General features: G+C 34.3%; 1 protein-coding gene and 1 long non-coding RNA gene across 2 annotated transcripts; one reads left to right on the forward strand and one right to left on the reverse strand.

Moving 5' to 3' along the window:
- Nucleotides 1-12480: 12480 nt before the first annotated feature.
- LOC148644478 (uncharacterized) lies at nt 12481-16569 on the reverse strand. Its single transcript, XR_015928635.1, has 3 exons — nt 16520-16569; nt 15284-15480; nt 12481-14290 (listed from the first exon to the last, which is right to left on the reverse strand). It is a non-coding gene; the product is annotated as an uncharacterized LOC148644478 (long non-coding RNA).
- Nucleotides 15475-78767, forward strand: cdh11 (cadherin 11, type 2, OB-cadherin (osteoblast)). Its single transcript, XM_088613615.1, has 12 exons — nt 15475-15874; nt 60096-60522; nt 61946-62240; nt 63697-63816; nt 64421-64588; nt 66401-66588; nt 70249-70502; nt 70756-70892; nt 72735-72862; nt 73361-73478; nt 75464-75715; nt 76956-78767. Exons 2-12 carry the CDS (start codon nt 60292-60294, stop codon nt 77453-77455), a joined length of 2391 nt encoding a protein of 796 aa, XP_088469741.1. The 5' UTR covers nt 15475-15874; nt 60096-60291; the 3' UTR covers nt 77456-78767.
- The last annotated feature ends 65412 nt before the right edge of the window (nt 78768-144179 follow it).

The raw sequence follows: 144179 nt of genomic DNA on the forward strand, positions 1-144179 counted from the left end.
GAGATCTTGGGTTCCGGAGAAGGATATTTTGGACCCTATACTAATCAGTGACTTTCACAGGGACTATTCAGATCGGCCGTCTCGGATTGCTATTTGCCATGACTCCCACCTACTCCTGCGTCTGCATAGCATCCCTATCTCCTCTCCAGAGTAGCGTTACAGGTGGAGCAAGAAGAACAGTTTTTTTGGGCGGAGCAGTGGCTCTGTGGCTAAGGAACTGCACCTGTGGCTGGAAGGTTGCTGGTTCAAATCCTGCAGCCGACAGAGGAATCCTACTCTGTTGGGCCCCTGAGCAAGCCCTTAACCCCAACTGCTCCAGGAGTGCTGTACAATGGCTGACCCTTAGCCTCTCTCTCCCTGTCTGTGTGTCTGTGTCTCATGGAGAGCAAGCTGGGTTATGCGAAAAGATGAATTCCTAATACAAGAAATTGTATAGGGCTAATAAAGTGATGTTATGTTATGTTTTCTCATGTTCTAATCATTTGTTAAACTAAAATTATAATTTTACAAGATCTCCAAGTCCTTCCAAAGTGCTGTGAATCTCAACATTTGCTTAACTGCTACAAGAGGGACAATATTCTTCACCTTTACTGCACCTTCTTCTACTGAGCGCAAGGGAAGACACCATACAACTCTCAGAGCATAACAAATGTCCATTGCCAATGCAGCATTTCAGCTCTCTTCCTGATACCTATACATTCAACAAGAACGGTTAGTTGTTAGTTAATCTAAATCTAGCGAATGAAATGATTATGAATTTTTACTGCAATTGTATTATTTAGCAACTTTTAATAATGATGAATAATTCTGTGTTATGTGTAAAGTCCAAATAAAATTTGTTTTATTTGGTTGTTTTCTTTTGTTGATAAGATTTTATGTCATAAGTAGAGTGTATTTATATAGGCCTTACTGCTTAAAATACTTTATCCTTTAAATCTGTTCCACTTTAAATCATTTGTACCAAAATTGCAAAGTTGCAATTGCAAAAATTTACTGTGGCAGCAGTACAAAAATGTTTCCTCCCTAGTGCAATAGCAAAGCACTCAAAACTTCACAGTCAGTTGTTTTACAATGATGCCACATCCAGCCCTAAATTTTTTTGCAGCATTGTGCTATCTGTGCATGCTGCATATTAACTAAGTAGAGTACATGTGGCTTTATTAACTTGAGGGCATTTGCAAACAAATAAGGACAGTAGAAGACTCACATCAAGAGAAATATGGCTTCTATTCAGCACAGCATAGTGAAAAAAAATCAGTTGGTATTGATTATCCACAGGAAAAGAGATTCAGAAAGACTTACTAAAGTTAGTACCATTACTGAACGCTCACTGAAGTTGTGCCAAGAATATAGTCACTGCCTAAATCACTGATATGTTCCTGAGACATAGCCTTTGGCAAATCAAAACCTCCGATCTAGCAAAGTCAAGTAATGTCAACAAATCTGTTTGCCTCTCTCAGATGTTTCAAATCATCATCACTGTAATGTGTACCAATGCTGTCTTGAGCCTTTTATTTGATGAGATACAAGTGTGATTCATTTGTTTCTGCTTGAGATCTAAATCACCTCTGATTCAAACTGTAAACAGCATCAGTCTAGAGTTTACTCAAAGTGAACACCATAAGGAAAGTACACAAATGTACTTGTGTCAACAGGTTTGAACCAGAATATCTGTGAAACAGTAGTTTTACTACTAACAGTAGAAATCTATTTTTTTTCTTTGTTGTAGCATAGATGTCCAGTTTTACACTTGGGGTCAGTTTAAGGTTGCAGGCATTCATATAAAGGAAAACAAAGCTTTCAAAGCTGGCCAGTTATCAAACTTATTGGTGAGTTATTGGAGACAAAATAAAGAAAAACAAGAAAAATAATGGACACACTGCATAGGCGTATCTCTTGTCTCCTGTGTTTACCCCCACACTTCCCCTTGGGTCAGAGGTCAACTTAAACTTCTCTCACACTAAACAAATTACTACAGTGAAAATAACCTGCATAAGAACATAAAATACAAAATGTTGCTTATTGAAATAGGTCATTAAACTCAAATTTAATGTCTTAAATTAAATGTCAATTGAATAGGATTTTGTAGATCATAAAGCAATAAGCTATTGTCAAAGAAGATACATGTATACACTTTTAGTTCGTAATGTAGTCTTCATTAGTTTACTTTAAATTAGGACATAATGTTTCTAAAACATTCATTAAATTTAGTATTAAATATATACAGTCATAAGTAAGTTCTATTTGTTGGCAAAACTGTCTTGACATCAAAAGCAATATTTCTATTGGATTAAAATAAATGTATTCCCAAACCTGTTTGTTTACAATATCATAGAGCCACACACTTAACTGGAGGTTTTGTTAAATCACAGAACATGGTGCTGTACCTACCAGGAAATGTAATCTATTTTGTGATGCAAATTGGAGGTTTTACAAGTTATTGTGTACATTTTACTGTTAATGAGGTTTGAAATGCACTTATCACTGTTGTTTCTTTCTAGCCCGGAAATATGAAGATAGCATTGCAGTTCACCTTTAAGATGCACAAGACATGCTATACACCTGGAACATAAGCCTCTCAGCTGGGAGAGTGTCTTTTTTTCAGGTTACAAAGGGATGATTAATTGTTAATTTAACCTGGCCATGTGCATTTAAGGTCAGCTAGCTGTCTCAATTTTTTTTGTTTCCATTTGGCCAATAAAAACGGGCCTCACTTTATGAGCTTATATTTTTAAGAGCATTTTTTAGAAAGAATTTTTAAAATGTTGGATTGTATACTGTGCTTCATAAAATTTATTTTAATGGACAAAGTAAGTAACTGGTTGCTAAAAGCTTCATATTCTCTGGTTCCAAAGAATGGAATGTGTGTGTTATAGACTATATTGAATGCCGTGGTACATTTTTTAAACATTGTCTTCTCCTCTGCAGCAAAAATGCACCTGGAATTATAATTCCATTATAAGAAATAGCTTCCCAAGTGCCACCAAGCATCAAAGGTCTTGTACTTGGCTGTATAATGATAGCAATTTTTCTTAAACTTGTCTTCTACTATGTCAGACTCTTTTAACCTAAAAAATATCTATTGTAATTATTACAAAAGGAGTTGTCTTACAGTATTGTAGAGTTATAAAAGTTGCATTGGCAATATCTAATGTTCACTAGATGATCAACTTGACCCTCCTGGTTAATGGCTTTACAAGCGGCTGGAGTCTTCCCAAGACAGAGAGATGCCAAAATGCATATTACATTCTTTTAGGACAATAGAACTAAAAAGGGCATATTTACAGAATTAACCTGAGAACAGATTCATCTCTCCAAGACCCTTCTTCAGGACAAACAGCCAAACCCCTCTAGATAGCCAAATGATAGGCAAATGCTACTTTGCATTCTAATATTTCTCAAACATCATAGTTCATAGCAGTCTAAAATAATTCTAAAATAATGCCTACTTATGGCGATGCTCTTCAAATTATTGTTCCCAAAAGATGCTGTGCAAACCACTAGGCCTGTTGAGGCTGATGTTACTGTTCCACCAGTCATTTCTGCATCTGTTTCATCTCTATCATCTGTAAATTCAATCAGTTTCCACCTGCCAGAAAATAGAATCCCCCACCTAACACCATATGTGGTAGAGTAGATGGGACAGTGTGTTAAATATTGCTTTCAGACACAGAAAAAAATATATATTGTCAGCCAGTTCAGACATCATAGCAGTCTTGCCTGGACCACTTTTCCAGAAACCTCAGGGGGAATTAGCTACTGCTCCCAGTCATCTGACCGGGAAGTTGCTGGAAGACAATTGGTTGTATCTGGACCGGCTGTGCTCTTACAATATAAGTCACTAGGCCTCCCTGTACAAAATAAATTCAGACTTGATAACCACAAACAAATCTAATCAAATTCCCTATATTAAAGCTATTTGTACACAGTGACTAAGAGTCCAATCTGCCACTAAATGCTGAGTCAAAAGATTCCACATAACCCAAGCCGTTGACACATGACTGGGTAAAATTTGAAATTAATTATCCTTTTTAAACCGTCTTCTCACCTGGTTGAAGCACGTCTTCTGCCACACATATCTAGTAAGTCCTTATCTGGGACATGGAGAAGTACAGAATTATGCAAATTAAGATTTCACTCTGTATTCTATTAGAAAGAGGTGTTTTTATTAAAAGAGCACATTTTATGTATAAGGATATTATCATATGTATTTATAACCTGCTTATCCAAAGTGCCATCATTTTGAGGTGCTTAGTCGTACCCTTCTGAAATTCAATTTAGTTGACAAACATAGGTAAAGTAAGTGCTGAGCTGAGAAATAAAGATCAAGATGCAACATCACAAACCATAGAGGAAGCACTGCTGAAAAGTTATTTTTATTGTCATGCTTTCTCCTTGTTAAGCTACACAACATGTTGGTTTTAACAAATATTTTTTTTCTAATATGGAGTGGAGCATATGCTCTTCCATCCTTGTAATTTTTAAACAAAAATATAAAAATGTCAAAATTCAGATCTGAAGTAACCCTGCTTCTGTAGCATAAAACTTGTGTTGAAGAGATGCCTGTAGCTTTTTTTGCTATTTTATCCCTAGGGAACTATATTAAACGTGACAATTATGCTAAATTCAATCCTAAATGCAGGCAGGAAAGCTACCTTGCATTCTAATATCTGCAGTACAATACATACAAAATCAGAAATCAGTTACAAAAATATTTGATATTTTTGCATGTTGGAGGGTAGACTGGTTATTCCAACAGGAACTGTGAAATAGCCATTTCTCATTCAGCACCATTAACCAGAGAAACAAAGAAAAACTGAAAAACAATGGAGGGGCACAAACAGATTGGTGGCTCTGCTACTTTTTTTTCCGGTGAACTTTGCAAAAGCAGAGTCCCAGGTTAAGTTGAGGTGTGGTTCGGAGTATCTTCTTCAACTATACCCCAATAGGAGGTCTGTCAAAATGGCCTAATAGGTGATTGGCTAAAACAGGTAGACTAGTGTAGTCTGCACTACATGTAGTATAGTGTAGTATTGTTCTCACTCTTTGTCTTGCTACAGTATGTCATTATCTGGAGAAAGAAACAGCTGAACCCTGTGAGTAGGTTCTACCTGTGTACAGATTCAAAGCACCAAAATGTCAACCTAGTGCTGATGGATATGATATTAATCTGAACTTGCTACAAGTAGTCAGGCAAGTAAACAATTAAAATACTACAGATCTGAACTACAGTACTTTTATGACAGAGGAAAGTTGAAACATCAGCGCAATATTTGTTGTTTTACTGGTTATGCATTTTAAGAGATTTTGTAGATTATTATGGTTTTTACTTACACAAGTGCTAATGCTTCACTTAAGAGGATACTTGTTTTTAGCATATGTTGGTTTATCACAAATGTAAACAGCCTTCAGGCGACTGAAAACTCAATCCATTATCCCACATCTATATTACATTGCACTACCATGCAATGAGGATGCTTGCATTTTTAACAGGCTCCTAAACAATGAGTGGAATATATATACATTATTAAATAATTGTCTTGATTCTGTGCTTTGGGATCCAGTAACACTTTGTCAACTGTCAGCATTCCGGAACTGATCTTCAACTTAACATAATTCCCTCTCTGTGACCGGCAGTTTATTCTCTATATATTATTTAAGTTTGGATTTTGTTTTCCTCCCTTAAAGCATACTTAATGTATGAGTTGGAGTACGAAATCATAAAGACACTGTGCTTTATTCATATTTCATTCCTAAGACAATATTTACTGGAAGACCCAAATCTTCCTATTTTATTTTTTTAGTACACATTTTTTTCTTTGTAATAACCCAGCTGTTTAGAGGTGAGCTGCATACATTAGTAGACTCCATTATTGTTTTCTCCTAGTCTTTCCATTACTCTTACTTGTGGATTTTAACATATGTGTACAGTGTACAGACTGTTTATATTGTGAGTTGCTAGTAATGGGGGTTTGATGCCAAACAAATCAGTCCACAGAAGGCCAATGAAAGAAATGAAAGTTTTGTCTTTAAGAGAGAAATGTCTTTATTAAGTTGATTGATCTGCTTTGTACCTCAACTCTACAGACCACTGGACTCTTTCCTTTCCTGTAATGACCAATACTGCTAATATTTCTTTGAGTTTCATAATGTAGTGCTTCAGTAGCAAACAAAACCCCAAAGCACCTTTTTTACTTTCTCCTGTTACAAAAGGAGCAATAATGGAACCCCTGCTGTCCTGAGGCAAGACTTCCTGTGCAGCATCTGTTTCAAACACCAACCGAATGCAGTCTGGCTTGTCAGCATCTGTCATTTTCTGTAGTGCATGACTTGGGGTTCTCCCGAAATCCAAGACCTTGCTGTTCTTACGGTGCTTGTGCTGTTTGGGTGACCTGCTGCAGATTAGGAGTTATCAGTCCCATCTGTTGTTGCTGTTTCACCAAGACCACCACCATTATGGGCAGCAGATCTAAAGACATTGGTTTCTCCATTGCTGTTTGCTGCTCTGCGTGGAACCTTTCCATTTTGGTGGCACCAAGACCACACTTCTGGTAGAAAATGTTAGCAACATCACTCATATTTGTGGTTTAACAGCAAAAAAGGCCTTTTGCAATTTCATACATCAAACAAAAGTGTCTTTATTTAATGGAACTTGTCCAGTTTTTCAAAATTTAAGTGTACATACAATCCAAGAAAATGTCTCACATCTTGTTAGTTTGTTAAACAAACCCTTAGTTGGAAGTACTCTTCATCTCAAATGAAACGCTCTGTCTCTGTTCCAAGGGTCAAGAATGTGGTCTCTCACTCTCCACTCTTAGTACTCCTAAAAAAACTCCTTTGTTCTCGCTGCTCAAAACACAAGTAGCAAAAACTACTATATCATATTGCTAATGTACCATACTGTTAATGGAGACCTAGTTGTCCAGCACTTTCTAGCCTATGCAAACCTGAAATCAATATCTTAATCTTATTGTATTGTTCAATTAAAGGGTTTGTATATAAAAGCACAGAAAGATAGTACAACACAGGATTTCTTCATTGAGATTTTATTAAAGAAGATATCTAAAAAATAATATGCTTCTCATTTAGTTAAAATATGAGGAAATCATATTCCCACCTGTCTAAGCTAATGCCTTATGGTATTATAAAGTATGAAGCTTAAATAGTTTATTTTCATTAACTTAAAATAAAGTATGAAGTATAAAGTACACTGTATTTACTGTAAGTCACAGAAAAAGTGTCTCTTTTTTCTGGGTGCACAATATCTCAGCTTTTTAATAAAAACATCATTTATTTTGAAGGCTGAAATAGCTTATATTTTTTGAGAGGTTTAAGGTTCACTCTGTCTGATGTAAGTCCCTTTATCCAATCTTAGTCATCCTACAGGGGGATGCAGTGGCTGTGCCATGTCATGAGAGGGTTTCTGGTGTTCCTTGACAGTAAGGATTTATTTTTTCAAGTCATCTGGCTGCTTGCTCCCATCAGGGTGGTTTCTGGGACTCTTGCATATGTAAGTAGCAGCCTCTGGCATCATTTTTGTTGTTAACTGATGTGCAAAATAAAATAAAACAAAAATAACCAAGCTTCATTGTAAATTAATAACAGTTCATCGGACATATGACTAATATTTCTTCCTGTAGTGTCATTTAAGACAAATTATAAACAATTCCGTCAGATAAATATTTTTAAAAGAGAAGTTAATGCACCTAAAATACATATCATATACATTATTTCAAAATGTTTCTATTTTTTTTTTCAAAATGACAAGACAAATAATCCCTTTCAATCTGTGCATCCTTCATTTAGGAAGAAACATGCATATAGAAGACCAGGGTTTAAAAGTGTAAGTGCACTTAATAAAGTGCTATTGACAGGCTAGAGTGGGTTAGCATTTTCCCTGGTTAGTTCAAATATAAACCATTGTGTTGCTGTAGTGGGTTGAGAAACACCTACAGTATAGCACAGTACTGTCCTGTACACTATAAACCTGTCAAGAAAACTTGTACAGATGAATGCAGTCATGTCAAGTTCTGGGGTGAGGTGTTCAGTAATAGGTCCTATAACAAGAAAAGTGCTCACATTGTATTTATCATTGTTTATTCTTTTCCTCTGTGGTTGTAATGACAAAAAAAGTGATTTTTGTCTCTGAGATAAAGACATTTGTATTGTGTGTCTGTAGACCACTAAGGTTCTATTAACAAAAGGATGTTTGGATTATTATTGCACAGGAACATTTTGTAAATGGGACTCTAAATGTAATAAGGACTTTTTAAAATCTGTATTTATCTACTTTGGAGTTCATAGTTTTTAGTTTATGCATTTTAATAATCCTTTTCTTCATATTATACAATTTTGCCAGTTGTTTTCTACTATTTCCCTTGTAAGGGTGTACATTTCTGTATAAAGAATAAAACTTTGCTGATTCAGGGGATGCTATGAACATGTCTTCAAAGCCCCCGATTTTTTTGTAATAAAATTCTTAAAACAGGGATGTAATAGGAGCATTGATTGACTTGCAGAATGTGGTAACCTAGGCAACCTCATACGAAAGACATGAAGAACAGGGCAGTGTGGAGGTAATTGAGACTACAGCATTATCATGCACTACCTTTAAACTGACAAATGGCATTGCACCATTCTGAAGAAAATAACATGTCAGTAGCTTATTGCGTACATACCCAAAAAAATGAACCACATTTTAAAGGAGAGCAAAAATACACTAATATTTTATACAGTTTTTCATTTTGTTTTCCTGTCTGAGAGCTTATTAACTGAAGTTAAGTAAGTTTTAAAACTAACGTATTTTGTTACGCACATTGGCAGCTTTTGTATACCTTTCAGAGAAGGTTGAGTGGATTTATTTGCTTGCTTAATTACATACTGGATTGATTTTGTTTTGTTTCATCCTCACCACATATACAACACAAACTGAAACAGAAGATGCCACTGCATATCATTCTGCTTTGAAGTAGAAAGCAGCAAAAGCAAAATGATTGCTTTCTTTCACCTCCATGCAAATGTATTGATCTGGCCTTTGATTGCTGGGAGCTTGAGTTAAGGATAAACTTCATTTATTTCCAGTTTTAAATGGGTATTTCTTATAATTTGTAATTACAAAAAGCAAGCACATAAATCCACTCAACCTTCTCTGAAAGGTACATAATAAGTGACAATGTGCTTAACAAAATACATTAGATAACAAAGTAATGGGTAACTTCAATTATTAAGCTCTCTGACAAGAAGGCAAAAAGAAAAACTTAGGATATATTTTATGTTTCATCCATAGGGAGAGCTGGCATAGGGGGTGAGTACTAAATTAGTTTATGTACAATATGTCATTTTATTTCATACATTAATTTGTGGAACAAGTTTAGTGCCCTTTTGTGCATACATTTATATATATGAGAACAAGATTGTTAAGCTAATCGAGGGATAAGGTGTGCACTTCATTGCATAAGAACATGTAGTGAAAGAAGGCCTAAATGTATCCTCAAGTATTATATATATTTAGTGTGGAGTTTACAGTTATTGGTTTATAGATTTGAATGCCAATAATTTTTGCTGTATTTTATTCATATTATACAATTTTGCCTGTTGTCTTCTCTGTTTCCTTTGTGACGGTATAATATCTGTACAAAAAAAGAAAGCTATATTTAGGTAAGGTTATACTTATGACTTCAGAACCTCTAAATTTGTTGTTAAAAAATTCTTAAAACAGGGATGTAATAGGAGCATTGATTGACTTGCAGAATGTGGTAACCTAGGCAACCTTAGATGAAAGACATGAAGAACAGGGCAGTGTGGAGGTAATTGAGACTACAGCATTATCATGTACTACCTTTAAACTGACAAATGGCATTGCACCATTCTGAAGAAATAACATGCCAGTAGCGTATTACATACAGTACATAGAAAAAAAATAGCAAGTTTAAAAAGGAGGAAAAGAACATTTTGCCCCAAATGTCTCATTTTGTTACCTGAGAGTTTAAGAAGTGAAGTTACTTTTTTAAATCAATGCATTCTGTTAAGCACATTGTCAGTTATTGTATACCTTTCAGAGAAGGTTGATTGGATTTATTTTCTTGCTCAATTACATATTTGATTGATTTTGCTTTGTTTTGTCCTCACCACATACACAACACAAACTGAAACAGAGGATTCCACAGTTCAAATGCATATCATTCTGTTTTGAAGTAGTAAGTAAGCAAAAACAAAATTATTGCTTACTTTCAGTTCCATGCAAACGCGTGTATTGATTTAGCCTTTGATTACTGGGAGCTTGAGCTAAGGATAAATGTTATATATTTACAGTTTTAAATGGGTAATTCTTATGCATTGATTTTTAACATGTACCTGTAGGGAGAGAGCAGCCATCATGGGTGAGTACTAAATTAGTTTATGTCCGATATGTCCTTTGAATTCATTAATCAATTTAATGAATAACTAAGACATTTTAATGCCTATGCCATATTTACTGTGTATATTATTATAGATCACAAAAATGTTCCTTTATATCAATAAATGAGGCACAGTTAGACAATGTCTCTCATACTATCAGTTTGGTCATCTTAAAACAACCATTTTCAGATTCATTCTTGACCAGTCCTTCATTAAATACATCCCTTCAGGAGAGAATCCTATTTACTTGATAACACTGGAGCAGCAGGCTCTTCCATATGGGATCTGAGTTTCAGATTTTAGGCCAGCGGGCTCTTTCATTTCAATTAATGGGAGCAGTATATCTCAACTAGTATTTGATTATATCACCTACCAGCCAATGGGTCCATTTGTCCCCTGCTTTTGGAAAGAGTTGCCTTGTATTCAGTTCAATGATTTATCAAGGCTTGCATTAACAGTCAACTACACCTCTAATATAATAGTATGATTCTGGAAAATACAGTAAAATGTCAATTGTTTTCCCACAATTACAGTATATAACATGAATAAACTATTTCTTCTTACAGTAGATCTTGTTTACAGTTATTTTCATAATCATAATCCTAGATAATCTTAATTTGAGCCCAGTCATACTGTATATTTATAGTTCAGGTGGGTAGCTGCGTCACCATGAGTAGGTTGCAAAGGAACAAGTAATAGGTTTATTCCATGCTGAAAAAAAGAAGAAAGAGAACACAACGTTTCGGCTGTGGAGCCTTCTTCTCCACACCTGAAGAAGGCTCCACAGCCGAAACGTTGTGTTCTCTTTCTTCTTTTTTTCAGCATGGAATAAACCTATTACTTGTTCCTGTATATTTATAGTCATCCTTCTTCTTTTAATTGTTGTCTCACGAATCAAAAAAAAATGTGGCATTTAAAGTGTAAACCAGGAATTGTCATATTAACATTTTTTTTGTTTCTTGTGTTTCCTCATCTCTTTGCCTTCCATTTTCTTATCTTATTGTTTCAATCCTAACTTAACACAACTTTGTCAAAAGAGCTTTCTAAAACAGGTGATAAACATATATATTGTCTATATATAAACCAACTTGCTTTAGTTGAATTAAAAGATGCCTTATTTTGCATACAAAAACTCATTGTGTAAATGTCTTGCACTTTCAGTGTATGCTATCATAGTAATTTATTATAACTACTGAATTTTTTAATATTAAATTATTTCCATCACTATAAATGTGGGAAGTCCCTAATCAAATGTCTGAACTGTCTGTTCAACAGAGATGTGTTAAAACATAGATATAACAAATCATTAGTAATCAATGTATGCACATTGAATACCTGATTTTTTTACTATCTAGTGATTAAATATAACTCTTCAATGTATGTGAAACACAATACATATTTTTCCTTGCTAATTACAATCATTGTTAGTTTCAGTGTTTCTTTGGTGGTGTGGCACTATATACCATTATACTTTATTACACAGTATTATATATTAAAATGATTAATTATATAAAAGATATTTAATTTAATAAGCATTTATTGGAGGCAATATTTACTTTTTGTTACTTTATTACAGGTGAAAATGATACATTTAAAGGCACTTACATGTGAGTACATTTCCATCAGCAAGGTGAAAGTAATTAACTGATTTTTTTCAAAAGAGCTGGAAATAGAGTATCAAAAATACTGCTCAGATTTTCTTAAAAACACATTTTATATTGAATTATTCATCAGTTTTCTTTAGAATATATGTTTTTTTTTCATTGTAATTGGATAATGATGATTTTAAAGCTGACAGAATGCCTTGGGAGTGAGTCACCAAGTGATTTCATCTAAAGAGGCAATGTTGAAATATACAGGTTAATTTAAACAGTATGCAAATTGTGCTAAGGAATTAAAATGTTCAGTGCTCTTTTTGTCATTGCTACTATTGTTTTTTTTTTTTTTTTCCCTGGTGCTTTCCAAAGACTCCAGTGAAGGTAGTTCAAAGATAAAAAAAAATTGAGTTAATTTATTTTGTTTTTGATAAGCGATCTGAATAAGTGATTCAGCTCAGTTTTACAAAATTCAATAAAAAAGGGATTTTCTTATTCAGGTATCTGCTTGACTGATCAATGGGATAAGAGTTAAGAAAGTGTCTCTTAGACAGTAAGCTGTCTTTCTTCCATTCCAGTTTTGAAGATTTTCTTTACAAACTCAGAAATAAACAATATCTAGATTATTTCTATCAGACTCCACTTTCTTTGATCCTTTAGTCAAATAAAGCAATCTCAAACTTTGAATTCTCAGCCTGCAATTTGCAGTTTCTTTTTAATGTGTCTTTGGACACCAAAGGTTTGGCAAACATTTTTAATGAAATACTGACATGTTACAAGGGTCATGTAATGCTCTTTAACACTCAGATGCTTGATCTCTTCTTCATAAGAAACAGGCTGATGCTGAGTTACATTTGGAAATTATAATTACACTTTTCCATTAAATAATTGTGGTTCAATCCATTTAAATGACAGATGGATAGATAAATTGCATCCAAATTATTTCAGAAACATTAAATCTGTTTTAAAATCTAAAATACATTATCGTACTATGAAAAATAGCTTCCATATCAGTATGTCTATGTAAAGGTGTTAGAAAGATTACTTACATAAAATGGGACATTAATTTGACAAGTCCTGGTTTACGGTTTAAAATGCCACATCTTTTCTGATTCATAAGACAAAACAAAAGCTGAAAAAAAATTTAAAGAGCACTGACATTTACACCTACGCTAAAGACCTCAGAAACCATTTTTCAAGTTTGAGTTCTGTAATATAATCTTTGTATTCTAAATCTTTTGTTTTTAGAAAAATGCACATCATTTTTACCTTTACTAAACTGTCACTGTCAGTGTTATTTATGACAACAGTGGTAGTGTTTGATGTTTGCCTGTACTTCCAGCCAAAGCAAAATATATAATACATAGCTCATACATGTAGAACTCCAGCAGAATGGAAGTGGCTTTAAAACAAGACATTGCCTATACCTCTTGTCTAATTTGTGCCTATAGGAATCTGATTAAAATCTGAAGAACTATTGATTGCAGACACATCTTGCAGTGTCTTTTATAGAAAGACAGAACACTGCTTTGTGCAGCCCTGTGATCAGTGAATCCATTATTCCACTGACAGCTTGATTCAATTATTAGACAGGCTAATAATCTGACGTAATTGATTGTTCACTATATCCTCTGCCAAATGGCTAATGAGAGAAGGATCATGTGTGAGATTCCCTGGCTTTATGACAGGAATAGCAGTTCACAGCTGAATATGAGGTTTCACCAACCAGGAGCAAAATAAAAAAGGATCAAACTCCTTTTGTCCTAAATCTAACAGATTGGCTGTAGAAACACCTATTTAGAAACTTATATTAGAATGGCCATATCCATGAAGAACACTTCCTGTTTTATTCAATCCCCCTCTAATGGTAAACTCAGCAAACTCCTGCAATGCAAAATGTTGCAATCAAATTGAAGTGTTCTGTTTTTTAATTACTTTATTTTGTTGTAATTTGCTAGCACCAGCTAGGAAACAGATTTATAATTATGGTATTTGAATTTGTGTTTTGTATTTCTCTTTAAGCATGTTAAAATAAGGAAACACTCAATTCATGAAGATTTAAACATGACATGCTACTAAAGGGCATTCCCATTCATCTGCTAAATATAGCAACATTTACATCACAGTTTATTATGATTCCTTTTCTGTGTTGTAGATGGGTGTTTTATCTGGAAATTTATACAAGAGCTGTTTACAGAAGTCTTTGGAAGAAAACAACAATCCCATAGTCCAGATAATAAGCTGAGCTGAAAAAGTCCCAAATCCTTTGTTTTCATCCCCAGTGATTTTTGATCCACCTGTCGTGACAGCGAAGAAAAATGCGTTATATCACTTCAACTAAGCGCACCCAGTAACAATTGGGCACAACAGCCACTGAGCAGCAGTCGCTATGAACCTGTGTGCAACAGAGCCGTAGGACACAAACCATGAAGCTTTATACTACCTATTCAAAGCTGGTCATGTTTTAATTTCGCTATAACCTTATTACATACATTTTTTCTATTTGTCGGTTTTTGTTTCTAAAATTAAAAGGGTCTTTCACTTAAGACGCAAAACCCAATTATACGATCAATTTTCGTCTTTTTCGCCTTGTCTCCTGTATAATTATTGGCAATTGTAACCGCATTTGTTAATAACAGACACCCCGTACTGACGGGTCAAACCGGTCACTGACTGGAGACCCCGAGCACACTTTTTTCAAGCTGCACTTCCATTTTGCCCTTGGAAATTAAAGGCTTGACTTTAAAGTAGATGCGCGCACGAAATCTGATGGAAAGTCAATGGGGCTTTGTGCGTGCGGCAGCTCTTTAACATTCAAGCCTTGAGCCCCTTCATGACAGGTATTCATCATACTGGATGTAAGCCAATAGATGTGTCTGTGGGTCATACAAAGAAATATATTTCCATTTGTAAGGTCCTATGTAATAACAGACATATATATATATATTGGCTACAGCCCAATGATTAGAATCTCGTTACGAATGTATAACGGACGGCTAGTAACTGATATTGTGTAAGAAGCCTTAATACGCCAACATTTGATCCCCCAGTAAGACTAAATCTAACCTCATCATACAGAAACTTCACTTTTTTAGAGCTATACTATATACATCTTACTAGTTGATCTTGATTCCTATTGTTTCATCAACATTTGTTTCACAGAATGCGTCAAAATGAACATAAAAAATAGACATGATGCTGACCAGAACTTAAACTGACTTACGCCCATGATCTACTGTGGAAGACTTTATTTATGTATTCCAGAACGGATTACTATAACAAACACGCACCCATCTCCAACGTATGTTTTGAGTAGATGTAGATTTTGTCACGGGTTTCTCCGCTGAAGAGTGCAGGGTCGCCGGGGAGGTTCCTGGTTCCATCTTCATACTCTGATTGGTCGAAGCCTCCTGAACCCAGTTTAACCATTCAAGCTATTATTTCTGTGCTGGCTTGGTTCTTGTGACAGATGAGAAACGGCTTCCATCTGGAAACGTAAAAAAAAGGGGGCAGACTCTACTTAGTCACCAACGCCAGAGCACAACTGCTTGCATTACATTGCAATGAGCTTCCTTTCGTTTTGCAGAAGAGGAAAAGAAGACGCGTACTAGGGAAGGCTGCACAGGATTGATCGGGGATGCTACAATTCTGTTCCTCTGCCCTATCTCGCCTTTAGCGCCTTCTCGCCCGTTTTGTTTTAGCTAGATCTGTCTGTACATCTCTCGCACAGAAGACAAGCCCGTTAACTGGAGTGTTAATACAGACTGATGGTGTAGGATTTTTCTTACCGTGTCATAGAGAGGTAGTCACAGCTGTAGTTGCTAATGGGACTGCTTGTTTTAACACAGAGGTGACAGAACGCAATCTGGCAGTTTATAAAGGTAAGTACTTTGCATTTTAACCACTTTATATAGAGCTTATATTTGTATTTGTTTGAATAAAGTGTTCTTGTTAACCCTTTTTATTTCTTATTCCTTTCAACATTTATAGATGTATAGTTATTAATTCATTTGACCAGTAGATGTGGGCTAAAACTGGTACTCGCAGCAAAAGATGGTTTACTCAAAAAATGGTCTAGTTTTTGTAAACCAGAAGCTCTAGCGAGCGATGGGAACTCCTAAGAAAACTTTTCTGAAAAGAAACAACGGCAAACACAGATACTGAAAAGGGGCAATTTGCAGATGTCTTCATTTAACAAGACTGCAATAAATATGAAGTAGCCCCAAGGCAACATAATTGGCGTGAAGTGCGGACGCATCAGTGCCGCAACTTCGCAATCTTTTGTGTTTTTTTTGAAACCGTGAAATAGATTTAACAATAATGTTTAAACACTAGGTCCAATATACATTAGCATACTCTGTTCCAGTCATTTTGATTAATTCGATTCTCTATTGCCCAACATTTTAGAATAATAAACCAGATTTCCCCCCTTAGAAGTGGAAGCCATTCAAGACTTAACAATAACATCAGAATTGAAAGATTCCGGGTTGTAAAGAAACTTTACAATCTTTAAAAAGCGCACTTACAGAATCCGAAAACACCCAGATTGTAGGAATGCCTCCGTCTTGTTTGGCCAGATAAAAAGGGGGCGAACCATTGCAGCTAAATTGCTGAACACGCATAGTCTTTTTTTTATTGAAAAAAAAATAAATCTGACAATTTCAGAAACGTTGATGTGGTATTGGTCATTTTTTATATTTTAGAGATTATGTCGTGTACGGCTACTTTGAACTGGTGGTGAATTTTCTATATATTGTATTGTATGGATGCACTCCACAATATACTGTGGTACTCCCCGGTTTCTTCTATCAGTAGTGTAACTCTGCCATACATTGTAACTTCGCAAGTCTTCGACGCACAAGTCCAAAGTTATACTGGAAGATATCTTCCTAACGGAGATTAAAGTAAGGAAATGCTAATATGATATATACAAGTTAAAATTGTAATATGCGCAACACCAGTATCACCTTGAGATGTTTCGCACATACGCTGCCGCACTCCAAATGAGATGTACAGTAGATACACACTGTGGCACACCTTGTAGGTTTATTTAATCGAACGGCAAAGTGTGTTTGCGTTTAAAAACATTGAAGCGAAGGGTTGCATTAAACTCTTTTCTCATTTTCACTGGTCAAGGTTGCACGTTAGAAGATCTAACTTTCAAATGGCAGCTAGATTGCAAATGCAAGACCATTGATTAATTAAGTCATGCGGCTCTCTCCTGTCGGGCTATATATGTTAAGAATAATACAGGGTAAAAAAAACATTTCAGTAAAATCTAAGAGAATCACATTTTCGAATCGACATTGAAAACTGAAAATCATATTAATAAATTAACTTTTTGTCTTTAGGAATATAGCATCAAAATCATATGCTGCATATATAAACAAGTGCATTTTTCTAGGTAAGAGAATGTTGAAAAGTACAGGTGTTTAAGAAAAGCTGATACATTTCTCTTTAAATATACCTTCAGTTTGACAGTTTTTTGGATATCTTTAGCTCTGGTTTTCCCTTGTCTGATTTCTAGTTTTTGATGAAAGATACTTAAGAGACCATGGTTTTAGCTATGGGAAATGACTCACTTGAAAGGCTGATTTCTCTCAAGTCATTACCTCGGTCCGATGGGCCTTTGTGTGACTTGACTGCATAAAAAACAGACAAGAAAAGGAGGATTCAAATTTTAAAGACACCCCTGGCTTTTAAAGACTGTATTCAAGTATGTGGCACCATAGGCTAATGATAAAATAGCAATGTGCAATGTTGTTGTCTTCATGTAATTTTCGTTTTGTGATGTTTTCTGATGCAGTTTTTCATGCACAGGGCACAGGTTGTACAGTATAACAGTATAACCGATCACCCGTGAAGAATGAAGTTATGTATAAAAAGTATACATATAATATCTATCACCCAAATTAAAGTATAAAGTCTTACAAGTGTAAAAAAAGTAACTGAGGAATAAAAGAGGTTCTATATTTTGTAATGTGTGTGAATGAATTAAAATAGGTGTAGGCCATTTGACTATACACACAACTTTGTAATGCTTGCCTCACTTTAGGCATTAAGACTAGTCCTTAAAATGTCTTTGAATGTGACAAAATAAATGTTAAACCATATACACATTTAGAATAGACGGGAGTAGTTTTTAACTGAGACCATTTTAAACACACATATACAAATTCACAGGCTGGTGTGTTTGTCAGAGTTTTCCCGTTCTCTAAACAAACTTTTATTTTGTTATTACTTTTCTAAACCTCAAAATTCACGACCTACAGTACATCAAAAGTCCAGGACCTGATGACATGCCCCCACTCAGAATGTAATTTTGTTGGGCTGCGATAGAGGGTGCTCTTGTTCTTCACTGAGAGGTTCAATTTTCAGCGAAGGCAGCTGTCTCTAAGGGGCACTCAAAAAGATGGAGCACTACCACCAGTGTTGCCCATTGTCCCCTGGGATGCAGAATTCAATCTAGCTGCGGCTCAGGCTAATGCTCTGGCAGTTTGTCAGGATTAACATCTTTCTAGTCAGTGGCTTCTGTTACCTTCAGTGTCACATTACCACCTTGGAGAACTCGAGAAAAAAAGTTAAAAATGAAGCTCCTGTTTCCTCTTGTGCTATTTTCCAATCTGAATTTCTGAATCACCTGGGTTGATAAAGGGGAAAACTCCATCAGTAAGAACAAATGACAGTGTTTTTGCTTCACTGTTTTTTGTTTTCGGTGAAGATCTTTTGAGAAGGTGAATAACAAAAGGTGAAGAAAAGAGTAGGAAGCTTACTTTATAATTCCGTTTCCTTTCCCCTTACTTTTCTTGGCTAGCATTAAGAAAGGAGGGGAGAAAGGAGAAAAATACCCTTTTTCTTTACTTTTTTATACATACAGTTTCTACAAAATAGTTTATTGTATGTCTTAATTCTTTCATTGAATTCTCAGTTTTGTCCCAGGGTGGAAAAACCTTGCTAATCCATTTCTCACCATCACATACAGTATAGTGCTCCTAGAACAGCATGTTCCTGCTATTTGCGTGCTAGTTGTGCTCTCATTTCTCCGTTCTCCTCTCAAGCTCATCGCATATCTTTATGGGCTATGTAGGAGTTCCTAAATTTATTGTTCTTCCCTAGTAATTTATATGTAGTCTGGCCCTGTCATTAACATATTGGGAAAAATGTCACCTGTAAGTCCCTTTACTGAAAACTTTGTTATTAGTATTGACTTGCTTAGAAGATCCCCTTATCTAGGGTGATGTACAAAATGCACAAAAATTGCACAGAATACAAAATATTAGGCATGTATTAAGTTTAAATACAATAAGTATGTTAACACATAGCTGCAATAGACTAAAATAAATAAAATGGCAATAAGACAAGCACAGTATAGCTTGCAGTGCAATGTAAGTGTGTTACAAAATTAAAACAACAACATAAAAAGTAACCACTAAGAAATATCGAGCATGTAAAGACAGTGGAAGCAAAAAGCATGGTATGTCTTTCATGTTTACTGCAAATACAATACACAGATTGCTGTAACAGTTAATTGATAATTGGAAACAATAGTGCTATACAATGCCAAAGGTACAGAAAAATGTAGCTATGAGCCGAGAGATCCCAGGTGTTGTTTAAACATGAGTTATTGATTTTGTGCTTATACTATACCTGAGCAGAACAGTGAACAAGCAAACAAGCCCGTATATCCACTGTAGGTAGTAAATGAAATTAAAACAGTCTCTGGTATTCTTTTTTCACATTTTATTTCTGTTTTTTTAATTATTTGCAGGAGTGGAAGGAGTGGTGATAGCTGGCTACAGACACTACACAGACTGTAGTTTCAGTTAGTTTTGGTAATTGGGATTAAACTTGCAATCTGTTTAATTAGTTTCCATATGTATGATTCTAAAAAGACTTTCTGTGCTCACCCTGTTTTCATTTACGTGATGTGACTGCTATAGTTTGAGAAGTTCTTTTTTAATTAGTGCTGTCTATAAAGTGTGCTTGTCAGTCATTATTTTGTATGCTCCACTTTCAGCAATCTTACATGGTTTTCTTTGTCTAGCCAGTTCAATACAACACATCACATCATGGGAGATTCTTCAGATGAATAACTTTTGCTTTCATCTAGCCATTTTGTGAATCACATCATGCAACATATCAATTGAAAGGCCCTTCATGTGACTCTGATTTACCTATTTTTGGAATAGCTGCAAGTGTAATCTCATAAGAGGTTGCACTTGTATGAGCTCTATATTCAAGAGACTTAAGCACTTAAATTCTCTTTGCTTCCTATGGGGATTTAAGTGGCTAAGTGATTTGAATATAGAGCCCTATGTCACTAGACCTTGTAGTACCTGGAGAATAAACTGTATTCCGTTCAGTCTCATGTGAAAATTATATTTTGTATGTAACCAATATATTGCAATTACATTGGATACACTAAAACTAACTACATATTTAATGTGCTATATTGAGAAAAGGACATTCAGAAAGACAATATCATGAATATTGAGCAGCTTGTGATTTTATATGCATGTGTTTGATAGCATGATTTGTTCATAATTCTTTTTAGATCAATAATGGAGCCATTAAACGTTAATTCCACACTGAAAAGTAGAAAGAATAAATGCAACGTTTCAGATGTTGTGCCTTCTTCAGGTGTCACCTCATCGAAACATTGTGTTTCTTTTTTCTACTTTCAAGTGTGGAATTAACCTTTACTTGTTCCTTTGCAGCTAACACACACTGATGCAGCTTCCCACTCGAACATTTTATTTTAGAGGCCGCAGATTTTAAATGTACTCATTCATTCAGTTTAGTGTATTCAAATGTTCAATTTGTATTTTGTGATGGTGTAGCATATTTATTTCTAGTATGTATAGAGCAAATGTAGTGACGTGAATAGTGTTACCAATTATAAATATTCATTTGTACAAATCATGCCCCTGAAACTAGGTTATATTTTATGTTTGCACTATCATACTTAAGAATAAAAATATCTACAAATGTATTTAAAAAAACTTGAAAAAATATTTGATATTATGATAAAATACCTACATAGCATCTGTTTTTTTTTTATCTAGGATCCATTTATTTCTAAAAAGTATTAATGCATTTTGACAAAAGCATGAAAAACTTTTTTATTGTAGAAATGCTTACAGAAATCTATTAATGTGAACTATTTTATTTATTGCTATCCTTAGAATGTATTTTACTGTTATACATGTATTTAAAAACATTTTTTTTTTTACTTTTAACATGCATGTATTCCTACAGTAACTAACATTTTAGAGAAAAAAACTATATATATAAATCATATGAATATGTAATATCATTACTTCAGGGCAATATTGTATGCTTCACAGTTAAAGATGATCCCTTTTAGGAAGACTAATTTAACTTATTATTTGTTCCCAGAAGGATTATTAATAGTTTGCCTGAGTCTGAAATAAGAAAAAAATGATTCTTTTTTTATTCAATAGAGCCTTGTGGTAACCAAATGGCCATGCAGTATTAATCATGGTGTGGGCGTAAAAAATAAATTCAGTCACACCAAGAAGTGACAATTTATGAAACATTTACATATTGTCTATTTACTTATTTATTTTTCTAAACACAGAAAAGAAAATAATACTTTGATCATCAACATGTTTATCGTCAGCTGTTCTTTTTAGTAGTCTTTACAAGGCATCTCTTCAAATTATCATGAAACACAAAGGACTTATCTCTTCTGAAGCATTGCATGAATCAGTGCTAGTTCAAAAGAATAATAATAACTTAAAACACTATTCTTAGGTCATCAGTTAGATTTCTGAACCCAAAAAACCTAAACTCAATTCTGGCAAAGGAACTAATCCTGTTTATATGTTTTTAAGTTTTATAAACTGGATCACTCCTTGAGATTTCCCACACTTCTGACATTTTAAAGCTGTCAAGGTAGCTCTGATTAAAAAAATGCTAAATGATTGGAGTGTATTAACTTTTAGATAATGTCAAGGACAGTAAACGTGTGCAGATTGGCAATGACTTCATTTTGTAAGGCACTTGAACTTCAACATGAGCTGTTTGCTAGTAAATCAAAATGTAGCTCAATTCTAATCCCTTAACCTTCGATTCAGAGATGAAAGGGATGGAGTTTCTTTTCAAGTTCCAGAGAATGATGAGAAAATATTGTGATGTGGCTATCTGTAGCTTATATACTGTATATGCAGCCTAGAGCTTTAGTGATTCTCTTTAAATGTAAAAATTGATATTTTTAAAACTTTATGACATATATGAATATATTCAAACTGGAGGCCTAGCATTCAGGCTTATAAGTAAACAGGACAAAAAGCCTTACTGGTGTTAAGAAAATAATTATAGGTGAACATGAAGGTGAAAGTTAAGTTTCATTAAGATCTTCAGCAAGTTTCTGAAGCTTTTTCCCTTTACTTAGAAATAAATATTCAGAGTGGTATGTATTTAGTGGAGGCGGCCATGTGCATGTATTCTTTGTCTAAAGGGATGTCACATTTACACTTTGATCAAACTATGCATGAACATTTGTCATGAAATGCATTTCTTCAAGCTGTGCATGTAGGTCATGGTGATTTACTTTTTCACAATACTGGCATCTGTAATGTATTATATATGATCTTTGCAATGAATATATGTGTGCTGTCATTTCTTTTCTATTCCACTGGAGTATAAACATACTTTGTAAGAGGGAGGAAAGCTATTGAAAAGACATAGGTTTGCTAAGATTTTAGAATTGTTTTATTCTGCTTGTTTGTTGGATTTGCTGTAGTCAAAATTATAGGTTTAGATACATTCTGTTGGCTTTTGCTGTCTAGATTCATACAACATATAATACTGTGGCATTTTAGAAAAGCAAACAGCTTGAAAAAAACAGTATAACGTTTCCCTTGCTTGATTTATAATAGGTGCTGTACAAGCCTTATGAAATATAATTTCAAGGGGCATACAAATCTACTTTGTCAGTCAAAAATAAAAGTATAAACAGCTGTTTTCCAAAGACTGTAAAAAAGTCATATTTTTACCACAATTCAAATGTATTCAAAATTATTTAGTACATGGAAGTATAGTCTCTGATAACAGATTGAGCTGTGGATCTTAAGGGTGAATTGGAAAGAACCTTTTTGGTCAGTATTTTCAGATAAACCATGTAAATACTCTTTTAATTCAGAAAGCATTAAACAACAATAGTGAAATTTTAGGCTTGACTAAGAGACAGACATAGGAATTGATGATTTGTACCTAGTCAAACCTTTTATAGCCAAGTCAGCATCCTTCTCCAGGGGAGATTTTGCAACATCAGTGCTGATTTATAACCGCCATCATGCAGCTCATCCTAAATATGAAGTACTATAGCAAACTTCAGTTACACTGTACTCTACAACATATATATTCTAAACTATACTTTGAATATAAGAACTAATACTTTTTACTTTGGGCACCATATACAGTGTAGTATTACCCCATTATAACACGGAAGCTGGGAGCCAGAAGTCTGAGACTGAATTATATGTTTTTTATGGCACTTTGTCAGTAATTATATTTTTGTTCCTAAAATAATGTACATTGTCCACAATGAATAGCCTTTTCAAAATAGAAACCTATAGAAGATGATGTCACTATTTAAAAAAAACATGTATGTTTGAATGATAAGCTTTAAATAAGTAACAATCCAAGTTATTTACAATTGAAATGTGCCATACTTATTTTTACTACAAAAAATAACAGCAGATATAAAAGTTCTTTATGTTGTAGTCTAGTGTTAAATGTATTTAAATAAAGTAAACATTAAAGCTTGGTTTTGTTTAAGCCACCACTAACATGCCTATTGATTTCCACCTGGAGGTTAAGGAGCCAGTTAAGATGTTAACTGATGATAATTTATATATTTTAATTCCATTAATCCTAAAATCCTTACAACTACCTTAAGTCCATCTCTTTCTTTAAAATCAAGTTGAGCGCTGAAACACCTTTTTAAGTTTTCTGCTTGCTCACAATATTGTACTAGAGTGGAATTCACTGATGAAACTTCACTTTGGAGTCAGTCTTACCATGAAAATGTCTGTGTGTCTTTTAGGTACTGTATGTATATATACAATTTAGATTCTGTGACATAAGAAAATATCTCTTGTGTTTCAAGTTTCAGTTTTCTAATTTTGTCCACTACATCTAGCTTCCTGTTAACATGCTATCTGCCTTTCTTCATGCTGTTTATCAGCAAAAGGCACGTGAAACTGCATTATAATAAAATTTGAATCATGTGGTCATTAAATGGTAAATACTGTATAACAAAAATCACAAATTGATCACACCATTTTTCTCATCGATGTGAACTCCCTGTGTTTGATTAAATATTGAAGTACAGAATTCTGGTCAAAGTTTTGGCATTACTGTACTGTGATCTGCTGTGTGAGTGCAAATGAGTTTTTATACAAAAACAAACCCATGCATCAAGAGCTACAGAATAATCAACATCTCAGCATACAAATGCTTCTTTCTTTGGTTCCTGGAACCATGGCAAGTTAAAAGATGGCAGCAAAGTCATCTGTAAGAATCATTTAAATCAGTCTTTGCTATACTGTCATGAAATATTTGCAGTATGGACTGATTTACAGAAATAAATAAATACAATTTCAAATTAATGTGAATTTTACTGTGAATACTATTTTCTTTTTCATGGGTATTTAGTATTTTATTCATTAAAATCATTCAGTATTTTTTAAATACAACCATTATCTTCACTTAAGATTCATAGCAATGAGTTCTTCAGATCTATAACTCTCTTTTCTTTTTATACTTGATAGTCCTTTGAGCTCATCATCAATAGCAGTTCAACTTAACGAATTTGACTTCACCTAAAAATGAATGTGCTTGAAAATGTCAGGTGTTTCAAAATGTAAGTTGTAACTTGTGCTGTACAAAATCAATATTACTGATTGTGATTTGTGACTGTAAGTTACTTAAACTAAATTAAACAAAACGTTTTTCTATATTCTTTATTATTATATAGCATATATTTTACAAGTAGAAACTAATTTTTTTGTGGTTCAATATTTAAGGCAATATTTAAATTTAATATTTAAGGCAAGCACAGAGCTGTCAAAAAAATCAACTGTGACATGCACATGAAACTCATTACTATAATTAGAAATGAAATCTGTTTTACAACTGAGACCTACTTGGTTTTTTATCACCTACCAGGTTTTAGAATTTTTTTCAGCAAGTTCCATACTTCTAACAGTAACAAAAGAATAACATATTTTTTAATATATATATTTGCATTGTATTTTATATTATATATAATATATATAATACTATATTAATAGTAAAGATTAGCCAAGAAATATTATAAAAATAAAATGAATGCGTAGAACTGTTTAAAAAATACTTTTGTTAGGCCAGATAAAATGTTTGTTTGATTCTTGCCTTGTAAGATGTACTTGGACATGCTGTCAGTTGCTATCAGATTTCTGAATAAAACTCCAAATTAAAAGTGACTTTCATTGTGCCATGTTTAGAAGTCTAAAGTTTATAACCTTTTACATGTTATCGGGGCAATGTCAGAATCTGTGCAAATTGAACTGTATTTGCAAGACTTCCACATTGTGGTGAAAAGGTAATATAATGGGCATAAATGGGAACCTTCACTGTTGGAATAATACGTGTATGTCAAGAATGGTTTTATAATAAGAAGAAATATTTTATCTTGCATTTATATAGCAGTTTTTATCACAAAAGATCCCTGAGTGCATTATGTTTAGGGAGATCTGCTTCATCCACTCCTGAAGAGCAGCAAATATCTGGGAGACACACGAGTACTGTTATGCACCAGAACCCCACAACACAGCAGATCAGAAGGACAAGATAGAAATTCCTTCACCAGTCAAATGAATGGGGAACTTTAGAGATTCAGAGTAGGATTTGGCCAGGACACTATGCTTATCACCCTTACCCTTTTGAAAAAAGAGAAGGGAGCCATGGGATCTTTAATGACCAAGTAGTCAGAACATCAATTTCATCTGAAGTTCAGCACCTCCTAGATTTCAGTGTTCCCGGTCACCTGCTTCTCCACCACCACCAGTTAAAGCAGCATACAGTATGGCCTGGCCCATCCTTGCTTAACTTGTAAGATCCGACAAGATCTGTTCAAGATCTATGCCCAAGCATTATATGTTGTTGTTTTATTATTTTATTATGATGAGCACTGACTACATTTGAATTAGAATTTATTGCCTTGCCACAAGATATAAACATACTATTCAAAGAGGCAACTGAGATGGTTGCCTCGGTTACTTTTCTTCTCGGAACTGTATGACATTATTTCCATATCATATATTACCAGTGTGTTTGATCACATGAAAATTCTATGCTATATTATTAACTAGTGACAAGGACATTGCATTTTTTTCCCATTCTTACTCTTCAAGTATGTAGGCGACAACCAACGGTGCGTACATTGGTAATAATTACACCTGAAAGGAAAACGTACTAAAAAATCTACACATTCTGATTAATGTAGGACTGTTTGTCATCAGTATGTCTAGCTTGGGAAAAACACATTGTGTGAGAATATAATTTATACGACTGGTTAACACAATGATTCTACAATGTGTATCACACAAGCCATTTGTGTTTGGCATTTTCGTTATGGAGGTGGGAATAGAGGTGCCTCCTGAGAAACTCAAAGCTTGGCCTTTTGGATTTTTCTGAATTTTATATGACAATATAATGAAACAGCAGAGTTGCCTCGGTAGGTGTTAGAAGACAACCTGGCCCACTTGTCAACAGTTGTAGATGGATTGTACTCTCCACTTGCATCCACAGCGGAGTCAGCTATGATGTTAATCATGCCTCAAACCCCATTCCCATTTTGCACTGGTTCACTACTGAAGGTCATCCCATCTTTTCAGTATCCTGGTTATCATCCTCCTTGTAACACTACCAGCATTGACCCTCTACACTACATGAAACAGGTTATTCGGTTACTAAGCTTATAATGGCAGTCACAGCTCAAAACATCTCTCTTTCATCCTAAGTTTCCTCTGCACATGATTTTTTTTGTTTTCTTATGCATTAATGAACTTGGCCCATCCAATGGCATTTTGTTCAAATGCATTCACATGTATTAATCGTTTAATTGTTTTGAATGATATATTGTAGTGGGGAGCTGCAGTATGCAAAGTAACAAGTACAGGATAGGTCCAGCTGAAAAGAAAAAAACAACAATGTTCTGTCTGTGGAGCCTTTTTCAGGTGTGTGGTATTACTTACAGTACATGTTACTGATCTGATCTGGAGCCAGTATTACACTGGCCCTTTACCTTGAATAGTAAAGGAGGGAGGATGAATTGATTAGCAATAACATGCTCCATTACCTCTGTACTTCCGCAATCACAGTAATTGCAGTTCTTCCCCCCAAAACCTCAAGTAGAACAGCATTCATTTTAGTGGAATCAATCAAATTGGGCTTCCATTTACATAATTCTCCCCTCCTCACCTTTATTCTGCACCAGCATTTTTTTAAAATCTACAATTGCCTATAGACTGCAATCATAGTGTTAAGTGCACAAGGTTTATTCATTATCTGGTGGCATATGGTGATACATTTGCATAATCAGCTAAGGCTTACTTCCATTCTCCCTTTTATCCTTCAATGTGCTATTGGCAGTTTTAGATTCAGTGCAATTAAACTTTTGAGAGAGATGTGTATTCATCTTTCTGTGGCCTAATTAAGTCTTGGAGGATAATGAAAGAAACTGTACTTGGAGCCTCTTACAGTGTTCTTGTAATTTTTAGATACATTTTCGAAGTTATCCTAAATGTTAAAAAGCCCATCATGATTATTAGGTCATTGTTCAAACTCTGTATATTCATCACTTCACTGGTTAAGAAAACATGGAATGCTAAAAGTATTTTATAGACATTTTGATGAAACAGAATGTTTGTTTACTAAATATGATTTTCTCTTTGAAAAAGTGTGTTGACGTAAAAAAGCCTTTACACGATGTGTGGTTTCTTCACTTAAATCACGTATATTTTCAACATATAACATGCACTTAAAATAATTTGAGGTTAGGTTTTCAGGTGGGTATGTACGGATAAGGCTTTGAATTTTGAGGAGAATGTTAATGTAATGGTTTACAAACACTAAACATAGAGTGGTTACTGCAAACCAAAAAATAAATTGCTTATTCTTCATTACCAAGTGTTATACATTATTGGCACTATACAAAATCACAGGTATATGTATACTATTTAACTTTTAGGTGTAACTACAATTGTTATATCTAGGAAATATGAAAAAGTTTTATCATTCTTTAGTCTTAAAGAATGTGATTCTGCTCATTTAAGAATCTCTATAGGCTGCATATACATAGCTTTTGATTTTGTAACATTTTAATTTAACTTTTTAAAATATATGTGTATACTTAAATGTGGCATTACCTGAGTCATTGATGGGGAAAGTCAGTATGAAAAAGATAGTGAAAACAAATAATTAAAAGGGCTTGTATGAAAGGAGTTAACATGCATTTTGGTTATTAAATTGGCAGACGTCTGAGTGATTGATACTGAGAGAAAAGAGCAATGAAACCCTCTTAGGTCAACAGATCTTTCATTTTGTCTGTCTTATTCACAGCTTCTTCATAAAGCTTGAAATTCATTCCTTTCAATATTTAATGTTGTGGAGGGGTCTGTGGGCTTGTAATGAAGAAGAGGTCAGGAGCACCGGCTGACTAACCCTCTTCAGAGGTAGAATCTAAATGTCAGTGAGCTATAATGAATGATTCTGAACTTTCCCATCAATTTCTACCTGGCTGGTCCCCCTGAATTTGAATCAGAATTTATATCCTGCTTCAGTCTGAAATGTCCACTCTGCCTGAGTAAATTCTAGGCACTACATTTCTCCAACTTCAGCTTTCTGTTCAACTTGCAATTGACTGGTCTTGAATCATTAGAAGTTCATTTTCTGTTAATAATAGTGAAGGCAGATTGAGTTTGTTGATATGATTATCTAAGCAGGCACACAGGAAAGGTTTCACACATGCTAGGGGCTTGCATGTAAACCGTAGATGACAAATAGTGACAGGCAATCTGGTCTTTCTGCATTTGTAATATGATTAGAAATAATATGATTTTCATATGATTTATTAATGTATACTAATGTATTTATCCCCTAATACTAATGCTTTTAAGTTTGAACACTCACCCATATTCATTTTCCATAATGCCTGCTGGGCATTTTTGTTCTACAAGAGGAACTGAAGGTCATGTATAAATCACTGAAAGTTATAATCTGTACAATGGGGATGTATTGAGATTCAAAAACAAATCCAGACTTGTGATTTAAAGGTCTGATGTTCTTTATGTATAATATATGATTATCTATATATACAGTATATATGATATATAATTTGTCATGTGCTTTATAATGTTTAATAGGTAGTAGTGGGGAAAACATTTTTTAACAAAAAATATATAATTTTAGGCTGCTGTTTTGAAAGTTAAGGTATTCTGCAATCCTGTATAGTGAATGATATTTAGGGGTTTTGATCCATCTGAGTGTAATTGTTTAATTAAACTATTTAATTTACAAAGATAAAACATTTTTCAACTTTTTTTTTCAAATGATTATTTAAATTCACCTAGAAATACAGTTTGTCATCAACACTTTACACATAAGCTTAATTATTAAAGAAATGTAATGAATGCTGAGCTATTTTTTAATATGAATGAAACAGTTGGGTTAAACAAAACCTGTCTTTAAATAGTATACATAGTATACATTTTTGTTCATCACAAGTATGTCAGAAAGTGACTAAGCTATGGATTTAAGTGTGTTATTTTAAAGTTCTCGACTTTAATTTAAATAGAAAATTAATGAGGGGAATAGATGATTACCGTTATCAGTATTATTTACAAAGAACTTTCAAGGGAGGCTTTTCATCCAGAGGAAATTGCAACCAAGCCATTAAGCTGTAAAAAAGCCAGCAAACACAGACTTAATAAATATGAAAGACATTGCACTGAAACATCTGGTAGCCTACTCATTTCCTTCCTTTTATATGTTTTTGATTCCATTCACACTACAAGCTCTGCAAGAAAAAAAGTACAGGAAAGAAAACATAAAGACGTTAATGCTATGGATTGTGTTTTCAACACATCAAACTAAAAATTCATGTCATATTGCTATTTTTATTTAATTGATCTTCTTTTTTGTTTTTTGTTTTTAAGTAGAGGCTTTCAATCCTGTGACTAAGAGTGAGGTTTTACTATAACACTGTCAAATATGCCAGGAAATCTGTGAATTATTTATTTAGTTCTGCTTCTAATAGTTTTGCTAATAGGGAATTATTTGGGTACAAAGGCATACATTTGTAAATGAGGCAGATAAACCTTTGCGCAGACAAGGAGAGTTTTGTTTGACACAAGAATTCTATTGTCCTCTGTTTTGGTTGTCAAGTGCTTAGGGAAGGCAGGATGTGTACTAAAGCTACAATGGGCCATTCAGCCTAGAATCTTAGATACTGTGAGATTCTGTCCCCCCTCTTTTCAGAGATCCTAATCTCTTTATCAGACAGCAACAATGGAGGATTCAACCCCACTCTGCATCCCCAGGGCTGACTATTTAATGCACAATATTGTAGGAGAAATTGTCTGCAGTGACCATAGGCTACCCCCGTACAACATGCAAGACTTTAAAAAAATTTTCAGGTTGTCAGTTCCTTTTTCAATGCAGCTGAAAGACAGCATGCAAGTAAAACAAGTAGAAAGAAAGAAAAAATAAACTTCTTTAGAGTTTACCCTGCATCTATTGTTGCCCGATATTTTTGGAGTAGACTGTCAGAGTAACTTTGCATCAGTAAATCCATTCAAATTGCAAGAAAAGCTGTCTAATAGAAGCTTCTTGCAATATGCCACAGTGATTGTTGAGAGCCATTTTGATTTGTTACCAGAGCAGTATACCGTATTGTGAAAGGGGAGAATTTCCATTGCTTTTGGCATGAAATGAAAGAAAGAGAACATAAGAAAGACAGGCTAGAATTAATAATACATTATTACTTCAGCATAACCCATGGCACACAGAATGTATGCCAGGATTATAGAGTAAAATAAAAATTAAAGATAAACTGAAGTGCCCAATATTTTATTAATGTGGTGTTAATGAAAGAATATCTGCCATCATTATATGCATTTCCATCTTTTTAAATATTCCTTTTTGTTGTAACAGCTGTAGCTTCCACGTTTTAATCTGATTTGAATTCAGTAATACATATTATGGATTATATACAGTATATATACAAAAAACACTTTCACCTGTGCCTGGGTATGACAGAACTAAAGCCAACTTTTCAAAATAAAATCCTCCTTGAATGTTTCTTGACAGGAGGTAAAACACTTCCTGAAATAGTGGGCAGATGATCTGGGGTTTGAACCACACATGATATCTTTTATCTACGAATCTGGGTGGCCTGTGTGCTGTTTCTCGTTAAAGAAACCAATCACTTTCCCTTTTTATTGAGCTGTTCAGTGTTAGCAATTCAATTGATCTAAGGCATGGAAAATAATGAAAGTGCAATAGTGTTGCAAAGCTGAAAGATGCATGCATTTCCACAAGGACACTGCATCCTTAGAGACCTGGGGCACATTCATTAGCATGACAGTTAAGAGGGTGTCATAAACCTGGGACTAAACATTGCAGGCAAGCACCTTCCCTGCTGGGCAACTTTCAACTATCCACTCTGTCAGGCCTTTTTAAAGACCCCCAGAGGACAAACATGCTAGGCTTTTGTTGACTGTCATGTAAAAACTAGTGTATTTCCATATGGCCCTTAAATGGCCCCTCACCATTTAAACAAATCTCTTTCCTCTCAGTCTTTTTTTCTCCTTTCCGCTTATTACATTGAAAACAAATTCCCTCTTAACTTTGCTGCTTAAATGCATCAATGCAAACCTGACAGCTGCTCCCATTTATACTATTTCTATCTGGATACATCCGATCTTCTCTGCAGTGCAGAGTGGCAGTTAAGATGATAAGTGTGTAATGTACAGAGCACACTAGGATGCTCTATACAGTAGTGGGAGTGTAATGCTTTCATAATTGCTTTGTCCATACCAAAAAAAAGAGAAAACATCCTTCAGTTGTCAGTCATAAACTGTTCTTTTCCAGTAAACATTTACTGCACATTGAAAATTCAATTTTAATGTATTCCTTGAAGTATTCTATTGGTTTATATTTAATAGAATGTTGTGCATTGACTATAAATGGTTTGGGAGGGACCTTACAAAAGGCTTCTTGTCTTGCAGGAAAATGGGATTGTAATTTTAAAATCACTTACATTTTCATATCTGGAGCTCATGTTTATTTAAATTAGTGCTTTAAATACATAGGAAAGCTTGCAAACACGATCAAATGACAGTCCCATTCAGCCTCTTCTTGAAAGAAGGCAGGATATAAGCTTCACCAATATGGCTGGGTAGCTTTTTCCAGACACCTTAAACCCTTCGTGTAAAGAAGTGCATTCTATTCTGTAGTTTTCCCTTGTGTCCTCTGGTTTAAGTTTCACTGTGCTTTTTTCTTGTAAATTTTCGTTTCAGTCAGGTGATTTTTATTGCAGATATTATATCAAATATGTTGTAAAAGCTACTTGTAAAAATGACCGAGAAAAATTGGATAGCAAGAATAGTAATTGGGCATCATAATGGCTCAGTGGTTTGCAGTGCTGCCTTGTAGCACTGGGGCCCTGGGTTCAATTCCAGACCTTAGGTGCTGTCTGTATGGAGTTTGTCTGTCTTCCCCATCTTTGTATGTGTTTCCTCCAGGTGTTCCTGTTTCCTCCCACAGTCTACAGACATACTGGTGCTTTAATTGGCTTCTAAGAAAATTGGCCCTGGCATGAATCTATAAATGTCAGTGTCTGCATGTGTCCTGTGATCCCATCCAGGGTGTATCCTGATTTGCTCCTCTTCCTTGCTTGTATTAGCCTGAGCTCCCCATGATCCTGTATTGGATAAAATGGATTGATGGAGAATAGTAATTAAAGTGATTCTGGAAAGTATGTAAAAAAATTATACTGCAGTTAGAGTTTTGTAATGCAGAATCACTGGGATATTATTTGGTAAAATTAAGCCACTGTATTGATATTAGAGTTATATTTGTCTATATCATAAACAGTATAAATAGTTATAAATAATACATTATATCATCTGAGATTTTACTGTGTCTGTCCCCAGTGGGGAAAGGACAGACTCTTCATTCAGAATTGACACCTGGGCATTGTCTCAGGTTTAATGGAGAAAAGAGGAATCTATAATTTCTCTCTCTCTCATTTCCTAAATGGTTTCAAAGTTATTTGGAAACAAAAGTAAAGAAGAGAAATTGATCCTCAAAATAAAATATAAGCCGGTTCTGCATTATGTACTATTGGCACATAATGTCTGCTGTGCATCTCCCAGATGGATGCTACATTTCTGTGGTGGATAAAGTGGATCCCCACCTACAAGTGAAGTACTTTGGGATCCTCTGGGATGAAAAGCAGTGTAAAACAGTAAGTGGTTGATTAGCAATTATGTGCATTATGTACTTAGTAGTGAATGGGAAATTCAGTGAGAAATAAAAGATCATATTTATATTCCAGGAGTGAAAGAAACATAAGATTATCATGATGTTGTTGGACATAATTCCAGCAAGACTGTTTTCTATGTTTTCATCTGCACTAAATTGCATTCATCTTAGGATTATGTCTGCAAACAAATGACCAAACTTATTAAACATTTGGAATGTAGTGCTTTTTGTGTTGTTAGATTTGTGTTTGGAGGAAGTGCTAACATGTACAGTCGTCCTTGGAGAGCCTTATCTGCTCCATCTCTTGTTGGGTCTAGTCAGGTTGCCATGGAAACTGCAGACAAGTTAAGGGATAAATAAATCTTAAGAGTTCTTAAACAGCTATAACATATCAGACTCTTACTCTAGTGAATTCATAAACTTCGAAATCCTCCATGAAATCTACCCTCAGGTAAATGTGGTATAAGAAGTAAACTCTTAAGAAGAGTAGTGCAGGAACTAAATTGAAGTATGTGTTTTTTTTATTGATATGCTTCTAAACATCTATGCTCAGAATACAATGTTTCATGGAAATGGCAGACCTTTTATTCACATTGGAAAATCACTCTAAAATAAAGGCATGCTTGAGTGCTGAAATATGAACTTTAAGTTGGACATAGCTGTGTTTTGCTAAAGTTTTCCTTGGCATCATATTGTATATGTCAGCAGACAAATCAGCTGCATATGTTAAGGGGCTAATTTACTTTTTAGGGCCTCAGCTGCAGTATTCATCATTACAGTAAGAATTTCTATAGCACGTGGCAATAATGGCAGGGCAGATGTAGTCATAAATCATAGCCTTCTGTCTTGAAAGCAAATCAGCAGTTCAGGGGCCGAGTGGAGAAAGAAAGAGTGAAAGAGGGAGAAAAAGGAAGGAGTCTGAATGGTTGTGATAGCATTTAGAATTGAAATTGTGTGGTTTTACCACAGATCGTGAATTAGATTTGCAGTGACACTTCCTATGTCCCTGACCTGACCTTTTTTATACTAGCGAGCCTGTCTTGCACCCTGCTTTAGACACATTTTACATTCTAGCAATAAACTTCCTTTTTCATTTAACAGGGATGTTGCATTGGGGGTCTCGCAGCAAAATTAAACTAACAGCTTTTTGCACATTGTCCCTTCCCTCTAACCTATACACAAATATAGAAGCGTACCATATGCAAAAGGAAGGATTTTGAAATGGAGAAGATCACAAGTAAACAACGCAGGACTTGTTAATAAGTTAAATCTAGTTGGCTGGCACAATCCAATGGCTGTTTTCCTCACTCAGCTGTTGACATGCAGCAAACACAGCCAGTCACCTTATTTTATTCTGAAATGGCTTTTCAATTATATAGTGGGGCTGCAGGGGAAAAGGCGCTTGACAAAAGCTATGACATAAACCATTTATACTGCAGCTCCATCATGACTCCCATAGCTAAAACAGCCTGGACAGTTCATTTAAAAGAGAAATTAATAGCACATGGTTTCAGGAAAACAATAACAGATTATGGATGGCCTGTGGCAGCTACCTAAATCCGTGTATTGAAACAACAACAACAACAACAACAACAACAACAACAACAACAAAAAAAGGGTTTTCTCTTCACTACATGGCTGTTGGGTACCTGAAACTTTAAACTTAAAAGCCCAAATTAACCTACATCTGAGAATATTCTGTAAGATCAGTAACTGTAAACATTTAGACAAAATTAAAAAATTAAATATGCATTGGATTCATTCATTCAAATTTCATTACAGATGTATGTTCTTGAAGACTTGAATAATTTTTATCCACATTCAAACATAATTTTTCACTTAATAATTTATCATTTTTGATCACCTATCATTGACAGATTGCAGTAGGCCCTGTCAGGAAATCTATCAAAAGAAAGCAAAGAAATGGCATGTCTATGAAATGTTTGAGCATACTTCTATCTTGTGTCTATAATTTCAATAAAAGGCATGGTGAATGTGTTCACCTGAGCATACAACATTTTGGTGTGTTAGCTCTAAAAATAGATTATTTTCATAATATACAATCTATTAGAGTTAAATTGTTATAAATTATCCAAGTAATTTAATGTGAGATAATATAAAGTATAAAGCAACATTTTGATTTGTCAGAAATCAAGATTCTGAGTGTCTATGTATAGCAATGATAAAATAATAACCTCAGAATTGTTCTTTAAAAGAAGAAGAGTCTTTACAGACCATTTCTTTATATTACGAATTATTAGCCCACTTCCACATTGGAGTCTCTGAGCCAAGAATAAGAGGGATTAAAATCAAGTGAGAGAGAGAACAGGTCAAGTTTTGAAGTGAGAATCTCATTTCACAGTGGATCTAGTACAGTGGAACTAATCATCATGGATGGAGTTGTAGGCAAAAATGAGCAGAAATAATGGTGACAATTACAGGTATAGTCATTACTAGTAGTACAGATCCATGCACTGAGAAAGTTGTGTCCCTTTTCTCCCCGCAGTAGTGAAACTGACAGAGGTTAGAGGTGCTTACATTGATGAATTGCTCTCAACAGCATCTGATTAGTAAGCACTCTGTCCATTACAACTCAGCACAGTTCAGTGGCCAGACATAAGCTGATTATCAGCTACATGGCTGTCTGCACCATTGGCTTTTAATATCTGTAAAAAATAGTGTCAAATTCTTTTTACTTTTGATTTGCACTTATTGATACTATATCTACCAATGCACCAATATTAGTATAACATATTATTTCATATTCAAATAAAAATATTTTCATTTTTTAAATCAGTGATTGGGTACAATTGCACTATTAGTCATCAGTGTATCACATAATGCAGATATGTACTGTTTTTAAAGTTAATAAATTAGACAGACATTTATTCTAATTACACAGATGATGGCAAGTAAGTAATCTTCCACCCACCTGCCAAACATGCTCTAAAAATACTTTTGCAAGTTAGAAGGCAATCCTAATTTACTGACAAGCAAAAGAATCTGATCAAGATCAAAATTCAGAACATTTTTTATAACTGCATAAATTGGCAACTAAAGTTTGGTTCACAGCTGATCAGGTCCAAAACCACAAAATAATGACTTCTCCATCTAGTGATCTAGTCAAACCGAGATTTCTTATCTTTTATTAATAATTCTTTATGCTTCAGATTTTTCTAAGGCTTAATGCTTTGAATGGACATTGCAAATACATTAATGCTAATTAAGTCCCAGCTTTATATTGACTTTGGAAATCAAATACTGCTAAGTTCAAGAAGTTAAACTACAGCAGATTAAGCTGGAATTTAGCTCATTAAAGTTAGATATCTTTGCCTAAGGAGAGCAGAGATTTTATTTGAATGCAATGTTTATCTGCCTGTCTATCTCACTGCTCTGCATTATATGATTATACTGTATTTATTAATCTTTTTTCATTAAATGATTTTTAAAGAAAATTGTACAAATTAAGATCCGAGCAGTATTCTAAGAATGTTAGATTGTGTTTCTTAATTGGACCTGTAAAATGTTGATTTAGTAAAGTGTACGTAGAAAATTAAAAAAGGTTTAAAGGGTAAAAAGGGCTATTTGATATTCCTGTTTAAATGTAAACATAATTAGATGTGCATAGCAAAGAAAATAATACTATTTTTTGCAAAACAATTACAGTCGACTTGAACTATGCCTTTTTCAATAACATAAATAACTTTTTTTCATTTGAGTGCTTATATTTTAATTGTATAAAACATAGTAAATGTGACACCCACATACATACAGTATAGAACGTGTTTTGTACATGTATTTCTCTCAACAGCGTATTTTCATGCAGGTTATGTGGTGTATTTATGGCTTCTTCAGACTAAATCTCAGTCAAGAACCAGAAGTGGGCTGATTTAATTTTGAAGTGAGTTCTATGAATCACCCAACTCAGAGGTCTGTGACCTCTTTCTGGAGAAATAAAGGATGGCTATTCAGTGATAAAACTCATAATCTACCAAATAAATATTCAAGAGCTTATCCATAAACATCACCCATGGGAAGAAGTGCCTAGCATATCAATACAGTAGAAAAAAGAGAGATTGAGGAGATGGGATGCTTCTCACACACATATACTCACAAATTTATTTCCTGTGCAATCACACTTTCTTGCTCTCACCATCGCCAACAATCCACTCTCATTCTCACTCACCTTGGTTTGGTAATCTCTTATTTGACTGAGAGAAAAACGCTGAATATCTTGGATAAGGAGAATAAAAAAACTCATTACTGGGTATGTGCATCTTCTTCTAAGATTCATCTCAAAAAGGTGCTTAGGTTTTGAAAAAAATCATTTTGCCTCAGCCCTCTGAAATGTTAAACGTTCTTTAGGTAGAAATAAAAATAGCAAAAAAAGATGGACTGAGAAGACTTGAATAATCTAATTTCTTCTTATCAACAACTCAATGAATCTATTAAATAAAGAGCACAGAAAGGGTAGTCCTATATCAAAGCCTGCAGCTTTTGAAGGAAGAAGGTGAATGATGTTTGTCAAAGCTGGCATGCAGATAGGTTTTCTTAAATTACCTTTTTTTCCTGTTACTAAGTTTTAAGAGTGTTTAGATTTATGGTGGAATCTAAAGCTGAAGACTAGCTCTTAAATTATGGATCAGGCACCTATGGAGTGGCATTTAAAAAAATAAATTTTACATACAGTTCATGGCACTGATCACAATATTTCATGAGATGTGCATTGACCTTTCACATTGTTATCTTTGTATGGAAATTGTCACCTTGATTTTTAAGACTGTTCTGCAGTTATTTTGTTGAGGGTGATATTGATGTTTTGTTCGGCTTTTGAAATTTACACATACTATACTATACATAATGTGAATTTTAACACATTATTTGTTTTATTTACACTTGAAAATCAACCTGTGACAGAGAGCACTGAGTTGCTATACTAAAAGTATCTTACCAAGGAGTTCAACGTTTTACCATGAATTATAAAACACAAATTATTATATTACTTAGATCACATATTAAAACATTCATTCTCTTATTACTTGTCCAGTTTCTATTCAAACCTCTGTCGAGATTTTGCTTTCCTAAAATATAAAACAAGTAATTTTATCAGTTATAATTTTGTTGTTTTTAGGCCTCAACAATGCTGTGATTAGACGCCTTTTAACCATACAGTTGTCTGTTTGATATTAAGATAAGGATGGTTCAGATTCTCTTCACTTAGTGGTGATCCTGATTGGTTTCCAACAATAGCTACACAAAGCTGGTGATTTCCATTTCATTATTGACCTTGCTGAAATTACACCCGTGACTGAAGTTAGAAACGTTAGTGTTATTTTAGATCTTGTGGTGTCAGTCAAAGCTCATGTTAAAAATATCAGTAGGGTATTATGTTTCCTTCTGGGCAACATTGCTTTTCTTTCTAAATTGATACATGCCTTTATTTAATCCAGATTAGACTGCTGTCATATTTTACTTACTGGGGTATCTACCAAGGTACTAAATAGGCTTTACTGTGTCCAGGATCCTGTGGCTGATGTAATAACTCAAACTGCTCTGCCTCAGCATGTAATTTCTGTGCTGTGTAAATTGAATTGTCATCTTTAGTATTTAGTATAGTTTTCAGAGTAGGGTTTTAAAGTCCTCCTGCTTACAAATAAGACACAGAATATGTTAAGGACTGTATAGTACAGTCAAAACTTAATTTGAGATGTGATTTATTACCTAAGGTTCAATAGAGTATTCTCCATCAGTGTCAAATAACAGTGGACATTTTTAAAACGTAATGTTTGCACTATGGCTTTTATTGTTTAATTGTGTTTTACTCACTTTACTTCATTTCGGTCATTTTAGTCACCGTTTGATGTTTTTTGCTTGGTATATTTTATGTCTATACTATTGCACAGAGCTTTTTTTCTGTTAACACTATTCTTAGAAAGCTTTTCATGGCATATAGGATATCTGCATCTTATTTTGAACTAAATGACACTGGCAAAAACTGAAAAACATTATGTTTCCATACTTAACAATAGAAGAGTGGTTACAAGTGGGCCCATGCAAAACCGCAGTATGCTGGTATTCATATTCGACTTTCTATATCATTCATGATCAGTAAATTGAGGTACTGCAATTATAGTTATGTAACATAGAGATGGGGTTCAATGCCAGATAAGACTGGCATGTGGTTAGAGCAGGACGTTTAAGTGGTATACCAGTTGGAAGGTATGATTGAGTTGAAGTGCAGATGAACAAGTATACAGCAAGACTGCCACTGCTGGCATAATTTAATTAGGCCTCTTGCTGTGTCTGCAATATAAAAAAAAGCTGGCTAGAACCCTATCAGAATGTGCAGTTTGTACGACACATCTGTGGCCTATATACTGTATATACACGAGCTTCTGTCATTGGGGCCTTCAGCTGATTCTGTATAAGACATCAGTAATATCCACCAAAAGCAAGACAAATTCATTATTATTTTTTCCTTTAACACGTTAGTATTAAATATCAGGTGATATGTCTCATATTGCCAAATATTGTTGTGACCAGGCTATATTACCCATTAAAACTGAATTTGTGTAGCACAGAGTTGTTTGTAAAGCACTCTTCAGTGGGAAAAAAAAAAAAAGAAATACATTTCCCTGTTACCATTACTTCTACATCGATCATTATGTTTAGAATTACTTCTGTTCAATCATTTTCTCTGCAGTTATTATCCGAGTTTATAATGCATTTGCAGCAAGTTTATCTCACACACACATGCTTCAAAAGAAGAAGTAGAGTTTAATTCCATACTTAAAAGAAGAAAAAAACACCTGAAGAAGGATACACAGCTGAAATGCTTTTTCCCCTTTTTCTTTACTATTATTATTGCTACTGCAAAAATATATATTTTTTAATTAACAAATTTAAAATTGGAATGGGCAAAGTTTTTGGACTATCTGGAGTATTTGAATCTTATGATTTAATTTTTTTTGTATTTTTCTCTTTACTATAGTTAATTGTTCACAAACCACTCACAGCGGTTCTTTTGTACTGATCTTGGTGGACAGGAGACAGCACAACTTTCAATTTTCCTTTGCAGCATTTTTCTGTCTCTTGACCTAGAACTACCCTGTTAGTTCAGTGTTTGTTATTTGGTGCTTCAGCCAGGCTGATAAACAACTTTACCTCATGCAGCTTTTATTGATAGAACTTCAAACTTGTCTCCTAGCCATACAGAGGGAGTTTTTGGTTGAGTCTAAGAAAGCCTGATGGACTTTAGACACGGTCATCCCAAGTGTATTTCAGTTACTTTTGTGCTATCCTAGGGATGTTTTCTGGAATTCTAGCCCAAACTTGTACCATGAGCAGTGGCTTTGGAAGCTGAGCATCTTGATAGCCATCTATCCATCTATTATCAGAAAGTCACTTATTCCTGTACAGGTCACAACAACCTGGGGACGATACATAAAACACAGGGCATAAGGTGGAACACTACCCTGGAGAGATATGGAGAGAAAATGAAGCCTCTACATAGAAGCCACCCCATCCTAAAAAAAATGGGACCTAAGAGCTCTACATGCTTGTAAATGAGTGACCCATTTTTCATTACTCTAACAACTCTTGTTGCCAGAGCAGTACTGTTGAGGGTGAGAAAAAAACACTATTCTGAAATTGTTCGTAGATTTAACTGATATCTTATTGATATTTAAGTCCAACATTTATACTGTGGTTGAAAAGTGCTCCATGCATTCAGATAGGCAATAATTCTATGATGTTTCTGTTGGAAGTAATCCTGGAACTCATACGTAAGATCCTGAAACAATCCATAAAATTCAAGAAGAGCAATAAAATGAAAAATCTAGTGAGTGAACTCAAGTTCACTTAACAGCAATTATAAGGATAATTAGGCAGTCTTCCACTTTAGGATTTAACCTTCTGCTATCGATCATCATATACAGTATGCAGTTAAAGGATCTGTAAGGCATTTGAACTGAAGTACAGCTGTTTTTGAATGGAATATAGCAATGTGTAACTTAGTTTTCAAATCTCTTCTAATATCACTAACTTATTAACTCAACATACTGTAGTACAGTAGACGTGAATAAAACAGTTGGCTTTTTTTCTATTTTCCCCCATTTTGCCTATGCAAAATACCTATGAGTAAGTGGGCAGTTACTTGCACAACATCCACCTCATCCTTTCCAATGAAAAACAACATCCTTGCCAAAGCAGTATGCATTGTGAGAATTGTTAAGATAATGTGAATTGAATGTGACACATGGCTCCATCAAACAATCATGTTTCCTTGAACACCTGAAGAATCACACCTTTGTTTCCTTCTGCTAAAGAAGGTTAATGCAGATGTGCCATTGCCAATGATCAGTCACTTCATCATTGATTTTTACTTTTCATCAAATTATAATACTCAGACCATGTATTGAAAGAACTGAAATACTCTAGTGCCACTCCTGGATTACATGGTAGCAGTGATGGATAAAACAGATAGTACTTGCTCAACAGCCTCAAAGACATAAAACCAGAACAATATTTCTGTGATTATTTTTAAGGAGCAGGCCTCTACAGTCTAATTGCAGTTTGTAGTGTTGTTTGTATGTGTAGTGAATACTTTATGACCAAATATAAATGATTTTATTTGTAAGCACCTATGTGGAAAAAGATACTGCTGCTCTGAAATCAGTTCAAAGATGAGCAAAGGGGATTCTGAGTAATTCTTAAAGGGGAACTGCAATGCTATTTTTACATTTTGGGATTCTAAAGAACTAGCACTGATGAGTGCATTTTCTAACCATGATGAAAGTACACAGTAACATGTAAAACCTCCAATTTAAGTCAGAAAATAGACAAAATGTCCAGGTATGCTCAGCTGTCAATGTCTGTGATTAAGAATGAGACAACAAAACCTATGGTAATGTGAAAATAGCCCTATTCTTTGTAAACAAGAAGGCTTGTAAATACCTCTTTGCTATTAGTTGTGAAACCATTTAAATGTGCATCTTAACTTGGGTTTTAAACATAATTATGATAAAAAGGATCACTTAAATCATGAAGATAGATTTTTATCAGTTTCTATTTTTCTGTCAAGCACCCTCACTGAATTCTGTTTTCATCAGTTGCTTTTTATGGGCAATAATGGTAGGAATGACACCTGTTTTGAGCAGGTATTGGTTCAGTATCTGAAAAAAAATTACAAAGCGTTGGGCTTCATAATCTTGTAAAGAACATTTCAAAACACATCTTATCCCAAATTGACAATATTTGAAAAACAATCTATTTACTGTACAAGGTGACGTGTTTTTAGATACTTTATGAGTGCAATAGAATTGAAGTGAACACATCGACATTGAGACAGTTTTGCCAATGAATACTGCTGTACTGATGGTGAATCTCATGGAGAAATTTGTCAACGGGACCAACATCAGTGCCCATGTTTATTACCCATCTCTTGGCTAGTTGAATATCCCTTGGAAAAGGAAACACTTTGACTTCCTGCTGATCCGGTCCTCTGTTTTGTGTGCAACCACTGTGTTCTACAATACCAAATGCTTCACAGTGAGGCATTGTTTCAAATAGATACATGAGTTGAGAACGTCAGAAAACGATTAACATTGTTTTCAGACCAAACAACTGTGTTTTCTAGTGAGCTAGTGAGCAAGAAAGGTTCTTTTTTTACTTCACAGCACAAACTCTCACTCTTGCCAATGGCACGACCAGCAGTTTGCAACAACATGATGACCATACAGTACTTTTTGTGCTTAATTCGAAATTTGTAAAAGTTTGCTATACCATCAATAAATGTATTTTTTTTACCGAGATTTCAAACCCGGTCTGAGAAATTGGGACTGCAGTTTGCCCTTTTTGTTTCACATAGAAGTTTTCTTTAGTATTATACAGAGAAAGGTTATAAAAAAAGACTTAATAATGAAATGTACTGACAATATTAAAATAACCGGTTCTATCGGGGTCAACTACAAAATGTGGATTAGAAAACATAACTGAATATTCTTTGATTAGATGCCTAAATCACTTAGCTACTAATAAAAATGGCCTCATGAGTGATCCTGAGCTGTAAGCTTTACTATAATAATATACAGTATAAAGTTAAAAGATGCAAGTTAACATTAAATTAAGATCAACTCGGTTAAGTTTCAGGTATTTGTATCCTCTTTCTTGTGAACTCCTTAGTGCTCTATTTAACATGTTTGTACTATAAAACAAAAAAAAAAACCATGATGCCTTTATATTTTCATTAACTTTTTTACTTTCTTTTCTTTTAAAGAAAGTTATATGCTAAAAATGTCCTTTGGAAAATTACTTTATTTAGTAGTTAAAAATTTAGAAAGATAGCAAATAATGTCAAGGCAGAGCTGCTTGAGGTTCTTTTGGAAAAAAAACCCAAAACAAATTCTAGGTCTTCTCGGGTACTGCCTTGGGTTGAATCAGAGAATATAAAAGGTTGATTTTAAGAATAGAGTTTGCTGTCCTTTAGGCAGTGTAGATACTTTCAACTAGTAGAGAAAAACTTTAACTGCTAAAAAAGAACTACTGAACTTTGTATTTTCCTGGTGAAAGGTATTCATATTACGTTTTCATTTTATTATCAAACACAGGTTTCACTCATAAGTGACAATAGGCAAGCTGAGATTAATATTGAGGTGCAACCTTAACATGGATTATTAGCTCTTACCTTTGTAAGCTTTACAACATAAAGCTGATAATAGAATAAATCCACCCAACCTATTCACAAACCATCCTAAAAACACACCATAACAATATAATAATAGTGAGATAAATAACAGGCCTGATAGAATAACAATGAGCTGTGCAGAAATATGAGAATTAAAATGCAGATTTCATGCATCTCACAGCCTCCGGCTAGGTCCTGTTTATTGGTAACTTTTAGTAAGCAATAATAATAATAATAATAATAATAATAATAATAATAATAATAATAATTTGTTGTATAATTCCTGTGTTAATTTTTATAATTTGTCGCTGTTAAAACCACTTCCAGTAAAAATGAAAAGTATTCTCAGAATGAAAGCTAGTTTAGAAGTGTTAGTGTTGCTATGAAGAAACATGCTTATATTATGCTCTGCAGCCACTGCAAACATTGATAAGTTTCCTGATCTCATTTTCTGTTATTCAACTTTGAGATGCAGTAGCTAGTTGTTGTTGAAATATTAGCCACTTCAAATGGTAATTTAAAAGTAGCAACAGGGAATCAGGATGTACGTAACTGGTGTGGGAAACTTGAGGTTGCATATTATATAAGCTTTCTTTTTAAAAAATCAAGTTATTTGATGTTATTGAGGTACAAGAACTTGGCAGATGTTGAAGTAAGGTCTAATGGTTCAGTGGATTTATTCCTGCTCACCACTGCTGTATTATTATAAGAAATGAACCTTGGATGCAATTATATACAGCATACTGTAATGCACATGCCTTCCCCAGCTTTGTCAGTGTCTAAGGGTTTATGAAAAAAATACATCATGGATATCTGCGTCATTGATACAAATGTGCTTTTGCATAAAATACTGTGTCTTTAAAACAGCTGTAACTTATTTTGTAGCCTCACTTCTTTATTCCAAAAGGATGAATTTAATAGTGGGCTTTGAGGGACCAATACCTCATGACAGGTGTCTCTTCTTCGAATGAAAAGGAATACTTCTTCAATTTGAGTGATAACAATAGTGGATTCTATTTGACAGTTAGGAATTAAATGAGTGGTAATTAAGCAAGAAACAGAAGATTTGGTTTATTCTTGAAGACAGCCTTACCGGTCCCAGAGTCTAAATTGTGTAGGGAGAAAACAGAAGCATAATCGAAGCTGATTCTATCCTTCTTATGTATTCAATATCAAAGAGGAAAAAGTCTACAAGAGTATGAAACACAAACTGTTTAGCTTTTATTGCAATTAAAAAGCTTGTCATGTTATTATGATTGTAAAAAATATAGGTAATGTAAAAAAAGTAATGTTCACATAGGTGTGTATTAAACCCTTATTGTGAAATACATTTAATGTATTAAATGTTGACACCAAAGAACACTAGATTTGGATGTAGAAAACTAATTTATCCATTATAGACATCAATATAATCATGTTAAAAAATGATTTTCATGATTAAAAAAGGTAGGAGCATTCCTGTTATAAAATCATGTATTCGTTACACATTAATCTGTTATTAGCATTCACCAAAGAATTGTCTTTTATGTATAATGACAAAGTTGGAGCCTTAAAAAGTGTGAAAAATTCTGTGCCATCTTATATTAAAACTGTTAATTTCAGTTTATTGTGAACATCTGGATTTTAAACTTCACAATGTCAGTAATACTGTAACTCCAGATATTAATGTTTGTGAATTTCACTTTTAACCATCATCTGAAACTAACGGGTTTATCTTAATAAGGTATTGAGATTACAATACAATCAAATTTGACCTTAATTAATTTTAGAAGCTTAAAAAAAGTGTCCCTATTCTCCCCATTGTTTTCAATAGGGAAAATAAACATTGAGCATTAATATTGTAAAAATGAAAACCAAGAGCTAAAGAGAAACATTTTTGAAAGCAGACACTTGGTTGTGGGTTTACTCCTGGCAATTTGGTGAAATGACTAAATAAATCACCATACCATTCAATAAGACCCATTTTCTCCTTGCTGGTGTTCAGTCTGATACTAAGTGTAGATAAACTGTCCCCCATTTATCTAAAGTGGCTCTCATATAGAGGTGTCAAAGGGAGGTTTGCCAACATTCTTCAATCTACAGTGTTATGATCTTCACTTACTGATGGCATAAATGTTGGTGTTGAGCCTGGTTAAATGAACATGTATCTTAGAATGAACACATATCTGATTTAGGTGTGAAATCCTAAACAAAATGGTCTAAAGGTCCAGAGACAATGCATTATGACTATGCATATATGCATATTAAATACAATTTCAACCAATAGCAACACTAAAGGAGAACAAACCACCGTATGATTTCTGATTTTGCTGTTTTGTGCATAACATCAAAGTTAGTAGCCAAGACCAGCTGTTTTGCTCTTTTACATGCATACAGGACATCATTGATTCTTTTGTTCAATGTTTTAATGTATTTAAACTACAGGAATTGTTGGATAACACATTGAACTTATGTATTGATCTGTTGTGCATTTAATCAGTTAATTTAATATATACAGATATGCTTTAAAATGTAACAAATGAGTATTGGAACTTTTATTATTTGCTGTATCTTAATACCTCTCACTATATAAGAATTGAACACTTGTAGGTTCACAATTTTAGATTGAACATATACATGAAAGATTCTCATATTTAAACTTAAACTGATGTGGAAAACTCAATTATAATTTAATGGCTGCCTGATCAATTTTGTGTCAATGCTGCTGTCATTCTTAACAATTTTTCTTAACTCATTTAAATGTAAATATTTCAAGAATGTCCAAGTAATATTCGAGATAATGCGCAGTGGCACTACAGCAAACAATGCCAACACTAGCCTGGCAGAAAAGTCTCTTTCTGAGGGATTACCATGGTTTATAAATCCCAAAGGAATCAAATTCTGAGATAGGGAAAACAAATGTAAACCCTGGAGGATTAACGATCTCATTTCTCAGCTCGCAAGAATAGAAAAGAGGATTTTCCAGCTTTCTTTGATATCTGTCACATTAATATCTTATTAATTTCAACAATTTATATGAAAAGCAGCCCCACAGAAGGGCCTCGATGGTTAAGGTCTAATTGAGCAGGGCAGGCTTCTTTTCTTCTCTCCTTTATTATCCTGAAATGGAGGACAGTGCCAGTAAAGGTCAAAAGCTTAACACATACAGTGTTTTTGAACTTTTCTTATAGAAAGAACCATTATGAAAAGAGAGGAGGATAAATCCAAGGAGGAGAAATAGCCACACTGAAGCTGTATTCAATTACTATATTTAGGATGAAACCCAAAGAATATGAAGCCCAAGGGCCTCGAACAACAAAAGTCCCACAAATTAATGATTTATCATAATTCTCCGGTACAATACATTTAGTGCTCAATTATATTGCCTTTAATATTAACAGTAGTAAAACTACCCCTATTATTAACAATAACATTTAGTATCCGCCTTTAAAGTATTACATGTTGTATACATTTTCCTACACTTTTGATATATTTTTTCATATTTTGTGCTTTTTTATATTTGAACCAATCACTTATAACTGATTGCAGCTAGATATGTAAACAGTGTGAAAATATTGGAATAAGCAGAAAATCTCACAATGCCACTTCGTTTTCTTACAATGCATGCTTTTAAACTAATATATAATGTTGTTTTTTTTTCCCCACAGATGATTTATTATGACTTTTGTTTTTTCGGTGCACTTCTGTACATTTGATTTAGTGTGCTTTGCACATGCACCGAGGTCATTAGCTTTTACTTTGGTCCTGTGGGAGGCCAAGGGAAAGGAGATCCCCTTTGCAGTTACTATTACCATTTCTACTACTCTTCTCCTATAGTTTTGGAAAAAATCATTCTTGATAAAGACATACATTCCTGAAGAGGGAAACTAGCACAGTATATTTAGCTGGTGTAAATGGATGGATATCATTATGGTACCCTATCTAAAAGCCATCTTTAGAGACGCCAATTACAATGCACCATAAGTCATTTGTGTCCAATTAGACCTAACAATAATTTACTGTAAGGTACAGTGTGATGGATAATTTCCTCAAATGAGACTCCTAAAGCTTAGAGGTGGATTTAATTGACTTTGTATTCCGGCTCATCAACTTATGTCTCTGGAATTGATGGTATGTGATCTATGGGATTATTATTCATAAATAGACATATCAGGTTTGAACGTGCAATGTATAGCCAATTAAGTTTTTACTGTATAGAACAGTGAGTTCCAGGAACAACCATAATAAGTACATAAAGATTTTCCAGTCTTGTAGCTTTACTTCATCATATTATGTAATATAGAATTTTGAATTATATTTGCTGTTAAAGTAACTGGCAAAAAATCTGAAGCACACAATCTGTATGAGTTTCTTAACTGCTTAATTAAAAATGATCTCCTTTTTCCTTACTAAAACAACCAGATTATATTTAATGGTACTTCAAAATATTCTAAGATGTGAATGAACCGTGAGCCAGATTTTCATTGTTTGTGCATATTAAAAATAATTTTAATGTTTTAAAAAGTGTGCAAAAATGAGAGCTAAGTGTGCATGCCTATCGTGTATTTTGAAGTTGAGTAAAGTGATCATTGTCGCATTTGTTCCTGTACAGGACAGTTTTACAAAGCATCCATGCATCAGTTTTTTTTTTTTGTTGATTCCTGCTTTCATCTGTTGTCACCAGATGTTTTACTGACACAGAGTCTCTTTGTTCAACCAGCAGTGTAAGAAAAAGGTAATAACAGGTCTCTTGTTTAAGAAGCCTCACAAGTACGTTTAAGCTTTAATAAGATAGAAGCTTAAATCAAATGTGCCTGACTGGAAAAAGCAGTTCTGTTCTTCTGATGGTCTTTGAAATTTTCCAAAAGCAGCTTATGGTGGCATTTTCTGGAGACACCACCTCCAGGCACAATCAGGAAGATTTACTCAATGAAATACTCTTTTGTTGAGGTCAGAGTTTTTTTTATCCCTATCCTACATTAATGAGAAAAATCCTGGGGGGTGACACTTTTCTACAGAGTTACTAAACTGATCCATTTTAAGAATGTGCAAAGTCAGAGTGAGGCCTTTTAAATTGCCTCCAGAAAAGTTTTGTACCACACACTAAAGAGAACAGCTGTTTTCCTTCTTAAGGTGGCTGTACTCTTTTCTGCCTTCTGTCCTCATCACTGATAAGAGTAAATTGGTATAGTCTTGCATTTTGTGTTTTTTGTCTTGTTTATTTTCTCTGTCTCTCCTCAGTTATATATCTATTTTGTTTAAAAACCTGAAGTCAGTTAAAGGTGTGTTGTACATTGTCAGGGATATGAGCGGTTCATTGGCTATGAAATAGTGGCTTTAGACTGCTTTTTATGACATGGGAAGGCCAGATTATAAGATAGACACTAACAGTGCACATGGTTGCCCCTTTCTAAGGGCCATCTCTTGGACCTAATGAAAAATTCGGAACATGGAAGATATTCACTTAAACATCATTATGAGTGATTTGGATCAAGTGAGCTGACAGCTAGGCTGGCTTAAGGTATTTGCCATGCTGGTGCTCATCCCAGCGCTATCTCTGTCTCTGAATGGATGTTACACTGCAAAACACAGAGAGTTTGTAACATCTTTATTTTATTTTTTTGTTTCTTTTGTAAATGCATTTACAGTGAATCACTGTCATTGTGTATTGTAAATAATGTACTTCGTGAATCTGCTGTGAAATCTTATTTCTGTGCAGTATTTTATTAGGCTCAAATGCATTGTACTTTAGTTGAGGCAGAAAAGATGGACAGACTCAGTCCTGTAAAAGTGCAATCACTAGTAAAAATATGAATATAGATTAGAATATTTTATTTTAGCTTTGCAATAACACTTTAGCTGTGAAATAATACTATGATATTGGAAGCAAAATTTAAAATGCTTTCATTGCTTTCTTGGTTTTTGAAACAAATGTCCTTGCAACTCCCTTAAAAACGCAATACAATCCAAGTATACAATCTCCTTTAGCCATTTCTCAGGGCTTCAGTGCTCTGATTCTTATCTACTTTCTTCCCAATAGAGTCATCAATATGAAAACTAAATCATACATTCCATATTGCTATTGACCACTCAGAGAGTGGAATTACTCTAGAGACAAGGGCCAGTAGAATAGCTGTTGAGAACCTGTGAGTGTTTTAATATGTGGTGTTTGATTCTCAGTTATACCTGCAAAACTCATAAAACAGAGCCATCAGTCATTTTCAGCTGTCAAGGATTGCCAAGGGAATTTCTTTACAGGAAACCTTACAGAGTGGAAAACTGTGTATTTCTAATACTTGTATCAGAAAAGGAATGAAATTCAGTTGGGAGACATTTTACAGTATGTTTAGTCTGGCATTGTTTAGTGAAGGGAAAGTTACGAACTTCAGAAGTGCACTAGGTCTGTTGCTTATTTAAGCTTAAAAAAATAGAGCCATAGCACTTCATTAACCTCAAAGACCCAAAGTCTGCCCTCAAGCTCAAGCCTTCTTATTTCCAGTTGTTTTTTCAACCCCAGCTCTGCGTCTCTCCATCCCCCATCATTTAAATCTATGGGCCTTTGTCTTCTGTCCCAAGCTTTAAGAATTCTAGGCATTTTATTTTTCCTTTCTGTAGGATCAATTCCAGATCCCACCATTTCCTGCTACTCTTATCCCACAGGGTTGTCTGCTATACAGACTGCTGCTCCAGTTTTTACAAGGAAATGAAAACCTACGTTTTGTGATTCTGCATTTGAAAAACGAGAGATGTTGAATGTATTTACATAGTTGGAAAATAAACTCAGTCATTTCCTTTTCGCTGTTAAATAAACAAAACTCATCTGAAATGGAAAGATATGATTTTTAAACACACTGAAAAGAAGAATAATCTTTAACATTCGTAGAAGAACTTTTATAGTGTCAAATAATAATTTAAACAATTAAATTAAGTTTTTCTAGCTCAGATTAACATTTCTTCATACAATGAAGCTGAATTATGTTTAGTTTTCTGATCATAACCCAGTGTCTCCTAAATCTACTTTCAACATTATTTTACAACTTTTGGGATGCTTTATATTTTTTAAGAGATATAGCAGGATAATTCCATAAATGCTAAGAGCTATAGATAATTTTCATGTCTTTTGTGCTATGGTCATACAGAAATAATTCAGGAGGAATTATTTTATTTTAGTTTTCTACACCACTCAACAGTATATTCTGTGGCATGCCTTACGTGAACAAAATAGAAAATAGGCTTTGTATTATCTGTATTATATAACCTGTGCTATTTAACTGAAATAAAAAAGGGAGAGATTGCTGTTACTACTCCTGTTTGGAAATCATGTAATAGCTGGTAGTGTCATATTATTGTAGCTTTCAATATTTTCTAATGTTTTTGCTATGGCTATTTCTTATTTAAGTATTAAGAACACTATATTTATTCACAAATTTCTTTCAGTAGGATTTACTCATGCTTCTTTCTGTGTGCATGTTGGAAAAATGTTGGAGCCAGATGTACTGTGATAGATTATAATTATACAGTATATATTTGTAAGTTCAGATCTAAAAAAAAAATAGACTGTGTCTATTTGACTGTGACTGTGTTGAAAACTATATTGCTAAAGATGACTGCCTGATTATGTGCAAATAGCAAAGTTATTTCCTTTAATACATTATGAGTTAGCCTCACACAGATTGAACTCTATAATCGTGCATTTGAGCCTGGTTTAATTTGAGCTTAGCCGACTGTGACTGGGATATCCCAAATAGCAGTGCACACCTGGCTGAGCACCACTGAGGGTAGGGAAGTATTCGTCTGTCAGGGCTCTTTCAGCTCTCAGCAACACAGGGTTCTTTGCAGCTCTTGGTTGTTTGCAGGTTTGTGATTCTGTCAGGGAGAGATACGCCTATTCTCCAACTGATGCTGTTTCAGGGCCATTCATCTTTAAACATGTCATGTTTAAAGATGAATGGCTCCAAATTGAGTGGGTTGGAGGAGTCTGCCTACACTTCCTTATTTTCCCCCGTGTGTAATCACAGGGTTCTGCCTGTGACCCAAGACAAGAAAAACATAAAAAAGGCTATTTCAGATTGGGTAGTTATAACAAAAATAAGTAGCAATTCTTAAATAAATAACACTTCTAGAAAAGAAGAAAAGTCCCACTTAATGAATGAATTATAAAGCATCTATAAGTCTTCACCCTACATGACCAACAAGGCAACAATGTTTTTTTTCTTTTAACTAATATGTTTCCTTACAATTCTGCTCTTATCTTTGTTCAGTCTTACTTTGTCTTGTTACAGTAGACTGTTTTCTAATACAGCAAAATATTTAATCGCACAGTTACAAAATTGTGTTGTATTGTTACAACGACATTTCCTACTCAGCTCTGATAAAACTAGATGTAAGGTATTTAATGAAAATAACAATCCTTACTACTTATTTAATTGTGATGTGCAACTTTTGGCACAGTGAATCACCAGATTCTCCTCAACATGCTTGCCAACCTTGACATCCCCTTTGACAGATCAATGCCATAAGCTGGTACACATCTTAATTCTCTGGAAGGTCCTGCCAAGTGTCACAGGGAAGTATGGTTTCTGTATTACAGAGCTTGTCAACAGGGGTCCCACAGGGCTCTGTAAGGGGATTTTTGCATACCAGCTTGCACTGCTTCACTGGTAATACCAAACTGTCTTTTCCACCCTTGCACAATAGTACGTTTTCAATATGAAGACCAGAGCAGCATTTGGTGATCTGGCCTTGTGCATTTCTCAGTGTCTGATGATAATGCTCACACAAAAAGTTTCTATTTATACTATGGTCATGAGAGTGTTATGAGAAAATACTCCACTCCACTCCAAATGTACTTTTTATATTATGCTGGGTCTTTGCTTTATGCTAGGCAATAATGCACTTACAGTACATACTTTTGTGGATTAAATCAGAAAGTCTGGTCTGGTATTGCAGCCCATTTCTGATCCAAAATGTGTATTATATAATCTTCTGTCCTGTGTGCTCAGATTACTTGATGGTAGCCTACAAATGGTACTTTATGTCAGGTAATCAGCAAAGCTCTCTCAGGTTTGTGGTGCAAAGACTAAGGTGTGTTTTGGTAGGGTCTGACTCAAGTCAATACATAGTCATAGGTGCAAAGGAACAATAACCCTTTGTTTATCACATCAAAATCACATAAATATAACACATAAATATGGTAAAACTGCTTAAAAATATATGAGATAATGTACTGTAAAGAGGGAACATTACTGAGACATGAACATTGTTAACACATACCATGTGTTATTTATTTGTATTTGTAATTTCAGTTTAGTAATACTTTTAGTGGTACTTAACCAAGAGAAACATACTCTCTACACAGCATCATGTGATGAATTAAAGCATCACTTAACTGTAAAGATTTGAAAACAAAGGGCATTTTTATCAATTTTAAACAATTTTTATCAGCAGACGTGCATTGAATGAGAAGTAATTCAGAAATAACATCAGTTGAAGTAGTGGTCTTCTATAAAGCTGTTTTACTTATATTCTGTACATACCTAGTGTCAATAGTTAGACACAAGTTGTACCATTGCTCTCAGCTCAGTGAGTCACATTTTTTTCTTTTAGTCAATTAACAGTTTTCTTCTACTGAAGCTTCAGTTGCAGTCAACCTGCTGTCTGTTTCTCAAAGCAACAACAACAGCGTGTCTTCACCTGTAGCTGCTCCTGCAGACTATGATGAAATCATTTGCATATTTATGAATCCTGCTCACTGGGAAACAGTTTGCATCAGTCACCTGTTTGAATACAAATCAGGTCTTCAGGACTGCAGTGCATAAACCTAGACTCCATTATTTTGCTTCCTAATACCTATACCGATTAGTCTTTGTAATTGAATGCCAATTAAGTTTCAGGTTCCTTTGTATGAGCACAATCAATACCTTTTCTATTAGCGGCTACTGGAAACAAACCTTGGTAATGAGAAACTGCAATTTTTTTACTGCTCAAATTATTGCGCCATGGTTTATTATCAGTTGGATAATAAAACACTTTGTGTTTTGGCCCTAGCTCTCAAAGTTACCATTAGAAATTTCAGGAAGGTCTGCATAGGTATAACTTGTGTGATAACATATTTCTGAAACACCTAATTAGTCTAAACATAAAGAGGTGCATTTAAATTTAGTAGTTAAGTACCTTGCATTGATTATCAAGTAAATCACAAACAAGATCTTATTTTGTAAAGGGCAGACCTCTTATTTTCTTAGTGTACATATCAGATGAGCAGCGTTTTTCATTTTGGACAGAAAGAAGAAATTTTCAAAGAAAGAAGAACATTTCCAGAGTAGATTTCCAAGTTTTTCATATGTTCTAGCTAATATTATTCCAATACATTCATTTTTTTTCTTTTCAATGCAGCATTTTCTAAATGTAATGTTAGATGCTGAAGAAAATCTGATCTACACGGAGAAATAGTTCTACAGGATGGAATGTAGTAAAATGAAATGTTTGTGTGTCAACGTGTAACTCATAGGTACTTTCTGGCATCATGGAGCACTTTGAAAAAGATGCTCAATATTATTTTGGATGGATTCTGAAGTGACCGGAAGTTTCATACTGGCACTATTTATATTAATATTTTTTTAAATTATTACTGAATCTGTTAGAAAAGTATGGAAGAGTGGGTTTATTTAAACATGTATATTATTAAAGAGATATTTCCCCTCATTGCCTAATTTAATTTCAATGATTGCTTTACTGTAAGCTGAATTAACAATTGGAGAGAAACAGAAAAAAAGTATTAGCATTTGATTTGTGCTAATTAAAAATCAAGTATATCATATCTAGTATGTTATGCAATGGACTGGTTTCCCATCTAAGGGGGAGTCTTAAGCTCTATGTCTGCTTCACACCATGAACAGTCTGGCCTGATGAGTCTCAAGTCTGAAGTATGAACTGTGAAAATATTAATATGGAACAACAGGGTGAAAGCATATCAGGCTTAGTTATATTAAAATCTCATTCTTGCCTGCAGAGCTCTACTATAAGTATGAGCTCTTAATATTTTCCCCTTTGCTTTTCTAAAGCAGCAGGTATTAGGTCTGATGGGGCAGGTAACTATGCCAAGGCAAATGAAGGCTTTTTTATGGAAAAAGTACTTTCTGTCAAACATTCTCTCATGGCAACAACTGCATCCATTTACCTATGTGAACAGAAAGCTATAAATGCTTACATTATGATCCCAGTGGATCTTTAAAAGTACAGACATGCCTTAGTTCTGCATGAATGAAACTTGTTTATTACTTTAGAGCAATTTTATTCAGTTAAATTGATCATTTTGCTGAATTAAATCAACAGGAATATATGTGAGAAGATCTTTAGACAGTGTCTGTTGTAGATTTGTACCTGATTTTTTTAGTGATTGGCATGGAAGAAGTTCTGCAAAAAACACGTGATTGACAGTTTTGATTTCAACTGTACTATAATCACAGAGGGAAAATAAGCTCCTGAAAGAATCACACTTGCATTTCCATTTAACACAAATGTTCCAAGTCATTCTCTACTACCTAGACAAGTAAATACATGCTTTTCAGTTGGCTTATATCTTTTATTCTTAATCTCTCTACTACTATTACGTTTCTGAGAGGATTTTTCTCTTCTCAACACTCAATGAGTTGTAAATGTATGGCAATGATTATAGGCACTGTTTAATTAAATGGTAGTATATGACGTGAATAGGATCAATACAACTATATCAAAGCTCTGTTGAGGTTAGATTAGCAGGGGAGGTACCTTCTGCACAATTTTTGTTTAAATGCTGTGCAAGAGTGCAAGGTTCTCAGTAGGCTGGTTTTGTAACATGCTGTGGTACAGTACTAAAAAATAAACAAAGTCAAAGGCCTGAACAAATAAAAATGTATCATTACATTCTTAATACAGGTATTCCCTGCTATGTGCTGGGAATCAAAAGATAGATCTTTTTTTCCCCCATAAGGTTTAATATAGAACATAGAAGTTCTGATCTAGGCCTCAGATATACAGTCAATACTGTATATTTCTTCTTCACATAAGAAATACTTTAGTACATGTGAATAATATATTATGTTTTAAAACAGACTTTTTAATTGTTTATCTTGTCTTTATTGGTTTCTGTTGTACAAATTAATACTTTTTGTTTTTGTTTCATATAAAAAATAATGCAGTATTAAAAGGAATTGCTAAAAACTGCTTATGCGATGTACATTGAATATTTATGGTATGTATTGTAATATGGTAGTTTGGCAATATGTACAAACTATACAGTATATAGAGAGTATAAAAATGAAGTAGAAATGCTGTATTTTCAATACAATGTATTGTAGTTCTATGAGGTTTTGTAGTCTGCACTAAATACTGCCTTTGAAGAGACATATTTGTAAAGTATCAGGAATCTTGGTATATAGTGCCAATTTAGCAAGACAATCCAAATGATAAAATTAATGAATTTGTTATATTTTTGGTGTACCAAATGTGGAAATTCTTAGTCATACTTAAAATGTGTAGCTTAGATCAATATCAACTAGAGCGTTCCAGAACCAATTTTGCTGCCAAAAAGCAGCATCCCAGTGCAAATCAAATATTGAATGCTTTCATAACATAATCATATATATGAAGCTACAGTATATACTGTCAGTCAAGCATAGTTGACTTCATGCTTTAGAAAATGAAATTTGCTGTCAAAAAAGAACTGATTCCTTGTTATATTTTTCATATAGCTTCACAAATATGTCTATAGTAATTCAAAGACAAAATGTAGTTCTATTTGTCTACTTTGTATTCAGTTAATTCAGTTATGGTATTCAGAACATTGTGAATATATGTAACCAGTGGGTTCATTTTAATTGTTTCACATTGTGAGGTTGATAGCTTTCTTTCAGGACTAGCTTTCCTACAGCGGTGTACGTCTCACTATGATGAAAACAAGATAAAGTAAAAAAAAAAAATAGAAATGATAAAAAGATGATTTCAGTGTGATGACTGTGCCTGTGGCAAAAGAATTTCTGGTGTGACAGTAATGTCCTTCATTTACACACAACTATAAAAGCTCAAGGGGATGTTTCTAAACTCAATTACAGCACGCTAAGAAGAGTAATTATTTGACTCACCTTTCATTGTCACTTATAATCTGATTCTGTTGTACTGTTATTAATATTGATACAGTAACAAATAATATGTCATCGTCTTGTAATATGTATACTGTACATGCAGACCTGGTTACAACAATATCTTTATTGATTACTAGTGTTGCACATTTACTTAAGCTTATAACTTATAGCTTATATAGAAACATCATTGTTTTAAATTTCACTTCATTATAATTTAAAAGTGAAGATTTAAGAGAAAGTTATAATTAGGAAAACAATGTTGCTTGAGGTTAAAATCAGGCTCTCTCATCTACATTCTGGACATTAGTTGACAACACTCATTTAAAGACTGTTGCCAACATACTGTCTAATAAGCACATTATTTATCATATTTAAGATCATATTAATGTACATCCTTATTTGAATAAATTGATGATGAAAACATCTGTTTTACTGTTAGAACACCTTTGTAGATCCTCCATTAATACATAAGTGACATGATTTTACTAGAATTTAAGAAATAATGCAAGGTCAATGAGTATTTATGAGTTGGAAGTATTTCATTTTTAATTTAGTTCCTTTGCTGGATATGGTCAGATTTACTAGTATGATGACAGTTTGTTTGGCTTTCTTTGCAAGCTGTGCAGTAAGATGACTGAGGTTGGTTCTTGCTCAAAGCACTTTGTAAACTTCAGATGATAACAAACTATTAACACAGAAGTTAATGTATCTGCAATTCATGTTCACTGAATACGAAAGTACTCTGCAGGCTCATTTGCCCTTTTGTCGATCATTGATTGGCGAAGCAGAAACTAATTAAAAACATCATGATACTGGTATTAATCACCCATTTGGTTAATTTCAGTGTTGGAGAAAATATACATACCTTGAATACATAAGATACGATAAATAAAGCTAATAATAAATCTTCTGGATGTTAAATTTATTGCCAGATACTCAAAATCTCAACCTCCCTTGATTTGAAATATATAGCAATGGAATATTTATATAAAGTGTGCGTACTGAATGTGTATGAATAGTCTGAAGGTGAAAAACACCAGCAGCAGTGTAACAATACAATATCTTCTATTTTTTTTTTTTGATTCATGGATAAATAATACTTTGGTCATAAATAATAATATTCTGAAATGTTTAACAAGCCAATATCTTGAGCTTTAAGAGCAGTGGGTTTCATGTAAAATAAAGATTTTGTGTTTTATGTACAGAATGCAAAATGAACTATTTTAAAAATGGAATACAGAAGTTGACCTTTTCAACAAATAAAATGTGAGTGACCATGTGTCTCATTAATAATAATATTTATCATACAAGCAAAGAAACATACTCATTGCACAAAGAATTCAGAGAAAAGCATGACATACTTTAAGTGTGCCTTTGCTCCAAATGTTTTTTTTAATTGACATTTTTATTTTTGTGGTAGGCAACTCAGAACTAGCAATTCTGAGAAAAAGTGAAATTAATTGTATTTGAAGGCCCTAAGGTTGCTGTACATGTAAATCAGATAAGCTCTTTATTTTTTAGTGCAGGGAATACAGTGTTTGTTACTTTTGTTGCAGAAATTTGTAATCTTTTTATCATGTCTTTTATCATTTATAAGTAAAGGTATGCTCTTTCATAGACTTCATGCACTATGCCAGTCATCATTCACCCTAAACCTACAAATCCTATCCTATAAGAACAGGAAGCAAGGTGGAAGTACACCCTAGACAGGACACCAGACCATCTCAGGCCATGTTTGTAATGGTACATACCGTATCTTCTTTAGGGAAAATTTCAATCAGATGACAAACACTTTTAACTTGGTATTTCATTGACCATGTACTTCAGGCCAGCTTAGGGTCAGGGTTACAAAAGCCATCCAATTTTAACTCTGTACTTCTGCTTCCACTTGAAATGACAAAGTTGAGACAGTTAACCCAATGGAATGGGTATTTAAATATTTTTTATCATGCTGAGTTTTGGAATTACAATTCCTGAACTGTGCAATAAAATGCAAGCAGTAATATATATCCCAAAAAATCAAGTTGGGAGAAAAGAATCATTCTTCCTATAGTTCAGTTGATCTCCAAAAAAAAGCATGAGGTCAACAAATGTCCTATTACTGTGGGAATGCTAACTCTAACCCTAGCTGGGGTTTAAACCGAGCAATCCTGTAATATGTCTATGAAGCCCTCCATTCATCAGATTTGAAAATGTTCCTAAAAAAAGCAGGTGAACCTAAAACAATCCATTCCATTGAGAACCTGAAAATACATCTGCTTCAATAACATATCTTTTTCAGGCAAAGTTTTAATCAGATGAAAAACAATGTTAACATGGTTATCATCAATTACCTGAATGACGATGCATTTCATGCCTAGGGTTAGGGTTGCAAGAACCATCCAGTTTTGATTCTATTTATACTTCTGATTCCACTTGAAATGACAATATTGTTCTGACTCGGTTTTGGAATTATAATTCCTCAACTGTGCAATAAAATGTAAGCAGCCAAATCTATCTAAAAAAAAACAAGCTGGGAGAAAAAAAGTTCACTTGGACTTCAAAATACATCCCTAAGGTTAGAAGATGTCTAAGTATTCTGGGAATGCTAACCCTAACTCTAGCTGGGGTTTAAACTGTAAAATTCCGCAATCTGTCTTGTGAATACAATCTGATGTTCAATAATAAATCATGTCTTCATTGTTGTGAAGTTTATATCTGAACTGGAATTTCGATTCTCTCCTGTGGCTTAAAGTGTATTCTCTCTTTTTCACTTTTCAGAGCGAGGTTTGGAAAAGTGCACCGAGAAACAGAACGTGGGAGAGAAGAGAGCTGAGATGAACCACAGAGAAGGCTTTGGATTTCAGGAGTGAGGTTTGGGTTTGAGTGTGCAGCAGTAGCAGCAGGATTGGAACTCGCCTTCAAGAGTCTATCAGTTTCCCAGGGACACGTACTCAGAGAGAAAATCAACAGAAGGATGTGGGAAGGCCTTGGTCTCCAGGTGTTTCTTATGTGCTTGAGCGTGGCAGTTTGCAGCCATGCATCTGCACCTTTTGAGCACAGTCATCACCGACGACTTTCAATGCAAAGACACCGAGAAAGGGGCAAAGAGGGCCAGGTTCTCCACAGATCCAAGAGAGGCTGGGTTTGGAATCAGTTCTTTGTCATCGAGGAGTACACCGGACCAGATCCCGTACTGGTGGGCAGGGTAAGGTGATTTTCCTTAAATTAATTTTTTTATTTATCTTTGAGTGAGAGATGGCTATTGTGGTGGAGTGGTGGCTCTGTGGCTAAGGATCTGTGCCTGTGGCTGGAAGGTTGCCGGTTCAAATCCCACAGCCAGCAGAGGAATCCTACTCTGTTGGGCCCCTGACCAAGGCCCTTAACCCCAGCTGCCCCAGGGGTGCTGTATAAATGGCTGACCTTGCACTCTGACCCCAACCTTCTCTCTATGTCTCATGGAGAACAAGTTGGGGTATGTGAAAAGACAAATTCCTAATACAAGAAATTGTATATGGCCAATAAAGTGATCTTATCTTATTTATTTTTTTTGCAGAGGTAGCTTCTTAAAATATCCCCTTCACCTTGGTCTTTACAATAATCATTGCTTACATTAAATTATAGTTATTAAGTTCAGGAGGGATAACAACAACAGGTCAATTGCACACAGCTGTACCTAATCACTGTCATTATGGAAATTAGCTATTTACAGTGCCTAGCCAAAAGATTCAGACCCTTTGAAAGTTTTCAAATGTTGCTGGTCCACAAATGATACACATCTTTTTCCAATCAGTATTTCTTTGCAAACTCACATGTTCAAACAGAAGATTTTAAAGGCATAATTAGTTATTTATCAGCAGATATCTTAAAGGAAGTCAAAACTTAAATATGCCGCACTGTATATCACATATAGTCACCTCCCATTTGTTCAAACATCCGTCCTCCACTCCATCCCCCTTGCAGCTGCCACTTGGCTCACTCCTCTCTGGGGTTTGAGCTTCCTTCGCCTATGGCCAGGAGGCTAGCCATTAGCCAAGCGGGTTATACCAAACCCATCTAACCACGTTTTCAATTGTTGGATGTTGTTATCCCTGCTGAAATTCCTACTGTCCCTACAGTAAGCTAATAGAAATTACATTTAATCTTTAATAGTGGTACGATCCCCCAAAATGTTCATTTAAATGTTAAATGTTAAATTATTGATTCATGTGTTTAAGGTAATAACAAAACATGTTACAGAATACTTTTTTTTAGTTTTTCAGGGAATTTTTATTATTGCACTGAAATCCCTAGGGACAACTTGTCCAAATGATATAATAAATTATTGACATTGGCATGTATTTCTGAGTATAAATCAATAAACAATAATCAATACTAAAAGGAAAAAACCTTTGAACTCTTTGAGCCTTTTAACAAAGATTTAACATGTAGGTTTTTTTTTTGCATTATACATTTCCCAGATTTTAAAGTCCTCATGTTTAATACATTCATGTTTAATCAAAGTTTATGTCTTCATGTTTAATTTGTTACTATTAACATATGCTCTGTTAGGTTTGTATGCATCATAAGGTATATCCTTTTTTGTCAAACTTCACAACTAATTTTAATCAAATCTTTTTTCTGTTCTCTAGCTGCATTCAGATGTTGATGCTGGTGATGGGACAATCAAGTACATCCTTTCAGGGGAAGGCGCGGGGACCATTTTTGTTATTGATGACAAAACAGGAAATATCCATGCTACAAAGACTCTAGACCGAGAGGAGCAAGCTCAGTACACATTGACAGCCCAGGCAGTTGATCGTGACACCAACAAGCCACTGGAGCCTCCCTCTGAGTTTATTGTCAAGGTGCAGGACATCAATGACAACCCACCACAATTCTTATATGGCCCCTATCATGCTACTGTACCTGAGAATTCCAATGTTGGTATGTACTGACATCTTCTGAAAACTTGAGAATTTAAATTTGAATTCGAATTTTGTACATTTCTTTCAGTATGTGACCCAATAAATTCCTGTTGGTCTTGTGTTCAGCATACTTAGGTACTTTAATTTGCATTCTTCCTGTGTGGATTTAGGTATGTACACGTTTTCAATAGAGGTATGTAAAAATAATATTTGTTTGACAAAATGTAAGAAAGAAATTCTTAAGCATTTCATGTTTTGGTATAAAGATCCAGTCTGGTCATGTCTACTAAAATCCAGCTCTTGTTGTTTTTTGGTACAGACTGTGCACAGGACTCCCAGCCATATATCATCCTTAATGCAGCTCTGTCGCAGAGTAACGATCTGTTACTCAGTGATTCTGCCTGCTGACAATATAAATAATTCTTGTGGTGGTTCAGGATAGGATTCTGGTCCTGGCCAATTTAAATATATTTAGATCTGCAGCTTGCTGTAAACATTGTAGGCAAATTGATTTGAAATGATCAGACTTGGGGAATTAGTTTTGCTTCTTAGATTTCTTTCAGCCTTTCCATTGATGGACAACCAATAAACCCTGAACCATGCTCTAGAGGAGAAGTACTTACATGTAGGGAATATTAATGACATAATATGCATTTTAGTTAATGAAACAGGGGCAGTTTAATCCAATAAATTTGGAGTGTTTTAAAATACTTGTTTTGAGCTGATTATATTTGTGCATGCACCATACAGAAAAGTAAAGCAGGCTAGATAAATGTTGCTTATCAATAGTTAAAACATTAACTTCAATCTATATCAAGATTCTACAAATAATGGTAAAATCTTTAAAGTAATAATATTCCAATACATAAGACTTTTAACATTTTAACATCAGTCTCATATTAGTATTTAAGTAACATTATAAAATAATATTTTTATAGGAGGTACAAAGGCTAGAGTATCCATATATAATGAATTTGATAATATTTTGTATAATCATTGAATCATTGTATACTCATGTTTATCTTTGCATCAACAGTTTACAAAGCTGCACTGTTGGTGGAATGTTGATGAAGCTAGAGACATTTTTATCCTAAAAAGAAAACATGAAGTTACCAGAAACTTTACTTTTGGATTAATTTGCCACTGTATTCAGATGTAAGGTACAAATGGAGTAAAAGCTAGAGCTAAATAAATTAGAAATGTGTATTTTTTTCCATTCAAAAAATACTGTCAGTTTTCATCTGTTTACTGGTGCAAATCTATTTTAGATCTTTCTCCCCTAAGAATTATCAGCTGAGCGCTGACTGCAACAAAGACAAATTTGCTCTCTCAAAAGATAATTTCAAGTCCATTGTTGGACAAATATAGCATGTGAGGTATACTCTTGTGTTTGACCTTACACAAAGTTGATTTGTATTCATACCTTATAATGTCAAGAGTTTTTCTAGTAAAATCTATTTTCTTTTGTATTATAGGTACTTCAGTAATACAGGTAACAGCTTCTGATGCAGATGACCCCACCTATGGAAATAGTGCAAAATTAGTGTACAGCATATTGGAGGGGCAGCCTTACTTCTCCGTTGAGCCACAGACAGGTAAATGAAAATTACTAGTGTCAAAATACCAATAAAACAATAACTTTACTCTTTTCATACTTGTGTGAATTTCCAAAGCTTTCATCTGATTCTCTATCATTAGTTTACAGAATAACATTCACTTTACTTTGTAGTCCAAACATAAGGTGGAGATGTAAATTTATCACATCCAATGTTCACATCACATTCATGCTGTGCTTGTCTGAATTTCTTATCTTAAAGCTCGGCTACGTATTACAGTGCAAAAGGTGTTCTGGATAGTACAAGCTTACTTGAGGCATAATGATATTTCCAAATATATAAAACTATAACCAGAATATAAACTCACTGCTTTGTTTCTATGTATTAATACAAATAAGAATTATTACAAAATTATTTTGAACATCCAAATTAACCTTGAAAAACATTTACAAAATGCTATATACCACAGTTATGTCAAGGAATAATAATGGTAAATAATAATAATAATAATAAAAAAATAATAATTGTAGAATCTTTAGAATAATCTTCCACTGCTTAGGTCATTTAACATTTTCCATGCTAAAACCAGCTGTTTGTTAGATTAAGGTCATGTGCCTCTCCTAAGAATGTTTTTATTCTCCAGGGATTATCAGGACAGCACTCCCCAACATGGACAGAGAGGCACGTCAGGAATTCAATGTTGTTATCCAAGCCAAGGACATGGGTGGACATATGGGAGGCTTGTCAGGGACAACAAAAGTGACAATCACTCTGACAGATGTCAATGACAACCCACCCAAGTTTCCTCAGAGTAAGTAAAGACTGTGGAAGTTTTCTAATTGAACATTTGCCTGCAATATGGTAGGAAACCAGAAGCTGAGTGATGTCTCATGCTACCTTGTACAAACAACTAGCTTGTTTACTGTATATGTTGTTTTGCAGGCCTTGGGAGGAAATGTAGGTTTGAAGGAAAAGTGTTTATATCTTTTGCAGACTTCAGGCATGTAGAAATATAGCTTGTGGTTTATAGATGTTTAAAATGTATTTGGAAGAAGTTTCTTCAAATTAAATGTAAACCAAACTACAAGAAACATAGCCATTAAAAACTCCAAAGACAAGTAGATTAATATGCAATAATACAATTATTTCTTCTCATGAAATGCATATAATAAACTATGTGTCTTAGGGTTCAATTAATGCTAATACTTTATATTTACAAGACTTATTTAGTTAAAAACATAATATAGAACTTAAAGTGCATACTGAGCTGGCATATTTTATTCTTTTAGTGTTTTAAAATCCCCCTCATCAATTTCTTTCAGTCCTTCTTTTGTGTTTGAATGCCTAGCAGAGGCCTTTCTCCCAAGAGGTAGTTTTTTTCCATGATTTCAGCAGAAAAGCTCTCTGCTGTTGACTTCAACAAACTAAAATGTGTAAGTCATTTTCTGGGTACAATAACTGCAACTCTGCATTGTACCAGTGCTTACAAGAGTAGCAATTGTTCAAACAACTCCCTTAGATCTGCTGAAAAATTAGTTATTGGAATATGTTTGAGATGGGGTTTTAGTGATTTATTCTAGTCTTGATTTATGAGCAAATCATTTTCCCTACGTTTTTCAGCTGTACTTTTTCTATTGGAAGTCTTGAGGAAAAGAGTGCTAAATCATTATTTCTTGAAATAATAAAAACACTACCATCACCTATATACATGTCTATAAATATTACAGATAATGGAAAGTATAATTTATTATACCATTTTATTTTTATTGCTTTTTTGAAACACCAGGAGTAGTTAGTAGCTAAAGTATTGTTTTTGTTTTAAAAAATCTGCAAATATATGTGTGATAGCTTGCTCATAGTGTCTGTGTCTCAGATTTATTTATCATGGTGACATGTTTTATTAGTGCATAGTTAAAAAAGATACTGAGCTATGTCACCATTTTTAAACAGTCTGTGATCTTTTTGAAAAATATTTAATTTTAACAAAACATTTTAACTGAATCTGTGTGGAATTGCAGTTTGGTTGACAATGTCCATCTTATCTAAAAGACAAGGTGTCAGACAGGCACATGGATATAGTTTTTGGCATTAACTATTTAGGACAATATTGTACAACTATTTAGTACAATAAATATATAGTAAGTTGCTTTCATCACCTGAATAAAAAAAGCACGCAGCCATATGGTTTCCCAATGCCCAGGCTGCAAGCAGGTGTCTGAATCCATTCTGCTAGGTGTACTGTTATTGGCTCTAATAAACAGGTGCTGTACAGTATGTACTGTATGAAGCACCCTCTCCAACTGCTCTAGCAGGAATGAATGTGTCAATGTATCCATCTTTTTTTATCCCATTCTTTTTTAGATATTGGCTTTAAAAATAATAAGGTTGAAAGCTTAAAAAGTAACAGACACAACAAATTTATTAAGTGCATATTAGAGTTTTAGAAATATATCATGATCCCGGAATCTGTGAGTCTGTATGATCAAAGGAAAGTAGAACAATAGGACCAATTTAGGCATTAGAAATTGCAGTTAGGATACTGGCACAGTATTGTAAGGATTCTTACTTGTTAAGAATCAATTCTAAGCATTACTCATCCCCTTTACTCATCTCAATTCTCCAGGTGTATATACTATGTCTGTTTCGGAGAATGCAGTTCCTGGTGAAGAGGTGGGCAGAATCAAGGCAAAAGATCCTGATCTGGGAGAGAATGGATTGGTTTCATATCGCCTGATTGATGAGGATAAGTTTGGCAATTTTGAAATCACTACTGATTCCCAGACTCGGGAGGCTGTACTGAAACTCAGAAAGGTAAATGACAAAAGCAGGTCTTGTCAGTATTTTACAATTTTAGGATGGTGTAATGTTTAAAAGATTATCTAGTAACCTCCTTAAATGTAGTATACAGTATATGAACCATACTGTATGTGCTCACAAAAGAAGACTATAGCTTAATCATTGCCGTGATATATGCATGTGTGTCTGTTATTGTGATCATAAACTGAAACCATGAAAAATCATTACCACCACTCCTCCACATACAAAAATTAAGATGTACTCTGGAATGAGTTTGTATACATGAATGCATGTAGAGTTTGAGGAATTTCAAAACACCAACATTTTTCAAGGATCCAGTCTATGGTCATCACAGCAGCTTGATTCTCTTCATACCCTACAGCTATAAGCAGTAGGTAATGCACAGAAGCAGCTATAAGCATCATAAATAAGTAAAGGAATATTCCTTTACTTTTTTATGATGTCCCTGCTCTGTCCAGAACCACTGGCTCTATATTTCACTAAAGGAATTTCTCAGGCTTCAGCCTCTGCTGCCGCACTGTCATGGTATAGAAAAAATGAGCCTCAGTCCACTCATACTGCAACACAAAAGATGATACAATGCCACCTGGTGGATTATGTTCATTTAATGCTTTTATTTTGTAGATTTTTCTCTACCTCCCTGGGTTGAAGATCTATAACAACCCCTTTTGTTTTCACTCTTTTATTATGTCCACATCTATTAATGGTACCATACAGAATACATTCTTTTTTTGTTTTAAGCTTGATTAGTTTGAATGTAAAATTTTCTCCCTATAAGAAAATAATTTACCTTACATAAACAAAGATAAACAGTTCAAGTAGGTAGCTGTGTCAGCAAGCATAGGCTGCAAAGGAACAAGTAAAGGTGAGACACCTGGAGAAGGCTCCACAGCCAAAATATAGTGCTTTTTTTCTTCTCTTTTCAGCATGGAATAAACCTTTACTTTTTCCAAAGATAAACAGGTTTTTGTTAAAAATTGTCCGGGCCATTCAAGAATTCTTATAACACCAATTAAAATTAAAATTGGTAATGTTTCTGCCTATGTCCTGTTGGAACTTGTCTGCATCATTGTCTGCAAGCCTTTTAAGGGTCATTTAGTATAGTTTTTCACACACTATAAATAAAAATGGACATTGTGATATAAAACAATCACCACTGACAGCTTCCAAGACTCCACCAGTAAAGGGCTCTATATCCGAGTTTGTTATGAGCCCTACAGTCTGGAATTTGTGAATTTTGACTATGTTATTAGATGACTATGATAGGAATTCCCTAAGTGCTGTGGAATAACATGAATCAGCTAGGTTAAGAGTGACCCATATGTTTTTCTGGGTTTATGTGAGACCATTTATGTCAATTAGAGCTGCATTACTAACCCAAATGATGATAATTTAGCTGTGGGCATCATCGGACTTACATTGTGAGGAGGAAATGGATGGTTCTAACAGCACATGCTTTTAAGAAAATTGTGCATGATCCCTATCTATCCCAATACTGGTTCAAAGGCTGATTAAAAATTGATGATTTCAAAGTGGGTTGTGTATGATAAAAAATAGTTTTTTCTTCTTAATTTTGGAAAATATATAGAATAGGTGAAGAATCAAATACTGAATGAGAAATAATTTGATGATGAATGGAAGCAGAGAAATTGTTAGCAATAATGTGATAGACAGCAGGACTTGGCATGCCACTGGAGACAATACTCTCTGTTTCAGTACAGGCTACCACAGCTGATGATGATGATGACATAGACAATGTAGCATGCTGGCAACAATCACTTTGATGCCAAGATGTTACACTCAATAACATAATGCCTCTCTGATATACCTCTTGGGAAATCATCACCTTTTGCTCTTCAAAGCATGTTGAAAATTAAAGTCGAAATTACTGACGGAATTGCTGGGGTTTTAATCAAGTATTCTGTTTCAACTTCAGGCAGACAGTGCCACGTGAATATTAAGAGGTGGCCTCACATTATTGTGGATATTATCTGGTGCTGATTAGTTTCAGGGAACAAGTTATTAGGTGCCGAAATAAAGGATTGTTGAGGACCTCTTTTGTCAAGAGATGGGAGAAAGCAGCTTTAAACCTGCTGGATGAAGTAACTGGGTCACACTTGTTTTCAGTGTTGGCAGCTTTATTACCAAGACTGAAACAGAAAAGAAACTTAACAAATCACCACAAATCAAGGCAATGCATGTTTTAGTGCCTCCCTCCTAAACCTTGATTCTCACTTTGCAATTTGCAAGTGAAAGGCAACTAGACTTAAATTGGAAAACACTGAACAAGCAATTACATGAATGGCAGGAACAGCATTTTTTATTGAAAATGATTTGTCTCTTCTTTGAACCACCTTTTGTTTTCTTGTATAAAAGTTAAATCTCATAAATATATACTACAAGCAACTAAAAGTAAATAAAAACCTTTTTTAATTCAGCTGTATATATAAATATTCAGTGCTTTTTATGACATCAATTAATTTGTTTTGTACATAAAGACTATGTGATCCAGAAGAGTATTCAGTCACTTTTTTTAGTCTTTCTTTTGGGTGATAGATATTAAATGAATTGAGTTTGTATTTTTTTTTTATTTGTTATACTAAAACTGGAAAGAATTGGGTGGATATAAAACTTAAAGAATTATACCAATTGAGAAAAATCCATTTGTGAAGGTAAACAGAGATATTGAAAAAAATGTGAATGCTTTTCAATGCTAAAAGTAAAAGTAAGTGAGCGAAATTATATAAATGTTTGTCTTTTAACTTTTCTTATTAGTACCTTGTCCGGTTTAATTAGATGTGATACTATTTTTTTTATTGACTTTCTAAAAACAGACAAAAAATGTTTTAAAGATAGGTCTACCTTTTACTATTACTTTGATCTCTGCATAACTTAATATTAGTCAAAAGAACATGCTGCTGCAATCGCAAACAAACTCTCTCTGTATCCGAATGTCAGAAGACATTAAAATTTTAAGTAAGAAAACAGAAAAGGCAGCCTATGAGTTCCATATTCCTTTGGTTTCCGGGCTTAGTTGATGTAGGAAAAATGAAATAGTAAGTGCTTCCCATAGACAAACATGACTACTGGTGGTTGGGCTTTTTTGAAACATCAGCCTTACCTGTTTATAAGAGAAGAATGTCTCCACCACTGAAGACAAATAGCTTTGCTATTATTCACTGGCACACATTTATTAAATTAATTGAATTTTCTAAGCCAGTACACTTTTAGAGTCTATTAACTATAAGAGTTTACTTTTTCCTCCATTAGCCATTCACTGCATTTCTCCTTTCTTCATTCCAAAAAACACCAGACCCACTGACCTTCTGATAGACTTCAGTGAAGGAGACTATGCCCATGTTGTGTTGTAGTAAAGCTAATGCACAGACTAACATTTTGATCTTGATTTTCCTTTAACTCAGTTTCTAATTAAACAAAAGTCTTTTGAAGGAATAGGCATTTCCAGAGTATTTGCAAATCGTCTTGCTTTATAGAGATTCACTCTGTGTAAAATTATACCAGGCTCTTAAGATTATTCCTGTATTCCCTAACATCTGTAACAGTGTAAGATAGTAGCTATCTTGAGAAGAAATACCTTCAAGCTCTAAATTTTACAATCACAGACTAACTAATCATTTCCATCTGTCTTTACAGCCTGTAGACTATGAGAGCAAAAGGGATTATATCCTTAGGGTGGAGGCATCAAATCTACACTTGGATCCACGTTTTATGAGCAACGGTCCATACAAAGATACAGCAACTGTAAAAGTTAAGGTGGAGGATGCAAATGAGCCCCCTGTTTTCAAACATCCTAACTACATCCTAGAGGTAGAAGAAAACTCTCCTGCTGGCACAGTCGTGGGACGTGTTCATGCTGAAGACACAGATGCTGCCAAAGTTCCTATTAAGTAAGAGGATATTATGAAAGCATAGCATTTCTTTAAATACAGCCATTAGGTCTGTATTAAATTAGTTGATTTTGCTTATGATTATCTATCTATACTGTTAAATTTTAATTACCGCTCAATGTTAGTACTTAATATTACTGCTATTCTTGACTTAGTACAACACTAAATTTAAAACTTAATTCATAACTCTTATATGTAGTTTGAAATATGGTAACAACATTTTCAACACGTGACAAACTCTCTACCTCCTCAGCTATTTAATTGATCGCCACACTGACCTTGAGAAGTACTTCAGCATTAATTCTGAAGATGGTATCATTAGGACAACGAGACCACTCGACCGAGAGCTCATGCCTTGGCACAATATTTCTGTTACAGCCTTTGAAACTGGTAGGTCTTCATGTTTTTATTATTACAAAACTGTAAAAGAACTAATGTATACTTAAAAACTTGCAACCCAAAATAGAAGAAAATTAATAAGAAGGAACAATGTTAAAATTTAAGCTCACATTTTAAATGTGGTATGAACTACATTCTAGCTTATATACGAAGTACCACAACACAGATTATATTTGTGATCAGTTATATATGCTGGTATATATATATATCAGTCCTGTCTGCTGGTTTTCATTGTAACTGAACAAGCTAAATCAGCTAGATACTAGCTTAAGTGAACTAATTTAGCATAATTTTCCAGCTTTTCAGAGATTGTTGCTTTCATTAAATCTAGAAAACCTGCAGAAGTCAAGGGGAGTGTGCATGCTGATGTGCAAACTGCTGCGGAATAGGCCAGTGACTTTAAATCGTGATGCTTCCATTTGCATCAGAGTCTAGCAGTTTGGAGTGATCTGTCGACTTCAATAAGATTAATGGGTTTTCCACAACGTTTTGTTAACAGCCATGGTGATTTGCTGTAGCTGTGGGAAAGCTATCCCTCCAAAATCCTACAACATAATTGCAGGATGGAAAGCCTGCATGTCTTTAAAGAATGCACAGAGCAACTTTCTATACATCCGTACCTAGAATGTGTAGTTGCAATTCTTGTAGCTTCATCCTTAGGGGGTAATGAGAAGCCCAATAAAATACTTCCTACAACCATATCACTACTTCTCAGAAGACCATACTCAAACAGTTCAATAATGTAGTGATGCATAATTAATAATAAGGATGAACAAGTATTTTGCATCTCTAAAGTGTTTTGGAATTTAAGATGTCCTAATCTACAATTTCTTCGTTTGTAAATTACTTGATATTATGCATTTTCACATCATTCTGTGTTATTGTTTCTGCTAAGATTACTACCTTGAAGAACAGAAGAGGCAGTGTGCCAGGAAATCAAGCAAAGCTATAATTCAGGCAGGGAACTCACTTTAAACCCATTAAATGCAATTCAGCAACACTTAGGCATATTCGTGATGCATTTCGGTGTAGTATACTATATGCATCACTTACCCATGTAGCTTTTAAGCCATTAGATAATTAATAAACATCATTCAGTGGATAAATTGGTAAAATAAAATAGGTTTCCTCAACCATCATGTTTTGCTTTAGAATTTCCTACCTTTACATGTATTATATCCTGCTTACTTAATACAAATGCAAAAGCTAGTTCTCCTTTTCATCGTTTGTTATATAATATCCCATACATGGTTATTCTTGTCTAGCTAAGATGCAGTGTAATTATTGTACATCACAGTTTATAGATTACAAAGGCAGAAGTCTGAAAACCTATTACTGTTTTCTGTCACTAGGGCTACTTTAATACTCTGAGAATAGATATCATTTTATAACTTTATTGGTTATCCAATGCGCTCTATTTACACTTTCTGGGATTATTAAATTCATATCTTCAGCTTCATTCATCAAATAATCTTTAGTGATCTTCATAAATGCTTTCCCTAGCAACAGATTTTTATTACATCTGTGTTCTTCATATCATTTTAGAGGAATTACAAAGACAGTTGATGAGACACCTCTTTGTTACTGTTAACAACTTTGAAATCTAAAATTAAGTTTTGTTATTTTGTGTTACTGAAACAACTTCGTGTGGTATCACCATGAATATTTGATAAAAGGAGATCTGCAATAATACTGTATTTACATGGCATGTAACTCTTATCACAAAGCTATGATATTGATTAAATTATATTTTATTATTACAATGTGGGAATGTTTTTGCTTTTGAAGTCACAAAGTCACAAAGAAAATAATTTTTTTATTTTTTCTTGCTAGATTCACATGACTTTGAACAAAAAGCCAAAGCTCATGTTGCCATTAAGGTTAAAGATGTTAATGACAATGCCCCAGAATTTGCCACCCAGTATGAAACATTTGTTTGTGAGAACACCCCAGCTGGTAAGGTAAGACCACATTAATTGTAAGCAAAATAAGGTAAACTACATCCAGGGTTAGAAACATTTAAATACAACCAATAGTAATTAGACTTTGATGTAAGAAATATGTTTTACATTACCTTAAACTATCACCAGAAAGTTAGTTCATTTTTTTCTTTATTTCTATAGCTGATATGAAGATAAAAATGCATATTTATAATATATGCCTGCACAGAATAAAACATCTTAAAATAAGGCGCTCAAGGTGATTTGAACATATGACTGTAGATAATAGGCTGTAATATGTCTGCTCCAGATGTAAATTGAATCATTTTCTAAGGAATCAAATAACTAGAAATAAACAACTCGGAAGTTTAACTGGAGGGTTTTTTTAGTGACAGTAAGATATGTTTCTCTTCCTCTTAATTTTTCCAAACTCAACTCACAAAAGTAATATAAAGCTTTTTTCATTTGCAATGATGAATATTGTTGGCTTAAATAAGTTCTGTCTTCTTTTTTCTCAAGCTTATTCAGACAATCAGTGCTGTGGACAAGGATGAAATGAGCATCAGACAGCACCTACGTTTCAGTATTGCTCCAGAGGCTAGTAACAACCAGAATTTCACCCTTAGAAATAACAGAGGTCAGTGTAACATTGCTCTGAACTGTGACTTTTTTGTACAAGTGTTGAAATAATTTTATATTTTACTTAATCTATTTTGATTTAAGAGAAATAATCACACAGATTAGGACTGGAATTAGGAAGTGGAATTGAATTAGCAAATTTCACTTTTACCATTTATGTTTTCTATGCATATTTTGGTGTATGTTTTTTTATGACAGATTTGGTGTTGGCAAGCGCGTGAACTTTGGTTTGCTACCAGCAAATCAGTTGGCATAGTTTAAAAGCTTTCTAATTAAAATAGGCGTTCTTTTTTTTACCTTTTGTTGGTATGTCCAAGGGAGCAGAGACTAAAACATTGATTTCAACATTTTTTAAGTCTCCACCTGCTGCTTTAGGGATGATACAAGACTCATACAAGCTGTCATCCTTCTTCATAAGAGCGAAGCGTAGTGCTTTGAAATTATTATTAAATGAAAAACGCTTTGTTAAGATGTTAAAATATTCAGAAAACTAAATCTTCAACCTTCAACCAAAAAAATTGAAAATAAAATTTAAATAAAAAAGAAGCAAGGCATGTTAAATATAAAACATTTATCTTTGAAAACTTAAAAGCGGATAAGCGTCCAAGAGTACTAGTAAATGGTTTGTACCCTAGCTTAATATGTCCAGCTCACATCTAATCTAAATGTGTAAAAACATCTTACATTGAACACCAAAATGAGTAATGCTCTTTTGTTGATATCATGCAATAACTAAAAGTAATTATGCACTGTCATAGCTGCATTAGTAATTATGTGCATTCTCTTAATACCCTGTATCTTATGCAATGTTTTTAAAGGGAAGTCATTTTAAGCATAGAATTTGTAATTTAAAATGTAGAGACCACAAGTACGTAAACGCATTTATACTGCTATACAAGATTCATTCCCTTAAACTTTTAATGAAAGAAAACTATTGATTTATATGCAGTAGCATTTTACACTAGTTTTCTCATTGAACAAATGAATGACAAACTGTTAAAGAGCTTATTTGTCCTGATATGACAAAAAACAAATAATGAAAAATGATGGGTATATACCAGATGTACATAAAGTTTTGGAAAAAAATACCATTTTAGGTCTCACACAGATATTTTGGTTTATGCTTTGGGTCTCTTAATTCTCTTAATTAAAATTAATTTAAAATAATAATAAGAAGGAAATAATAGTGTTTTGATCTTAACAGACATTTAAAACAGGGTATAAAACAAGATAACATGCATCACAACACGGAGACTGAAAAAAATGACTACAGCTAGGCCAAGTTAACTTAAACCACTATGGTTCTGTTATGTACAGAGCCAGGGAGGAGTCATCAGTAGGATAAAAGAGTTATTGAGGGAACAATTTATAATTAATGCGCATGAAATAACTAAATAGTTCCCTCATTTTTTTTTAATTCATGCGCACGAAAAAACATTTTCTAACTCTTTCCTTCACAAGGACAGGTGTAGCACTAGAAGGGAAAGAGAGGCGCATTCCTAACTAGTAGTTCAAGACTACAGTAGCTACAGTACCCTAATAACTCATCTCCAAACCAAAATAAAAATCAGTTTATCTCTATGCATTATCCTAATCTACAGCAGTGTCAGATAGTTAGGCTTTATTGTACTAATATAAAGACACAGTAACGTGTTAACTAGTGTTTGATAGCATTGTTATTAGGAGTTAGGGACAATGCTGGCATTTTAGAAACTTTCTATGTGCATGTGACTACTGTGACACAAAGAAAACAAAGCAAAGAGAAAACATTATTTTGTGCTCACGAATTAAAGAAAATGAGGGAATTATTTCATTATTTCGTGCACACAAATTAAAGAAAACGAGGGAAAGATTTTGTTATATACACAAATTGTAAGTCTTTGGCATTTTTTTAAGTTTACCATTGGCATTGCATGTTTGTCAGTCTACAGTATGTGCACTGATGAATGGATACGCTAACCTGATATATCCTCTATTTTTTAGATAACACAGCAAACATCTATTTGAGCCGTAAAGGCTTCAGCCGACAGACACAGGATCTCTTTCTCCTGCCGATTGAGATCTCTGACAATGGTAACCCCTCACTGAGCAGCACCAACACCTTGACTATCCGTGTTTGTGGATGTGACAGCGATGGAACAGTGTTATCTTGCAATGCAGAGCCCCACATCCTACCTGCAGGACTGAGCACTGGAGCCCTTATTGCAATCCTGGCATGCATTGTAATATTGCTAGGTAAGTAATATGAACACCCTTTTACAACAGTTTTACAATGCTAGAATTTCTTTGAGCTCTTGCGCAAAGCATCCCTTCAATACTCCCAGAAACAACTTTAGAGACCCTTTGATTTTTGTTGGGAAACAGTAGTCAACAACATATTTTTTTGTATCTTGGGTGATATTTGTTAAACATTTTCTATATCTATTTTCATTCTTAAATCACATATATTGCTTTTCAAAATTATTCAACCCCCTTCTTGTCCGTCTATTTTTGATCTGCTTCATCCAATACAGGATCATACCAACAAAACAGGTGCAAGGCAAGATACACCCTGGATGCGATGCCTGTGCATCACAGGGCACACAAAGACACAAACATGCACCCACTCACTCCAGGGCCCATTTTGCTGCCATGCAGTGCCGGAGCCCTGGATTCAGTTCCAGCCCTGGGGTGCTCTCGGCTTGGAGTTTGTATGTTCTCCCCAAGTTCATGTGGGGTTTCTCCAGGTGTTCTGGTTTCCACCCACAGCCGAGAGACATACTTGTAGGTTAATTGGTTTCTGGGAAAATTAGCCTTGGTACAGTATGTGTGTTATCTGTCTTCCCTGTGATGTACTGGCTTCCCACCAAGCATGTGCCCTGCCTTGTGTCTTTGCTTGCCAAGATAGGCTGTGATCCTGTGACTGTTTAGCAATTTTGTCTAAATAATGAAAATAAACTTTCTGGGAAAAGGAAGAAATTAAGTAAATAAATTAATGTTGTAAAAAGTTTTTTTGACTTGGCAAGCGGGCATCATTGCTACCTTACAGCTTTTGGGTCCCAGGTTTGATTCTGTTTTGGGGTGCCTTCTGTATGAAGTTTACATCATTTTCTGTATTTTTTAATCCCCATAGCCATGTGTATGTTCATTGGGAGTTTTGGTTTCATTCCTTCCACAGTGTAGAGACAAAGGTCTAGGTTAATTGACATCTCTATATTGTCCTGTGATTTTGTCTGTATGGTTCCTGTGTGTGTGTGAATACTGCCTTCTGCACATTGTTAGAGTGTGGCCCCTGCATTGGAGTGATAATTGAGAATGGAAAGATGATTCAGGCTTCGTTTTCTGCTTTTGCATTTTTTATTTGTTACAAACACTGTATGAGACATAAACATATATTGACATAATACAACATTATTATCTAACATTAGTATTTACCGATGTCAGTACTAGAGATTATTGAAATTTAATTTAAACATTTTTCTTTCTCTCCTATTAGTGATAGTAGTCTTGTTTGTGGCTTTGAGGAGACAGAAGAAGGAGCCTCTCATCGTGTTTGAGGAGGAGGACGTGCGAGAGAACATCATCACCTATGATGATGAGGGTGGAGGTGAGGAAGACACAGAGGCCTTCGACATTGCGACGTTGCAAAACCCTGATGGTGCCAATGGCTTCTTGCCACGCAAAGACATCAAGCCTGAGATGCAGTACCCGCTCCGTCCTGGAGTGCGACCTGTGCCCAACAGCGTTGATGTGGATGATTTTATCAAGACTCGTATCTCTGACGCAGACAATGACCCTACTGCACCCCCTTATGACTCCATCCAGATCTATGGCTATGAAGGTCGAGGATCCATTGCTGGTTCTCTCAGCTCTCTCGAATCAGCCACCACAGACTCAGACCTGGACTACGACTACCTCCAGAGCTGGGGCCCGAGATTCAAGAAGCTTGCTGATCTCTATGGCACCAAAGAGCCTGCCGATAACGATGACTCTTAACGGCTGGAAGGTTCCTTCAGTGCCCCTACAGGAAGCGTAGTCTTAGTTCACTATAAGTATACTACTAGTTCATCTATTTATAGTAAACAATTTTTTTCTCTTAAGTATACTTGTAGTATGCTACATTCTGATAAGGGGTCTGAATTTGAACTCAGTGCAGTTTCTAAGGGGAAGCCAAAATAAGTAAAAATGAAGAAAAAAATAACCTCAGTGGGATGTACTGATATGTAACAAACAAATCTGAGACATTGTGATAACATCAAAGAAAAGTTCAGTATGTCACTTTTTAAGATTATGGTTAATATAGGCTCGGCTTTAATGAAGCTTGCTGTGGGCGGAATTCAAATTGCAAAAGGAAAAGGAATTGTTGATACTGTGAAGGAGCTCACAAAGGAAAAATGGTTGCCTTACATAAAAAGAACAAACAGAAACAGAAAAAAACAGAAAAACAGAATGATATTGATCGCTTCTGCAGTACTTCCATCATGCATATGGAGTACCCTTTCATTCTAAGAGTTTTCTTTCACCTGAAGTTGGATTAAAAAGAAACTGGGACTATTCCCATTTTTTCTTCTTTTTAAATTCAGAAGACAAAGTTCCCACTCCCACCAAATAAATTTTCAATCACAATGAACAAGCTGTGAGCTCAAATATCGCCTTAAATAATGGACTCTTCTGCAGCGCAGTGTATTTTTTGTAACTTGAAAAATATTATCCTGAAGCAAGCTTAAATCCATATAACGTCTGTACAGTACAATGTGCAAATTATGTCTCTTGAGGATCAAACTTGCGCCTATTGATTCTTGTAAATCTCTTTTTTTATTATAATAATTATTGTTATTTAGGTTTCTTTATTTCTTTTTTTTCTCTCCTGGCATACATTATACTCTCACATATGCTAGAGAGAAAAAAACAAGTCTGTCCTGTCGCAGTGAAAGACGCCTAATTTCTATGTCGATTTTATGGTACCTATTTGTACAATTTTAAAAGTTCTTATTTTAGTATACATACAGATATCAGTATTTCAACATGTAAGAAAATGTTACAACATCACACTTATATTTTATGAACATTGTACTGTTGCTTTAATATGTGCTTCACTCTAAGAAGCAAAAACTTTTAAATAAATGCCCTTTTTATAAAAATAATTTTACCGTGGTGCTAATAAATATGTAGTAACAAGATGATATCATATTTTTTTAGGTATACTACAAATCAAGTGTTTGTACCGTATCCAGTGTCCTGTATTGGTACAGTATCCTGTATTGTCCTGAACAAGTTGAAAGGAATACAATAAAATGGCATTAATATACATTGATCTAAGTCAGATATCTGAAAATCAGAGGGTATTCAAAAAGCTGATATTGTAGAAAAATGTTACACTTTAATCACCCCAGTGACTTTTAACTGCAAAAACAAAGAACTGAGCATTTTGAGAAAGAACTTATTCAGCCTTTCCAATGAATTATTATTTTTCATTTAGGTACTTTGAAAACAATGGAGTGGAAAGAGAATAAAATTAAACTATTTGATGCTTGAAGGAAAACAGTTTAAAATCACTTTTGCCATGGGAAAAAGATGTAAATAAAAGAAATAAAACCTATTTCATCCTGGACCTACAGCCATATTGTTAAATGTTTAACAGAACAATGGTTAGTGGGTTATATTCAGATTAACACATGTAACAGTAATCTTCGGTGAATTGTCTTCTCCTGTTTCCTTTAAATCCTGTTTTCTCATAATCAGGAAAGTCAGGTCTATTGCTTTATGTGAAGTTTAATGAAGGAATGTTATATCACAGACTTAAACCCTTATAGAGCTGCAAGGATTAGGAAATATGAGCCCTGAAATGGTCTCTCATGCCTCTACAGCCCCCCTCCTCATTTTAATGGGCATTTGCTTTAATATAACAAACTGCATTTATATAATTGGAAATATTATTTTCTGTACTGCAGCACACGAATTAAGGTATATTATGTGTCTTCTTCTATGTTATGCAAATATTACAGCCAGACTAAGACGTTGGTAATGATTTGCATAGTGTTTAAAAAAAAAACATTATAGTAAGTACTATTATCAATAGTACACACAGAAACAAACCAATATGTGGAAGATTTCCTGATCAGCATTAATTTCTGGAAATGAAAATGTCTATACCACTACCCATATGTGGCTTTTCACTTATAATCACAGCCCTTCTTTTGCCTGTCAAGCACTGAGAAGATCATATTTTTCCGATATGAGGCCCAGTTTTTGCTGAATATCTTTTAGCAGCTTAAGTTTGTTTTTCCTGTCAGTCTGAACTACTAGTGAAGTGGAGACAAAAAGATCAAGAATATACATTCAACTAATAGTATCATAATAATTATTTAATCATTATCCATTTGAAAAAGACAATTTCCAGAGAGAATGGATATTCACACAATAATGCATTTTCACCCAATTCACCAAGTAAATCACCCAATTACTTGTTTCTGTTTTGTGAATTATGTGTGTCTGGATTTACTTCTTGCTCTTCCGCAAGGTTATCTAACTGAGCAAGGCAGATGGTTTAAAACCCAGCAGTAAATTTCTAAGGTCACATGGTGCCTGCCCACAGCTGGTGTTGCTTACAATCACCCATTATAGATTTTGTATTGAACCCCCAAGCTCCCCTGTCTCCCCTCTTGTTGTTCCAGAGCACTACAGACTGATCTTTCACTCTATTAGCAGCCCAACACAGGCTATTATCTTGCCCTTGAGGATACTTGCAATCTAATGTTTCTCCCTGGATTTCCGCTGTACTTCTGACCTTTGTCTTTTTTCTTGCTCAGGAACGATGCATTTCAACAGACTGGCCGTCTCTTATCTCTCTGATCCATAAAAAAAGTGTCAGAATCATCCCAAGAAACCATTCATCAATGGGGCTTTTCTGACACCAGCACTGCAGACATTAACTGTGCTGCTTTATTGCACCTGCAACTTGTTTAAGAGGTTTAAAATGGAACCATGTTTTACGTTTTCATCCTCATTCTTGCAAAAGAGAAGTCTTGGATTAGTAGCACTGGGAAATGGCAATGATGTTTTGTGGAGTAAGAATAGTTTAACCAAAAGCAGCAGTGTTTGAGGACAAAGTTGTTTGGTTACAATATACTGTAAATATATAGATGTAACTAGGCTTGGCTTAAAATATTATTCTTCTCATGAGGTTTTGTATGCAGCATAATGAATTCAAAAATCTAGTCTGGAAATTTTATTTAGCAATATTTACATTTTCCTATTAAATGAAGATAAGAAACTTTGCTCAAATCAATAATTAATTCCACTGAATGTATAATGTCCGTAAGAGATTTCAGACGTAAGGAAAACAGACAATTTATGAAAATCATATTCTAGAACACCACAGATACTTGTAGAAATATATATCAATGGTGTGAAAAGCTCAAAACAGTCAATAAAAACAACCATTTTAAACTTATCTCCAAAAGGTAAGACTAAGGAAAAAAAAATCTTCATACATCTCTAAAGAGCAGCATTAATTCGAATTCTCTTTTCAGATAGAACAGTGAGATATGTATTAAATTAAGGTTAAGTTAAAGCTGGATCTTCAGTGTTGTACAGTGAATAACAAACAATGTCTGGAATATGAGAATTGAAAAACTGCACTGGACATAGGTGCAGACTTTTTTAATCAGATAAAAAACTTAAGAAGCAGATGGGGATCAAACTCAAATTCCTTTGAAAAGTTAAGACACCACTTTATGCACTACCGATCAATTCTACTTTGATGTTTTGAATTTCTGAAGAGTCCATTTTTCTAAGGAATACATTTGGCATGGTCATTCATCCCTGATTTTATTGTCCCTAATGCCTACATTTGGCAATAGGAGTAACAAAATATTTTATTTGAGGGTCCAATTTTATTTTAACACCCTCCCTCAATTGATAGGCTCTTAACTATATATTAATGACAAACCTAATCCAGTGGCATAGTGTCACACGTCCACCAGTGCTTCAGAACTCCTCATCACAGTTAACTAATGATGATTCAGGTTCCAATTAGTGAACACCTACAATTGCTTTTATATCCAAACATATATGCGAATGATTAATCAGCACATTGAATTACAGGGGGTGCCTAATATTTTTGGCTGAGGCTGGATGCATGGTGCCTGGTTTTCAGTTTCAGAGAGAGGTGCTAGGGCATTTAGAGGTTGTCAACTGCTTATTTTCTCAGGTGATTCACCATAAGTTTTAGAATTAAGTTCAGGTGCCTAACAAGGGCTTCAGGTGTTCCCTGTAGACTTTTTAACAGCTATCCACTTACATGCTACTAAGATTACTGGGTTAAGTAAATATTTATCTTGCCATCTTGCCATACGATGGCTGGAGTTTAGGTCTGTAAATTATGCAGTATGAACATGACAGTGACATGAAATCTGATGAAGGCCCAAATGGTGCCTCTTAACCGCTGCTTGTAACAGAATATGGCTAATTGTGTTTACATTGGCAAATAACCCTGAGCTTTAAATAACTTGTGATTGTGTGCAGTCATTAAGTAAGGGCATTTTTAATGTGATCCCTGGGATATCAGTAGGCCCCTCGGGTAGTCTGCAAAATTAAAATTAAACAAATTAATCACATAGTTTGACAGTTTATCACCTGGAATCCAAATATAAATCAAATTTTCCTTAAATTTCAAGTTTTTTAAGACACATTTTGAAGAAGCTATATTTGTATGTCTCTACTAAATTGCAAGAACATTTCCTAAGATAGATTTTTATGCAGACTATACTTTGGACAGTATAAACATATATTTATACTTTATTAATATAAATACCTTTTTAATAAGCTATCTATGAAAAAGACTTGGTGTTTATTCTTATTCTGAAAACAATAAAATGGCAAACAGAATGTTAGGATTATTGCTTACATTCAATTATTCAAAACCTTTTAAAGTATTGACAATTAACCCAACAGACTTCAGCAGGAACAGTAATGAATCATGAATAAGAGGTATTTTAAAGCTAATGACATTTAAAACAGATTACACGAGGCAGCAAACAAAGGGTTCTTGTAGTCTGGCACAAGATTCCCAATCAAGCTGTCCAAGCCAGTACTGTTGTTTATTTCAAGAAACAGCTGGATGAAATTAGTTGGATCAATGTGGTACTGTACTACAACTAAATGAGCAGGATGGGCTGAGGAGCCTCCTCTCATTTGTAATCTTGTTCTTAAAAATCTAAAGAAAAAGTTCTAAGAGTTCATATATGTTAAAATTAGTTTCATAATTTATCCTGACATATTACATTACAACATTTTGTTGGGTTCTAAAGTACATATACTTCTAATAAACATACTTTATAGGATAAGGAGTGCGCTTACTTTCCAAGCAACACTTTTTGTGTTGTCTTCAGACTTTCAGATCGTCCCCACGTTCCATTTAACGTTAAGGCATTATTTCCTCTTCCTTTAAATCTGTCATAGTTCACAATTTAAAATATTGTTGATATGACTCTAGATAAATGTTTTGTCTGGGTCATTAATTCTGAGATCTGACCAAATTTCAAAGTAAATGCAGATTTCAATATTGGGATTTAGTTGTTAATACTAAAAATGTGAACCATATTCTGCTCAGATATAAGAAGAAGGCTATAATAAGTAATTCAATGCAATTGCATTCAGCTTGTGATCATTTAATTAACAGGTTAAAAAAGTATTAAATAACTGTGAAAGAGTTAACTATTATACATTCTTTAATGTTTTGCATATATCTGTGAACTGTTCAAGAGTATTATTCAACTTTAATTTTGATTCTCAGAGAGGATCAAGAGGAAATCTGAACACAAGATGGAAAAAGAAAATTGTACATTATCTTTGCCTTCTATGTCTTTTATGTCAGAAAATACAAAAAAGTAGAAAAAAATATGTGAAACCTTAGATTGCTACATTTTTTTCTTAAAATGTCAATTGCGTATATGAGAAAAATAATTAAATATATGCATCTGGTGCGAAATGTGTAGGCTGACAACATTCACAGAAGTTTGCAATTCTAGCAGCACCTACCAGCACCTAAATGAAAAGACATTCTGAACATTTCTATAAAAATAAAGACAACAAAAACAGACAGTAAAATGACAAACATCTTTCTTTTAAGTTGATAAATCCATCTTTTTCTCTAATATAATGTCAGATTCTTTTTTACCTTCTAAATCTACTAGGCTAGTATCCATTTTCTGAAACAAATAAATAAGCAATTAATAATCTTAGAATGAGGTTAAGTCTATTGGTATAGTTTTGTTAGAATCAAAATAAATATTAGGTATATAGCTATTTGTGAAATCAGGATAATGTAATTCTACAGTATACTATTTATATAGTTCACACAGGCATTGTTATTATGAAAACAGTAACTTCACTGACATCCCTGTTGAACAGTCACTATATTGCAAATCTGAAATTTAAGTGACTAATTAATAATATAATTGTTTTAAATATTAATTTAAATTACTTTAGTCAAACAATTAATTAAAATAAATTGAACAACACTATGATGTATCCACTTCCCAGACTTTCTCCTCAGTCAGGAGAAGCAGAGCTAAAATCATCAGAGACTAAAAGCTTATATAGCTTATATAGGTGTAGGGAAAAAACATACTTCCCATTCTCCAGTTCTCTAAATGTTCAAAACTGTTTTTAATGTGTTCTAAAGAACCAAATCAACTACTTACCCTAAAACTTTGAATGAAAAAAAAAATTCTGATTTATCACATTTTATGTAATATAGAAATCATGAAAACCACAAACATTGTCAAGATTTATTCCAGTCACATTTCTCAGCTTACAGATATGTTTGAGACTCTTATCACCTATTTGAAGTGAATGATTCATTATCTGAGCTTCACTGCAGCTAGGCTGAAATACCTTTACCATGATTGTGTCAGATTTTGAAATTTTGCCACACCATAGCTGCAATTTATTCAATAGATCAGTTGAAGAGCTGCAGATGAGAATTTCTGTATGTCATCCATTAAATTGCACTACAGCATATGCATTGCCATGTACAGTATGTCTTGAACGATAAATTCCCCTTTTAATAGAACAGAAATGAAATATTGTGAATGGAATTTAATTTGATCCAAAGGATTTACCCCAAAGCACTAGTATATACTATATGTACATAGATACATTAAACCATAACAAATATTTTAGTTGCAGTACTTTTTTGTTTTTAATGCCCTTAAGTATACACAATAGTGTCTTGACATCTGCAAATTTAATATTAGCACATTTGCTTAGTTGCGATTCAGCCCGGCTGACAAGGTAGTAGCTAGTGAGAGAGTAACCACTACCCATATATAAGGAGGATTATTTGTCTTTTAACCATACATACAATATACTGCAATACGTTATATGACATATATCATATTATACTATACGTTTGGACTTGGTTATATACGGATTTGGTTTTCACATTGGTCCACTGTGCTGAACCTTCATGAATGTGGAGACCCTACTTTATTACATATATACAGTATAAGAGCTAACACATATGATAAAACATTAGATTGTTTATGAAATATGAAAATAGACTTTTCTCTTCTGATGTTTTTTCTAAGATCAAGTCGATCCAATCCCTTTATACAAATATCAGACGTCATTAATGTCAAACCAGCAATGTGTCTCTTTACTGACCAAGCAGTGCCTAAAATGGAAATTGGATCCGATAGTCAAAATCTAAATGGTACAAAATCTGTCAAAAGGATCCAAAATACAGTATCCCTTTACTTTTCCCTGTTCAATAAAGGATTGTCATCTTACATTTTAAGGTCATGATGATAACTGAAAAGTACATACATGAACCTGATACAAAAGTATTGAGAGCTTTTCAATGATTTTACTGTCATTTTACATATATCTACATATCTTATAATAATGCTTAAATGTCAAACAGGATTGCTATCAGTAATTCAGCAATTTCACTGTTCAGTCCCTAGGTGTATTTGCCACTTAAATGCCGGTATTGCATGAAGTGCTTCTAATTCCTCAGGCTTAATATTGCATAGTCTTAAAGTTAAAGTTAAATGTACCACAGTTAAAAGTATTCTGACAGCAATCCTCATTCTTTAAAAGAAATGAAGATTTCAAAGTTAATTTTAAAAGTATTTAACCATTATTTTTTCAATTGATAGGTGTGAGAATTTATATATGTATAACATACAAATCTTTCAGGTTAAATCCACATATTATTCAGTTGCAACAAATAGAGTGCCTTGTAAAATATTAGAACTTTAGCAATTTTGTCTATAGCTTTCAGTCATGACACTTTGAAGTAACAATATTTGTTGCACAATCTACTCCACTCATTCAGAGCAAAAGACAAAAAAGAAAAAAGTAAATAATTAATTTGAAAGAAAAAAAGACGTGATTGTATAAGCAGTCAGTTATTTGCTATGGCTACCCTAAATTAATTTAGATGTACAAAATTAACCTAATGAGCCACACAATTAGTTGAGTGGCCTCTATGTGTAATAATAATGATTCACACATGATTTCACAATAAATACAACTATCTCTGTAAGGGCCTTCAGTCAAGTAGTGAATTTCAAGCAAGAATTCAACCATGAAGACCAGGGAACTTTGAAAACAACTCAAGAGATGAAGTTGTAGACAAGCACAGATCAGGAAAAGTATAAAATAGCTGAATATGCCTATGAGTACTGTGAAGTCGATCATTAAGAACTGTAATGGATATCCTGGCAGCCCCTCCTAATGGAGCAGCCAGGCAAGATGGCAACCTGTTCAGGATGCAACTTTGCAGTGAGCAATGACTTTGAAAGAGCTAAAGAGTTTAATAACTGAGATGGGAGAAAATGTGCATGCATCCACAATATACCAGTCACTCCTCAAAGCTGTACTGTATGTTGTATGGCAGAATGGAAGATCCATCCAAAATCCCACAAGTAGTTTACAACAAAGCACTTAACTGATACTGCAAATAAAAGGCTTAGAACAAATTCTAACTTTTTGGTCTAAATGCAATGTTACACGTGACATAAACCCAACATAGTACATCATTCATTCAATACCATCAAGCATGGAGGTTGTAACATTATGTGATAGTTTTGCTTCTGGTTCTGGGAAGATTGTCAGTAGTGAAGGGAACACAGATGGTACAAAGTGCTGGCAAATCATAGATGAAAACCTGCTTCAGTGTTAAAGCTTTCAAAAAAAAAAAATCTTTCAGCAGGACAGTGACCCAAGGCATATGGACAGAGCTATGCTGGAATGGCTTAAGAATAAGAAAGTGGATGTCCTTGAGTGACCCAGTCAAAATCCTGACTTGAATCCTATTTCTGGAAAGACCTGAAAACTGTAGTTCTTAAGCAATTTCCAAGCAGCTTGAAAGAGCTCGAGCAAAACGTTGTGGCTGTAATTGATGCCAAAGGTGCTTCAACCAAATATTGAGTTCACAGGTCTGAATACTTCTACAATCAAAATAGTCCGTTTGAGCATTCAAGTTGTGAGTAAAATATTAAGATTCAAAACACGTGGATGCAAGTTGCTTGCAAGTCACAATACGAATCATGCACATACTGTAAATACAGTGGATATTCTCAAAATGTCCTTTTAATATGTAATGAGTTGTGCTTTGAATTTGGATTGTTATGACAAAACACACATTACATGATTTGTCTGAAAACAAAAATTACATTATAGGCCACTAGCATATTGAAATACGCATAGTTTATTAATGGAGAGTTAATTATATCTACCTTATTCCGGATTTATTGATTAGATAGCTGCAGAAGTAATATTGAATTTATTTTTGCCTAGTGTTTTAGATAAGAATTGTTTATGTATTAGTTTGAATTACAAGTGCCATTTATCTAATGTTTTTCGACTTGTTTCAACCTTTCCATTTTGTGACTAAGGTTCCTCATGGACAAGACAATATATAATCCACAATATTTCAACCCAATTAATAAATACACAATTTCAAACCTAGGACTTTGTGGCAGGGTTTCTCTGAGCAAGAAGCCACTGGCAAATCAAATACTGTAACTACTGTATCTCAAATAATGGCTATGCAATTGGCACTTATTTCAAAGTTTCAATGCAGATCATGTCTGGAAAGTATGGGAGTAACAGTTTGGATGGTAAACATTTCACTCAATTGAAATATAAGGCAGATTTTAAAATATTTTTCTTAATAGTTGATAAAATCCTGATATACACATTCAAAGAACAAATCATGATCTTAAAGGGGAGCTAGTGGGCAACCCCACTCATTTTGAAATACCATATACAACATTATTCCTGTTATATCAGATAAACATCACGTATATTTATCTTATGTTTTATATCTGATAAAAGCCCAGAAATTGATCATTGATAATATAGCTGTTTTTCTAATATCTTTAGTGTTACCTTTAAAAAAAATCAATTATCATTATCATAACTAATTTAATAGCACACATTTCTGTAACTGTAATTTTCTGCAAGTAGTGCAAAGAGACATGGATGAAATTCTAGCAGTAAAAAAAACGTCATACCTTCAAATGATGTGCAGTATTTATGCATAGAAATGTGTACTCACAAACAAATGTACACAGGATAGAAGGTAAAACTAAATGAAGTATCAAACGGACATTGAAAGGTTGCTTATGTAGGCCAACGTCAAATGTAAGGTTAGACAAAGCTTAAGAGAATTATTTTTAGACCCACAAAGGAGAAGCAGTGTGAAAACAATTAGGATTTTTTTGTTATTTTAATTAAATTTTTACTTAATGTTATTGTCTCATGGGTTTAATCCACAAGAGGTATTGCTAATTAAAACATATACAGTATCCTTCCAGCTTTTAATAAGTAGGCGTAACTTCAGAAGCAGAGAAATGCTTTGCATACTAATGTAGATGAAAAACTGTTCTGACTCACAGCTTTAATTAGAATGGTTTATGCTGGTTAGCAGACAGCTGTCTCTGAAACAGAAGGAGCCGATAACACCTTTGTGATGTATTTCTTTGTATTACTTTCACAAAGCATTACATAATGTTGTCTCTGATTCACAAAATCATCAACCAAAGCCAGATATATTTAAAATGTTCTTTTGTGCATTTCTGTTTTATTTTATGCAAAGCAGAAAGAGTTTTTCAACTGTTTCAACTGTTTGGTACATAATGGATACGAGTATATACAGCGAAAGTAATGTTTATGCATTAAAGTACTGTTTGAGAAACTTTTTTTATGCAACTCTCTCTTTTTTTCTTTGTATTTATACATTTATTTGTACAGTACGTAAAAAAATACCTCAATGATTACCATATTATTCTATGGAAATTGCTTAGCAACAGGATTCTAAATATGCCTTGCATCTGATTTTTCAGAAAATTTAACACGTCCTTTTCATGTCATGCATCTAATGGGTATTTCAACTAGGTTTTAAAATGTAAAATGTAAAATTATAGAGCACTACATGATAGTACCAAATAAAAATTCAAGGGCAAGTGGTGGAACAGTTTATGACCACATATAATTTGTCAAATTGGAAAACGTCTCTTTTAATCTCCTGGAACAGTAATGTAGCAATTCACAGCTTCCTTAGACAAAACAGACTGCTAGAACTTTGACAAAAACCTAATAATACAATGGGTAGGTAAGGAATCCTTGATTATAACAAAGAAGGAATATCACTGATCAGAGTGAAGTACCAGTTGGTGGTAAAAGTTTATGGCGGTGTGACACTTATTAACAGTGTTCTATAACAAATGCGTACAGGCTTTGAATCGCAAATAAATTACTAGAAATCATGGCAGCATAGCGGCACAGTGATTAACACTGTTGCCTCACAGCACAGGGACCCTGGGTTCAATTCTGGATCGGGGTTGCTATCTTTGTGGAGTTTGTATGTTCCCCAGGTTTCCTCCCACAGTCCAAAGACTTCCTGGTAGGTTAATTGGCTTCTGGGAAAATCGGCTCTGGTATGAATGTATACCTGTTTGTATCTATGTGAAAATACGTTGGTGTCCTGTCCAGGGTGTATTGCACACTGCAAATGTTGCTTACCAGGACAGGCTCCGGCTCCCATGTGACACTGCATCGGATAAAGCAGTTCGAAAAATGGACGGATAGAAACCAGAGCAAAACTGAAATAATTTTCTTTGGGGTGGGGGACATATGTAACATTCATCTTGTCTACATGTAAAATTAACATCAAATTAAAAACTTGTATGGTTTGTGCCTAGAAGGTAATTATTTTAATGAGCTTCATGTTAAATTTACAACCAAAGGGAGAAAGTTAATTAGGAAAAAAATTCAGCTTGGGATCTTGTACGGTAGAACATCTGGGCATGATATACGGGCTTTGGTTTAGGTCCCTTGTTAGCAGATATATGTCTTGCCCTTATTGTACTTGCATTTAAAAAGCAATTCCAATGCACATATCATCAAGCTAATCATGAGGAAGAAAATAAACGCATGCTTTTTACTGCTAACCTCTGCTAAGTAACAGCTGTGTGCTGTCATCTGAATCTAAAAGTTATTTTTCATTGATTTATTACAGTTCAAATGCAGTTCAGATATTGTGTTACGCGATACAAAAGTATTCTGATGTCACCTGTCTCTTACACATTTAATCCTTTAATTTCATTGAGTTAAATATGTGAAATAATTTTATTTGTCCCCCTTCTGGAAAGCTGAAGTTGCAACAGCTGGATTTTGTTTTTCTAAGGTGAGGAACAGGTTACTTTAAAGGACATTTCAAATTGTCCTTCCTTTAAACACAAGATAATAAATGGCTTATCAATTAAAATGAAGAGGATCTTACAAAATACCTGTTCATTTCAAATAGAATTTTCCTGCCTCAATATTAAACACAATCTGTCTGTTGATTTTAGAATCTGTTGATGAAGGGAGCAAATCATCTTCCAATAATCAGAAATTGAATTCAAAACAAGACTGTCACTTTTTGTTTCCACAAATCTTTGCAGACATGGTAGGACTGCAGCAATTGAACCCATGTATTTAAAGAGAAATTGAATATTCCACAGTAACATATGTAGAATCAAACGCCACATGTAAACAGCGAACAAATTAACCCGTAAAAAAGCAGTGTCTGGCTGTCTAATTTCAGACTTACAAGACAAGCCTTTTCTATGGGTAAGGGGAAAATGCAAGTGTTTTACAGGAAAGAATTAAGCTTTCAATATAATATTTGAATGTTGTCTGCTATTTTAAAATGCATTTAAAGGAGTGAAAAACATGATTTTCTCTTTTATTTGTGCCTCACAGACACTCTTAGGAGTTCATTGCAAATTGTGCAAGGTGGAACTTAAAATATGAGGGGGGAAAGGAAACATTTTCAAGCTGTTTTGAAAAAAAAAAGGACTTTGACATTGAACCTCAGGCTCTGGAGCTGCAAATCTCACACTAAAGGACAGCCAAACCTTGGCATTTCTTCAAATGGCACACAGATCTTCCTCAAGAAAAACGTAATGCCCACATCAGACATCTGCTGTATTATTCGGTATATAATTTGAGACATTGGTAATTACTGTGCAATTAAATATATCCATCTAAAATAGATCTGTTAACTGTAAAGAGAAAGATTAAAAAACCAATAAATGCTGTTAGCTCCAATACTCTTGTGTTGTATTTTTATTGTTATTCAGTGTATAATTAAAGCTTATTGCTGCAAGAATTGCCTGCTCTCATTTGTAACCTTTCTATAAATCTGAAGAATGTGTAAATTATGAAATTATTAATAGCAAGTTGTAAGCTTATTAGTGTAATGGCCTTTTTTTACTTAACTACTGCCTTATATTGTTTCAAATGCTGCAGTGAAAGTTCTTCTGAGCTTGACAAAATAGTCAGATCCTATATTGACCCAGATGGATCAAAACAGACACGACTGTGTTTGTTATTACCAATTGCTGTGTTATTTAATCTTCTAGTAATCTTAAAAAACTTGGAAGACAACCAAAAACCTACAAAGTGGCTGTGTTTCAACATCGGGAAACTTCTGCCCTCTTTCTTTGATACCAAAATAAAATGAAATGTTTGGTTTTATGTTCATTTTGTATGCAAAGATTACTATTGAGGCAAACTGCTGAAGAGCCAAGCAGAGTGCTGGCATCCTACAAAACTGTTGTCTTTATTTCTGCATAGATTTAATTAATCCTGAGATATTCAGTCAGAGTTCAGGCTTATTTGCTGTGGGTTTGCTCTAAGCAAATTGATTCTAAACGTCAAGGGAACCTAGAATGTGTTGCTTGGCTTAGCCCCAAAAATAAAAACTTTTAACAGCTACTCAGATGAATTTTGATCTCTCTCCCACACACTACTGACTTCTTTATAAATAAAAAATAAGGATCATATCTGGAGAGGAATGTTCGATTAGCAACAGAATTAATTACAAATTGACTAGGAGCTTGAGGTCTGCATTTACTGAGCAATCTGTTTCTAGTATTTTGATATATTTGGCAGGCATTGAAACATTAAATACAATGTACTGTATAACAAAGTTAAGTAACCATACTTAGACCAAGCCTCTGTGGATTCAAACTCTATGAAAATGACCTTTCTGCCCAATGAATTTTGTAGCTTAGGATAGATATACTGTATATGTTTGTGACAGGGCAGAGTGGATGGATGTTTATATACGGAATCTAACCATACTTGCCTAGATAAACTAAAGTATTAAAATGATTAGAAGAGTAGATGCATGAATTGTTTGACAATTAGAACAAACAGTCAACCCGCTGATTTTATACTCACCCTATATTAATAATAATAATTATAATAATAATTGCTTACACTTATATAGCGCTTTTCTGGACACTCCACTCAAAGCGCTTTACAGGTAATGGGGACTCCCCTCCACCACCACCAATGTGTAGCATCCACCTGGATGATGCGACGGCAGCCATAGTGCGCCAGAACGCTCACCACACATCAGCTATCAGTGGGGAGGAGAGCAGAGTAATGTAGCCAATTCATAGAGGGGGAGTATTAGGAGGCCATGATTGGTAAGGGCCAATTGGAAATTTGGCCAGGACACCGGGGTTACACCCCTACTCTTTTCGAGAAGCGCCCTGGGATTTTTTAATGACAACAGAGAGTCAGGACCTCGGTTTTACGTCTCATCCGAAGGACGGCGCCTGTTTACAGTATAGTGTCCCCATCACTATACTGGGGCATTAGGACCCACATGGACCACAGGGTGAGCGCCCCCTGCTGGCCCCACTAACACCTCTTCCAGCAGCAACCTATCAAATATATTATATATATATATTATACTATCAAATATATTATATATCAAAATCCCCAGACTATACTGAAATACAGTGAAACAGCTCTTCATTGTGAAAGGTTGCAAACTTTCAATCATCTTTCAAACTTCATAAAACGGATTAAAACTGGCTGTAAATATGTTTTCCAAAGCTTTGATGATTAATTATTATCCATTATTACAGAGCGGCGATGTGTGTCTAAGATCCTTACACATACTTGTTATAGAACAATGTCATTTGGCTTCCTTGCATCAGTGAATTTTCATCCTTCTATGCGATTCAAAAATTAACCTTTTATTCTTCAGAAAATTACACAGAAACATCTTGAGAGTGAATGCAGACATTTTAATTTAATAAAAAAATCAAGATGTGGTCGATTCACTCATAATCTTTGTATAAAAGACCACCCATCTATGTATTCATATTTTGTCTGCAAAGAAAATATATCTAACATACAAATAGACTGTTGTTGATTTTCTGCACATGAACATACACCAGTGCTGCCAAAACAAAAGGTGAAAACATCACATTTAAGTGGTGTGCTCAAAATGGTAAATTTACCTCTGACAAAATTTACCTCTGACATGTCAGGTCTTGTGTACAATACTGTTCAAATCTAGAAGAATGAAAAATGTCAATGCCTATTAAAATTCATCCTGTTCAGTAACACAGATTGCAATTGCAAAACTCAATATACACCCCATTTTTCTTTTCTGTGTTTAGACATATCATTTGTAGTGTCTTTGTGAAGCCTTAAGGCTGGGCATTGTGCTATAATTATGGGCTCACCATAAACAGAGATTTACTCTGATTTTTCACATAAGATAATTTTTAAAAAGTCTAAAAAAGAGTTGAAAAGTCAAAAGCTTCTGTGTTTAATTTCTTTTTATAATTAATGTGCAGGCTCCTAATTATCAGATTTTATTATTACAAATATTTTGGTGACTGCGATTGGGCATAATCATATTTCTACAGTGTATAATAATAAAAAGAATGAAACACAATTACTGTTAATAGCTAGTTTTGCAAATAAGAAGGCATCGCAAGGGGCTAATGAAAGGGCAATGGCATTGCTCAAAACAAAACACAATTAAAAACACCAAATAAATGGGTTGGTGACAGAGATATAATTCAATATTTTATTCTGTAATAATGTGAAATATTTGTTAAAATCATGACTTTGCAATCAGCAAATACTGACTCCAAATACTGAAGTTATCTCATATTTTCTGAAAGAAAAAGAAACATTTTAGGGTAATATAAAAGTTTGCTTAAAAATTATAATTCATAATGATTCCTTGAAAACAGGCCCTCTGTGCTCACTTTTGTTTTAGCAAATATAGAAGTCAAGAGGACACAATTAATTAATGACATGTGTTTAAGATTCATTGCAAATATCTTGAGTGAAATACAGGGAGGCATTATGCTGCTGCTGTCCTTCACAATTCTTGAATCATGGGTTGAAATTCAGACTGGGTGCTGTTGTGGGTGTTGTGTAGGTTTTCTCTGTGTACTCTGATTGTCTTCCACCTTCCAATGACAAGCAGATAAGTTAGCTGAATGTGTGATCCTTCCCTGCAGTTGTCACACCCTCTACATCTAGAGAGCACTCCTTTTCTGTCCTGTTTCTAGATTCCCTGTGCTTTTTTTTGCTGTGTGTCTTTGTGTGGTGCTATATATTTCTGGGTCTCTCTTTGAGGTAGCCCCCCTGGAGGAGGGGGTAGCTCTTGGCCATGGACTCCCGGAGGTTTCCTTTCAGTTAAATGAGGTTTTTCCTCCCCCCAGTGCTGTGCAGCTCATTTGTTTTTTGGGGGCGTCAGAAGCCACCCTTGAAGGGGTGGGTACTGTCACACTCTTTACATATAGAGGATGCTCCTTCTCTGTCCTGTTCCTAGTTTCCCTGTGCTTTTCTTGTCCTCTTGGTGTGTCTTTGTGTGGGGCTATATATTTCTGGGTCTTCCTTTACTCCGGACCCAGCATTGAGGGTACAGATGTCTTGAGACCCACCTAGTACCACGTCGCCCCTCCCGTGGCATAGGTTTCTGCCCCAACATCGTCTGACCCCCTGAGCCCATGCTTACCTCCGTGTTGCCGCCTTTGCCTCTACGCATAGGGTCTCTACTGCTCTTCTTCTCATTCCACAGCATGCCCTTTCCGACATCCATGACAGCAGTGGTCTGACATTTAAGGCATTACTGTAGTTTGTCCTTAAAATATTAATATTGTCATTAGACTATACTATGATGTGTATATAAAAATGTACAACAGACATTAAAACTCTTCTGTCATTGTCTTATTATTAACCAGAATTGCTAATTGTTAAAATAAATTCATTAGAATGGAAGGTTTTACTGCAGCAAACTTTCTCTGAATAGGATTTTATCTACAGTTCATTTAGTTTAAGTACTTGAGAATGTAATTCAAATGCTTATATGAATGTGGCCTACAATGGGTACAGCTATAATAATGAAAATAATAATGATATAACATGAAAATCATTAGAGACTAATTAAGTGTCTTTGTCAATTCAGCAATATACTGTAAATGTCATGGGATTTGTTTGGCATCTGAAAATGAAAATTTTAATCATGAGACAGAGAAATATTCTTATAGACATCTAAGAGCTCAATGGTTTTATTAACATAGGTTAAATGTGAGTTTAAAAGCTAAGTAATAATTACCACATAATAACCATTTAAATATATTTGCATTTTGTATCAGTTCAAGTAGTTTCCAGAAGCTCACAAGTTTTATTCAGTAGGACCTTAATGATTTTAGATTGTTACTGTACAATTATGTGTTATTTACGAGAAACCCACCATGAATGCAAAGTTACAAGTAATAGGTTTATTCCATGCTGAAAAGAGAAGAGAGAAAACACAACGTTTAGGCTGTGAAGCCTTCTTCAGGCATTCGTAGATATGAATGCATATCTACGTTCACAAGGAAGCAAAAACAAATGATCTAGCATACTTTTTACACTGACTGGTTGCAAATTAATTCATGGAGAACCTTGTGCCATCTCCATTAGTTGTTTTTTTCTTATTTGTATTTGTTGTGCTCATGTGTAGTGGAAAACAGAACAAGATCATACAGCATCATACAAGGAAAGATGTGTCAATCTTTCAAGGTCATTTTCAAGTAGGCACTGTTTCTTTTAAATCCTAATCTCTTTGTTGTGATGATAAAATTACAACCTGGATTTGATGTGTCCTGTCGACACTGCAGTGATGGAATATTTTGAAGGATGCACATATTCTAAAATGGTAGTAAGTCTACCAAATACAAATGAACAGTTGCCTTTATTATCTACGCATTACCACAGAGTGACATGCATTGAACAATTGGTAACTCTTAAAAGGAACAGACTGTTTTCCTTTCACATTTTTCTTTTGTTCTTTTTATGCACATTTCTCTTATGCCTGTGTTATATTTCATCATTATCCTTTCAACAGCCTCCCTGCAGTGATATTAATTGTCTCCTAAATTTCAATTAGGTTTCCACTTGTGAACAGAACTATAAATAGTCCTGGTCAATTAATCCCATTTATGATCAAATCACAGGCTCCCTTTTGCTTCTTAGCTATGGCTGTGCTGCCCATTGGGAAAAATAATATATATAGTATACTTACTATTACTGGATATGTGTCTTTGAGTTTTAAGACATTCCTTTTTCATATTTTAGGAATACCATTAACTTTTTCTTTTACAGTATGTTGCTGGTTTTAGACAAAAGTGATTAAATGGTTTAGTTGTTACACATCTAAAACATCTTTTCAAGGCCAGTAGAGCTGATTTAAGAATTCCAATTACTATGTTCATTTTTCGCATTTGAACTCAGAGAGTGTGAGCAAAAGCAAACTAATTTAATAGACTGAAACACAAGAAAGACCCGATTACAAAAGCAAGCCACGTTTCTTAAAAAACCCATCATTTTCAATTTAAATTTAAATCATTAATAACTGTTTACAAAGAAAACAAGTTGAAAGCAAAGTTTTAAAGAGCTGGAAGTCATCCAAAAAAACTGCAGTAAACAGGCTCAAAGGAATAATGTGAAAGCAATTTCAGACAGCCTATACCTACGGCTCGGTTTTACCTAATGGGGAACATTTCTTTCAAGTTCTTTGCTAAAGAGAAGGTAAACTTGGATGTCAAAATGACAAAGTGCTAAACTGTGGCTCCTGGGGGCTGCAGAAGTCCTTACACTATTCTTGTGACGTACTTTTAAGCGTCTCAGATCATATTAAGATTTTTTTTTTCATGGGACTTCAGAATACAGGACATTCCTATTTACAATTCCCCGGAGTCATTTTAACTCTTTTTCATTCTCAGGTTAAAAAAATGAAATTTTTCCTTTAGGACACAAACAGTTCAATAAATAGACAGTTCAATAAATAGCTTTGGAAGTAAATGAATATAGCATCTCAGACACTTCAAGCACTTAAAAAAAATATATATTTACACTACTTATGACAAAATTATTTTATGTCCCTGGGTAAAACTTTAAATTTGCAGCAATTGCCATCAGTATTATTCACTTTTGTGGAACAAATCTGTATTTAGAGTACATATTGCGATTATGGGTGGCATAATGACGCAGTGATTAGTATGTTCTTTGACTTCTCCAGTCCCTTTAATACCATCCATCCAACTTTACTGAGAGATAAACTAAGGGCGGCGCAGGTGGACACTCCCCTGCTGTCCTGGATTATAGACTATCTGACCTGCAGGCCACAGTATGTACGGCTACAGAGCTGTGTGTCTGAACAGATTGTTAGCAGTACTGGGGCTCCACAGGGGACTGTCCTTGCTCCATTCCTGTTCACCTTTTACACCTCTGACTTCAGGTACAACTCTGAGACATGTCATCTGCAGAAGTTTTCGGATGACTCTGCAATTGTGGAGTGTATTAGAGAGGGGAGGGAGGAGGAATATAGGAGTTTGATTACCAATTTTGTGGAGTGGTGTCATCTTAACCATCTCCAGCTTAACACCAGCAAGACCAAAGAAAAGAAATGAACACTGCTACACATTTTTTATGAATCAGTGGTGGCGGCGGCCATCTTCTACACTGTTGTGTGCTGGTGCAGCAGCATCATGACAAAAGATGCAAATAGGCTCAATAAACTGGCACTGTGTTGGGGATGAGCCTTGACCCCATGGAGGTGGTGGCTGAGAGGAGAATGCTGACCAAGCTCACAGCCATCATGAACAACACCTCTCATCTGCTTTAATGGGACTGTTACTGGGCAGCGGAGCACTTTTAGCAACAGACTGCTCCAACTACGGTGTTCAAGGGAACGTTTCCGCAGGTCTTTCCTCCCGGCGGCTGTCAGGGTGTATAACGCTGCCCTAGGCTAGGACTGTTAGCCCTTCATTTGCTTGTCTATGGACAGCATGTTTGCTCCATTGTACTTTTTGGACAATCAGTCTGTATTAACCTATGCACATTTTGCACATATTTTATTGTTTTTACAGTGACTATGATCAGCACATTTTGCACACACCTATGTATTTATTTATTTTTATTTATTTTGTTGTCTTTTGTTTTATAACTATTCTGATGTCTGTTTTGCTTGTCTTGGGCTGGACTGCTGTAACACATCAATTTCCCTATGGGATTAATAAAGTATTATCTATCTATCGATTGCTGTCTCGTAGCGCTGGGGCCTAGGGTGAAATTTGTTTGGAATTTGCTTTTCCTGTGTTCATGTGGGTTTCCTTCAGGGTGCTCCAGTTTCCTTCCATAGTCCAAAGACATTCTGGTAGGTTATGGACTGTGGGTGTTGGTGTGTGTGCTCTGTAGTGGACTGGTGTCTAGTCCAGGGAGTATTCTGCCTTGTCCCATTGCTTGCTGGGATAGGCTCAGGGTAACCCTTGTAAGGGATAAAGTGGTTAGAAAATGAATGGATAGGTGATTTTCATTTTGTATTTCATTTTCACACAAAACGCATTATCTTGGTATCTTTTTGGATATATCAAGATTTTTATTTATTGAACAGACACAGACCCATACAGAGAGCTTAATGATTTACAGTATAAGGCCTTTATACAGCATCTATTTTATTTGGTTGTAATATATAAGCTTTACTTTTGCTGAATAAGATACACAAGGTCTGTATTGGACATGAAATCTGACCCCTCAAATTATATATACCTTTCACTATACCTTATATAGCCCTCCATGACTTAAAGAAAAGCCTGTTCAAAATTACTTCTCCAACATTAACTAAGAAATACTTTTGTTAAGAAAATTTAGTTTATTATCAAAGTTATATCAAAGCCATTACATGAAACAAATGCAGGAGATACATTTTTTTCCATTCATTTTGTTTGTAAGATTTACAGTACTGTTGTTCTACCTACTTTGTACGGAGATAAATTAAAAAGTGGGGATAGAAATCTTTTCACACTGTATTTAGACTTAGATCACTTCTAATCCAGCAAATGTGAATTTAATCCTCTGTAGTCTGTTATCATTACCTGTGAGATGCTGTGAGGAAATTTCAGAGACACTGACCTATTCATAAAACAACATTACAGCTTAGAAGGAAAAATGTCATACATTTTTTAGAACATTTATATTAGACCCTTGCTGTATTTCTGATGTTAAAATACCTTTTAAAGTAATGGCATACATCAATGTAAAGTGTATTATATTGAGTCTTTTAGATGAGTTTAATTACTGTATATGTATAACATTCACTGAGTACATTTGTTTTGACGACTAATCCTTTTGTAAAAAAATTACAAAAGGATAGTGATATATGTAATGTATATATGTGGGAGTCTATACAGTGCTCTCAATAACTATTGGGACAGTGAATTTAAAATTGTTATTTTCTCTGTATACTTGTGCAATTTGGATTTGATATGAAATGATAAATATGAGGCAAATATGTGGAAATGACAGAATGTTACCTTTTATTTCTGGGTATTTCTACAAATATACATTTTAACGTTATTTTAGAATAATACAAGTTTTTATTTCCATCCCCCTATTTTAGGTGAACATTTTAGGGGGGTGCTGTACATATGAAGTAACTACAATTATGTTTATTATTATTTGCAGACATTGTTATAGTAAAATTAATGAAAGCAACAATGATATCTGATTAATGATGTCAGATTGTGTAAATTAGAAAACTAATGTTAGGTACAAAATTCTACGAAATGCAAGGCATGCAACACCATATACTGTACATATGTGCTTAATGTAATGTACGTTTTATTTGAATGATTATTGTAACCATATCTTATGGTTAAGTTTACTACATAATGTACATAAATCTAGAACAAAAATTTAATCTACATAACCAAGGGAAACACCAGAATACCAGTAAAAATTAAGTTTTGTAATTTATACAGAGATCAGTCTTTCTTCACTTAGAAGATCATTCTTACTGACGAAAATCAGGAGTGCTAGGATTAAACCAAACAGTGATCATACTGTGGCAGAGCTTGCCCCCCATACATATTTCACTCTTTAGAATGAAGATTTATAATTGGAAGCAAAAGCTTATTAACTTCCCTTTCCATATAAATTTAGAATTTCTAGTATGCCATCTATCCCAAAAGCTTAAAATGGAAAAAGAGGAATTATAGATCTAAGGAAAAATCAAGTGAGAAAGCAGTTATTAGAGAGAAGCAAGAATAGGAGAAATGGGTCCATCTGTTCAAGCCAGTGTCTACCCATTTAAACTGCCATGAAATGGAAAGAATAAATCTCAATACCAAAGTATCTGGAGTGTTTCACAATCAGTACTGTTGGAAATTAGACTGGGTTTCTCCATTACAATACAGTATGTAACAGCTGTTATAAAGACTGGAACCTATTGATTATATATGCTCAAAGAGCACAGAAATCAGAAAAGTCACTTTGCAGATGATGCTAGAATTAGGAAAGTAGTTAATTTGGGTAACTGCGTCAGCATCCATAGTCTGCAAAGGAACACGTTTATTAAAGAGAAGAGAGAAAACACAACATTTGGGCTGTGAAGCCTTCTATTGGGAAATATTCTATGTCGATAACAATATATCACCTGTGTAGGCTGATAAACAATGTTGAATATTATTAATGGAAATAGGGGTAGAAAAAGTGGATTGATGGACAGCTTGAGTTAGTAGTTCCAAAAACAGAACAAATAACAGAGACAAAAGTAGACATACCTATTTAGTGCCCTTGCAAACAGGAAACCTCTCTCAAAATAGACAATGATATTTCTGTTAAAGGGATAATGTAGAATTTTTTAATCATTATTAATGAAACTGGATGCCAAACCCATTCCATCTAGGATTGACCATAGTTACAGGAAGGACACAATGGTTGTCCTTTAGCCTTGTGTATAATATGGAGGATATGGTAATCATTATCAGCTGTAAGATGCCTTTTAATAAAGCTTGTCTGATTATGGTGTACTAATGTGATCATAACGTTTTCCTATCAGCATGATAGCACCTTAGCATGCAGCTTGAGAAAATCAGAATGACAGGATCATAACTCAAACAAGTTATGAAACCCCAAAGGGGATCTTTACCTTTTTGTCATAACAAGGGATATACAGTAATGTCCTTTTGTCATAATTGGAAAGTAACCTCCCTGGCAATATTCATAATTTAATGCAAAAAAGACCCCAACTGAAGCCAAAATATCAGTTAAAAGCTTTTGCTTTTGTCACGTGCTGAACTGACTCAATCAATGCAGATAAACTTCAAACAATTTTACCAATTATATCAAATGTCTGAACTGCATGATTTAGAAATAAAGGAAAACTGTGGAGTTATCTGACATTTTCATGTATACCCTCTATATATAAATTGGTCATTATTGTGGAATTTCAAAACTAGTAAATAGCTGGATAGACTGCATATAAAAATAATTTGGTCCAGTTTACATACTGTTTAAGAAACTGAACAGATTTAATTATTTAAAAAAAAGATTTACAATAAGGTACTATCAAAAGGTAAAAGAGTGTTGAACTTCGTTTCCAGTCCAGTAATTTTGCTAAGAAAATGTATGCAGCTGTGAGACATTAACCATAGAATTAGCTTTAACAAAGTCTTGATCTATTCTTATGGAATACAAAGAGCATAGTCTGAGCCATGATTACTCCTCAAATAAAACTTCAAATAGCATGCAAAACATCTAATTTTTAGTTGTGTAGTATTACAAATTCAGTACACATGAATATTTAGCAGTAAGTACCAATCAAAAAATGGTAAACATGGACAGTACACTCACATTTTTTACCACAGAAAATATTTAAGAGGTACAAAAATACAGGTTATCATTTATATCTAGGTTAAAAAATAATAATTGTCTGAGGAGTTATACAGTATATAATACATGTTAAGCAGTAAAAATTAATAACTAATTATTAATACAGTCAATAATTAATCAATTCTTCTGTTAAATAACCACCTCATTGCAAATAACCTCTTCAAACCCCTCTAATTTGATTTTAGACAGCTACACAGCATAGAACCTGCCCTGGTTAAAATCACTAATGATCTTCTAATGGCTTTTGATTCTGGTTCTCTTTCTATACTTATTCTCCTTGACCTCAGTGTTGCTTTTGACACTGTTAACCATGGTATCTAATTTGTGTCTTAAGATTGTGTTTAGAGCTTCTGACATTGCTCTTAAATGGTCTTACCAAACTGATCACTGTCACTTTATATCACTTGGTGGCTTCAGTTCTGAATTTGGACACATTAAGTCTGATGTTCCATGTTACAGTATGTGTTCCCACTTAGTCAGCTATTAAGATCACATGGTCTGAATTATCATTTCTACTTTGAAGATACTCAGATCTATGTCCATACTTAACCTGACACTGAAGTGTCTGTCCCTGCTCTAATAGCATCTCTGATATAAAAACATGGATGACTCAAAATTTCCTTAATTAAAACTGAGACGAGACTGAAGTCATTCTTCTTAGCATACCAGGCCTGACATTTAACCCACATGTGTAACATCTTGTAAAAACATCATTATTCCACCCCAGAAAAAATTCCAGACTACCAACTACATCCTATGATGTGGGTAACTGTTACTAAAGCTAAAAGCTGGTCAAGACTTTTGTCTTTTCTGAGAATGTATTACTGTAACATCCTAGTCTCAGGGGTATCTAAATCCACATTGAACAAACTACAGTATGCCCAGAATTCAGCAGCCAGAATGCTGACCAGGTCCAGCACAAGTGATCACATTATTCCTATCCTGGAGTCCTTGCACTGGCTTCCTATCAGGTTTCGTGTTGTCTTCAAAATCTTCATGCTCACCTACAGTATAAGGCTCTGCATGGCTTGACATCTTAGTACCTGTCTGAGTTACTATCATTGTACTCCCCACCTTGCAACTTTCTTTCATCTAATTCTGGTCTCTGTCTTGCAAGCCCATATACAATCTACAGGTGACAGGGCCTTCTCCTGCTATGTCCCAACACTCTGAAATTCTGTTCCTAAGGATACCAGGGAGTCACCTGAGCACTTAAAAATCAAGACTCAAAACCTTGTTCTTTACAAGAGCTTTTATTTGAACAGTTCTGTGCCTGCCCCTTAACTACTGTATTCCAAACCCTAATTGTAATTGTGTAATTCTGCTATCTCCTCTCATTGTGTATGTTTTGTTGTAAATTGCTTTGAGAGGCCACTTTTAAAGGTGCTATATAAGTAAAGCTTATCGTTGTGTCAATACAGAAATATGAAAGATCCTATGCAATAAAACTAAAGAACACGTTGTTTTGTTCTCTGCATGAGAAGGCTCCCACACTGTAAAGCTTATTAGCAAATCTACAAACAGCTTGTTATTTTCAATTAAGACTCCTGTATCATGGCAACATCTATTTTTTTATTCATATCAAATTTAAACAGATGGTATTTTAGTTAGGAGAATTTAAATAAAACAAACCTGTTAGTCAGATTAGAGATCAAATCCAACATTAAAATGGAAAATATAATGCTTGGAATGAATGAAGTACATACTGTACAGTCCTTACAGTAAATGGGAATTGTGAGACAAAAAAACAGTGTTAGGCAGACCTACCCTGCCATTCCCAGCATCAAAAAGAGGAAGTTTCCTTAAAAACCCACAGGAAGAGGAGGGACTTCAACCAGGAACCCCTCCCCCTTGTGGAATCTGTGTGATTTATACAGCCATTATAGGAAGTCTAAACAAAAATACCCACTCTACCTTCTGCACATGGCTGATGATAATACATTTCTTTTTATATTGCTTTTGTATGTCAGGTGTCATTTATGATGAAATAAAGATCTTAAATGAAATGAAGGATTGATTTACTTGTTCATTGCAAGACCTCTTGTGAGGTTTTTTAGATTCTTGTACTGTTACTCACATGTTCCGTACCGCCAACACGAAACAAATGTTGTTTTCTTCACATATTTATCGGGCATATTTCTTATCATTAAATATAATAATTATTATTGCAAGTGTATCTATTTTCAAAGGTGTATTCAATGTGGTATTTTTGTTTATTGTCTCTTGTACATTACCCATTGTTGTAAGTTTACAATGCTTTCGCATTGCTCGTGTTTCTTGTCTCCTGTTTTTTCTTCTATTTCGTGTCAAGTTATAGACTCCAACTCACCTGTGTTTCAAAGTTTTACCTTTCCATCAAGAAGAGCCAGGGGTGAAACTAGGGTACCAGACTGGAACTTAGTGTAGCTCTCAGTCTTATAAAAGGTTTTCTCATAAGTGTAACCTTATCTGTGTGCTGTATCTCATCTTGGTTTATCTTAAAACCTATTCTTCTTTGAACTGTTTGTGGCGAGTTCCTTGTAAAGCTCAATTTGGTTACTTTTGTCATTAGTTTTATCTCTTTTTATAAATATTTTTTCTTGCACGAGAGCACTTTGTAAATGGACAATTGTTTTACCCTTCATGTATATCTTAGTTTATTTTTATGACTTCTGTAACCAGTGTTAGACTGAAAAGCAATTTAATCACATTAATAAATGTTAGTCAGTAAGACTGCTGTTCCCAATGGAGATTATACTATTGATATTATAGTATTATTATATAATGTAACAATATTACCTTTGTTTTATCTAGAATGAATAGTGTAAATCTAAGTATTTTAATCCATACCTTTTACAGCAATCCATTAGCTCACAGCCACCATTTCACCAGGTCTAACAAGAAGAGTCTACTTCTTTGGTTGGGTGTTTAGATCAGTCATTTTACCTTGTTCAAGAGAATCAGATTCTTGCAATTTCAACCTAACCAGGGGAAGTAAAATGGGTAAAAAAGTCCAGGTTTTCAAATTGTCACATTTACTGAAGTTCAACCATATTAAAAACATATAACCCAAAGTATTTTCGTAAAGTCATTAAGATGACACTCACCAGATTTATCTTAGAAATGATAAATTTGCTGTGTTTGCACATGTTCTTTGCCTTAATATTCCTGCCATTGGATACAATGACACTTTGACAAGATGTACACCCTACTAATCAGATGCAATGTGAACTGGGCATATTCCTGAATATAGAACCCTTGGAAATCCTGTATTCCTGGATTGAAGCAGGTAGCTGATATAAAAACCATTACAACAGGTCATTACAATTCATGTCACAGCCCATCAGTGAGAAATCAGCTACGCTAAGCGGCTTGTCACTTTCAATGTGCTGTGCAGATTGCTAGGTTGCTTTAGCATTGACCAATAAGGAAGAAGAAACATGTAAGATACCTTCAATGGATAATCCACTATGAAAATAGAATGAAGCTTGAAAAAAAAATTAAAGACTGAAAGCAAATTTACACAATCAATAATGTTTATTTTTGGCTTTTCAAAAGCTTTTTTAGTCTGTTGACAGTAATGGATGAGGTATAACTTAAACCATTTTTTTTGTAATGGAGACATTCAATGTTGAACACTTCACAAGCAAAGCATACCTAGTAGTTCTTTTTAAAGACATAAATAATTTCAAGGACCTGAACATTGCTGGTGACTGGCCTTTGGTCTGAAGCTTAATCTTGTTTGTAATTAATGAATATAAAAACATTAAAGTGTTTATTAAAGAAATGAAGAAATAATTAAAGAAAATTAAACACTCATGTATTTTTGTGGTATTCATCAGTTTGCATAAAAAAACTTTGTATCTCATATTGTACCTTTTATCTTTCCTTTCATACACGTGCTATTATTTTCTCTAGCCAACATCAAAGCAAATTGCTGTTTCTGTGGATAAACACCTATTGCCAACACTGGATGACTTGATGGTGTCAACTGTATATGAAATCCTTGCTGTTCAAATTCAGTGGCAGATTGTCTTGAAATGAGCTTTAAAACCTTTCATTCTCTACTCTTTAAAAACATTTCTTAAAAGTAATGAGAAATTATAAGCAATATTTATTGTGATCTAAACTCTGAAGATACATATATGGAGTTGTCAATAATATCATATAAGTATTCTTTTTAGTTTTTATTGTATATACAGTAGGTACAACAGAAACTGGTCTAATACCTTACATTAAATAGCAGGCATTCAAACAATTCCACTTCCTCCTGTATATACAGTATAGTAGTCCAAGAAGGGCTATTAATTTATGGCATTCTAATACCAAACCAGCATGTTATATTTCAATAAATGTAAATTATTGAAGGATTAATGGGTGATTTGTCACTGGCAATTCACTGTCCTAGAGGATTAGAAAGCATTGCAACCAGAAAGGTGTTCTTCAATTGCATGTTTTAAAATAGTAGACAAAATAATGTAATTTATTACATTATGTAAAAGGTTGCTTTATTAATATATTTAAGCAACACTCATTTCTATGGATTCATTTAGCACATTTCATGCATTCATTTCTACTATATTTGTTAAACCTACTATCATTATTATAGTCTCACCATTGTCCTTAAGGTTAGATATTATCCTTATCTTTTAAACTCAGGCCTTAGAATTTATAATTATAATAAGTAATTTTGTACTTATTTGAGGACTGTCTTTAAAAATGTTGTCTACTTTATTTGTTGTGTATGGTTTAAAATGTTTACTTTGTCTAATTTGTTTTATGGTTCAGTACTACGTGTTACATCCCATGTCTTCTTTTCCATGTGCTAACTAATTAGTATGATGTACTGTAATAAGATTCATATTATTTGCTTGAGCATGCTGATTCAACAGAAAATACTGGAATACTATTTTGAGGACATTCTGCCCACATTTATTTGAGATAATTCTGGTTTTCAGTGTAATTGTACAGCTGTTGTGAGTTATTGAAGGTTAAGAAAGGGGGAGGAGAGCTCTCCTGTTTCTCAATTTGGTCACACAGATGTAGGCAATGTTTCTCTTTTAAAGATAAACAAGGTTTTTACTTCCTTGTTTAATCAGATTTCCATCCTAGTGAATTTGTAGATAGGAAAGCACCCTTTATCTCTTTTCTGATTAGCCACTAGCTCTTTTTCTGGTGTTGTTAAGAACCTGGAGCATCTGTGTATCTAAAAGGCCAGAAGGCATAATATATTATTTGGGATTTTGAGATATGTGTGGCCCATGTCACTTACCCTTATTTTTCTTTTGTTCTATGCAATCAGATTGTTCTAAGCACTCCCTTGCTGATAACTTAAAAGATTTCAGATTAAAGAAAAAATGAGCTTGGGGACAAGAGGGGACATTTTCCCCTTAAATTATATTAGTCATTTAGGTGCATTCACCAACTCCTGCAAGATTTAAATGAAACATCATGGACAGTTTTCAGGGTTGTAGATTAATTGTTAAAAAGAACAAGTTCGGTTAGTTACTTTACAAATTAAAAATACTATCTTTTTCTTGTAAATTACCTGCCAATAAACAGCCATTTTTTATGTTGTGAACTGTTTTTGATAACAGAAATAATAGGAAGTGATAAAAACAAGGTTTAATTCTGTGAACCATGAATGTAATCAGTATAGTAAAGTAGTAACAATACTAACCACAATCCTATTGTCTGTTATTGTTATTTCTTTCAAAATGTTATCCATTTTATTAATTTAAATGTAGAATTTTTCATCTCACAACAATATATGCATAAAGGATTTCAAATAAATTAAACGTTAGTCCCCATTTAAAAAAATGTTCTAGATCCATGAAAGATTGGATAAAACGTCTTAGAATTTGTAATCTATTTGCAATTAGCATTTTTGGACATTTACAAATAGAATCAGGATGGGGTTTTATTTCAGGCCAACAAATGCTTAAATAACGAATAATTTAAAGCACAGATGGCTGAAAAAGATTTGTTGAAAGGTTATAATGCTGAGTATTGTTTCCAAAGAATGAACAGAATCTCTACTTTCAACATATAATAACAGGGAAAAATGGGATTAGTAAAATGCAGTTAAGACAGTGACTAGTCGTCTTTTCAGTTTTGCACTTTTTTAACTTTAATTATTTTAATTGAGTATCTAAAGGAAGAATTTTAGCCAGGATAATTACAGGGGAAATTGTCATATCACAAACCAATTATTCAGGTTTTCATATTGAAAATGTATTCCCCAAAATATTCAGTAAAAGTAAAAGTCTGTGGTATTTGAGGAGCACTGTACAGAAATATTGTAGTTATAAAAAATGTAAGAGTTAAAAAGTACATTCTCACAGTAGGAATCATGAGTGCAAGACAGCCAACTGTGACCTTTGCTGTGAATTAAAGCAATGTGAATATAAATTGAGTCTGTTCTTAATATTTAAAAATTAGTAGTGCTATGTTGATAGCATAGTCTTAATGAGGGGAAAAAACAGTTGTCTTTGGCTGCTTAATCTGATTTTACATATGGAGAAAATCACACATAACAGCGAAATGCCATGTATAGCATACATTAAAAAAATTGTACAGTACAGTAAATAAACATTGGAAATATGAATAAACTCAAAATAAAATATGCCATAAATACTTGGGTGCTTCACTGACATTACTGCAATACGGGTTTGCAAACAATTTTCAGCAGAAAAGAGCAAAAATATTTACAAACGATGTTACATATGCCCAAACCCAAAATAAAAGTAAAAGTAAAATCAAGCCCTGTTGGAGATTGCATAACATATATTCTCCCATTAAACCATGGAAGGAACTCACTTCACTACTTGCGCTTTATGTATCTAACGCAACCATTTTGTTACTATATTTATTATAGGACACTTGGGAAGTTTCATGTAAAGTTTTACGTTGAGTCTTACAAAACTCAGGGAGAAGGTGTTATGTACATTCTCATAATTTATAATAGTTGCCTGCTCTTAAAAGACATCATATTCTGGAAAGTTGTTCCTGTATATGCAATACATGAGCTGATTTCAACGTTCAAAGTTTATTTCGTAGCATGGACTGGATGGAACAGCTGTTTGTGGTTATTGCCTTTGATTTCATAAAAAGAAAAGGCAGCATTAGTAGTAAAAGCAGGAATTTAAATGTACAGTGCCTTGCGAAAGTATTCGGCCCCCTTGAACTTTTCAACCTTTTGCCACATTTCAGGCTTCAAACATAAAGATATAAATTTTTTATTTTATGTGAAGAATCACCAACAAGTGGGACACAATTGTGAAGTGGAACAAAATCTATTGGATTTTTGAAACTTTTTTAACTAATAAAAAAATGAAAAGTGGGGCGTGCAAAATTATTCGGCCCCTTTACTTTCAGTGCAGCAAACTCACTCCAGAAGTTCAGCGAGGATCTCTGAATGATCCAATGTTGTCCTAAATGACTGATGGTGATAAATAGAATCCACCTGTGTGTAATCAAGTCTCTGTATAAATGCACCTGCTCTGTGATAGTCTCAAGGTTCTGTTGAAAGCGCAGAGAGCATCATGAAGACCAAGGAACACACCAGGCAGGTCCGTAATACTGTTGTGGAGAAGTTTAAAGCCGGATTTGGATACAAAAAGATTTCCCAAGCTTCAAACATCCCAAGGAGCACTGTGCAAGCGATCATCTTGAAATGGAAGGAGTATCAGACCACTGCAAATCTACCAAGACCTGGCCGTCCCTCTAAACTTTCAGCTCAGACAAGGAGAAGACTGATCAGAGATGCAGCCAAGAGGCCCATGATCACTCTGGATGAACTGCAGAGAACTACAGCTGAGGTGGGAGAGTCTGTCCATAGGACAACAATCAGTCTTACACTGCACAAATCTGGCCTTTATGGAAGAGTGGCAAGAAGAAAGCCATTTCTCAAAGATATCCATAAAAAGTCTCGTCTAAAGTTTGCCACAAGCCACCTGGGAGACACCCCAAACATGTGGAAGAAGGTGCTCTGGTCAGATGAAACCAAAATCGAACTTTTTGGCCACAATGCAAAACGATATGTTTGGCGTAAAAGCAACACAGCTCATCACCCTCAACACACCATCCCCACTGTCAAACATGGTGGTGGCAGCATCATGGTTTGGGCCTGCTTTTCTTCAGCAGGGACAGGGAAGATGGTTAAAATTGAGGGGAAGATGGATGCAGCCAAATACAGGACCATTCTGGATGAAAACCTGTTGGAGTCTGCAAAAGACCTGAAACTGGGACGGAGATTTATCTTCCAACAAGACAATGATCCCAAACATACAGCAAAATCTACAAAGGAATGGTTCACAAATAAACGTATCCAGGTGTTTGAATGGCCAAGTCAAAGTCCAGACCTGAATCCAATCGAGAATCTGTGGAAAGAGCTGAAAACTGCTGTTCACAAACGCTCTCCATCCAACCTCACTGAGCTCGAGCTGTTTTGCAAGGAAGAATGGGCAAGAATTTCAGTCTCTCGATGTGCAAAACTGATAGAGACATACCCCAAGCGACTTGCAGCTGTAATCGCAGCAAAAGGTGGCTCTACAAAGTATTAACGCAAGGGGGCCGAATAATTTTGCACGCCCCACTTTTCATTTTTTTATTAGTTAAAAAAGTTTCAAAAATCCAATAGATTTCGTTCCACTTCACAATTGTGTCCCACTTGTTGGTGATTCTTCACATAAAATAAAAAAATTATATCTTTATGTTTGAAGCCTGAAATGTGGCAAAAGGTTGAAAAGTTCAAGGGGGCCGAATACTTTCGCAAGGCACTGTAAGTTATTTTGTTTCAATTATTGCAAAGTTGTACTGCTAATTAACATCCACATAATTCAGATCTTTGACTTTAAATATGTAGATTAAATCAATGTGGCCATTTCACAATATCTGAAACAGAATCTTCTGAGAAGACTTTTTGTTATGCTTAGCATAATTTAATAAAGTCAAGTTACCACAGAAAGCTGTATCATCCTTATGGGGACCATATGCAACATATTCACACTTTGATATTCAAAATAGTCTTATTTAAATGTATTATAATTGTTACATTTTTTTTAAGATAGCTATAGATTTGTTTTAGGTAATATATCCCATTGAAACTGAGAAATGCTTACCACATTATAAGAAAGGAAGTGTGCACATCTGAGGTTTCTACACCGACCTGAGCTAGTGAACTGTGGTTTAGGAATTTCCCCTCAGATCACTGCAGTCTTTGTCTCAGTTGGTCATTACCTTATTTTCCTCCTGGGTGCCTGGATTTCGATCACATAGCAGGTAGATGCTGCATGGATTGGGGCTGTCAGATCTTTTATTTCCACTTCATTTCTTGCCATTAAGTCAATATTGTCTGAAAATCTGTTGTTGGGCACTTTCCCTTCATGAAATCAATAATTTTCTTTTGTATCCAGACTTTCATTAAATTTTGTAGTCCCCAGGAAGCCAATAAAACAGAAGCAAAATCAGAGACTTAAAAAAAAATAGAGTCATTCATACCACAACATATGCTATAGATTGTTTTCACTAAACCGTTTTCCCGTTGTCAGTATGTGTATCAGAATCACTTTACAGTGTGTTAAACAATGATATAGATGGCATTCAGGTATGAAGCTTTTTATTTATATAGACAGGTAGCATCTTTCACCCTTCAATCTCAAAAATACAACACAGTTTAATGGCACACTCCTCACATATTACATCGGTAATAAACATAAGGGATAAAATGATTGATTAAACAATGAACATTAAAATATTGTAACGCTTCGGGGTTCAGGCAGGCGCCCTTGCCGTTGCCGCTTACGGTCGGCACCACATTGTCGGGGACGCAAAGCCGGGCCTCCGGCGTCACTCAACAGTGACCCAGCCTGGTGAGCTAAAGAGAGATCACCACTCTGGTAAGCCGGCTCTTACACAGTGCCTGTTGGCCGTATGCGTTACAATATGCTTAAAACCCATTTTTATTTTGAAAATTACCCAATATCAATAACTATAGTTACTTCATACAGTCTATATAATGTGCTAGTTTTATACAATGCCAATAGACATACAATTATTGTTTTACAATCAGGAGTACCATTTATGATAGCTATGTCAAACATTACTTTTCAGGCTGGAATTGACAAGGCAGTAAATAAATTCTTCCAAATTCCAAATCTGGATGTGTCCTCATCTATGGTGTTTTATCTTGGAGATTGCTTGGTCTCTAGGCTAGTAACCAGTTTGAGAGACAAGTGAGCATTAAAATGGCCATTGTTAACTTACAGTTTTAAGATGGCTGACACTGCCACACAACAGCAGAAACAAATTGGCTACTATCTGTGATGATAGGGGTAAGTTGTTCATATATTTTATTTCTTCCGAATTACAGTATGTTGTTTGGATATCTATAATAATTAAGATGAAAGGTGATAATTTCTCCTTATCTGAGCTGCTTTCTCCATTGTGGGTTTCTTAAGTTTGTAAAGATCAAACCCAGAAACTGCTGCCTAGCTTTGAGTCAAAGCGTACTTAAGAGCATCCAGTAAAATCACAACTTTTTTGTAAGGCTAGTGGTAAGTAAACTCATGGAAAGAAAACAGGGGTTTACAGATATAAATATGCATTACAACTAGAAAGTGGTGCAAAAAAAAGTTCACACCTTTTAATCTAATTTATAACAGTCTTTCCCCAGTTCTGATATGTGCCTCCATTAAATTAACTGTAGTCTCAGAAGACCCATCTGTTAGGTGTTGTTATTGATAATCCAGTGCAACTTCCTCCTTCTTTTTTGAGGTGTTTGATGAAAACCAAAGCTGAATCCAAAAGTACCAGACCAGAGTGGATGAGGTACAAATCCATTATTTTCTCAGTCTTGAAACTAATGAGCAAAATATACAATGGAATAATCAGTTTCACACAGAACTCATACCTTCATAGCATAAAGATTTCTTTACCAATCTGAAGGTCTGCATTTCATGAATGATTCATCACTGAGGCAATATTAAGCAATCATAAATCGTCAAATCCTTCATAGCCATATATACATTATATTTGCCATATACAGTATTATATTGATGATGGGTGTGAACAATGTATTTAACTGGTTAGACTGCTATCAGACTTTGATGCATTTCTTGAATTACATCAGATGATAATATTAACACTAAATACTGGATACACATAACTGTCTGTGTTAAAATGTCATTAAAACAGTATATACATTATTATCTCTTCAGCTGTAATTGCAAATATGCTATGATGTCATGTTACAGTTTTATTAATTTTCTATTATTATTATTCCCCTGTTAATGACAACCTTGATATGAACTTAATAAATAAGAATTGATCATTTTCATGTTGCTGTTTTATTTTCTATGGAGTTAGTAACTGAATTTTGGAACGGATGATGACAACACCTTCATGTATTAATCATAATTGTTCTCTACATAATTTCCCAAAAGGTACATATGCCATAGGTAAATCTCTCTTTTCATGCTTGTCTTATGCATCCCTCCTCTACCCCATCTCCATTTTTGCAACTTTCCCTTGATTAACTTGCTTCTCTGCATGGGGACTTTAGTCTCCTTGTCCTTTGGCCAGGGGGCTGGACCTCATCCCACTGCAATAAGCCAAATATCACTTTACCTAAGTACCCAATTAACATCCTCACACATAATTCTTGGGTTTCTTTATCCCTAATGAATAATAATTTATTTTGCTGTATGTTCGTTCATAAAATATAATTTGTAGACATGCTATTATTTTATTATTTTCATCAACTTTATAGCCTATACATTAAATTATTCTAGGATTTAAAAGATATACAATATCTTTCAATGTGAAAGAAAGAAAAGAACAAAAATAAGAAAAAAATACCAAGATTACCAATTTTACAATGTACACATTTTTGGCCTAATAAATGTGTAAACTTTGTTTCACTAATTATTACTCTGAATATGGTACTCAATTGAGCTCATGGTTAAGTATACCTGTGCTGGGATTCCCAGGAGATATGCATTTAAACATCTGTTAATTTGTGAGCAACTGTGAGTTGCAGTAGTTCCCTGCTACAGGCTGTTGGACCTTTACATCTGTTCTACATCACCAAAACAGAACATCAGGAAGCGGAATTCCTAGGATTTCTCATTTCTAATGTTTATTTTCCCGAAACTGAAATAAAGTCAAGCATGAAAAGTGGTTTTTTACTATCAAAACTTTTAATTGTTTTTTTTTTTTTTAAATCATGCACTGTTTAAGTTTGTCAGGTAGAAATCTTCTTTAAAAAAAAAAATCAAACAGGTGTCCAGCACCAGCTCCGACATGGAAGTGTAACTTGGTCCAGCTCCCAATGGCTCAGCCGCATCCTGAGTTTTACTCATGCATTTATCTTCATCAGCTGCTCAGAAACTGAGCAATATTTTAGGGACTTCTAGTCAAAGAATAAATAATTCCTCACATTCCCCTGGAAGAGCCAGAACAAATTCCCCATCAAGCTCCTATGTTTTCCATTTCTCTTCTTGGCAAAATACTAACTTTTCATTCCCTGGAACACTTAACCAGACTCTTCCATCCATATCCAGTCTTCCCTTCACTGGAAGGGACTCATTTCTGGTGCACCATACCAAGCTAAACCACTGGTGCCCTATTTCCAGCTATAAATACTAGGTTTGCTACTCTTTAGAGACTACAGAGACTTTTAATTTAGACTCTTTAGAGACTATAAAGTCTAAATCAATCACAAAATTACTAAATTCAATCCATAATAAAATCCTTGCAAGTCTTCATTATCTCTTTCAAACAAAACTTGTTAGGACTGCAGGTTGGCTACTGATGTTAAACCACAGGGGTTGAATAAACAATCCTGAGCTATCTAAACCCTTAATAGTTTGGACTACTACAAACATGTACTTCCTTCTTAGACTGCAAAAACCTAACCACAGCCTCCTGCCCTCTCCATCTGACTGCTGATATACCACCTTCTGCTACTCCTGAGCAATGTTCAATTACACACAGGCCCAATAAGGTATGCTTTTTTCTGCCTATGGAATTCCAAACCACAGGTGTCCAATCAGTTAATCAAGGCAGGTGTGTCCAATTTACTCCCTAGAGGACTAAGCCTTGGTGTTGTCCACCATGATTAAGTTAAAACCTGTTTGTTCTGTTGTTATGTGAAAAACAGGTTACAAACCTTTTTCCAAAAGACAAACCTCCATAGCTTAACATGTAAGCTCATCACTCCCTGTTTATTTACCCTTGGTGAGTGAGGAAATTAAACCAAAAAGAGCAATAATTAATATGCAGCCAAATACTGCTGTTTTTACTGTTTCATTTGTTGAACCATCTGGGACACTGGTTTTCAACATTTGATTTACTTGCTTTTGGGACACTTTGTTATCTTGTCCCATTCTACTTGTATTAAACTGTCTATCACTATTATTAATAGTTCTCTGACCTCTCTTTGCCTTATTTCTTCTTATAGGCACTCTGGCAAATTGGGTGAAAAAGGTATCCTTAACGATGTCTACCATTGCAGTTTCAAAGGAAAATACATTTTGTAGCTAATCTTGTTCTTCAGGTTTAAGCTGTGTAATAAATCTGCATATCCATACTCAAGAATGTGATTGTGAGGTAAAATATAACTCGTACTACAACATGACCTATCCCACTGATTTTCTCATTATATCAAATTCCTCTTTTTTCACATTTTGTCTGTCTCACCTCTCCTTCACCTTTGCAGCTACTGCTTGGTTATTTCTCACTCTCCAGGGGGTCCCAGGCTCCTTCTCCTCAAAGGGGGGAAGGGGCGGGAGGGAGTTTCAAGGGAGATGTGAACACATGCCCTCACATTCCATCCCTTTGTGACTGTCTAAGGAGAGTTTGTATGTTCTGTCCGTTCTCCCTCCCACCTCCTTGCTCCTTGGTATAAGTGTGTGTGTGCTAAGCCCCAAATCAGGACATTTTGCTGGATTGTAATGCAATATTTGAAACAGTAAATCCCCAATATAAATAGTGATGCACAATAATGTGACAATCATTCTGTGAGCTGTGCAGCCACTAATCGATTTGAGGTACATCTTTTTTAGTTTTTCATAGCAGCCAGTGACAGGGACATTTGATTTCTGATTTTCAGCCTTTAACAATGTGAGTAGTTATATCAGCTACAATGCACCTTACAGTATGTAACAAAGTTATTCAAATTACCACTTAAAACAAAATATTTTGTTTTGACAGTATGCATTAATTTGCTTTTAAATTTTTAAATGCACTACGTATAATATATTTTATGTGTATATATATATAAATAAAATAAAATTATCTGTTTTCTTATTACTATTCAAGCTCAATTATTATTAATTCTATACACTGCATGCAATTAGAAAAATGATAAATCTATTAGTGTCATGGAGTATTGTGACTTATCTTATTTGGAGTTGTGGTGGCAATGTGGCAATAACATAATGTCTTAACAGTGTAATCATTGTATTTAATGAAGCTGTCAGTAGTATACAGTATGATTAGTGCAGAAAAGAACTAATGGATTAATAAACATTTAAAAACTGTACTGTTTTCTCTGACAGCTGCACACAGCTGCAGTACTTTAAGGATTCATTGCACCATCTGGCAGTTTTACAGAGTAGTGTCGTCCTGCATCAGTTTTACAGAGTAGTGTCGTCCTGCAAAAATGTGAGAAAAGCATGACACAGTAAATACTAGGTTGCATTTAGATGGCTGCATTTGCTCTTAAAAAGCTCTTAGATACAGTTTCATTAGATATATTTAGATATCAAAATATTTTTTTTTATCTAAAAAGAATGTAAGATTACTTTAATACCTTTAATAACAGAGTACAACAACACATTTCATTTTGTTTTTCAAAATGTCTCTTTTGTAATGCAATGTCCATGTAGGGATATTAAGAAAAAGACCATTCTGGAGGTAATCTTAGTTTCATGTAGTTAAATTATTTGGAACAAACAAGAGGTGAGGTCTATAGTAAATCCGTTTGTGTGGATGTGATTACTTCCATATTTTTTTACACATTACAACCACAGCTTCAAATAAGAATGGTGTTTAATGTATAGTTTGGGGTACTGTGCAGTATGCAATAATGACTTATCAAATATGATCAATTATATAAAAACATTTGTACTATATAGAAAACAGAGAGCTATTCAGAATTTATTCAGTTGTTTGAATGTTAAGGGATTGACAACTTTAAATTGTATACTTCGCTTTAAAATTGTATCCAACTCTGCAGTAATACAAGTGCAGGCTTAAACACAGAAGATTGCATCTTAATTTGAATTCTGTCATTTTATTTGAGTATGATGTCCCAATCACACTGGATTACTCTGATACAGTCTGCAGTCATGCTCCACAAGTTTAATTTGAAAGTTACAGTCTTCCCTGTTTTTACATGATGGGATTATTATATGTAAAGCATTCAAATATGCATTCATGTTTTTTCAAGAAAGGCAGTTAGCTGTCTGTTTTGTTAACCTTAGAGTATTTGAACCAGTCATCTTTTGGTTTTAAAATGTAAGAGGTAATTTACTTTATAAGTTATAACTGTTTTAAAAGTAGCATAATCTGGCAAGTGAGGTAAAGATGTGTTTGTATTTAGCATTCCATGATTTTAAACAGATTTGTGATTCATCTATGTAATTGTCTTTATACAATATAAATATACCCTGTGCATGTATACACCATATACGGACAGCATGTATGCTGCCCCTCATATACTGTAATTCACAACATTTGCAATATATACTGCAGACGCGAACATTAAGATTTGCGAAAGACATAGAACACTTTATATTTAAATTTTTATCTTTTTTTTGCACATAATTTGTTCTGGTATATATTCAACATAACACCATGGCACATATGCTGAGAGCCATACACTTGAAAATATATAATGAATATATTCATGTTTTAAAAAGAGAGTTACAGAATTACCTGAACTCAACATACCCACAACCAATTACATAATATTTACAAAAAACCTCCTGGCTAAATCTAGCATATTTTACCAAAATAATACAGCATATTATAATGCCCCCAGTTCAATAAATTCATCTCTGAAGCTCTGGAGTGTCAAACTCTTCAAACCTGTCAAATTAAACTGTACCAAAATTGTAAAAAGTACACATTAAGAAAACAAAAGCAGGGCATACCATTACTTGTTCACCTATTTATTATAATGGTTTTAGTGCTATTGAATCTATATGGGCAGATTTAAAGAACGCATTGAAAGAAAGAAAAAACTATTGTGTGCAATCATGGGCTGAGGAGCAATTTGCAAGCTTCCTGCTGAATAGCTGGCAACATGTAATCAGCATTGAGAACATTAACTGTGAAAACAATCAAGTTGAGAGAGAAATTGAAAAGATAATCAGTACCCTCAATGGAAGTGACATTGACAGTAACAGTACCTCTGAGTCCATGCTGAATAGTACCTCTGGTCAATATTGAAGGTCAGTAGAGTGACAAATCCAGGCATTCAGTATTCATCTTCTGGCAGTGATTAGCTCAAACTGAGTAATTTCCTTTCCGTCTTTGATTTATGGGTTTCTTTCCAGATGTACAGTACATTATAGTGCCATGTAAAAGCTATAAGACTGCTCCTTTTTTTACAGTTTGAATAAACTGCACATGGAGTTTACTGGCAAAGGCTGTCTACAATTTTTCGTGAGAAGACTGTAAATTTGTTCTGGTGATCTGTCAGCACAAGCATGTTAACCAGTTCCTTGTGCTAAAGAGTAACACTACACTGGGAAAGCAGTGTTAGAGGATTGTTGTATGTGTGGTCTGTCCATATTTTCTTCCCATAATACCAGCAAATTAGTCATTTTCTAAAAAGAAAGAAAGAGTTGTTTCATTCCCTGGAATGCAACAGTCATAGCAAAATAGTCTGTATCTAAATGCACACATCTAAGAACCATTCCAAAATGCATAATTAAAATGAAATTCTCAGTTCACATGAAATTTAGCTCCAAACTGAATATCACTATTCTTTATTGTACACTACTTAAGATTTTAACATCTCCACCCAGTCCAAAAAGAAGCTGCAAATGGAGATTGTGAGGTGCAATGTATAAAAGTGATCCCATCTCAGCATGATAGCTCTGTGCAGATCCTTCACAGAGCACATCTGCTGATATGCCAGATACAATTATCACCAAGAGGCAATCTAAAACATCATCCTAATTACTTGTACTGTAAGTGATAAGCAGTAAAGTTAAATGTGTTAGAAATGTCTTGGGATGCAAATTATGTAAATTCTAAGATCTATAGCAAAGAACCTTTGAAAATATGATAATCAGAATCTGTAGGTAACAGTTCTCTCACTCCAGAATGCCAAACATATTTTTTGTAGTCGGAATTGATTTTTTGATAGACTGAATTTATGTACCTCATTACTTCTGTTTTGATTTAAACAATTGTATTGAGCTTTCTGTAAATTGTTCAACACTGTCTCTAAGTGAAAACGTCATGAAAGGCATTGTCAATTTTAAACAAGAAAACTAAAAAATGAAGTCTCCAAAGAGTATTTTACTAGTTCAGCCTGTGGAATACAATTCTTTGACTGAGCAGTAAAGCACATCCTCTATTTGCCAAAGTATAAGAGAGGTATTGATGGCAGCTCATATTAGGAACCACTGCCAATGAAAATATTTTGTGTTTATACACAGTTAAGGACACATTCTCCTTCCACTATAAACAGCAGATCAAGGGAGACTGAGATGCAAGATAAAAATACAATGCACTTAAAGACATTGCTTGTTATTCCAAAAAGTATAAACAAATGTGTTTGTTTTATCCTGTCCTGCTTGGGTATTTTCTTTTTTTTTTGGGGGGGGGGGGGATTAAAGGCCTTTGAAACACTGCTATTGGCTAGTTAAACAGCTTTTCCAAGTGTCTATAATTAGAACTGATCAAGGAAGATACATTATTTTACGCAGTAAAATGATCCATCTACTATTTATCAGTACAAAGTTAAGTGACTTACAAATATCTATAAATTAAATGAGAAATTTAGGTCAATTTTTAATCTGTGTTTCGTTCGTGAGCATCTTATTCTTTGTTCTAAAATATTAATTTAATAAATTATGGTTACATCGAGAAAATACTCTGTTACATACCCTGTTTATATGGGGGCGGAGCAGTGGCTCTGGGCTAAGTATCTGCACCTGTGGCTGGAAGGTTGCCGGTTCAAATCCCATGGCTGGCAGAGGAATCCTACTCTGCTGGGCTCCTGAGCAAGGCCCTTAACCCCAGCTGCTCCAGGGGCGCTGTACAATGGCTGACCCTGCACTCTGACCCCAAGCTTCTCTCCCTCTTTGTGTCTCATGGAGAACAAGCTGGGGTATGTGAAAAGACAAATTGTAATGCAAGAAATTGTATATGGCTACCATTGTTTGGTACTTCAATAACTTTAGATGTACATTAGAATTATACAATAGCTCTGAACAAAATAAAGAATTAACTGTCCTTCACTTTCTTCTGTGGAAATCTTATTTAAATAACACCCCATTTATGATATTTTCTATTTAAACTTTATGCATTATATTCTTCTCATGCTAGAAAAACTGTCCAATTTTAAAGCAACATTTTTTTTATTATGATAGAGTCATAAGAAACATTTGAGGAACAGCCTTTGCCTAAATGTCATTAGATGAATAGACTGGGTGATTTCACATAAAGATGTAACACACCTGAAGAAGGCTCCACTGCCAAAATGTTGTGTTTCTTTTCTTTACCTTTCAGCACAGAATTAACCTTTACTTGTTCCTATGGAAACACAGGCTAAGCATTTTTGTTTCAGTGTTTGGTAGTGTACAAATGCATATCAATACTATTTTCTTGTACAGCAAAAAGTGGAGGAGCCAGAGAATATCCCAGCAAGCAATGGGCGCAAACAGATTACACCCTGGAGAACAAAGGGAGAACATACAAACTCCATGCAGATATTGGTACACCTCAGGATCTGAATTGAACTCAGGGTCCTAGCTCTGTGAAGCAGAAATGCTAACCACTGAGCCATCATTCCAACCATTATTCACTCATATCTGGTCAAATTCCTTTTGGTAAGCAGATGGCATTCCAGAGATCCTCTTATCATACAGATGGTTTTGTTATTATTTTGAACAAATCTGCCTTGCTCACACCACCACACGAACAACTGGCATAGTATTGATAGCATTACAAGGCTAAATGAGAATGTAGCTCTATTGATTCATGCATGAGCTAATGATTGTTGCATAAATCAAAAGTAGAAAACAGCATTGTTTTCTTTCGTATTTGAACGCAAGATGGCATGTTGTCTTCACATAATGAGTTTTAATGCAAATGCAGAGTAAATTATTTGTAACTATTCGTTATTGACTTCCTTGTAAAGTATGTACAAATTATACCGGTATAAAGAATGTTTCCCAGTTTGGTTTCCTTCACTGAACATAATTTTGTTGACATTTCATTATAAAGAAATGTATGGCTAAACAATATTTGTGTGAACTCTTTTTATAGAGATGTAAATAGGAATGAAATCAGAAATGAAAGTCAGTTGCATACAGTATGTGTTTACTTTTGCAATAGTTTGTTATGCAATTTGTTTCACATTTTGGTAGTCCACTTTCTGATAGCGGAGGTGGGAGCATACATTTCATAATTCAATAAATGAATTGTGTGAATTCAACATTACTAGGAATCCTTCACTACCAAATATCACTGTCACATCACAAATGAGGAAATCATATGAGATGGAATAATACATGCAATCAAAGAGCTTACCATGGATTAATATCTTAAAGTAATACTTTCTCTGTATTTGTAAGAAGATTCAAAGTAAAATTGGTTGGTTAAGATAAGCTTTGACATCACTGAAATGATAGTACTACAGCAGCCTTACTAAGTATAGTTGGAAATGACAGTCTCCTATGGAGACATTACATAATAAATTATTGGCAGGCATAGAATTAAATGACTGTGATGTTCTTTGTATAATTCGTGTTGTGCCATTAAACATCCTTTTGTTTCGACTCATAACTTATCAAAGCAGTGCACATCCATCTCTTGCAGACTATACTCAAGTTCTCATATTACAAATTCCAATTATTTTTCTCAGCTTAATGCTTATAATTTTCCCTTCTTCCATTTGTATACAATTACTTGGCTTGCCAATTATTGATACCTTAATGGATTTTTCAGTCCTTATTCTATGTACTGTTTAATAATAATGATTAATGAGGCGAGTAAAATATACACATTTTCTCAGTTGCTTTATACAGAATTTCTAAAAAGGCCAAGGCGTACCTAACCTAATAGTATTCATTATTGTACACTGCCGGCTTCAGGTAAGAAAGAGATACAGAAATAAATATATGCCTATAAATGCAAGCCAGATCCAAGTATAATGAAATCTAATTAAATGATTTCTTTCTAGAATGACATTCAATTTACACTTATTTCATGTTTTCAAAAATTGAGTTAAGTGAAATGCAATTTGCAATTCAGCTTAGACTCTGTACTTTGTAGTTCATACTATCTGAAGTTATGCTTATTCTCTTTTCCATTGGCCTGTTGCTATTTGTCATTACAATTAAATCAACTCTAAAGGCAGATCATAAAAAAACATTTTTCATAGCATATTAGTTTGTATTGGGTGGCTCAGTGTTGCAGTGGTTAGCATTGCTGCCTCGCAAAGCTGGGGCCCTAGGTTTGATTCTGGACTTGGCCTGCTACAGTATCTACATGTACTGTACAGTAGCTTGTATATTCTCCTCATGTTCCCTTGGGTTTTTTCTGGGTGCTCTGGTTTTCTCCCACAGTCGTTAGACATACTGGTAAGTTAACTGACTTCTCGAAATATGGCCTTGGTGTGTGTGTTTTTCTGTCTGTGTGTTTGCCCCTTGCTAGAGATAGGCCCTGGCTGGATAATTTACACTGGATAAAGTGGTCATAAAATGGATGGATGGATAAGCATGCACTGTATATAAGACATTTTTGGTTTACTATTTTTTCTGCCTTTTGGTTGCTTTAAATACATACGTCAGCCCCCACCCCTTTTCTTAATTTTTCATATTTTTCTGAAATAGCTTGGGTGCTCACAACAAAGACCTTGGGTAACACAACAAAAGCCTATATGAATGAATAATGCAATAATGATTTTAATAGATAGTGCTATCTGATACTAGTTTATATAAGGACAATCTTTCAACTAATGGACTAATTTTTCAATTAATTTCTATATCTTTATATATTTATCTTCTACTATACTATATCTTCTACTTGTAAATGTAAAGTGGTCTAATGAGTAATATACCTTTTAAAAAGTATTTTTTTTTCAATCATAGAAGCTTATGTTACTTAATGCAAGTGGAAGTTAATTTTAATATGTGATTAATTCAGCATTCAGTACAGAACCTCTCCTCTAACTTTCGGATGCAGGCGTATTTTTCCTTCTCACAACCAGCAGAAAATCGGCTTCTTGCCCTTTAAGTCTCGCTAAAATTAAGGAAGAGATCCTTCAGCTGGTCCTCTACCTTTCAGTCAGAAGGTATTGAATGAGTCCACCATTGACACAGAACCTTCTTACAACAGAGATTTTACCATTTCTAACTATGGGTATCAATGCACTATTTACTGCAGTCTGACAAGAAAGTCTCATATCTAAACTTTCTACTTATAAAAAATGCTCCTTACCTGGATTTTAAAAATATATCCAAACCCTACTTCAGCACAACCTATAGTATATTGAGTTTGTGTATGACAGGATATGTAATTATATTTACACAATACTGTATGTACGTTTAAAGAACAATATACTGTAGAATACTATGCCCTTTTTAGTATGTTCACTGCTGATTGTAACATGAGTTAGCCTTTGAAAGTAATTTTCTCTTGACATATATTGTTGATCTCTTCAAAGCATGTCTGGAATTGTTTTAAAATGCAGAAATCTATCAAAAGCTTATTACTGACCTGCACTATAACCACTGTTAAATCATGTGAAATGACTAAGAGGATTCAATTTGCTACAAAGCCATGTACATGACATCTAATTTATTATGTATGCAACAATAGATATGCCTGTGTAGGATTTCATAATGCATATCTTAATGTTAATGGAATGTAAAACTTATACAAGGTTTTAAATAAGAGATAATAGGGATAATTGTTGAAGTGGCCAAGGAAAGAAAAGACAAGTCCTTTGGATTCTGGAAAACAGTAGTAATATACCAAGACAGTAATTTCCAACTTTGTTATCAGTCTATACATAACCAGAAGAGATTATCACAGATATGAAAATATAAAGATAAGTAACAGTAAAAAGGTAAATTGTTAAATGTTGATGTCAATAATTAGGGACCCCTGGTAGATCTTACTCAGTTTCCTACAAAATAATCTCCTTCAATTTCCAAGGATTATCCTCTGATTTAAAACGATACAAAGAGAAAGAAATTAAAAGCAGTGCCATGCAGTCAGTCATTACCACAAACACACAGGAATCAAACTAAATCTAAAATATCTACAAATTAAACACACAACTTCTGTGAGAGAGCACTACCGTATATCCAGGCTCACCTGCTGTTCTGACAGCTTCACATCACTTCTGTGCTGTGCTCAGCTTTTGATATTCTAACAGAGATTCTACTGTCTAATATACCCAAACGCAGAAACAGCAGATTTGTCTGGGAGAGGACAGGTCCAGTGTCCTTTGTCTCCAGCCCAACTGGAGAATGCTACTGCCATTCCCCCGAACACTGCTGCCCATATTGTTTATGTACTGTGACTGGTCCTTCCTCCGACTCCTGGGCCAAGTAGAGATTAGCGGCCAAGTTGACATTTTGTTATAATATAGTTCTACATTTGAACTTTAGGACTGGTCAAAAGTCAGAAATAGCATTTTGTGAGCTCCTGATGCAATAACCATGACCCTACTTGCACCCTCTGAAGTGTTATAACACAGTATGAATTTGATCCTCAAAAATTGTCTAAAGAAGCCAAATAAGGATATTTTTGATAGAACATACAGTATACATATAAGCTCCAATGCTACCATGACAATGTCTGTGTTCTTTAAAGTATAAGAAGATTTAGCATATTCTTTCCTTGGGAAAGGTCTGAGGACAAAGGTAAATCCTTTTTTATTAGAGCATATTAAGATATTTGTGTTTCAATAGCCATGACACTATTTGTACTCATAATGTAATTGTAAGCACATTTTTCTGTTGACATGAAAAGGTCATAAGGTTTTTTATATTGCCAAGTCATGTGACCAAGCCGTTTTATTCAGTTGTGGACAATATTTTACATAGCATAATTTTCTTCCATGAATATTCACATGCCTACACCTTCTACTATATAGTAGATATACTGTATAATGTAACATGGATATATTAAGCAAACCTATAATCAGATTTGCATATGGCCAAGTTTGTTTTTTTAATGTAGCAACTATTTTCAAACAATCTTAGCTGGTAGCTCAGTTCTGGTTGAGGAGGATGCAGTCAGTCTGTAATGGTGGTCCAATGGTGGCATCATGGAAAGAAGAAAAAAAGGTTCTTGATGTCCACAATTTATTTTTCTAACCTGATTTTGTAAGTTTATCCTGGTCACTATGGGGATGGAAGACCTCCAAAGACGTTGGGTTGCTGCTGTATGTAGGTGGCACCCTTCCCAGGATCAGACCGGAAACAGTGCAGACGAGATGTTAAACCAAGTTTATGACTATGTTCACAAAAGTAGGGGTGTTAACACTGGTATCCTGGATAACCTATCTAGCAAAATATGACTTCCCTAAACTTCCCCCTTTTTTATTTAAAAAAAAAATAGTACTTCTCTGTTTGACCTCCTGTGCAGTGGAGCTGATTGTACACAATAGCTGTTGTACTCATCTGTGGGTCCTCTTCTATCCTGAAAGCTCTTTGAGATCCTTTGGGAGTAAAGCAGAATATAAACGCAAGGAAATATTATTAATTAAAAAAATATTTGGAAGGATTGTGCACTAATTTACACGTAGCATATTTCCTTTCAAGTGGGTGAGTAATTTCAAGGAAAACATTGTTTATTGACAAATTCCACTGTCCTGAAAATGTCTACATTTTGGACTTGAAGTATAATTTCATTCTGTAACAAGTTTCAGATTTGGTTTTAAAGAAGATTGTGTACACACCATGTGATTTGATGACATCACCAACCAGCTTTATTTCTGCTTTCCTTGTATATGGATGAGAACTCTGGGACTACATGAAGTTTCAAGAATCTGACTTTACCACCAAGATAAAATGCAATACTTGTAAATGGCTCACACCTTCAATTTGATCGTCTTGCGACAGCCATGTTTAAGACCAAAACATGCCATGAGAATTTTAACTGAAAACACAAGTTACTAGGTATACATGGTTTCTCTTAGTTCAACCTCCAGGTTCAAGAGATATTTCTCTTGTTTTTTTAATCACCCTATCATGAATACGATTCTAAAAATATGGCATATCAAGGCCCATGAGGTTTCAAACTTCTTCAGTGTTCTGTTTCAGACAATAATTTTCAAACTTCCTAATATTTTTTAAAAAATGTGACATACTAGAGTAACTTTTTTCTGGTTTTTACAATATTGTTTAAAAGAAAAGAAAGATAAGTGGAAGAATAAAATAAAAATAGAAACATAAAAAGGAATAACCCGAACAGTAACAGATGGTTTCCAGAATTTTTTTGGCCTGTAATTATTACTTACACACTTACAGTATCTTTAAGTGTCACAGAACACCATATGTTTCAAAAGCACCATTTTCACAATGTTGATGTGTACAGTAGTTCACTGTACTTATTTCCCAAATTTCATACATATATACTTTAGTTCATATAATCTGGGAAAAGGATTTAAAAGTGAATCACATATAATCCGGATTTTAACTTTGAACCAGCAAGTCAAACCATGGATTATGTTGAACCTTAAGTGAGTATCATAAAAAGGTGTTCTTACAACTGTGCTGCCTATGATTCACATTTTACTTTGCAAGTATTGTAGTTTCTAACAATAAAGGAGGAATTTGGAAAGCGTCGTGTTACTCATTTTCTTGTTTGCTTATCTAAGGATCTCTTCCAGATATTTTTTCTGAAAGATCCCTTGAAGTCTGCTTCAGTGATATTCCTGGGCAAATTGTGTAAAGACGTGCTTGTACAATCAGTCCTAAATGCCGTTCCTCTGAATTTCCAATCATTTCCATGTGTCTTTCTTTCATGATTGATCCTGAAGCAGACCATTGGATTAACTTTGCCAGTACCTTCCAGGATTCAGAATCCTTTTACAAGGCCCCCTGTAATCCTGTATATTCAAGAATGAAAATTCTAATCTCATTAAAGAGAATGACATCGAATTTAATACAGGAAATCTGATCTCTCTTCTACATAAACTTACCAGGACAGCAATGTCCTTTTTGTACTGAAACAATAAAATATTTTAAAAGTGGGTGGAATGATGTTAAAATTATAGAGTACATTACTTGTGATTTTAGATTCTTTGCTTTGCACTGTATACCCCTTTTATTTACCTTTTTATGGCTTCCCTTCATTATGTGGGGACATTAAAGTCAAAAATCCTTATTGGACCTAGTCAAGATTTATAATGCATCTGTCTTTTAAAATTCATATTTTTGCTGCTAACTGTTCTATTTGCCATTTATCCACCAACAATTAAATATGATTTACATCTTTGTATGCTGTTTGGCTACCTCAGTGTCTCCTATATCTTTCTACCCCTATTTTTTCATGATCTGCCAATTGAATGCTTACTAGTTCTAAAAGGTCATTCCTAATACAGATTCATGTGGAACTGAGTGACACAACATTGACATAAAATCCATCAAAATAAATTTGAACTGCGAACCCATTGCATTTAACCAATAATCGATTCACAAATTATTCAACGTTTTTATGGACCAATGGGGGCCTACAGGTCCGTTACAAAAATAATAACAACAATAATTCTGGCCAATCAGGGCCCCCTGATCAATCTTGGCCACCCTAGGCTTCAGCCAATGCCAGCCTGTTTGTTAATCCACCCCAGTACGTGATTCTGTTTTGATTCCATTTCGCACATACTCTGTGTCAGAGATACATAGTAAATTCTTTTGATGTTGTGTAATAAAGAGCAATGGTAAATAGTGCATTAATTCTTGCCGATACCAAAGATTGCTCAACAACCCTTTAATCATACTTACTGTATATCTAATACCATTGCTGAATACGTGAAACCCAAAAACAGAGGGTTCTACATTGTATTGTTTTCCATAATATTCCCAAACTTAGAAAAAAAATACAGTAGCTTCCATGTTTAGATTTGTCTTTTGTTTCTTTTTATCATTTCCTCAACAATTCTTTCCTGTATTTGGCAGCACTGGAAACCTGTAAAGATCATACATAGCTATGATCACAACATAACACAATAAAATAAATATTTCCTTTATATTTAATTTAAAACACAGCTGAAATCAGTTTAATTATAAATCAATTAAGTCACCAGAATCATAGTGGAAGCATTAGCAGGGGATGTACTGTGGCAAAAAGTTTATTATCATAAAAGCAAAAACTTTTATGGGCCAGTTTTGTTTTTGAACCACAGCTTTTTATACAAAAACTCAATTAGACTTCTGAAATGCTGCAGCACCTCTTTAATGAGAAGAGCTTCTCCTCATCCCTAAGGACCATCTCCATCCTCTGCAAATCTGTTTGATAAGGTTTTGAAGCTGATCATGTTTGACAGAAAATTATGAGTTTGCACATCATATCACCATTTCATCATGAATTTAATAAAAGGTTGAAGGACTGAAATTTCCTGTTGCATGAACTAAACATCTTTCTAATTATCAGATACATGAAATATGTGATCTTCTGATTTTCATGCTGTCAGGATGTTTTTACATAAACATTGTGACCACAGAACCCATCTGTATGCCCTACTCCAATTAGTTTTCTAATGAAAAATCCATTTTATATTGGGTCCTTTTGCTACATCTGTCTAGTTTTTGCTGTCAAGAGGATGACTTAATTTACAAGGTCCTGAAGTGCACACTGCAGGGTTTATTAAACATTTCCTTGAGATTTAAAAAGTAAATACAATGAAAAGTAAATTATTTATATTCAGTAAATTAAGGTAGCATAAAATTGGGCTGGATGTTGAATAATACATCTTGCCAAGATTATTTATTTAATTTATAAATGTATTGATATCAGTATAACACAATGTGTTTTGGTTTCCTTTAGTTATTAAGTTATTTTTAAAATTAGATTCTTAAAATAGGTCAGATTACGTCATATTTGAGTGATGTCGTAAACTGTGATTTATTCTCAACATGTTTCAGTCCTGTAATTTAAGGTATTTTTGTTAAGAGAAAGACCTAACCTCATTGCCCTCTGAAGATAAAAGTCTGGACCAAACTGGCCCATACAGACAGTAATGCAAATTACTTATAAATAAAAATCCAAATAGTTTAGCCTTCAGGTTAATCTGCTCCCTTTAAATCCAGAATGATTAATCAGTCTACTTCTATCCGTTATTATTCTTGTCCAGGGTCTTAGACAAGAAAATTAAATAGGAGCCATTACAATGAGCTTAGATGGAATTACATTTCAGAACAAATATGAGATATGAGAAATTATTTACAGAGGACAGCGCCACATGTGAAATACTGTAGAATAGAAATTACATTTACAATTTTATTCCTTCATGTTCACATCTTAATAGATGAAATGAAATAAAAGTAGATGCAGGGATATGGCCTAAGGTCACCTTTGATGTACCTGGAAGTGGAACCAGAGCTGGATATTCTTTGCCTTTTATGAACATTACAGGTAAAACTGAACCCTTGCACTGTGATTATAGCTTTTCAATATGGAGAGCTAAAAGTGGAAATTCAGTGCAAAACAAAAATATTGAAATGTGAGTCCATTTGTCATTTGGTGAATGAAAGAATAATCAGATTCAGTGTTAGTTACCAGATTTAAAAGATTGAGTTTTAATCTGTCCTTGGCCATAAGACATGTTGATTAAATATATAGACCGACATTGGTTAGATTTAATACATTTTAATACTTCTATTGAGTTGTTTCAGGCCTTCACACTTAGAACTAATTGACTCCATTTAAAATACATTTAATTGAATCAACATTGAACAGTTTCATATAAAATTCTGGTCAGTCCAATCCTAAATAAGAAAAAAATATCCCACTTGATAACTTTATACAAAATGACAACCAACAAAACATCATTGTATTGTTTCTAAATGCTTTGCAAATGTCTATATAGTATAAATAACTAAACTATGGGATAAATTTACAAAGTTACAGAAAATGTGAAGAGAAACACAAACCATTGTATGAAACCATTGTATGAAACATTATACACAGTTACAATGAAAACATTGTAAAACTGCTATTGTGTATGTCTTCACTCAGTATTAACACAATCCATTGTTGACACCTGGGCCATTTTTGTTAAGGATGTCGGAAGGGCAGGTCGTGGAATGGCCAGGAGAGCAATAAAGACCCTATGCGTAGCGGTAAAATGGGGCAACACAGAGGTCAGCCCAGGCCCAGGGGGTCAGACGATGTTGGTATAGAAACCTATGCCCTCAGACTATGGATGTGGGGCAACCTGGTGCTAGGCGGGTCTCAGGACATCTGTACCCTCAGTGCTGAGCCAGGAGCAGTGCAGACACAGGAAGTAAATAGGCTACACAACAAGACATGAATAATCACAGGGAACTAGGAACAGGACAGAAGTAGATCGCCCTCTAGGTGTACAGGGCTTTACAATTTCAGGTTCTACATAAAATGCTTTATGATGTCCCATCACTCTTACAGTGGAGATGAAAACTACTAGCCAGTTCTAGGTTCATTGTTTACATGTTCTATTAGTCTCAGTTCAGAAGTAGCGAGACCTTAACATTGTTTTTTTTTGCAAGTCGTGTAATTGTATTCATCACCCCATATGGTATGAAAGTGATGCCATTGAATTGTTAGCCCTGTGGTATTATCCTGCTTCAAAAATCAATACATGAAAGGGAAAAAAACTGGTGATTCAAGGACTTTGTCAAGGTGGTGCAAAGCAGAAAGGTTGTCCTCAGTCTGAACCAAAGGTTTTTTTGTGTGAAGGGATATTACTTCACAAATCATTTCCACGGCAAAATTCCAGGGCTGCTCCAGTTTTTTCTCGTTTTTTCTGGACCAGTATACTTATTGTTGAAGCAGAATTTTATTCTCCAGGCAGCTTTTTACAGATAAGCCAATTTCACTTATGCCAAAAGTAGACAATCAGACTCAAACAGGCCATGATTCCTAACAGACTCAAATGAGCTTTCACAGTTTTTCCATTAATTGAAATTGTGTCTTTTTGAACAGCTATTTATTCAGAATCTTAATAAAGTCATTTTCACAATTTTAATTCAGCTCACATGCCAAAGTGCACCTGGTGCTTTTAGGAAATCATATGACCAAAACTGAGAAGTTAATCCTAGATAAATAACCAACAAATCTACGTGCTCAATCTAATGTAAAAAATATCTGTCCAACATGCTGGAAATGTTATGGTGTTGACAAAAACAGTTTTCATGTGTGTATCATTAACTGTGAAACTAGATAAAGGCATCAGGATTTTTTTTTAGTTCATTTAGGAACAAAGTGAAAAAAGAGTCTAGAAGACAGGCCTTTCTTTCAAGGCATGATTTTTTTGTAATTTTTGTAAGCGTGAGACTGATACTGTTATTTAGTTATTTATTCATTAAATCACTTTTTTTCAATTACAAATGTGGAATTACAGGATTAAAATGACCCTTCTACTTATCTTCTAATAATTTCTGGCACAGAAACCATTGGAATTTGTGAGTGATTAAGGGCAGTAATACATTTATAACTATTAGGAAGACAAAGCGTATCCATCATTGATAACATATGCAGAATTAAAGCAGGGCATGATTGATTCAGGGGTACCTCATCTAACCAAGGTGTTAATGAATTTAGCAAAACTTTTTATAGTGTGTCTAAATGAGCACCCAGCTGCAAAGAGCAACCTAGGTGCTGTCTGAAACCAAATCACATTTTAAGCCACCATCTGTAGCTCAGGTTATATAAGTTTTTGTTTACAGGCAGTAACAAAATCTACTTGAAAAATCTCCTGAAATCTCCTGATAAGATTTACTACTAGCATAATATGTATTCTAGTTATCCCTTTCGTACAGATGCTGTCATGCCAAAATTCATTTTTTTTGTAGATTTAACACTCACTTTGGCTATCCATAAGGTTGTGCAATTTTTTATTTTGTTAACCCATATTTCTTCACCTAAGAGGCAATAAAATACAACCCATAATGGATACCTTATATTTCGAGCATTTTTACAATATCTCTCAGTGTACAAAATCAAGTCTAAAAGAATATTTCTTTTTTTAATCTTAAAATGACCCTCTATTAGCAAAACATGGAACTCTTTAATAACAATTTACACTCCTTAACCTTGTTTGAAATATTTTAAAAAATTGACTTTTTAACCTTTCTATGACCGTACAGTATTCAACTAATTTCTTTTTTTGCCAGAATTATTGAGACTGCAAAACAAACAGAGGATATTGCATGAGTATGCTATAATGTAATCACAAAAGCATATAACTTGAAAGTAAAGGTGAAAAATATGGTATTTGGGAATTCAGACACAGAAATTTAACCTACTGCAGTTTAATCAAAATGCAGTCTAATAATACTTATTTTATATAATGACTTTGAGAATGTTCTCACAGTCCATAAAAACCACATTACACAGTAACCTAAACATAAGGAAAATTACATAACCAAGAAAACAAAACAATTACAGTCAATAATAAAAAAATATATATTTTGAAAAGTAAGGTTCAGAAAAATCCCCCCAAGTGTCCAGAGTTTGGTACTAACTAACCAGTTTGGAAAGCTGCGAAACCTGTTTCAGGTACCCACAAGTCTTTGTATCAAGAAGCATTTCTTATTCTCCATCCTAAATGAATTCCATGTTCCCATTGATCTTGTTCTTGTTTTATTACTGTGTGTGGCACTATAGAGTCAAAGGGTAAGATTTCTGCTCCTGACCACATGGTTGTGGGTTCAAATCCTTGCTTGAGACTTATTTTTACCAGTAGCCATATCACCCTGCAACTCACAATTGGCAACCCACTGAAGCTAAGCAGCTGTGAGCCTGACCAGTACCTGGATAGGAGACCTCCTGGGAAAAAACAGCAGTTTCCAGTAAAGCACCAGTTTGGGGTGATTCAGCTGCTCGTAAAAAGTGAGCGAAAATGTGAGAGACTGATCCACAGTTAAAGGTTAATTCCATGCTTAAAAGTAGAAAGGAGAAACAACATTTCAGTTATTATGCTTTCTTCAGCTGTGAAACAGAGCGTGTAAGGTTGCAAGAATATAAAACACAGGAGAAGAAAGGACAAAATAGGTGAGAATGGGCACAGAACAGGTGAGAAAGAGTGTCTAAACAAAGAGAAATGTAGGGGAGAGGTGTGAGAATCTGAAATTTCCAAATGAATGGAGAGAATTTAAAAATAAATTAGCTATTTAGAGACAGAGAAGGTGTAATCCAAGTTTAAGGATAATTTTGGTTTTTAATGTTTCTAAAAAAAGAATGCAGACAGAAAGATCAGTGAAATATTGGCCAGGAGAAGTGGAATTCTATATTTGCTTATAGAAATCTTTGATCATCACTGCTCTGACATGTTCACCTCAGTGTTGTAAATGGCAGGGCATTTTCTGCAAGAGAAGGAGTAAATGAGATTATTCGACATGCATGACGTTAACTGGGTAGTTTTGAAATTGCCCATGGAACCATATATATGTGTCATATTGGATACATATTTGCAGATGTTACTGTGGCTTCTGTTCTAGGAAAAGGTATCTGGTGGGGATTGTACTTATTGGGGGTTAAGGGGACTAAAAGATTAAGTGGTTGAAAGTATGAGATGATGAGTGGGTCTAGTGGGTCTAGAAAAAAAGGTTCCATTAGAATCATCATCCTGTAAATAGAGAAGATTCTGTTAATGATCCTGGGGATAGAAAAGATGTTAAGGGAAGCACCAGTGGAATTCGGGTTCGGGTCTGGGGGCTTTTCTTTGGGTTGATGATACAAGGGCTGTTTTTGGCTTGTGTAAAGACCCTGTCAATACAACATGCAGCATCTAGTAAAGAAAAGGAAGCATCTAGTTGAAGTTATACATGCAAAAAAGTAAGGGATCTGTAGGATTACTGGTTATCTTGATTTATAGTTATGATCCAGATTCCAGATTAGTTTGTAAACAAGTCATGTTTGCTGATGGAGCCAAATTAGGAGGATTAGTAAACACAGTAGAAAGTGCAAAGGAAAGGATTTGGATAAAGTGGGCAAAGAGAAGGTACTAAAAGCATAAATAGCAAAAGGCCAGAAAAGGCTACTTGTGAAAAACTTGCGTGTTCGCATTGACATATCATTAACATTTGTGGGAAAGCAATTAAAAAAGCAGAATGCTAGGATTTATAGTTAAAAGTAGTAAATGTAGAATTTAATCAAGAGAGGTTCTATTAAAACTGCATAATGCACTAGCAATGGCTGATTTAGAATACTGTATATAATTTGCTCACCACAATATAGAAAATATTTTGCCACACTGGAATATGTCCAGAGAAGAGCAACTAGATACATGCTGGTGTTTAAAGGAAATTTCCTATACTGACAGATAATGGACTTGAACCTTTTTATTCTTAAAAAATAGAAAACTATGAGGGTACCCGAAACAGATATTCAAAATCCTCTAAGGCACGGATAGAGTCAACCTGGCATTTCTTCTGAAAGAACAGTGAAATGCAAATAGGTGATAATACAGTATATATTTTTAACCCCCCCCCCCCAACTTTGGAGGACTTCTTTATTTTATTTTTTTCACTCTCTTATTTTTGTTCTTGTTAGACAACCCAAAAAAAAATTCTTACATTCACAAAAAAAAAATTCAAAAAATTCCTACTAATATTCTTAACATCCAGTGCCATTCAAATATGTCTCTAATGGGCCCCAAACATTCCTATACTTGTTAAGTTTCCCCTGTAAATGATATGAAATCTTTTCAAATTTAACTTGTGATACAGCCTCTTTAATCCATTCTTTGTACGGCGGTAAAAGGTGATTATATTGAAAATTGCATTAAAGTGCGTGAAATTGTGTGAAAAACTGGAACAGGAGGAGTCTCTTTACCCAAAGGTTTGTGGAATTATGGAACATGTTACGCATCCATGTTGTAGAAGCCAATACCTTGGTTTCTTTCAAGAAAGAGTTGAATTAGATCTTTGGATCACTTAACTGCTATGAAAAAGGCTAAAGAGGTCAAATGGTCTCCTTATTTGTAAACATTCTTATGTTCTTATTCACATGAGGATATTTATTGTTGGATAATTAAGTAATTCAACTCTTTGTGTAATACACCTGAGCTCCTTATTATGGTTTTATGTCTTAAATATAAAATAATATGAATGAAATGAGGAGGTTCACAAACATTTTCTTAGCTCTGTACTCAAAATCTTCAATCTCTTTTGCTCTAGACTGCCATTAGGCTTTAGATTTTATGTCTTTTACCTCTGCATACCTGATAATTCCCTGGGACCAAAAACCATTGTTGTTGTTCTTTTTTATATTTTTTTCTAAGGTTATAATTGCAATATAATGGGATTTTTCTAGGGCTCTAATGTCAAAATATAGTAATTCATTTATGTATTGATATACAGTATGCATATAAAAACTGGAACTGTATAAACCTTTGGTCGCCATACTGTAACAAGGATAGTGCTGTGTGCTGCTCTGAAACAATGCCAGAGAAGAGCAACCACAATACAGTCCTGTGCTTAAAGTGGTATCTTATACAGATGAGCTAAAAAAGGTAAATCTTTTTAGTCTTGAAGTGAGAAGACTGCCAGGGGATATGATCCAAGTATTTTTCAATCCTCACAGGCACTGTCAAAATGAACTCAATGGATTTCTACAGAATCAATAGTGAAACATGAACGAGAAGACACAAGTGAAAACTATGGGGAAATGTATTTAAAATTGATTACAAGAAGCATTTTACTAAATAAAGGATTCTGAGAAGAGGAACAATTCACAACCATGATTGTCATAACCAAGGCTACTTTCAAGAAACAGCCCCTGGTTTGCAACATTATTTATGCTTTTATGTCCTTAAAATGTTGTAAATATATTTTGTCCAGCAGTATTTCACAATTTCTTATATTTTTATGCAGAATTTATAAATTATGCAAGCCTCAAGTATTTTATGATTGTATTAATAATGTTTTGAATGACAAAACAGCCTTTCTGAAATTTAATAATATTTCCACACCGTGGATTAAAAAAAATGTTTTTCTATGTAGAATCAAACTTGAATAATTTCACTATAGACTGAAATAACAAAAAATCATGAAGTCATTTAAAGATTCAATAGCTTCAGGGTTAAATATTTTTGGATTCTTGTGCAGTATTTAATAGATATCTATGAGAAAAGCATGATTCCATGAAAACAAGGGATACAACAAAATGTATTTTCAAAAGAGAAAAAAAGTTGATAATTTAAAGCAGAATATATAAAAAATATGTATGTGTGTGTTTGGCTTAGCTAAAGAGGTTTAGTGAAGGACAGACAAATTTTACCTCTATTATTATGGTAAGCATCTTATCAATGGTAATTGAAGCTGTCAGTGGAATCCAAAAACACTTCAGAATGTAAATTCAGTGATAATTATCAAATGTGAAATTGTCATTCTTATGCTTGCCAGCTTTTATTTCTTCTACATAGACATGAACAGTGTAATAGTAAATCAGCAATAACTTACACAGTGTCATTGCAAAATATTTTTTTCTGATTTTATTCGTAATACAAATTCTTGATTGTTGAATTAATTCAAGTTAATTTAACTTGAGGCAAGTTAATTTAATCATAACACAGAAGCATAATAAATGAGATTCCAGCTAGGACCAAGAGACTAGAAATGTGCATTTTGAATAGGAGCAAAAATAAAAGATTGACAGAATAAGATATTAGGGAGTGCTTCTGTTGCAGGTTTACATACAAGGCAATTTACTGATCAACAGTCTTTCTAATATTTACTATGTTCTCACTTTTAAAAGAAAAAAAGATTTCAAATATACTACAAAACCTTTTAATCTTTTAGTATAGTGTACTCATCTTAATCTTAAATGTACTGGGAGCTAATAAAAAAGAATTCACTGACTGTATGGACATTCTTATTGCAAGTACATTGTATGAATGAGTTTATGAATTGGATGCTTTTTTGGTAATCTTGAAGTCCAATCCAGGCCTTGAAAGAATGACTGTTTAACTGGCTGTGTGGGGATGAGCATTATCACTGTGTCCATAGGCTACATTAAAGTACAAGGAAGACTGGTTTCATGTTGCTGTACACATTATGTAGCATATGGTAGTAATACTAGTTCTGATTAGAATGCTAAATTAATTACACTTTACTTTAGCATTTCTTACACAAACTGTTCAACAATGCAGTTCTGTGCAAATCTCATGGCTTTTGGAATACAGTACATCAGATTAATGAAATCCTCCTGTTTAACCACTCATTACCAATTAGATATGGATTGTTTCAGAAATATCTCTTCATTGGCCATGGAGGTGGTCTGATTGTTTTCTGTCTGAAATTCATTATAATACCTGAGCATTAACTGTACGAGTGTTTGGTTTGAAACGGCTCTGCTCCACAGACTATGGTTATTATTTATACAATTAATAGACCTCCTAAGAAGAGTGTTTTTAGCTTAACAGGATCTTGGTCCTAAGTGATTTTCATTTCCATATTGACTCTTGACACTACAATTGAGCAGAATTTCTAGCACTTTTGAACTGTTGTGCTCTTAAACAGTTTGTCCAAAATCTAACTCATAATAAATTTCGTGACTGTGATTTTGTTGTTGCTAATAGTTCTTTTAGTTCCCTTCTGGCTTCTTTTGTGTCTTTCTTAATTCATGTCTATCCTTTTGAATCCAGAGTTTTCAGTCTCTACCTTTAAATTCTGCAAGCATTACCAATTGGCTATTAATTAAGCCACTTTAGGTTGATTGACTCTGGTCTTTCTTTACTCTTTTCTTTCTCCAAAACTGGGAAGATAAAGTGCATCTGTGCAATATTTCTCTTATACTACACCTACGATTGGTACTATGGCTCCTGTTCAAATGATCTATTTCCTACACTCTCTGTGCTCTTTGGTACTGTACTGTATATTGAAAAGCTGTTATCTTTGAAGACAGTTTCTCAGACTCTGGTGTGAAGGTAGCAAGTGTTTGGTATGAGTCATTTTCATGGTTGAATATAGTACCATGGCAACTGCAATGTCAAGATCATTTTTAAATTATTCAAAGTATCATCATAATCTAAAGGAACAAGTAACAGGTTTATTCCATACTGAAAAAAAGAAGAAATAAACGCAACATTTCAGTCGTGGACACCTGAAGAAAGCTCCAAGGCCGAAACATTGTGTTCTTCTTTTTTCAGCATGGAATAAACCTATTACTTGTTCCTTTGCAGCCTATGCATGCTGACACAGCTACCCACCTGAACTATCATAATCAAAATATGTGTAATGTATCAGTTGCTAAATCATAACTACCCTGTTTCATTATCTGCTTAATTTTTCTTATATACAATTTATCTTGCTCTTTTTCATAGCTAACTTCTCACTTCCTCTTATGCTTGTATTACTGAGTGACATGGGTGGACATTAGGATGACAAGCAACCAACATCCCAGCTTTCACCTTCTGGTGAAGTGCCTGGCTCTTCAGAATTTTTTTAATGTTCACATAGTTCATACACTGCTTTGTTTATTGCATACCTGTCAGAAAAGGCTGGTTGTGCCATTGAAATTTCGTGTCAGCACAGTATATTGATTAATTTTTTCTGAGGTATATATTGTCAGAGCCCTCATTTACTTTTACCTTGATTCTACTTGTCTGCTTTGCGGTCCTGTGCTGAACCACATGTCTCACACAAATCTAGTGTTGTATGCAGTAATTAATCAGTCCCAACTAGTCCATGTATTGGATTGCTTTTCCAGCAATGGTGAATGCTAGCAAAGCGAGAACTGAGATTTTTAAATCGTTAAAACAAGCACTGTCTGATGTATGGGACGGAAAGTGTCACATAGAGCTTTTACTAAGTGGTTTTGAAACCTTGAATATTCCTGAAGGGATTTAGGAACTTCTGTACTATAAGCCTTATAAAATAAAATGAAGTAGTATGTAATACAAACTATTCACCACATACCAGGTTGAGCTGTTCTGTGCAAAATGTTCTTTCCTGTCATTCACAAATGCAATGCATCAGGTAGAAGCTTAATATTTGTAATGATCATCTCTAGTTGCACTTCATTCTTTTCAACAAATGCCTCAATTGGCAGAAAAAAAACAACTTTTGGCTCTGAATGAGTGCTGCTTATCTGATTATTAACATCATATTTCACTTCTGATGATCTGAAATACAGTTTTGATTGGCTCATTTGTTTTACATTTCAAGTTATAATGACATATTTATTTCTGAAGTGCAAAATTAAGTAGTTTTCTGATAAAAGCCAACAGTTTTATTTTGCATATGAGAGAGTAGAGCCTAGGAGATAAAACATAAAAAAATTGAAGATTCCACATTCCAAATTAAAAAAGATATGTCTAAATTTTAATCAAGAACTGACTAAAAATACCCAAAGGCATGTAATTGTAATAATTTGTATTTCAAAGCCAAAAAAGCTTAATCCTGAAGACATCTTATTACACCTGATTATGCATAACAATGATTAACTGTATTCATCTTAATGAGGCTTAGTCAGATACAGTATAAATGTGTTAAGGTGCTAGAATCCTGTGTGACTTTAGATATATGGAAACTACTTCCAAGGTGAGCAGTTATTTGACCAATACAAGCTTCTTAATCCTAATGGGTGACCATCAAATTATGTGGTACCATTTGGAAAAAGCCAACCACCTTCAGATAATGACATAGCTCAGATTCAAATTTATGATGTTGAGACTAGATGGGTGGCTTTTTGGGTGTTAGAATGTGGTGCATTGTGCCTCCTTTTTCACTCACTACAATAAGTAAATAATGGAAACCCTGCCTCCAATTCCTGCAAAGACAAGGAGACATTTTGGGCTGTATGACAAATAACTGTAATAAAATAAGAGTTGTAGTAAAAGAAATTAAAACAGAACCTTGACAAGGGCATTGTATTCTAATAATTGTCAGGTTCAAGCAAGGTGGTGACTTTTTTGGCAGACAGAAGAAATTAAGAAAAAAGAATCAGCGTCTTTTAAAACCCTATTTTAGAACTCTGAAGGTCAGGACAATGCTGCAGTGTCACTTCCCAAGACTATCAATAATTTATACATTTGTAGAGGAACCTCTGAGTTTTAATACCCTGCACAATTTATAGCCAGTAGCCCTTTTCACAGGAGGCTGAATGATATATCTAGTTTTTAACCCTTAGCTTCATGAAATATGTTCTCAATAGTTCCAGTATCATAGAGTATCATACAATCCAGAGGAATATGTACCAACATTTATATAGTATGATGAAGATACTTTAAAGGAGGTAAGATTTTATAGGTAATAGTTTTTTATTGCTGTTCCCATTTCATTCCCAACTTTTAGAATATAGTGAAACTAAAAAAAAAACCTTATAGGCAATTAATTTCAGAGATTCATAGAATTTCTACAACTAAAATAAAGCCTTAAATAGTCTGAGAAAAAACATAACTTTCACAAGTACGTATGTAAAGGGACCATAATAATATTTAAATTGCAGTACTTGATCAATATTCATCTTATTACATGTATTAATGCACAGGTATGTATACTGTACATATATTTAATTGCAAATATAGGGAAGACAAAGAGTTTAAAAGATAAATAATGTTGAGAATACATATATTTGGCAGTACTCTACTGCTTTCCATATGTTAGCATATTTTAGCTTTGATTCTTTGTTACTACTGGCTGGTCCTGGATTACTTGCATGGATCAACAAACAGCTCAACTTGTTGTCCAATAAAAGTCCAAGTGCATTTGAAAACAGGTGGTACCATACAAATAGGACGAAACAGTTCTGTGATTTCTGAGCCTGGCTAGGAAAAAAAAAGAATTGCAAGAGCAAAGTTTTATTTTTCAATTCAAGTTTGTGCCAGTTTCCTGTTTTGTAAAACACTCTGCTTTAATCTGAAGAGAAATCTGAACCGAAAAGCCACTTCATTAATTTTTCCATCCCTACTGAGTTTTCACCTTAGAATCATTTCATTTGCATTATAATTGAATGGTGATTTGATCAAACTTTCCACTGTAGCAGCACAATTAATTAACAAACATTTTATTGTATAAGATATAAATATTTAGAGACCATGGTAACGGATGCTTTTCTGAATACTCGCCTCATACCTTGTGAGGGTGCAGTTTCAGTTTAATCAGAGATTAGACCTCGCTCTTCAGTGGCAAAGAAATCTCTTCAATATATTCACTTGCTAATGCATCTTACTGAATGCACCAAAAGATTTATTTTATGCCTACTGGAATTTCGAAGGTTATGAAAAAAGAGAGTGAAAAAAAGGAAAATAGGAGGATCAGCAGGGCATTCAGAAAATAAAAAAAAAAATTGCTGAAAAGGCAATGTACAGTACTGTACTTACAAATGCCTATAGTGTTCCACACTGTCACACTGCAGTAACATGTTGAAATCAAGTGTTTAATATCTATGAAAGGCTTTAACAAATAACCTTGAACTAGTTAATGTGTCCTCAAATAAATGAGAAGAAAGAATACGTTTTAAAGAATTAGATATACTGTAGCCTATAAACAGTACTGTTCAAAAGTCTATAAACACCAATTAATTTTGCGGGAAGAAAGGAAAATTAATTATTATAGTATTATGAATACAACATTTAAAACCAGTAATAACAAATTCCAATGTTTGTCAATTAATTAAAAGCTTTGCTCACCAAGGTAGGCATAATTAACTTCTGTGCAGATATGGAAACTTGCAGCCTATCAGTAACCTCACCAAAATGTTTACTAATGCAACGTACTGTACATTAATGTGAAATAAAGCAAAATACTTGAACCTTATATTCAACTAAAAACAACTGAAATAAAGTGAAAGTCATTGAGAGAAACGTTACTAGATGGCTAAAAATATAAAAAGACAAAACTTTTTCAAAGAAGAGGTGATATACTTCATTTTCCATATTGTAAAATTCCCTGATTCTTCATTTAGGAGGTTTCACTACCGTCGGTATATTTGAAGAAAAAATGCATTTTGCTTTATTCTAATAATGGTGTACAGATACCTCTTTGGAATGTGTGAGGAAGTTCTGCTGTTTATTCTTATTTTAGACAATGAATTTCTTTAGGTTTAAACCAGAATGTGTATTTTCTCGTACTACATTCTGCAATGAATACTGTTCTTCTTTCTATTGTATAGATTTAGATTTAAAGATAAAAATGTTTTAAGTACCTAAAGAAAACCCTCTTGGCAAAATACACTTGATGGGAGTGTAGTTTTGTGACTCTCTAGTGCATTTGTCCATAAAACTATTTAGCCAAACAAATGACTCTAAAATTAAATTGTAATAAAATATTTCATATCATCAACACATAATTAATCCAAAGCTTTAGATCAGCAACAATTAAAAATCATGATTATAGGCAGACATAACATGTTAACTTGTAAACATATACATTACAGTCAGAAATTTGTAAAGTATTTTCAGGAGTTATTCCAGAGTCAACATCAAACAGAATTAAACATTATTCATTTATTTAATGGTTTCTAATCCATTCAGAGATGGATATTTGTTAAACTAGTGTTCTTGATTTTTGCTGTGTTTCTGTGATATTTTCTAAGTGGCATCAGTAAGGATTTTCTGTATGTTTTATAAAATAAAATATTGAATAGAATTAGACAAAAAATTCAGGAAACCTGTTATTACCAACAGGAAATCTTAGTTTTCCTTAAATTAATTTAGAATTCATAATTCATATATGCACTTACTGAATATTATCTGTGAATAATTAGTTTATCTCTAAATGATTTAATATATTATAGTACTGTGTCAGCTGTTGGTGAAACAGAAAAGCAACAAAAGTTTCCAACCAGAAACACATAAAATTCCATATCCCGTACCTCACTGCACTGTTTGGGATATGTATTCAGCTGGAGGGCTCTCTTAAGGTAGAGTCAATTTTTGTCATGCTAATTTAAAATCTTTCACTGAAAACCTCCCTTAAGCATTTTTTCTTTCACCTTAAATATCTTGAACCAAACAGCTTCGTGTGCTACGTTTCCAGATATACACAAACCAAAGAAAACAACTTTGTAGATAGCACATTTTTTTTATCATGTAAAGCAAGAGGCATGGGTCACAGGAAGGACAAACACCTGTTTCTTATTTTGTTCTGTTAGTCCTGCAATTTATCCTTTAAAGTGCATTTGCTTTTTTAAAAAAAAGAAATGTAGGGATTAGTGTGTGAACGTCTTCTCACAACTTTTGTTAAAGTTTACTGTGGTATTTAAATTAGAATAGAAAAATGTATTTAAAAAAAAACTAGTTAGAGGTTAGAGTTAATATTATGTTAATATTAACAGTACAATGTATGAACACCTTACAGTTTTTTATGTACTTAGACAACATAGCTCTCTTTTAAAGAAAAAGTTCAATATTAGCAACCCAGAAAGTAAAAAAAAATAAATAAATTGCTTTAATTTCAAATGTGCAATGATTTTTCTAGGTGAAAAATTAGTATGTGAGCCATTCTAGTTTCAAGGGATATTATAAGTCCCAAGCTGCCTCTCTTTTCTGTCTAAAACAGGATTTAGAGGTTTTTAATAGAATGTAGATTGATTTAAAATCTGCATGTGTACAGTCCTAGTTTCCCTGATTTATTATATGAATTTCCTATTGAATTTTTATGTGGCACTTGATCTCCCCTCAGGGACTTGTTCAGCCCTGATTGGGTAATGTAAATTTCCAATGGAGATGTGGGACAAATAAGCCTGAAATTGATTTATTATAATGAGAGAATGGAGGTCTGGGGCCTTTTTTTCATAAAATCAAGGTTGTCAGGTGAATGTTTCCCTGATTTTGCATGTTGCCGATAAA

This window comes from Lepisosteus platostomus, chromosome 20 (genome assembly GCF_059453375.1).
Source record: "Lepisosteus platostomus isolate fLepPlt1 chromosome 20, fLepPlt1.hap1, whole genome shotgun sequence".
NCBI classification, from domain to species: Eukaryota; Metazoa; Chordata; class Actinopteri; order Semionotiformes; family Lepisosteidae; genus Lepisosteus; species Lepisosteus platostomus.

Coding starts and splice junctions, on each gene's coding strand:
- cdh11 (XM_088613615.1), top strand. CDS start 60,292: ATGTGGGAAGGCCTTGGTCTCCAGGTGTTTCTTATGTGCTTGAGCGTG. Junction 62,241..63,696: donor ACCTGAGAATTCCAATGTTG/GTATGTACTGAC, acceptor TTTGTATTATAG/GTACTTCAGTAATACAGGTA. Junction 73,479..75,463: donor CACCCTTAGAAATAACAGAG/GTCAGTGTAACA, acceptor TCTATTTTTTAG/ATAACACAGCAAACATCTAT.